The sequence below is a fragment of the Azolla caroliniana genome, unplaced genomic scaffold, assembly GCF_043228905.1.
Source record: "Azolla caroliniana isolate FFs.n. ecotype wild unplaced genomic scaffold, voAzoCaro1.0.p SCAF_20, whole genome shotgun sequence".
In the NCBI taxonomy this organism is placed as follows: Eukaryota; Viridiplantae; Streptophyta; class Polypodiopsida; order Salviniales; family Salviniaceae; genus Azolla; species Azolla caroliniana.
The window spans coordinates 14,503,861-14,648,039 of NW_028230455.1; the positions used below are offsets into that span (position 1 = coordinate 14,503,861).

The following is a 144,179-nucleotide window of genomic DNA, read 5'->3' on the forward strand; positions in this document are numbered from 1 at the left end:
GATTCAGAATATATCAATCTTATCAAATGACAATCTGGAGCCGATTGTTATTCTAAAACATTGTGTCGTGAAGTAGTCATTGATAAACAATATTATGTTTTTTTGTGATAATCCCATCCTTCTACAATGTATTTGCAGCCTTCTCGAAGGATTTGCTCTACAAAAATTATTCAATGATGGATCTCATTTATCACAAAATATCAAGTGTTAGATCAAAACTTATTGTACGGAACCTACTAAAGAGTCTGAGTAGACTAAAAAGGTGAGGTTTGTGGGTGAAAAGAGAAGTCATGGACATCAGGGTGTACAATATGTAGACCCTACTTTGGTCTATAGAATTTGTTTCCTTCTGCATATCAGTAGCTGACGTTAAAAGGTCTCTCTCTAAGTGAAGAAACAAACGCGCAGTCATAATCTCTTTTAGGACTTGATATCAGCAGGTGCCCCATAATAATACGTAATTGTGGCAAACTTAATTCAATTTTCTTCTTCTTCTTCTTCTTCTTCTTCTTCTTCTTCTTCTCGTTTAGCTAATTATCAACCATCGGGAGGCAACCGGTAACTAATTATCAACCATCGGAATGGATGTGCTTCCTGGATGGCTTAATGTCGCTGTTTTTCTCATTACAATTAGCACCATCTACGACCTCGTCCTTCTCCGCACTCTGGCTCAAGGAACGTGTGCGTATTTCTATATTCATGCAGCCATTCATAGATTTATCATTCATTCATAGATTCACGAGCTCTGATTGATAGATTAAATCATCAATGTTTATACTGCAGCGGAGTTCGTGAGTGTTGATTGTGGATCATCTGCCAAGTCCAACTACACCAACTTATTGACAGGGATGGACGTCATATGGACGCCAGACACCACGCTTTGGCCGGACATTGGGAAATGGTCAGCCACCACGACTGTTAACCCGCTCCCCATTCCGTACTACTCCAGCATGAGTAATGAGAGTCAGTACGCCAGTATGCGCTATTTCCCCACCACTATTAATAGTAAGGCCCTGAACCAGAGCAAATTCTGCTACACCCTGCCCGCCATAGCCGGCAACTACTACTTGATCCGTGCCTCCTTCTGGTACGGCGTGGTGTCAACGATCTACGAGACACGTGTGAACGATCAAATCAGCTTTCAAGTGATTGTGGACAACTACGAAGGAGTGGAGATCGTAATTGAGATACCACAGAAACATCCATGGTTTGAAGAGATGTACATTCGTGCACAAAGCTCTTTCATGTCGGTGTGTCTGTCAGCGGCATCTGACAGCAGCGATGCCCCATTCATAAACTCTCTGGAGTTGCGTCCGCTCTCTCCAAAAATGTTATCGGTGGCCATGATCGGCAACACCAACCAAGCGATGCGCACAGTGTTACGAGAAGACTCAGGCACCCTGTCGAATGACCCACCAATCCTAAGGTTGTTACTTCTTTAATTTATAGACACATGTACCGGAATCCTGATGCTCTACAATTTATTCCATGGGCTGCAGGTATCCAAATGACACCATTGATAGGTTCTGGTGGAGATATGCGAACGAACCGACAAATGTGATGCAGACTACCCAGGATGTGGCGGTGTATAACATGCATGATTATCCTCCGGTCGCCGTAATGCAGACCAATCTCATTGGACTCAATGTCAACTTCGATTTAGCGAACGCATACAGCCATGTGTTGACAACTGGTACAGTGACCGGCAACCACAAGTACTACGTGGCATTATTCTTCGCAGAGCTCGATCGAGGAGTCAACACTTCTGGACAACGAGTGTTCGATGTCACTGTCAATGGGGATCCGTTTGCAGAAGGCATGGACATCTACGCCGCGGCTCCAGGCTTGTATAATGGGCTTGAAGAGTACACCATAAGACCACGGGGGCCGTACTTGGACAACATCTTAATTAAGGTTACAGCCAAATCGAACTCGTTATATTCTGCTTCAATTGCCGGTGCCGAAGTCTTGCAACTGTTTGACAACCCCATGAATGCCACCACTCCCACCTCCTCCTCCGATGGTATGTTATGCATGTACACACATTATGCATGTTCATTCGTCTACATTACTTAACTTCGACATGTTTGTTCGAACAGTTACGGCTCTACAAGATTTATTCGCAACCTTGGGAAGTTTTATCGGGGACCCATGCTTGCCTCAAGGATATAAGTATCTGTGGATCGATTGTGATTATTCAAACCCACAGAAACCGGCCAGAGTAACATCTATGTGTGTGGCTTGGTTTTACAATTTCTTGTCGCTCTGTGAAGCTCATTGAGGCATCGTTTCATATTCATGCAGAGTTTTATCTAACTATAGTCTGGTGGGGAATCTTCCATCGAGTATCAGTAACCTGGATCAGCTTGTCAAGTTGTAAGTAGATCTCTTTTGACCCAATACCATCTGAAAATGATCATTTATACTACAATTTATTGTAATAATTGTTCATCAAATTTATGGTACAGACTTGGTATGATGTATGAGCTATCCGAAGTAATTAGTGCTAGTATGTAAACTTAAGTAGAAGTAAACAGAAGATATTTCAACACAAGTTTGCATAATTCGGTTTGCTTTTATTTATGTGAAGTCATGGCTCACTAACACCTTTAATAATTAAAATGTGTAGGGATCTAAGCAATAACAATTTGAGCGGTCCAATCCCTGCCACACTTTCAAATTTGCCGAAATTAGTATATCTGTAAGTATCCTGACATCGAATTTATTTCCTCACCTAAATGCATGTCAAATGTTTTCAAAATACTTTACTGTTTTGATTTGACTTTTTAGTAACTTAGCCAACAACAACTTTAGTGGGACAGTACCAGAAACGCTCCTACAAAAACAATCATCAGGAGTACTCCAGTTCAGGTACGTTACCATGTTTGTGAGCCGAAATAGCATTACTTACATGTTTGGAGAATCTACTATTATGACGATACAATTCGGAATGGTAATATCACATGTTTCTGGTAATTCATACATGATTGAGACCTACAGAATGTGAGGACACAATTTATAAGCTACAATTTCTTTGGGTGGGGGAGTATTGTAAAATGGGAATGATGGCTGAGTTAATTATGCGTTTAATCATCTATCCCTGTTCCCCATTAACACCACTGCTTGTTATGGCTGAGCAGCCATCATGAACAGAACCGTTTTTTACAAGTGCGGAGCTATTACCACAATGATAACTATGATATATGCTGACAACATCTAAGATATAACATTACAAAATTCATTACATAATGTCCTTAAATCTCTTAATTACCTTGGTATTTTGATATAAGCTGTGGATTATATATAGAATGTGCATAGCTTTGTTACAAACACAGTAAAGAAAATAATAACACGCATGAATTTGTGCTCTGAAACGTGCTTTACTAGATTGAATTCATCATAAGTAGAAAATAATGCAGTGACAAGTAGTTTGAAGTTTTCGGTTTTTAGTTACGACGGGAATACCTTTCTATGCGCTACAAGCAATGCTACTTGCGGGAGTTCCCCATCATCATCAACACACAAAAGACTTATGATCGGTTTCATTACCGGTGGAGTACTATTATTTAGCATCGTGATATTAGTAAGTCTATGTTTCTTCATTCGAAGGAAGACTCGAGCAAATCACAATATACATGAAATACAATTAGTACAACCTCAAACTCCCACCCATCCTACACCTTATAAGTACCGAGATCCTTCTGGTATGTTGTTAATAATCCTTAATGGTATGAAATTCTTCAATTTCTTTTAGGTTTTATCGATGATAAGCACTCTTCATTTACATTTCTCTTTGACATTGGTTTCAATGAATTGTAGAATTCAACTTTTGGAAAAAAGATAACATCATTTTATTTTATTTCGTCTGCAGTCAATATTAATACAGAAGAAATAAATAATGCTACTAAAGTCGCGCAACAATTTACTTTTCAAGAGATTCAAATTGCAACGAATAATTTCTCAGAGTTCCTTGGTCAAGGTGGTTTTGGTCGGGTATACAAGGGAAATCTTCCAAATGGTTTACAAGTCGCTGTTAAAATATTATCAAGCACCTCAATACAAGGACCCCAAGAATTTCTCAATGAGGTATTTGATTTCTCTACATTTAAACGAAATATTTACTTTCTTTTGTAGATGGAAATTTATGAGAATGATCCATGTACTTTTATTCAAGTTGGACGTAGTAATGTAATTCAATCCAGTGAGTAACTTAATTCAATAGAGTGATTAAATTCACTTTGACTTAGTGATGCTAATACATTGGATCACTATACTGCATTTTATGTTAGACTTTTAATTTTGGTATACTAAGTTACTTTTCCTTCTGAATTTTATGTAACTCTTCTCATAATTTTGCTATACTAACTTTTTCTTTTGAATTGTAGGTCACTCTTCTCTCTCGTGTGCACCACAAAAACCTTGTTAGATTTGAGGGCTATTGTATCAAGGAATCTCTAGTGTTGGTTTATGAATTTATGTCAAATGGTTCATTGTACGATGCCCTATCGAGTAAGATAATCTACACTTAATTTTCATTTGCCCACATTTTCCCTCAATTGTAAACTACTCCTTTGTCCCTAACAACGTCACATTATTTATTTTATCAATATATTAGGAATCTTTAGGATAGTATTTTACATCATTGAAAAGAAACTCTAGGGGTGGGTGCATTAAGTTGGTCGTGTTTTTAGAATCTCCCAAAATGAACTCAAGTTGTTGTATCGGAGAAACTATAAGAATGTATTTATCTCATGATGTAACGTAATTGTTCACTTAAGGGTACCTTTACATTAAAAATATTTGTTTCTTTACTCGTTACAAAAGGAAGAAAAGCAACACAAACTCTAACATGGCTTGAGAGATTACAAATTTTATTTGATGCTGCACAAGGTAAGAAAATCTCCATATTCTATCATTTTTATACCATAATTGCATATTTTGTGCTGAAATGATGATTGTCTTTTTATGTAGGACTTGCGTATCTACACGATGGATGTAATATCATTCATAGAGATGTGAAGAGTAGCAATATTTTATTATCTAATAATCTAAAAGGAAAGATGTCGGACTTTGGAATATCAAAACTCAAGTCTCTTGATTCAGATAACATAGCAACAAGGGTAGTTGGTACTGTTGGGTACATAGATCCACAGTAAGTCTTAGAGCTTATAATCATGACAAGGAAAGAAATATTAATATTATCAATAGAAAATTTGAAAGAAAAAGTTGTAGGTTACGCCTTAGCTATGGCAAAAGTTTAATCAAGAAGGAGAAGGAGAATAGTTCATATAAAATATTGCTTTAATTGTTCTTTTACGTTTTGTCCTTTCATGTGAGAGGAAAAACAATGGTTTATTTTACTTGTCTATTTCTTCTAATCTCATAATTTTTATTTCTATTTGCTGTTTTATAGAGGTTGTATATATTTTTTAATGCATTTAAACTCTAGGAAATCCCCCAAAAGGCCTTAAGTTTTGATGGTTTTTTATGTTTATTTTTATATCATAGGTACGCGTCCACATTCCAATTGACACAGAAGATTGATATATATAGCTTTGGGGTGGTTCTCTTGGAATCTTTATGTGGACTACCACACATCTTTAAAGATATGGAAACAGAAAATCGAGATATTCACATTGTGGAATGGGTATGATAACAAATCATCTAGAAATTACATGATAGTTGGAGGAAAATTTGAAGAAACTTTGTATATGTTCTATTGGTGTATAGGTAAGACCAGCGTATAAGCAAGGGATTATAGAAAGCATTGTTGACGAACGACTTGAAAAGAATTATAATTTAGCATCCGTATGGAAAGTCGCAGGGATTGCCATGACATGTGTCCAGTTTGAAGGGGCAAAGAGACCTACAATGAATGTTGTTTGTAATAGCCTAAGTGAAGCCATAGGAATGGAATCTTGTCATGAGCCGTCATCATGCACCACCATTGAAATATCATCAAATTATATACTTGAAATAATTTCATGATGAATAATGTTCTTAAGTAATGAAGCTTACATGAATGTACATATATGCATAGCCTATACATAAATATGTTATTTTTTACTTCAAAGTAAGTATTCTTTAGTCATAAAAATCATTATATTTAATATATTGAATTGGGTAAATATTTATTTCAAAACATTGTTGTGCTTGATTTTCTCAATTCATTAAGCAACTTGATCTATTAAGAATAATTTGTGATCGGGTTGTTGAAGAGGAGTGTATATGATTTCTAGCCTTTAGTTTTTTTAATATTCTTTAGGTTGGTTCTATTATCTTATCAAGCTTATGTAGGTATTAGATTATATTGGTGAGATGATTTACACAATGTATAGTACTTTCATATTGCTCTTTGGCATGTTATATGTAATGTTTAGCAATGAAATATTGTGTTAGATAATAAATTTTCTACATAATTGAAATCATTCTCTAACTCTTGATTACAAAAGGAAGTAGAATTATTATTATAGTCTACTTTTTCTACCTCCCTTAGTCCAACTCCATCAAGACAATTTTAATCTTTCGAATGAGGGAAGTTTCATGTCCTTTTTCTAGCCTTTGTTGGAGCTATTCATGTTTCATTAATCATGAGGGGAACTAGGAAGACCAAACCTTCCATCAATAGTTGCAATGCTTTAATGCCAATGGAGTGCATGGAAAATGAAATAGATCATATCCAAACTAATTCTGACCCTTAGAAAGGTTTTTCTGTCTTCTACACCGTCAAGTCATAGGTATGGATCGTGCAAGAGAATGACTCCATCCTATGCAACACAACTTCCCATTCCATCTTCATGTATCTCAAGTCTACATCCACATATAAAGAGGTCATTGAGTGGATGAATACCTCACGGCATAATCATTCATTCGTTCTCAATACAAAGAGACAATGTTTTCTTCCTTAATATTGATAGAGAAATTATATGAGGATTTCCCTCAAAATTGTTACACTTTGAACTCCCATGCATTCTGCCCTCCCTTCCCTCCTATGAAACCTTCCCTTGGATCTCCCTTATAAGTTTTTCTAGTTGCATCCTTCCATTATAGTGAGATTATGCAATGACCCTTACCACTCATCTCATTCTTACTCTTTAATATTGAGACCCATCAAAGGTCTGTTCGTCAATCCTTGCTCTATCTTCCTAGATTCTTCTCATACATACATGCACATTCTTCCATTTATCCCTTCCTTTGATATTCCCTTGCATTTGAGCCTCTCTAAATGATTTTTCATCTCTTAATTGTGTGTTCTTCAAGATTACTACTTGATTGTCATTGTTAGTATAAAGTAATTGAACCTTGTAGACTATACCTCAATGTTAACATGCTTCAATTGAAGGTTGTCTTCAGTGGTCGCCAACCTTGGTAAAAAGCTAAAAAATACTAATGAATTGGCCATGTAATTTGGATGAATATTTTATCAATGCCCAAGTTTCCCTCTAAAGGTCTGCAACTTATAAGATGACTTGAAAGACATAATAAGCTACAACCAACAAACTAATTGGATTGGACCCATTCTGGATTGAGTAAGGGTTTCAACACCACCCTACGTTTTCAGGCCGAGAATAATATATAAGTGACACTTAGAGGATGAGGTGGAGGCGAGGATGCATGGCGAAAAGAAGAAATATGGTCGAAATTAGGGTTTCAACTGAAATTAGGGTTTAAAAAAAAACAAGATCCTAAATGCATAACATGCAAGAATCATTTCGTTGGAATTTGACAAAACAAAGTAAAAATATATAAATGAAAAGAAATCAAATACTTCGTTGAGAAATTCTTGTGGCCCTTGTTGTGAAGTGTTCGATAGAACTTTAACGCCTACATCTAGACCATTTGGGAGGTTTCCCTTATATACTAAGCCAAAGCCACCCTCACCAAGGATCTTTGAGAAATTATTTGTTGAAATTTGGATATCTTGATAAGTGAATTGTTGCGCAACACTAGTGGCATTTATAAGTTCTTCTTTCTTAACACTAAATGTAGATAAAATCAAATAATCTGTAAGCTTCACTTAAAAATTTGATTGCGAAATACATTTTAAACCATTATGACCATAGAATGAACCATACATATCATATGTGCATTCGTATTCACGAATGATTCAATCAAACGTGTATGGTAAATCATCTCAAAGTTGGATTAGATTGACAAGTTTAATTGGATTGACTATGTCTATATTATGAGCTAAATTTGTAATGAAAACAAATGAAAAAAAGAAAAAAAAGGAGCACGCATTTTTCCCTTTTTTAAATGTGTTTGTTTTCAAACGTTTGAATGCTTACACGAACACGAATATTATGTTATATGATTATAAATTTATAAGTATATTAAACCTAAATATAGACATTTGTATAAATAAAACTTGAGTGTGAATGAACAACCATACCACTAACGACAATTAAACAACATACCTTTAGGATCAAATGAGTCCCGTGTATGATTCTTTCTCCATCTAAAGGTGCATAGAATTATTATTATTATAATCATAATGAAACATAGTATTGCCCCAACACTTCCTCCAATAATGTAATGAATATGTTTGTGATACTCATGGAATAAGGTTGACAAACTTCCGCAAGTAGAATTACTAGTACCACAATGAAGGTTACTATTTCCTTCAAACCTGTAAATTCAAAATTTCAAACATGTTCATGCATTTCCTTTTTAACTATAATAAAATGGTATGACTTCATACAATTGATATACAATAAAGTATGCTTGCTAGTTTTTTCAATCTATGCATATTTCATATATAATCCACAAATTCATATAAGAAGATTAACACTAGTAAAAACTTGTGTATTATGCAATATAATTCCAAATACTTTGACTTTTATATGATTTTGCATGTTAAACAATATTATTGAGTTCTTGAGTTTATACTCATAACCATTGGTTATCTTCTCGTCCTAGAATGATTGTTTGTACCTCGTAATTATGACTGCAGAAAGAGCTAACATACTTGCACATGTTAGCACTTAAACATCTAACTATTCGTACTAATTGTAGGACAATAATCTAGCACTTAGATATCACCATACTATACTGATCATACACCATATTATATCCTTCCCACGTGAGCGCTCACGTACTCGATGAGAATAAACATTTATCTTTTCCCTTGTGGCTTGCATGCATGGGTTTTATAGTTGAAAGGTAAACAAACTACAACCAATGTATATGAATGGCTTTTGTATCTAAAAGGGAATCAAACTACAAGCAATTTGTATTTACTTCTATCTTGAAAGAATGTGATGGATGGTACGGTTAGTTCCAAAACACTAAGGGAGAGGGTTGTTGTGTGAGGAGAAAGAAAGTAGAAAAAACTATGTTAAGGAAACCCTAGCCACTAAAAGTGACTTTTAGGTCATGTTGGCAATGTTCATGTTCACATACTACGAGTGCCTAAAAATAATACCCCTCAAATTGGGCTTTCACATGGAAGTGTCAAAATATACTAAAACAAGAGAGTCCTTTGGGCCTTTATCCCCAAGATATCCTACCCTAATTAATGTTTAAAATATTGGATCTCCCTAAAGGGAGGGGTTTCTTTCCAACCACAACTCCCGACTCACTACTCCTTTATATCCATGTACATATTTGCAAGAGTGACCTTGGCCAACATACGCAAGTTCTTTCCAAATGGCAAAAAATAATTCCTTGGTTCTTTTCAAGTAGTGTTTAAGTTGGTTCTTTTCAAGTAGCGTTTAAGTAGTGTTCAAGTTCTTTCCAAATGTGGACAGACGACTCACCTCGTCTGTCCACAACTGATGTGCCCTACATTTCATTAGCATGTATTTTGGTCGAGGAAATTGTAGGTGCCTATTCATGTTGCCATCAATGAATGTTGGACACTACAAAACACCACCTTGTCCTTTGAATAAGCTATTCGGGTATTATATAATATTTTCTTAGAAGTTATGACACTGATTTCTTCTAGATTGTTTTGACAACCCCAATTAAAATGAGTAAAAAGGGAGGTTGTACGTACCATGTATAAACATGTGGACAAAAGAAGTGTGAAAGGTTGGAATAAGATATCAAGGAGCATAAATCATGCAAATACACTAGCTGTCATGATATGGCAAGACTCGAACCCATGACCTTAGGTTATATGGGTCGAGCTCTTGACCATTAGACCATCTATTGTAATACGTAGGATATTATTTTCATTTACATTTTATTATAGGAAATTAGTGTATATTCCAGATTTCTCTGGAACATTCTAGAAGCTTCAGGATTACTCCTGAAAACACTATAAAAGAGGGCACTAGGCATTATGTTGAACCAAATTGGTTCAACGCCAGTCTTAAGCCTTTTAGCCACCGTTGTATATTCTCTTCATATAATAAATATCTTTCTTATCATCACTCTCACTCTCTCTCTCTCTCTCTCTTTCTCTCTGTCTCGCTCACTTCTTCCTTCTCTCGAAGAAGTTCCACACCTCTCATAGTACTAATCCTTCGTTTAGTACTAATTCCTTCTCTGTCTCAGTACTGTTCATGACAGTTTGAACCAATTTTCCTACCTTCTGTCTCTCTCATTTCCTACTAATCTTTTATTCCTCTTTTCTTTCATCCCATGGCCACTGTTAGCGCTGAAGAATATCAATCTGTTTTCTCGGAATTCCAATGTTTGAAGGAGAAGTTCCATGCTTTGGAACAAGAAAACCAACGGTTGCTGGGGGATCTTCAGCAAATCTCCTTAGAAAAGCAGCAAACGCAACAACAACATGGGGAACTTGCGTTACGCGTGCAACAACTCGAAGCCACCATCGTAGCGATGCAACAACATGGGCCCGGAACACAAGGGATTCATAAAGAACCTAAGATTGGCCTTCCCACGAAGTTCGATGGAACGCGATCGCAGTTTAGAGGGTTCCTTAACCAGGTACGATTAGTTATTCAAATGCATCCTTCCCGATATCCCACCGATGCATCACGAGTGGGTTTAGTAGGCACTTTGTTAAGTGGCTCAGCCTTGTCATGGTTCGCTCCACTATTAGAAAAGGAATCTCCGTTACTCAACAATTTTGAAGAGTTTCTAGGTGAGTTTAAAGCATGTTTCGGAGATACTGACAGCATCAGGACCGCAATCAACAAAATCCGGCGATTACGCCAAGGTGACCGTCCAGCCTCCGCATACGCTGCAGATTTTCGCCTACTCGCCGCCGATATCCCTTGGGATGATCAAGCGTTGATGGAGCAATTCCGTTATGGTTTACGCAACGACGTCAAGGATTTACTCTTGACCTTCCCCGAAGAGCCAAAGTCCTTAACAGAAGCAATCAGTCGCGCGGTGAGATGTGACAACCGCCTCTTTGAGCGACGTTCGGAACGACAACTACAAATGCCGAGGGCAAGATCAGAGCCCACCTACGCCTCAGTGGTAGCAAGACCTTTTCCGAGGGAGTCATATAATGCGTCTCCAGCGAATACTCCGACTCCGATGGAGATTGACACTACACGTCGTCGAGGGCCATTATCCGAAGAAGAAAAGCAGCGACGCCGTACAAATCGACTATGTCTTTACTGCGGTGGACCAGGACATATCGCAATAAATTGCCCCCATAGGCCAAGAAGACAGGTAAACCAAATAGTCGCTAGTTCTAATTGTACTAAATCCGAGCCTATTTCAGTAGGGATATCTGATAGTCCTAATAGTACTAATATCCCAGATCTAGCAAACAAATTTGATGTCCTTAGTCAGTTAGAAGAAGAGTTAAACGACTAAGTCCAGCCAAAATAGGAGCCGTTTGGTTGGACAGCCCTAGATCTGTGCAGCCCATTAGTGGTTCCATTCCCTCTAAGCAAGTTAGTGATGTGTTCGTAGCCCAAGTAATAGTTAGTACTAAAAGTACCCCTCCAGTACATGTCCTAGCACTCCTAGATTCCGGAGCTAACTCTTGCTTTATGGATAAGAAATTTGCTCAAGCTCATAAGATATCTCTAAGAAAACTCCAGTGTCCAGCCTCTGTAGTAGTCATTGATGGACGTCCCATTGCTTCCGGAAATATCCTAGAAGAGTCAGAGCCCATTAATATTGTTCTAGATAACTTAGTATGTGTAGTATCATTTAATATTATTAGTATCCCAGAACATCCTATAGTTTTAGGACTACCGTGGTTCGAGTTACATAACCCTGACATAGATTGGAGAACAAGAGAAATCCGGTGTCGACAAACCCAAGGGTCAACTCAGAAGATGGCAACCATTTCGCTACGTCAGTTGCGTAAAGAAGGGCACAAGGAGGAAATGTTCCTCTTTGCAATATCAGTAAACCCCTCCAACACCACTAAAGAAGAATCCACCGTTCAACTTCCCGAGAAGTATCGCCATTACACCGATGTGTTCGATAAAGTACAAGCCAACACACTTCCTCATCATCGACCGTACGATTGCCCCATCGATTTACAACCGGGAAAAGAGCCGCCATGGGGACCGATCTACAATTTGTCACCAACCGAGCTGGAAGTCCTTCGGGCCTATATAGAGGAGAATTTGGAAAATGGTTTCATTCGGCATTCGAAATCTCCAGCCGGTGCGCCCATTTTCTTCGTCAAGAAAAAAGATGGATCGCTTCGTCTCGTTGTAGATTACCGTGGCTTGAATAAGGTTACAATCAGGAATAGGTATGCTCTTCCCCTTATCTCAAGTCTTTTAGAACGGATCAATGGTGCCAGGTTATTCACGAAGATCGACTTACGGGGAGCATATAACCTCGTACGGATCCGACCAGGAGACGAATGGAAGACCGCATTTCGCACCAGATATGGGCACTTCGAGTATACTGTCATGCCGTTCGGCCTCACTAATGCGCCGGCAGTCTTCCAGCACATGGCTAATGATATATTCCGAGATCTATTGGATGATTGTTTGATCATCTATTTGGATGATCTACTGGTTTATTCAAAGACCCAAGAAGAACATGATTCTCATGTACTATTAGTACTAAAACGACTTCGAGAACATGGTCTGTATGCAAAGCTAGAAAAATGTAGTTTCGGGTGCAACCAAGTGGAATTTCTCGGCTACATCATTTCGTCAGAAGGCATCTCCATGGACCCAGCTAAGGTCAGAACGGTGGTAGAATGGCAGACTCCGCGTTCGGTACGGGATGTGCAATGCTTCTTAGGCTTTGCCAATTTTTATCGGAAGTTCATACAGGATTACTCAAAGATCGTTCTACCTCTCACACAACTTACCAGGAAGGGACAACCGTTCATCTGGTCTGAAGAAACGGACATGGCTTTCGAGAGTCTTAAAAAAGCATTTACATCGGCTCCAATTCTAGCTCATGTCGATCCGGAGAAACCATTCATCATCGAAGCTGACGCATCGGATTTTGCATTGGGGAGCATTCTGTCACAACAGGGGAATGATGAAAAGCTACATCCTGTGGCTTTTCACTCACGCAAGTTTGATGCTGCCGAAATCAACTACGAAATCCATGATAAGGAGCTATTGGCAATAGTGGATTCTTTTATGCAATGGAGGCATTTTCTGGAGGGATCCTCTCATCCAGTCACCGTATTTAGTGACCACAAGAATCTTGCCTACTTTCAGGATGCTCGTGTGTTGAATCGACGTCAAGCTCGGTGGGCCCACTTCCTCACGCGTTTCGACTTCAAAATTACATATCGTCCGGGGAGGCACCAAGGGAAGGCAGATGCATTATCACGGCGTTCGTATCTAGCACCCCGTCCCGGCGAGCCAGCTTTCGATAACCAAAAACAAGTCATCTTGGGACCGGCACGATTACAAGCAACACAAATCTTTGACATGCCTATGGATTCCCGCGTTATCGATACCATACGTGAAGACTTGAAGACAGATGCGTTCGCCCAAGCTATACTAGCATAAATTGATCCCTCTCGAGCGTCGTGTTCGCAGTCGCAACCACCAGGTACGGACTATCGGCAATTCAAATACCATGATGGATTACTCTTCTTTAAAGAACTTTTGTATGTTCCTAATGGTTCTTGCCGCCTTCGAGTAGTACAAAACTGTCATGACACATATACAGCTGGGCATTTTGGTAGTACTAAAACATTACATTTAGTACAACGATCATTCTGGTGGCCCTGTATGCGACAATTTGTCGAGGATTTTGTTCGGACTTGTGATACATGTTGCAGAGCGAAAATGCCAAGGCATCATCCATATGGTTTATTAGAACCATTATCAATTCCAAGCAAGCCGTGGCAATCCATTGCTCTAGACTTCATCACAGATCTTCCAGTCTCTAAAGGGTTCAATGCGATTCTAACAGTGGTCGATCGATATACGAAGATGGCTCATTTCTTGCCATGTACTAAGGAGATCTCCAGTGAAGACACTGCCGAAATTGTCATGCGTGAAGTATGTCGGCATCATGGACTCCCCGATAGTATCATCAGCGACCGTGGACCCCAGTTCGTGTCAAAATTCTGGAAGCACCTTTTTAACATGCTCAAGGTCACTTGTAACCTCTCTTCCGGCTACCACCCACAAACTGACGGCCAAGCTGAACGAACAAATCAAACGTTGGAGCAGTATCTGCGGTGCTTTCTCAGCTATCATCAGGACGACTGGGCAGATATTCTCCACTTCGCCGAATTTGCCTATAACAACTCTATCCACGCATCCACTAAAGTTACGCCATTTTATGCTTATACGGGATGTCACCCCCGGTGGAGTGTACTTGAAACCCCAGAGGTGTCCACAAATCCGTGCGCGGAGGATCGTTTGGAGCGGTTACGCAAGATACAAGCGGATTTATCTACTCATCTCCAGCAAGCTCAACAAACACACAAGGTCTACGCGGATCGTCATCGACTTCCATCTAGTTTTAATATTGGAGATCGGGTGTGGTTGCTACGACGACACATCAAGACTACTCGCCCATGTGAGAAGTTGGATTATCGGCGATTAGGTCCTTTCCGTATTATTGGAAAGATTAATGACGTTGCTTTTCGTCTCGATCTACCTCCTCAACTCCGGATACATCCGGTGTTTCATAGTTCTCTCTTCGAACCCTACCACGAGAGCACCATCCCAGAACGTCTTATCCAACCTCCACCCCCGATCGAGCTTGAAGATGGGCCGGAGTACGAGGTTGCCGCCATTCTTGATTCCAAGATTGTTCGCAACAAGCTCTACTATCTAGTCGATTGGCTAGGGTATAGTCCCAGCGAACGTACTTGGGAACCGATCGAGAATGTAACCAATGCTCGTGCTCTTCTTGAAGACTTCCATCGTCAATATCCACACAAACCGGGCCCTCAATCCAAGACGACTCGTGACACTCGTCGTTTTAAAGGGGGGATAGTGTCATGATATGGCAAGACTCGAACCCATGACCTTAGGTTATATGGGTCGAGCTCTTGACCATTAGACCATCTATTGTAATACGTAGGATATTATTTTCATTTACATTTTATTATAGGAAATTAGTGTATATTCCAGATTTCTCTGGAACATTCTAGAAGCTTCAGGATTACTCCTGAAAACACTATAAAAGAGGGCACTAGGCATTATGTTGAACCAAATTGGTTCAACGCCAGTCTTAAGCCTTTTAGCCACCGTTGTATATTCTCTTCATATAATAAATATCTTTCTTATCATCACTCTCTCTCTCTCTCTCTCTCTCTCTCTTTCTCTCTGTCTCGCTCACTTCTTCCTTCTCTCGAAGAAGTTCCACACCTCTCATAGTACTAATCCTTCGTTTAGTACTAATTCCTTCTCGGTCTCAGTACTGTTCATGACACTAGCAACCTTTTAAATAAGATCATTGAATGTTGTGCTTATTTTACAATAATTCCACTAAGACTCAGAATGGTGGGGTAATGGCATAATGGGGCATAGACTAGAGGTCATGTTCGCTCATGACCACTAGACTCACCAAATTGAGTGACCCCTTCTAACTATACCAAAACAATGATGATTAAGAAAGGGTTTAAACTCCTTTACCTACCTTGATAAATTAACTAGGTGAACATAATAACCTTGATGGACATTGATGCAATGATTATAATTCTTTTCTTCAAAATGTGGGTTACCATTCAACATTGCAATGATACTCTAGGAGAATTTGAAGGTACAACACCCAATTCTCTATGTTCATTTTTGTTTCAAATGAAACGATGCAGGAAAAACCTTTGTCCATGCAAGAATAATGCCTCCAAGAGGATTATATGAATCTTATATCTCAAGAAAAGGTTTTTGCGTAGATGGTCAATTTGGATATCATTTGTGGGATCCCGAAACGCGCACTACATAAGTAGTGATGTCGTTTTCAATTAAAAGATTATGCATAAGTGGCCAATTAAGGAAGTGGAAGTGAGGAAAGTGGCGTTTCAAGATGTTACACACTCTATTAGTGTGCAAAAGAATAATTCCACACCTATGCCGAACAGTCCTACAAATGTTCACCCATATGAAGATGTTCAAAATGAGGATGCATGTGTACAACCAGAAGACAGTTCGACTCCGGTTCAGCAACCAGTGAGACGATCTACTCGTGTCTCTAGGCCACCTGCTAAGCTCACAAACTATGTGATGTTAACGGGTGCAAGTGAACCCTCTTGTTACAAAGAAACTATGCTGGCTAATGATCATGTTATGTGGGAGCATGCCATGCAAAGTGAATTGGACAATATTTATAAGAATGGTACTTGGGATTTAGTACCTTTGCCAAAGGACAGGAAAGCATTACCATGCAAATGGGTATACAAGTACAAGTATGCGTATGATAGTGTTTCCCCAAAGTATAAAGCACACTTGATAGCCAAAGGTTTCAAGCAAAAACATGGAGTTGATTTTGATGAAACCTTCTCTCCTATAGTTAAGATGACTACATTACGTACGTTGCTTTCATTGGCTGCAAATCAGGATTTGGAATTAGTCCAAATGGATGTGAAGATTGCCTTTCTACATGGGGACCTTGAACAACCAGAAGGTCATGAAGTCTCGGGAAAAGAACATTTGGTATGTAAACTCAAGAAGAGTTTGTATGGGCTTAAGTAGTCCCCCTGATTGTGGTACCAAAAGTTTGATGCTTTTATGAAAACTCAAAGATATACCAGAAGCAATGAGGATGCATGTCTTTATACGTAAACCTGTTCAGATGGGAGTTCTATCACGTTGATACTATATGTTGATGACATGGTTATTGCTGGTAAAAACAAGGATGAGTTATCCTTGTTAAAGAAAAACTTGAGCCAGACTTTTGACATGAAGGATTTGGGAGATGCAAAACATATTCTTGGTATGTGTATTACTCGAGATAGGAGTAAGCGATGCATTTACTTGTCTCAAGCTGAGTACATATCCAAAGTACTCAAGAGGTTTAATATGGAGAAGGGTGAAAGCATGGGAATGGGAACAATTAGCTATGTCCTTGACATAGCTAATTAGCTATCTAATTAGCTACATGTAATCTGTATATTTTGGCAATTTTAGGGATGATTAGAATTTGATCTCAAATAAAGACTAGCTAAACGGTGGACCATAAATGGTAATATTTCCATCCCCATCATAAATGATACATATCTTTAAGATCTTCCTACTAAATATTAGCTATAAAAAAAACTATTTAGCTGTGGTCAATTTACCAGCTAAATAGCTATAATAGTGTTTCCATTCGCATGCTTTCACCCAGAATGCAAAGTCGTTGAGCACTCCATTGCCTACATATGTAAAGCTGAGCACACGTGATAGCCCCACATCTAATGAGGACAAGGAATTTATGACCAAGGTTCCTTATCAATCCGCAGTTGGGAGTCTCATGTACGCCATGGTGGCTACTAGACCAGACATTGCATTTGCAATGGGAGCGGTAAGTCGATTCATGTCAAATCGTGGTAAGAAACATTGGGATGCAGTCAAGTTGATATTGAGATATCTAAGTGGCACTAAGGGGGATGCCTCTATCATTGGATACACAAATTCAAATTATGTCGTATGCGTTGATAGTAGGAAATCTACTTTAGGGTACATATTTCAGCTTATGGGAGGTGTCATTGCTTGGAGATCTTGTCTCCAAGAATGTGTCACATTGTCCACTACAGAGGCTGAGTATATTGCCGCCAGTGAGGCATGTTAGGAAGCAATTTGGTTGTCTCAATTAGCTAGTGCCATGGGTATACCGCAACATGTACACAAATTGTTTTGTGATAGTCAGAGTGCCATTGCTTTGGCTAAGAACCCAGTATATCATGCAAAGACCAAGCACATTGGAGTGCGACACCATTTGATTCGTGAATGCTTTGCTAATGGTTGCATTAGCCTTGAGAAGGTTGATGCATTGACCAAGGCCTTACCACAAGATGCGTTGGAGCATTGTTGTCAGTTGATGGGAGTGACTTAGTGCCTTACGTTACACACTTGTCGTGTAGATTGTGTAACATGCCCTTCATGTGGGAGATATAGGTCTAGTAGGTCTCGTACAGCTCAAACCTTCCATTATTCGTACTCCTAGCTTAGGTCTTTTAGTGGGAGATTGTTATACATGTATCCCCCATACATGTTAATTGTGAAAAAGGCCAAAACTGGTCTTCCACTACTTAGTAGTGTGTGGGGAGAGAGCTTGGTATGTGTGAGCGAGTGAGTGAGAGAGATGAAGAAGGGACGACGGGCCAGAACTGCCGCCTTTCTTCCTCCCTGTTGACAACAATTATGATTTCATTGAAATATGCTTTTGGTGTACCAGTGTTGTACTGAAACCCCTTATACAGGCCCAGAGCCTGGTCGTAAATGTCCACATCTTTTGCGAACACATCCCCATTGACACTCGTTGTCCACAAGCATTGACACTCGTTGTAGTAAATCCATGAATAAATCAGAAGAGAGTTACAAGTAAGTTGCATGAATTTAGGAATGAATACCCACAAGCTCCTTGAGCCAGAGTGCAGAGGCGGATGAGGTCGTAGCTGGTGCTGATTGCAATGACATTAATCAGCAAAACAGCGACATTAATCCATCCTGAAAACACAGCCATTCCGATGGATTGTCGATGATTACACTAAGTACTGGATTATTCAAGCAAATCTTATATAAACCGAAAGAAGAAGATAGAATCAATCAATCACGCCATGCATTGGCCTATATTTAATTATGCCACAAGTTGTTGGAAATAATCATGATCATGTGATTAAATATGGCTGCTGAAATCCTTAGAAAAGAGATGAACGGACAACAGATTCCATATTTAATGCTTCGGAAACTCATTTCTCTTTCAGATTTCTTTCACTATGCTGAGTTTTAAAGCCCACATTGCTAATTTTTTATTTATATTTCCTCTGTAACATCCAATTTCCCTGATAATCAGGAGCAAACAAACATGTATGTATGTCCCAATTCTAGAGACCAATGAAACGTCATTCTGATTGTCTGTAAATAAATAAATAAAGCCTTTCACAACGCCTCTTTGACTTTTAAGTGTCTCTCGGCACATTAAATTCTCATTGAACACTTTGAAATATGGAACACAGAAATACAAAAAGGATAAATAAAAAGTAAGGGGTTATTGGTGCAATTTCAGCACCCCTTTTTACTTAATAAGTCATCGTAGAGGGATACCGTAGTAGTGGCAAATTAATAAGAGAAGTGAGATAGAGAGGATAGAAGAAAGATAGAGAGATAAAGTGCCTAAATGGATGTAGCTCACTTGGTAAGGTTCAAGAAGGTCTTGGATTCAACTACTATATTCTTACAGTGGCATTTAGTAAAGTAAAAAGAAGGTATTTGGATTCAACCCCTACATTCCAGAGTAGCATCTAGTAAATTCAGAGATATGTATGGAGCAATAGAGAGGTGACAAAATTGGGTTTCGAACCGAAGATGTAGTGCTAGTAGTGCAATAACTAATCTCAATAAAAAGAATGAGATATAGAGTGAAAGAGGAAGGTCGAGAATCACAAGATCCTCTTTCCACCGATGTCACACACTACTCACATGCATGTCAAGAAAACCTTGGTACTTTCTCTTTTGTACAACAAAGTAGGTGTTGGTGGAAGGACAAGGACCTATGAGATCAAATCTGGTCTAATTCTAATGTAATCTTAAGGAGACGTACGGATCAATGCCTACCTTTTCTCTTCCATGTGGTGATCACCTATTTTCACTTGTCAATATTGACTCCTCCTTTTTTAAGGCCAATTAGATGGCCGTTGGGACTACTAGTATGATGGCTACCCGTTGGGACTACCCATTGGAACCGGGTTGGGATAGACCATGGTGGCATCCCCTTTGGGACTAGGACTAGGATTGGACCCCCTAGTGGGTCCCATTCATTTATGGGGTTATGTCCTAGTTGGGGGAGAATAAGAACACCAAAACATTTGTCATGGGGTGAATGTTGTTAGATATAATCAATGATCAGCCCCAAGTTGTAAATCTATCCCCATATGTGCTCTTAGAGTGCACATTTTGTGATAGCGCCCCAAATGAGGAGCGACTAGTGTGCAACTCGACCATATGGATCGATAAGGTGTTAATCTAGGAAACCGTAGATGTGTAGGACACAATATATTTAGGAACGAGAGAAATAGGTAATAGGATTGGCTAATCAAGTCAACTAGAATATTTTGTGGGTAAGTTACGATGTACTTAGTCTTGAAGTATGCGGCATTGACTTCAAGATAAGTATTATCTAGCACTAGCTTGTACCTAGGGAGTTGGTCATATTAAATGACAAGTCAGTTGACAGAAAAGGAATATCTCCACTACTATAAACTGACTTGCACATTTAATGTTATACTTAGACCAAACATAGAAAGCAATCCACTTTCTTTTCACAGTTGTTGGCTTGATTATCAGTCCCCACTAATTTTGTAGTGAGATGGTCCATATCCTATCTAAGCTCTAAGGTGTGTGTGCATGGGAAAACTACCATTGTGAGCTACTCTCATATGTAATAGAAGTTTTGTTTTCATATATCCCATCTCTGTAGTTGTAACTCTATATACCTATCTAATCGATTCTCAATATTTCTAACATGGTATCAGAGCTGAGAGGTTGATCTAGATTAGGTATATACGGGCAATTGTTGTCTGGCAGCACAAAGAAATAGAGAGAGAGAGAGAGAGAGAGAGAGAGAGAGAGAGAGAGTATCAATGGCCTTGTCCACGAATGTTGCAGCTACTCCACTACGCATTCGCCCACCTCCATTGTTTGATGGAAAGCTAGATGGAACCAACTACACTCTATGGAAGTTCAAAATGTCTGCCATTTTGGACTCCTACGAGTTGTTGGAGACAATCATGGGACCCACATGAGGAGACCCTGAGCCCATGACGACCTTTGACCCTGCACACCCTACCAAAAAATCCCTCCAAATGTTGATCTACTTCGAGCTTGGAAGAGAAGGAATGTTGATGCACTGTGTACCATAGTCGTTGGTGTATGTGACTCTGTACCAACATTAGTGCAACATACAACCAAGGCACATGAATCTTGGAGCATATTGGCCAGCCAGTATGAGACCAGAAACTATACAAGGATACAAAACCTTGAAAATCAGCTTGGTACAGAGAAGCTCGCCGATGGAGAGAAAGTAGAATCCTTTGTAAAAAGGATTAAGGATCTTCAAGATCAACTGGTGGCTGTTGGAGTAGTCGTCTCTCAAGAGGATATGGCTCGTCGGTGCATTCAAGTACTTCCTTTCAAGTATGATGGCATTGTGACACCATTGAACACTCAAGTTCGACCCACTCCTTAAAAATTTGATGAACTAAGTGTGATGCTACTTGAAGAGGAGCTTCGGCTAAAGACAAGAGAAGGAATGGAAGACTCGGCATTTGTCTCTAGGACTAAGGGTAAAGGGGCATCCAATTCAAACAATGTGAATAGGATACCAAAGAAGAAGTTCAATGGATCGTGTTTCTATTGTGACAAGAAGGGTCACACAATCAAGGATTGTTGGAAGAAGATGGCGGACAAGAAGAATGGTTCTAGTAAGACCTCTTTGAGAGAGCCCGAGTCCGCCAACAACATCGTAGATGAGCTTGAGTTATGGGTCGCAACTGAAGAAGTGTATTCTTTAGTTGACACCCAAGTCGTCGGCGGCTCTTGGATTCTCGATAGTGGAGCATCCCAACATATGACCAGTAATCGTGACTGGTATAGCTCTTGGACACCTCTACAAGAGCCCATCAATGTTGTGGTCAGGAACAATGCTCGATGTCTAGCCAAAGGAACCAGAACCGTCTCCCTCAAAGCAACGACCGACGGGACAAAGCATCTCTCTCAAGTGTTGTACGTGCCAGATCTCAAGAAGAATCTATTTTCTATTTCTGCACTAACCGACAAGGGTCTTGATGTTCGATTCAAGAAGTCGGGTGCAGAAATAACGGATTCTGCTAGCAAGGTTGTAGGAATAGGAGTAAGGCGCAACAATCTCTATGAGCTTAGTGCACTTACCATTTCTGCTGACCACAACACAAGTACTAACACAAAGCAATGGCATGAGAGATTTGGGCATCTCAATGTTGCTATGTTGAAGGAGATGAAGAAGTCGAATATGGTAGTTGGGTTGCCAACCCTATCTTACTTAAGTCATGTTTGTAATGCTTGTATGATGCGCAAGCATCAAAGATCAGCTATTCCAAAAGAGAGTCAAAATCAGACAAAGACTCTTCTACAACTAATACACATCGACCTCTCTGGAAAAATGGTGACTCCTGCAATGGGTGGATCTCTCTACTATATGTTGCTAGTTGATGACTTCAGTAGAAAGATGTGGGTTTACTTCCTTCGGGAGAAGGCTGAAGCTTTTAAAATCTTCAAAAGATGGCATAAGTTTGTTGAGTGAGAGTCCGGAAAGTTAGTGAAGGAGTTACACTCTGATCAAGGTGGAGAATTCTTATCAATAGAATTCTGTGAGTATTGCAAAGAGCATGGAATTAAGCGCCAACTTACAACTGCTTACACCCCACAACAAAATGGTGTTGTTGAACGTTGAAACCGAACAGTTGTCGAGATAGCTAGGTGTATGTTGAAGGCACAAGGGCTGCCTGACCCATTCTGGGCTGAAGCAGTGAATATAGCAGTTTACATCCTCAATCGGAGCTACACGAAGGCACTTCAAGGGACAACACCCCACGAAGCTTATTCAGGCAAGAAACCTTCAGTGTTGCACTTTAGAACCTTTGGGTGTACGTGCTACGCACATGTTCCAGATGTGAGCAGAAAGAAGTTGGATGCTAAAAGTAAGAAGTGTATCTTTCTCGGATATAGTGAAGAGTCAAAGGCCTATCACTCTACGATCCAGAGGATGGAAAGATATTGACAAGTCGCGACGTGGTGTTTGATGAAGAACAACCACAGCTAGCTCAGAATAGCGATTCTCAAGTTATCTCATCAACTAAAGAGGTATTTTACCCAATCCCGACGCATTGTCCAGAAAAGGAAACTAAATCATCTTATGGTAATGGCTCACTAGTTCAGCCTATGCCAATCCCACATGTAAAGAAAATACCTAAGTGGGCTCAACAACTCTTCAATGACCGTACTCCTAAAGTTGAGTTTCCTGAAACTTCAACTGATGGATTACGAAGATCAAGAAGAATACAGGAGCAAGGGAGAACCTCTGACCACATTGTCAACATGGCTCTAATGGTGGACATCATCGGCTCAGTGAGTGAGCCGACCTCGGTGGAGGAAGCCATGGCCAAACCAAAGTGGAAAGAGGCGATGAAATCAGAATATGATAGCATCATGAAAAATGACACATGGAGTTGGTAGAGAGGCCAACAAAGAAGAAGGTGATAGGCACGAAGTGGGTGTGGAAAGTAAAGTATAAAGCTGATGGTTCTTTGGAGAAATTCAAGGCCAGGCTAGTAGCCCAAGGATACTTCCAAAGTGAAGGGTTCAATGTACAAAAAACATTTGCCCTGACAGCTCGCATAACAACAATTCGAATGGTCATAGCGTTGGCCACTTCAAGAGGATGGCCGAATTACCAAATGGATGTCAAATCGGCATTTCTGAATGGGCATCTCAAGGAGGAGGTATACGTGATACAACCACCGGGGTTTGAGATGCCGAATTCAGAAAACAAAGTATGCAAGCTGAAGAAGGCGTTGTATGGTCTAAAGCAAGCACCAAGAGCTTAGAACAAGAGGATAGACAGCTTCTTACGATCAATCGACTTTAAGCAATGTGCTTCGAATGCAAGTATGTATGTCAAAATGAAGGACGGGAAACAAGTCATCATCATCATTTACGTGGATGACCTAGTTCTTACTAGTGACCATGAAAAGTGCATTGGCCAAACACAAGAGTGTTTGAAAACTGAGTTTGAAATGACAGACTTGGGGATTCTACACTACTTCCTTGGAATTGATGTTTGGCAAACTTCAGTTGGCATCTTCATGTCACAAAGAAAGTATGCAACAGAGATCTTGAAGACCTTTGGGATGATGGACAGCAAGTCGAAGTCAACTCCAATGGAGTCAAACTACAAACTATCCCAAGAAGACCCATCACCAATGGTTGACATAAGGAAGTATAGACAACTAGTAGGAAGTCTAATTTTCCTATGCAACACTAGGCCGGATATTTGTTTTGCAATTAGTGTGGTGAGTCGATTCAGCAACAAGCCGAAGGAGACTCATTGGAAAGCTGCTCTTCATGTATGTACATTGTGGGTACTTTAAATTACGGAATCTTCTACAAGCCAACAATTGACGAACTTAGTGGGTATTGCGACTCCGATTGGGCTGGAGATAGTGATTCCAGAAAATCAGTTTCTGGATATTGTTTTTCAATAGGTTCTGGAGTTGTTTCATGGAGTAGTAAAAAACAACCAACAGTGGCATTATCTTCAACGGAGGCAGAATACAAAGCAGCATGCATAGCGGCATGCGAGGTAGTTTGGCTAAGAAGAATCCTTACGGATGTGGCATTTCCAATAAGGACGGGAACGGTATTAAGGTGTGACAATCAGAGTTGCATGGCCATTGCCAAGAACCCTGTATTTCATGCACGTACTAAACACATAGAGATTCAATATCACTATGTGCGGGAGCTAATAAATGATGAGATTGTGGAGCTTGAGTATTGTCTGACATCAAAAAATGTTGTGGATATCTTCACAAAGGCACTTGGAGCAGAACAGTTACAACACTACCTTCGACGACTAGGAGTTGGCCCAATTCCAAGTGAACTCAATGGGTTGATCATTGAGGGGGCGTGTTAGATATAATCAATGATCAGCCCCAAGTTGTAAATCTATCCCCATATGTGCTCTTAAAGTGCACATTTTGTGATAGCGCCCCAAATGAGGAGTGACTAGTGTGCAACTCGACCATATGGGTCGATAAGGTGTTAATCTAGGAAACCGTAGATGTGTAGGACACAATGTATTTAGGAACGAGAGAAATAGGTAATAGGATTGTATTATAGATCTAGGTACTAAAGTAAGCTTAACATAAGGATAAAGAAATGAAAGATAGAAAGGAGAAAGAGAAAGAAGGGTGCCGATCCACCCGACCACCCCCGAGCGAAGGGATTGAGACGGACTCGAGCCTCGATCGGCGTCCCATACCACCGCCGTGGCGTCGAGTCGTACCTGGTGCTGGCGCGCTTGCTACAAGAGTTGACCCACCACACGAGTAGAGTCTCGATGTAGTCAAAAGATGATCAAATGAGGGTAGTTAGGCCTCTTATTTATAGCGATACCCAAGGCCCCGAGGCAAGTTCACACTTGACCTAATGGGTTGTCTCAATCCCGAGGATTAAAAGTAATCCTCCCCTTCTTTACACTCTCGTTTAACCCTCACACTTATCCACGTGTATAGAATACTACGGTAAATTCTCAACACGGGATATTAATATTATATGGTCATGCCCGTAACATACTCCCCCTCTTTAAAACATTGCACTCTTGCAATGGAAAGTTAGGGAAATTAGTTCTGAGAGTATTTTCGCGTTCCCATGTGGCATCTTTTATTGATTTATCCATCCATTTTATTTTAAATTCTCGGATTTCTTTAGTACGTAATTTTTTTGTTTTAACATTGAGAATTCTTTCTGGTACATGTGGTTTAGAAGATAATTCTTCAGAAGTAACCAGAGTTTCAGTCGTAACTGTATTGTCGCCAGAACCTAGAAGTTCTTTTAGACGACTCACATGAAAGACTGGATGAATTCCGACACCATCGGGAAGAGCGAGACGATAGGCTGATGACCCAATGCGTTTGAGGATTGTAAAAGGTCCACAAAACCGTGGGGCTAACTTAGCGCACTTACCCGTAGACAGTGTCTTAGAATTGTGAGGTACACGTAAAAATACCTTCTGTCCAGGGTTGAATACACGAGGTTGCCTATGATGATCGGCATAAAAACACGCTCTATCTTGAGCTGTTTTTATATTATCTCGTGCAATATGCAACATATCTTGCATATCCCGAAGAAAGTTTTGCGTACTTCGCAACTCATCATGATGTATATTAACATCAATCGGGGCTCGTGGCTGAAAACCATACATCAACATAAAAGGACTATATCCCGTCGACGTATGCTTGGAGCTGTTATAAGCAAACTCCAAAATTGGGAGATAACGTTCCCATTTTGTTGGTTTTGCACCAACATATGCTCGAAGCATGTCCTCAATAATTTGATTTACTCGTTCTGTCTGTCCATTGGATTGAGGATGATCCGTGGAGCTCATGCTCAACGTAGTTTCTAACTTCTTAAAGACTTGTGTCCAGAAGTCACTAGTAAACTTTGGATCTCGATCACTCACGATATCCATCGGTAACCCATAAAAACGAAACAATTCGTCAACGAATTGGTAAGCCAATTCAGGAGCTGTTACCGTGGTTTTAGTAGCAATAAATCTGGCCATTTTAGTTAGTCGATCAACGACAACCCAAATGGCATCATGACCTTTTTGGGTGCGAGGAAGGCTAACAATAAAATCCATGGATATACTTTCCCACTTATTATTGGGAATGTCCAAGGGATGTAGAAGTCCTGTGGCTTTAAGTCGCTCGGCTTTGTTAACCTGACACTGGTGACATTTAGTCACATAGCTATGTATGTCAGGACGCATCTTAGGCCAATAAAATTGAGTGGAGATGAGAACGAGTGTACGATGTATTCCAGGGTGCCCTACTGAGGGTGCATCATGGCATTCAAAAAGAATCCTCTTTTTGACCTCGGGTAAATCTGGAACACAAACCTTCCCATTACGGTAGAGCAAACCGTTAGCAATGTGGAAGTATTCCTTCGAGGATGTGGTGGTGTCTGTTCCAGACTCAACTCTTGCCCAGTATTTTGCGAAATAACTGTCATCAGGATACTTTCCTCGAAGGTGATCATAAAGATCTGATGATATTGCAGTGAAGCTAAGCATGTTAACTTCACGGATGCGACTTAGTGCATCAGCGACAGTGTTCATGGAACCTTTACGATATCGTATGGAAAAATCAAAGTCCTGGATGAGATCAGCCCATCGTGCCTTACGACCTTTCAGGTCTTGTTGGTCACAAAAATATTTCAAGGACTCGTGGTCCGTAGTTACCACAAAGTGATTTCCATAAAGATAATGGCGCCATGTTTTGAGCGCATGTATAACTGCAAATAATTCCTTTTCTTGAACGGTATACCGACATTGAGCAAAATCAAGTTTCTTACTCTCGAATGCTATTGGTTTACCATCTTGATACAAGACAGCACCTATAGCATAATCGCTTGCATCGGTTTCAACCGCAAAAGGTTTTGAAGGATCAGGTAAAAGAAGTGAAGGAGCCTTGCAAACCAGGTCCTTGAGTTCCTTAAAGGCAAGGTCTAGTGTAGCATTCCACACAATAGGTTTTGTAGACTTACGCATTTGACCTTTTAAAAGATCAGTAAACGGCGTCGTCAATTGGGAGTAATTACGAAGAGACTTTCGCAAAAACCCCACAAAACCAAGGAATGATCGAACTTCTCGAATATTCCGAAGAGTGGGCCAAAGCTTGATTTTCTCAATGCGAGAAGGATCAATTTCAACTCCTCGTTCGGTTATGAGATGTCCTAGATAAGTAATTGATTTCTTGAAGAACTCACATTTTGAGATCTTCGCATAAAACTGTTTGTCACGCAATGTTTGTAAAACAAAGCGGACATGTCTAGCATGTTCTTGTAATGTACGGCTATAAACTAAAATATCATCCAAGAAAATAACGACAAATTTTCCAAGTTGTTCTCGGAAAATGTCATTCATTTCTTGTTGAAAAGTAATCCTCCCCTTCTTTACACTCTCGTTTAACCCTCACACTTATCCACGTGTATAGAATACTACGGTAAATTCTCACCACGAGATATTAATATTATATGGTCATGCCCGTAGTCTCACGTTGTAGACTAATGACACGTGCCTCAAGAGCACTCTGAGATTGCCGAAGTTCGGTCATCTGTTGAGCGGTGAAACTAAGGTATTGGGTTATTTGTGCCAAATACATCTCAGTGGACATTTGTCCAGGAGGATTCCCTTGAGTTCCTTCCGCTTGAGCGGATGACATCGGGTCGTTAATTTGAGCCATTAAAGATTATTTCTGGAAAAGAAATAGGATAAGGTCAGAGATATAGTCATAACATCATGTCGTGATGTAAACATATCATGGGCGAGCATTAATCGATATCATTATCTCACGTCAATACCCCTCTAGACGTATGAGATGAGGTTCAAGATCAGGTTACTATGGTAACACAAAGGTGTTTTAAAAACCATGGGGGTGACAAATAAATGTCTTTCCCTGATCTCTATATCGATTTTTTTATGGTGGCTCCCCGAGGCTCAACCATGTATGTTCGCGTCATGAATAGTTTATACACGAAAAAAATGTTAACAATAAACTATGTTTCGGTGCCCACATAAGTGGTTTCGGCTCTTTAAGTCCTATTACGAGGACCCCGAGGTGCACTTAGACCTTAAGTCTAAACATGTGTTATAGTCATATGTATCAAGGATGTTGTATGGTCTTGGTCATATTTGAACTCGAGACCTTGAGAACAAATACATTAAACACTTGAGCCAACCAAGTAAGTTGCTCTTCTCGAATGCTTAATGTTTGATGCGTATAAGAGATATGCGAGGCAATTGATCATATATGTTTTTTTAAAAGAACATATATGTCAAGGGTCCTTATTTCGCCCTCATTTACCAAAACTATGTTGGTACGTTACCTAACCTCAAGTCTCGTAATTACGATGGCATACGCCAAAGTGCAACCTAATGGTGAAGCCAAATGAGCCCTTGTTTCGTAGTAGGCTCACGTGGGCCATCACATGGTCACGTCATTACGAATGCCTCTCGTAAGAACGAGCTCATGGTGGCATCGTATCCATGTAACGAGGGAGGGATGTTGGATACGTGCGTCATTGGAGCGACCTCACTTGAAGTGGGTCAAGCCCTACGTACTCAACATCATTATGGCTATTGGCGTTTCTTTACGTAACGAAATCGAGGTCATCAACGGGGTTATCAACAATAAAAAATTGTTGAAAAAGGGATGGTGACAACACCATTCTCACAAAAATGTGAGGACGGCCACCAACATCCTTTTCCCGACAAGGACAACTTTCGATATAATCACGTAATAACGAATATACACATATGTTTACTTATCACATATATACGATCAAATACGTATATATGTGACCACATATGCCTATATTAAACATATCGTTATATTAAATAGCCACAAATGATGTGATCGAGATACGTAATCGAGGTATATACCTCTACGCACACGAAACATCCACAAATAAGAGATCATCGTAATACGCAATGGAGGTATTGACCTCTTATGCATACGAGACCAAACGCATATCGTTTACAACAAATCAAGGTATTAAACTCATACGCAAACGTAACATATGTTCGTGAACGTAATACGTAATTGAGGTATTAACCTCGTACGCATACGACACTCATCACATATTATTAATATGTCAAACGAGGTATTGACCTCGTGCACATATGTAAACGTTTTAGATAATCAATTAAAGACCACTACAACATCATTGACTTAATGAAAAAAATTACATATAAACTAAACACATGATTAGATGGGAGAAGAGAGAATAGAAAGAAAAATTATGGAAAGAGTTACCGAAGTTCTTTGTTGATCGTTGTCTGGATCAAGGCCAACCGCACAACGATCGATCAGCATCAATCAAAAGACAAATGAAAAACAAAGAAACATTAGTACAAAAATCTGATACCAAATATTATAGATCTAAGTACTAATGTAAGCTTAACATAAGGATAAAGAAATGAAAGATAGAAAGGAGAAAGAGAAAGAAGGGTGCCGATCCACCCGACCACCCCCGAGTGAAGGGATCGAGACGGACTCGAGCCTCGATCGGCGTCCCATACCACCGTCGTGGCGTCGAGTCGTACCTGGTGCTGGCGCGCTCGCTACAAGAGTTGACCCACCACACGAGCAGAGTCTCGATGTAGTCAAAAGATGATCAAATGAGGGTAGCTAGGCCTCTTATTTATAGCGATACCCAAGGCCCCCAGGCAAGTTCACACTTGACCTAATGGGTTGTCTCAATCCCGAGGATTAAAAGTAATCCTCCCCTTCTTTACACTCTCGTTTAACCCTCACACTTATCCATGTGTATAGAATACTACGGTAAATTCTCACCACGGGATATTAATATTATATGGTCATGCCCGTAACAGATTGGCTAATCAAGTCAACTAGAATATTTTGTGGGCAAGTTACGATGTACTTAGTCTTGAAGTATGCGGCGTTGACTTCAAGATAAGTACTATCTAGCACTAGCCTGTACCTAGGGAGTTGGTCATATTAAATGACAAGTCAGTTGACAGAAAAGGAATATCTCCACTACTATCAACCGACTTGCACATTTAATGTTATACTTAGACCAAACATAGAAAGCAATCTACTTTCTTTTCACAGTTGTTGGCTTGATTATCAATCCCCACTAATTTTGTAGTGAGATGGTCCATATCCTATCTAAGCTCTAAGGTGTGTGCATGGGAAAAACTACCATTGTGAGCTACTCTCATATGTAATAGAAGTTTTGTTTTCATATATCCCATCTCTGTAGTTGTAACTCTATATAGCTATCTAATCGATTCTCAATATTTCTAACAAATGTTTGTGTGTCAAAAGTATTATGTCAAGGTGGGTATCGACACATAATCTAACCAAAACCATTATTGAGGGAGAGGAGAATAGTAGGGTTCCAGTCTCACATAATATGTCAAGATGGGTATCTCCAAATAATCTAAACAAAACCATTAATGAGTGAGAGGAGAATAGTAAGCTTTGTCCTAGTCTCAAGCAAGTGGATAGCAAACCATGTCAAAATTTATTGTGAATGTGTGCGTCATCTCAAAAACTACAATGCTATGGGGTTTCCTCGTTGATCGATTGAAAAATACGGTCCTACAAATCATTTACCATACCTCGTGAGTCATGACTCAAAGTGGAAGGAGGTTAAAGATGTTTGCACTTTGTTGCTATAACTTATAGGATATAGGGGCATGCTAACTTCCTGTCCAATGCTAATCTATTGTTAAGGTGTGAAGCTATTATGTTCTTTGAATTGTGAACATCTATTTTATCATTCCTTTAATATTGAAATTAAGATATCGATCTCTATAATTGAGAATTTCTATCCAATTAAGTGTTATAACTCAATCGTTGGTTCCTATCCAATGTTAGATTTACTTGCAACATAATGGAGCACTGTAGTTTCTATCTAACTAATTATTTTAGTTGCTACCTAAGAAATTCTTTTAATTCAATCCATTTGGTTGTTATATCTACCTACGCAATTTAAATTTTAGTTTAATTTCTATGATCATCCTTCTTTTTCCTCTACGGTTTGTTGGTGGAAAAGCTAAGCTATTCAATCAGTGCACGTATCTAAATTGATATAACGTAAAAAGTAAAGTATCTTTTTGAGCGTTTATTCACTTAGTTTTATATTAGAAACAATATTTTTATTCATGAAAATACATGGTAAAAAATAAAGTATCTTTTTGTGCATTTATGTATGTACTTAGTTTTTATTTACAATATTACATGCTTGACCATGGTTGAAAGAAAGAACATTATTATATCAAGCAAATTGCTAGATACAGCTAAGTTTTGGTACTTCTCCACATTTTTCTTCATCGAACTTGCAAATTTGAATATATTAATGACATTTCATTAGTGGTCATTGGCATGGATTCGTAATTTGATTCCATTCTTATGGCCTCCCCTAGGTCATTACAAACACTATCCATTGTAGGTCTCTTTATTCCTTCAAATTCGACACATGCCATGGCGATCTCTGCCACTTTCCATACAGAAGACACATTATACTCATTTTCAAATCGTTTATCCACAACATTTTCTATCATTCCTCTGTCGTATGAAGGTTTTACCTGTGTAGCAACAAAAAATTTATAAGTTTACTGAAACTTTAATATTTAATAAGACATAAAAATGTCTCAAGTGGTTTGTTATCATACCCAGTCTATGATGTGCATATCTTCAGTTTTTGTTTCTGGATCTTTAAGAATGGGTCGTTGTCCACATAAAGCTTCAAGGAGAACCACCCCAAAACTATATACGTCAACTTTTTCTGTCAATTGTAATTTGGATGCATACCTATGTCATAAAAAAACTTTTGAAGATAAACATAAATTGACTATGATCGAGGAAGTATGACTAAGATAATAAAGAGGTAGGTTATTAATGGTGTTAAAAAACAACTAGTTATCACAATCATGAACTCAAATCTTACTCGGGATCTATGTATCCTGGAGTACCAACAAGCCTTGTTGTTGGATTATCACCATTACTGGATGTAAGTTTTGATATTCCAAAATCAGACACCTTCCCTTCTAGATTCCTGGATAATAAAATATTACTACTCTTCACATCTCTATGAATTATATTGCATCCGTAGTGTAGATATGCAAGGCCTACACACATAAAAAAAAATTATTTCAACATAAATTATTTTCATAATTTATATGTTAATAAAAAAAATTTGTTACCTTGTGCTGCATCAGATAAAATTTGTAATCTCTCACGCCATCTCAAAGTTTCTGATGCATTTCTTCCTTTTAAATTGGGAACAAAAATATATTATTAGATGGAAAAGAACCTTTAATTAAGTGTTTTTTATGTAGACTAGGTCTTTTTAGTCTTATGTGTATAGAAAACTATTCCAGTTTTTACCATATATTAGAAATCTAGTGCATTGAAGGACATTCTAATGCCACCATGAATCTAATACATTATGAGAGATTTTAATAAAGTAGTCATCATTTTTAAAATCTTACTTGAAAGCGCATCATGCAATGAGCCATTTGACATAAATTCATAAACCAGCACCAATGATTTCTCTATGGAATAACCCACAAATCCGACAAGGTTCCTATGATGAACACGAGATAGGAGAGTGACCTGGGATTCAAGAAGGAAAAGATAATTTCACAAAAATGTGAAGGTAACACATGTTAACACACATACAATAAAAATAACTTAAAACTATTTGAAATTTACAATAATTAAATAATTAATGATTGCAACAAATCATACATTGATAATGCATAGGCTTTTCGGATATCCCTAAATTTAAGCCACTAGAAGATGTTATTTTAGATAAGAATATCGTAACGTTTAATATGTAATCTTATACATACTTGCATTAATGCAACATTCCACAATATTAAGGATATCCCTAAACTTAAGCCACTAGAAGATGTTATTTTAGCTAAAAATATCGTAACGTTTAATATGTAATCTTTTACATACTTGCATTAATGCAACATTCCACAATATCAATAATATCCTCGAGCGTTAAACATGATAACCCCCGTGTGATCGCAATGTGGCTATTATGCATGATAGCCAAATGGCAGCCATATGTGAATTCAACATTACTATATACAATAATACATATACATTATTTTCATTGTTTAACCATTTGGTTTCAATGCCAATTTTCGAGACATTCTTGTAAATATTGTCCTCTTGTTCATAATACAAACTCCTTTCCTAGCTCATCTTACTCACTTTTCTTCTTCCTTTCCTTGTTTATGGCTCTTGATAATTTAAAGTAAAATACTTGTGTGTCTTATCATAGTTAATGTGGCTAACAACTAAATTTGTAGCACTAGATAAATAAAATTAATGATTCTTGAGAACATGCAACAATTGAAGGCTAAGATGCAACAACATAAGTTATCTCATGAATTCAATCTCCTCGTGAGAATAGACTAGGAATCAATTACAATTTCAAGGATATTGTTTAATCGAGTGCACCACTAATTCATTTAAAGAGTTAAGCCATGATCTCATATCCTCCATTTAACTCGGCAAATTTGTTTTTGCCTAATGAGATTAATCAACATCTTGGATATAATCTATCTTAGAATGCTTCAACCAAACATGGTCATATGAATAAGGTATAATATGTTCCAAAAAAATTGTTCTTTTAAAGCTATCCCGAGTAGTTTCCTACCTACAAGTTGGTTTTGGGTAAACTTCATCAAAATACATTGGTTTCTTCCTTCGAGGATTTGGGATTGAAGTAGGGACCTAGTTGATGGGGTTTGCTTGTTAATTACGTATTTTGATCTATTAATCACCATGCCCATGATGTTCTTGAGAGAGATTGAGTGTGGAATCCTTTGAGGACATCACACATCTAAATTGCTTCTAGATGGACTAATGTCCCAACAAGGGGAAAATGGTAATTGTTCATGTAGGTTAAGTGTTTTCTCAAAATTGATGATCTCCGAGGAGCTAAAAAATCCTCTTGGTGGCAAAATTCATTAGGAATTATCTTCTTTGTATTCTTTTCTTAGGCCATTTAAGTTATTGTAGGGAAAATCTCATCTAGGATATTTGATACCATAAGCTTTTGGCCAAAACCTTTAATTTGACAACCCTATTATAACTAGGAAAGAAAACAAGATCCTAAATGCATAACATGCAAGAAACATTTTGTTGGAATTTGACAAAACGAAGTAAACACATATAAATGAAAAGAAATCAAATACCTCGTTGAGAAATTCTTGTGGCCCTTGTTGTGAAGTGTTCGATAGAACTTTAACGGCTACATCTACACCATTTGGGAGGTTTCCCTTATATACTAAGCCAAAGCCACCCCCACCAAGGACCTTCGAGAAATTATTTGTTGAAATTTGGATATCTTGATAAGTGAATTGTTGTGCAACACTAGTGGCATTTATAAGTTCTTCTTTCTTAACATTAACTATAGATAAAATAAAATCATTTGTAAGCTTCCCTTAAAAATTTGATTGTGAAATACATTTTAAACCATTATAAGTATATTAAACCTAAATATAGACAAAGAATCATTTGTATAAATAAAACCTAAGTGTGAATGAACAACCATACCACTAAGAACAATTAAACAACATACCTTTAGGATCAAATGAGTCACGTGTATGATTCTTTCTCCATCTAAAGGTGCATAGAATTATTATTATTATAATCATAATGAAACATAGTATTGCCCCAACACTTCCTCCAATAATGTAATGAATATGTTTGTGGTACTCATTTAATGAGGTTGACAAACTTCCGCAAGTAGAATTACTAGCACCACAATAAAGGTTACTATTTCCTTCAAACCTGTAAATTCAAAATTTCAAACATGTTCATGCATTTCCTTTTTAACTATAATAAAATGTATGACTTTATACAATTGATATACAATAAATTATGCTTGCTAGTTTTTTCAATCTATGCATATTTCATATATAATCCACAAATTCATATAAGAAGACCAACACTAGTAAAAACTTGAGTATTATGCAATATAATTCCAAATGCTTTGACTTTTGTACTAAACTATATTTATGATTTTGCATGTTAAACAATATTATTGACTTCTTGAGTTTATACCATTGTTTATCTTCTTGTCCTAGAATGATTGTTTGTACCTCGTAATTATGACCGCCGAAAGAGCTAACATACTCGCACATGTTAGCACCTAAACATCTAACTATTCGTAGGACAATAATCTAGTACTTAGATGTGGATTAATCACATGCTTGGTATCACCATACTATACTAATCATACACCATATTATATCGTTCCCACGTGAGGGCTCACTTACCCGATGAGAATAAACATTTATCTTTTCCCTTGTGGCTTGCATGCATGGGTTTTATAGTTGAAAGGTAAACAAACTACAACCAATGTATATGAATGGCTTTTATATCTAAAAGGGAATCAGACTACAAGCAATGTGTATTTACTTCTATACTGAAAGAGATGTGATGGATGGAGTAGTTAGTTCCAAAACACTAAGGGAGTGGGTTGTTGTGTGAGGAGAGAGAAAGCAGAAAAAACTATAGCCGCTTAGAGTGACTTTTAGGTCATTTTGGCAATGTTCATGTTCACATACTGCCAATGACCAATAATAATACCCCTCAAATTGGGCTTTCATATGGAAGTGTCAAAATATACTAAAACAAGAGAGTCCTTTGGGCCTTTATCCCCAAGATATCCTACCCTAATTAATGTTTAAAATATTGGATCTCCCTAAAGGGGTTTCTTTCCAACCACAACTCCCGACTCTCTACTCCTTTATATCCATGTACATATTTGCAAGAGTGGCCTACATTTCATTAGCATGTATTTTGGTCGAGGAAATTGTAGGTGCCTATTCATGTTGCCATCAATGAATGTTGGACACTGCAAAACACCACCTTGTCCTTTGAATTAGCTATTCAGGCATTATATAACATTTTCTTAGAAGTTATACCACTGATTTCTTCTAGATTGTTTTGACAACCCCAATTAAAATGAGTCAAAAGGGAGGTTGTATGTACCATGTATAAACATGTGGACAAAAGAAGTGTGAAAGGTTGGAATAAAATATCAAGGAGCATAAATCATGCAAATACACTCTAAGCAACCTTGTAAATAAGATCATTGAATGTTGTGCTTATTTTACAATAATTCCACTAAGACTCATAATGGTGGGGTAATGGCATAATGGGGCATAGACTAGAGGTCATGTTCGCTCATGACCACTAAGCTCACCAAATTGAGTGACCCATTCTAACTACACCAAAACAATGATGATTAAAAAAGGGCTTAAACTCCTTTTCCTACCTTGATAAATTAACTAGGTGAACATAATAACCCTGATGGACATTGATGCAATGATTATAATCCTTTCCTTCAAAATGTGGGTTACCTTTCAACATTGCAATGATACTCTATGAGAATTTGAAGGTACAACACCCAATTCTCTATGTTCATTTTTGTTTCAAATGAAACGATGCAGGAAAAACCTTTGTCCATGCAAGAATAATGCCTCCAAGAGGATTATATGAATCTTATATCTCAAGAAAAGGTTTGTGCCAAGAAATCAAGTTCATGGTACCACCTAGTACCCATGCAATCTATTTTCAAACGAGTGATGCATGTTGACGAGAATGATTAGGGAGGCATTTAGGGAACACCTAAGGAGGCCTAACTTTAGACCAAGACCCTAGGCCGAAATGAAAATTACATGTGCAATTAGGATAGAATCAAATACACCTACTTACAATACCATCCCTACACATGCACAAAGGTGAACCAAAATAGCCAAGTGGGTTAATGTACATTGAGTGAACGACGAACGAGAGGGAAAGGGCAATGAATCAACATGCAACATGACTTTACAAAGGCAAACAGAAATAACTGAGTGAGTTAATATACATGGAGTCATAGAGAAAAGAGAGGGAAATGGCACTAAAGCAACATGATGTGTTTGGAAATGATTAACGATTGCATAATGTTGCCATAAAGGTATAACCTAGAACTTTTTGTTTCCCTAATGATTGCAAGATCCGTGCTGCAACTAAATCATGTGGGTAACACCACATGCTAAATAATCACCCTCACAAGGATGTTCAGCTTTGCACCATGCATGAGTCGGAGGCTTTAGCATAAGGAAACCAAATCTTGATAAAACCTTGAAAGGGGGTTGACAAGAATAAAAGACCGTCGATCCCTTAGACATGAACTTGAAGCCATTATACCGACATGCCATATAGTGAATTGGAACAATTGGTTAAAATGTGAGTGTGTCATTATATGAACATGCCATTCAGTGAATTGGAACAAATGGTTGAAGTGTGGGCGCCCAAATGAGTTACTTCCGTATAGGAAATGTTCAAGCTCAATGATAGATAGCAAAAGAGAACGTCAAAGTACACCTACTCCCCAACCAAGGGTTACCACCAATTGCATTCGCCACAATGTCGAGGTGTTTCAATTGGAGCTGCACCTATGGATCCTACCAATCATGGAACAAGAGATATTATCACAAATTGACCGACAGGTATCATGAGTACTTTCGAATCCAAACACGTTAATCTAAGCAAACTTGTTCCTCTTGCTGACAACTAGGAGAAGGTTGCGTAAATCATAGGACCTTTGTTGTTCGAGAGTATGTTAACTAGTAGTGCCAAGTGAGCGTCCATTTATGATATCTAGTTTTACCATGTTTTTTGCTAGTTATTTTCGAGATACACCTCCTAAATCTCCCTATTTTGTTTCCACCTTTTCCACCTTTTGAATTCCTTTTCACTTTTTCCCTACTCATTGTTGTCACTTCAATTATTTCCATGCCTTCATTCTTTTCATTCTCCTCATCTTTCTTGGATTTCCCACCACACTTCCATAGCTTTCTCTTTTCCTTCCATTGTAACTACATTGCTCCACTCTTCCCCATCTAATTCCTCGTACCCAATATCCTTCTCCCATTCCTTGCAACAACCCCTCGGGAGCTCCTTATCATCACGAGTTTTTCATCGACTAGGCCCTTGTGATGGCGACCCACTTTCATACCACAAGAGCACGCGACCGACCATGCACCATATTGATTACCCCGCTCAAGGACTTGGATAAACTCATGCTTTGTCTCAATTGAGATTACATGAAAGTTTGATTAGACCCAGCGTTGAATTACATGAGTGGCGATTGCTCCATGATGACCCAATTTCCACAAAGGGTTGAATTGTATGAATTAGGCAGCAATGGCTAATCTTGGACTTCTTACTGGCTTCTTAGTATGATTGATATTTAATGTGTCAAAAAAGTACAAACTGAGTCCAATAAGGAAATGGATATCAATTTTATACTATGAGGACTAGGCGGGGGAGGGTGTTCCACTTCCATATGATAATTCAATCCACATAATTTGAGGCTAATTCACCAAATTATGGAAATTTTGCTGTCTTATGGCCCATGTTCAATTTGATTTGAATTATAATGCTAGAAGAGAAGTGTATTAACAATGAATTAGACATTTTCCAAGTCGATTACTGTTTGATTTACATTCTTGTTTAGGGTTGGCTGCTATATTCTGGCATTCCTACAGACCAGACGTGTGAGAAACTCCTGGAGAAGTGTAGGATTACGAGAAACATTAACACTAGCAAAATGTCAGGCATTTTGACCGTTTTGCAGGAATGTCAATATTTTCTCCAAACATTTTTTGTACATTGACATTTCCTTCCTGTACTTATTTCTAACTAGATTGAATTGTCGAAAATAACAGATTTCTTGGTGACTAAAGTAAGGCTCACGATCATTTAAAAGACTCGACATACCTGAAATCTAGCCCTTCTTTTTGTAGTAATGCCGGTGGTATCGTCCCACTAAAGTGATTGTTTGCCAAGTTACTAGGCCAACGTTTAAAAACAGCGAACAACATTAAACAGATTCATAGTAAATCGAAATTTGAGTGTACGAGCTAAGGTTTCATGTGCATTTTGATGGGAGAAAAACAATTCGACATTTTCATACTTACAGGTATATTAATCTCGTCAAATTTGAAAGCGAGTCAGGGATTTCACCGCTCAAATTGTTGTTGCTTAAATCCCTGCATTATTGTTACATCTTCTATTTACTTTGGTAAATCTGAGAGTGAAGCATTCATGGATTGAACGGTTCAAATTATATCCTCTAAATGATTTTCCTAAAAGGTTTACAAAGATAGTCTCCCAATGATTTATTTATGCAAGTGCCATGGGGCTTTCAGTTCTAGTTTTTGGCATTAGTGTAGGGTTGAATTTCTATAAAGTTTGGCAAACCTCCTTGCAACTTATCATGATCAAACAAACTATGCATGACAAAACAGTGACATACTTCCTATTTATTTCTTCGACAGGATGAATGATTATACAAGTACTTATCATACATCCAATTAGTGAGATCATCTTACAATATAACAAGTTCATTCAGCCTACTGATGCTGCTGGGAAGAGTTCCCATTAAACCATAATCAGATAGGGATCTGCATGAATATGAAACAAGAGCACGATGAGATTAATACAATCCCGTATCATTCCATATAATCATGATGTCCAAGAAACTCTAACTTCAAATACATCTTTGTTACTCGAGGTAGACTTTGGTTCGTATCGTCACAATCGATCCACGGGTACTCGTATAGTCGTGGCAAGCATGGGTCGCCAATAAAGTTTAGTAAGCTAGGAAATGTACTGCTGATTAAATCTCGTATAGCCAGAACTGTAGTTGATAATTGCAAAGGAATAGGGTGTATTAAGCAGCTAAGATTCATGACATGCAGTTATAGGTTATAATGTTCATAACTAATCATTGTAGTCTAGTCAATGTGGATGCTAAGGGGGCAGCATTGGACCTACCGTCAGTAGAGGAGGTGGGACTAGTGTCATTCATGGGGTTATCGAACAGCTGCAAGATTTCGACTGCGGCTATGGCAGGACCATAGAGTGAGCCAGGCAAGGCTTGAGTAGCATTAATTACAATGTTGTCTGTGTAAGGTCCCAAGGGTTTACTACTGTTTGGGTTGATCTCAACCCCTTTATAGAGGCTAGACGCTAATTTGAAGATGTCGACGGCATGGTGAAAGAGCTCCTGATTTATGGTCACGTCGAACACACGCCTGCCGGTGCCATTGCAATGTGAATCGGACTCGAAGAACCATAAGACCACGTAGTAACTGTGGCTGCCGATCCATGTGCCACTATTCAATGTATACTGTTGTTCCTTTACATCATAGGTACTATTGGTGTTTGCTATCCAACTGCTCTGCATGACGGCTTCCGGAGGGAGACCAGAAAGCCCACCTACTCGCACCGGTTCGGTCGTCTCCACTGTATGAACATTTAGCGAATATGGATTACTCCACCACAACCTGTCAATGGTGTCATATGGATACCTGTCCCACATGAAAGAAACCGTCTTAAGACTTTTTAAGTGTGTCTCTCCATCCATCTTTCATTTCATAAGGATGGTGTTGGAACTGAGATTTAATTACTCACCTTACTATGGTTGGGTGGATCGAATCTGTGGAATTGAAGTATTTCCGATCCACTGCTCGCAATGCAATGTTAGAAGCATTGATGAACTTCACCGAGCTCATATTCGATGGCAGCGGACGCAACTCCAAGGAGTTTATGAAGGGCGGATCGCTACTGCCTGATGCAGCCGACAGACACACGGACACAGACGAGCTTCCGGTGAGTGCGCGGACATACATCTCTTCGAACCATGGATTGAGCTGAGGCAAATCAATGAGAATCTCCACGCCTTCATATGTGTCCACGATCATGTGGAAGCTAATCTGATTGCGTGTGCGTATCGCATAAAACAGGGCGGTCGATGGGCCATACCAAAAGGAAGCACGGATCAAGTAGTAGTTTCCGGCTATGGCGGGCAGGGTGTAGCAGAACTTGCTCTGGTTCATGGCCTTATTAGCGAGGAAATATCGCAGCGTGGTCAAATGTACCAGATCACCTGTCATGGTAGTGGGTGGGTTCACTAAACGGGTGAAGGACCACTTCTTAATCTCTGGCCACTTCAGTGTGTCCGACGTCCAATTTATCATGTCGTCGCTTGTGTAATTTTCCTCTCCCCCACAATCGATACTTAAGAACCCTAGAGCAACATAAACTTGTCAGAAGCATTATTGAATGAATTAAGATCCTACAAATGAAATCTAGAGACCATACACATCTTTGGATTAGTGTATATGTATATCAATCAAACTGAGCTTTAATTTATATATATACACCCACCGGGTTCTTGAGCCATCGTGCAGTAAGGGAGGAGTATCTCATTGGTGGTAACTAGAACCACAATTAATAGAAGAAGAACATTAATCCATGTACAATCTGGGCTACCAGAGAGTGAGACCATTTGGTTAGCGGTGGCAATGGAATGGAAGATTAGCTATGGATGCAAATAGATCATTCCGAGAACTAATAATGGGGGATTTCACCTTCTTCTTCGGACATAGAAACAGCTATTGAAGTGTCCATTGCCCCCACAAAAGCTTAATTTAAGAAGAAGAGAGAGTAGGTCAGTCAAAAGAGAGTATGACAGAAATGAAGGAATCCATTCGCACCATGAGAAGCTCTTATGGTTTTTTCTCTATTCTACACACACACACTCTCTCTCTCTCTCATACTTTCCCAAAACACGACCAATGGGGGACTTAAGTCCATCATATCTGCAGTGAAGTGAACTGACCCATTGAAGAAGAATATTAAAAGAACTATGTAGTTTTGATTAAAGGAAGTATTTCTAGCCAAAATCAGAACTGGTTTTGGCACCCTGATCAAGATAACAATCAAGATAAGGCTAAGGTTGCCCTATTGCTTTTGTTCTTCAGTTCACAAAACGCCTCACTCTGCCTTATTTTGACAGGTGTATTTATTTTGGCTTGTTCAAACAAACTAAAAATCAACAATTCTGGAACTCGTTATATGTTCTATAATTTGATTTTTTTGTAAACATATTGGTATGTTTCTCTGTATATTTATCTTTTTGAACAGCCCCACATAACCTACATAAGGAAGGCAGGCCACTTGATTGATTGGTTCCATAAGGGCACATCTAGTGATTTTGGGATGAGCCAAAACTTCTCAAAATAAAAGCTTGCCTTTATGTCTGTGTCAAGAACATTAGAATGAGTACAATCTTAGGTGAATTGTTGTGTAAAGATGTGTTACTGCATGCTCGCCTAGATGTAGAATGTTGGGTAGGAGGATAGGGTCTACTTACTACATAATATTATTGTCATCAAAATCAGAGGCATAAATTTATTAAGAGAACTTGATGGGATAGCATTAGAGTAATAGAATTTGAGAGAGCCTGAGTTTGATCCTCGCCATGGCCCCCATGTCATTGATCTGCTTGTCAATGATGTTAAGCCAAAGAGCCTCTTAAGACATTAGTTACGAGGATAAAGACAAAGTAATACTTTTCTTTTTCTTCTATATAAAGTATTGTATGATTTAGTGTGTGTGATATTACATTTTAGTTGTTACATTAGGTTCTTCCATTGTAACAGTCTTTTCAAAATGAAGTATAACTTGTTCTGCATTGTTATTGAATCTCTCTCTCTCTCTCTCTCTTTCTCTGTCAATCCCTTCCATTGTGTTCTAGTTTTTCCTACAGAACCCCTCCACCGATCCTAGGCTCGGCAACAACGTTGTTGGGAGCCGATTACTTATGCCCTCTGCAGGATAGAAATCCAAAGTTTACCCTTTAATTCATTATTTTCTGTTACTTGTCTTTCCCTCTTTATTTCCCTTCTCTCTGTTTTATTTTATCATTACCTCCTTCTGAAATCTCCATATTTAGTTTCCATCTTGTACTTACAGTTGTTTCCATCCTTTTCCCATCTTCACCTTGTAAATCTGCCATACCATCAATTTCTTCCATTTAGTGCCAGCTACCTCTGCTCTAAATGAAGGAACAGTGTTAGGCTGCTCTAAATGAAGGAACAGTGCTAACTAGATGAAGAAGAGGTGTGGCAGGGGTTTCCGATGCAATCAATCTCCCATCTTTCAAAATAGGGAAACTTGGAAGTTCTTCTATTTACCAGAATGCCCCTGGAAGTTCCAAATTTACCAAACTACCCCTATGTCCAAAAAATTACACTTTATAAAGTAATTATACACTCAAATCTACAAGCCCTATTTACCAAAGATGGAAGAAATGGACCCGAACTAGCCCTATGTATCAAAGATTTGAGTGTATAATTACTTTATAAAGTGTAATTTTTTGGACATAGGGGTAGTTTGGTAAATTTGGAACTTCCAGGGGTATCTTGGGTACTTTTCCCTTCAAAATATTATGTTGCCAATGTACGTTGTACATATACATATACATACATACATGCATACATGCATACATACATACATATATATATATATTTATAATATATATATCATTATATGTATGTATGTATGCATGTATGCATGTATGTATGTATATGTATATATATATGGATGTATGCATGCATGCATGTATGTATGTATGTATATGTATTATATATATACATATACATATACATACATACATACATACATACATACATATAGTTCTGACAAGAGTAGAATATACCTTCTTCAAATGATACCCTTCACATTAATTTTTTTCTCATAGTTCACATTCGACCTCCGAAGACAAATACTTCTTTGTGGTGCCTGCTAGATAGATACCTCCAATCCCCTTTACTATTTCTTAATTAACTTTCATTAGATTTAACATAAATATGCTAACAGCTCATACGGCATCGCCAATGTTTGGTCTCATACAAACCATTGTAGACATCAAACTACCAATGTTTGATGTCTAAGGAACTTTAGCCTTGAAATCTCCCACTTCCTCCATCTATCAAGATTGATCCTTCCATAAGTGAAAGCGACTTGTCAAGGGTGTACTAACTTAATTGAGTTGGCATTATCCATGCTAAATCTTTGCAAAACACGATCCACATACTTTGACTAAGATAACTAGAAAATATCTCTATGTTTATCAATGGTGATTTGCAAAATCTCTCTATGGTTATCACTTTGTGATTTGTCTCTCTATGTTTATGTCAAACTCCTTTGGCAATTGTTGCTTCAACCTTTTTATATCGATCATATCTGAACTTGCTACTAACATCATCGAAATAAAGTTGTAAAATGATATAGTTGAATCTTTATCATTTGAAGTTGTAACTTTGCTCAATTTTGAAATTCTAGAAACCTTCCTTGTGCATGATGCCATCAAACCTTTAGTACGAGTGTCTTGGGGCTTGTTTTAGGCCATAAAAACTTTTATTTCATTCACATACCATCTTTTCCTTCCCTCTTCCTTAGAAACCTTCTAGGAGGTGATGTGTATCTCCTCACCTAAGCATCCATGAAGAGATGTAGTTTTCCGGTACAATTTTTCAAGATAAAGATCTTCAATATTGACAATACCCAATATTGATCGAATAATATTGAGCTTCACAATGGGAGCAAAAACGTTACTGTAGTCAACTCCTTCCTATACTAATCTTCCACTTGGTACACCCATTTGTTATGAGGTGCCTTCTTCCCCAAATGTAACCCAACTAGTTCCCATGTTTGGTTGGATATTCTCTACATCTTATTTTCATGGAAAGATCTTACTAGCTAGCTTCACTAGTATGATAACCTTTATCATAACATTCACACTCTCTGTCATAAGCCAACAGTAAATAGTTCATATATCTTATTAGGCCCATGTGATCAAGAAGAAATTCTCAATACATGAGCTTGGGTAGGAGTCTCCAATGTGTCAAACTATTGTGCACTATTTTGTCTAACAAGTTCTTCTACTTGAGGATTCACTATGCTATGCAAATGAAAACAATTAGATTTCATGGTTTTATCTTTCTTCCACTCCATACATCCTCTAGTTTGTGTGCTCGAATGGAACCGGTGGGCCTTGATTGACCAAGTAAGCTAATGTGTTGAATGCTTCTACCCAAAATGGCTTTTGTAGACTTGATTGTATGCGAATGCTTTTATCTGTTTTTCTCAATGTTCAGTTCATACACTTAGTTCAGCCATGATTCAAAGTGTACCAACATAGTTTTCTCCATTTTGATCCTGTGCTTATAGCACAACTTCTTGAATTTGGTGTATTCATGCTCAACACCATTGTTAGTTTCATGCTTTCCAATCTTCAAACTTGTCTCTTTTTCAAGAGTATCTTTTTTCTCCCAAAGATCTCAAACGTTTTAGACTTATGCTTTACTTCTAAGAGTGATCACTGTTAAAAGTAATCAGATAGTGTTTCCAACTAATAGATGAAAGAGTCAGTGGTTCCCAAACATCAGATGAACTAGCTCTACCCTTTCTTTCTTTAGGGTTATGCTACTTGTTTGAAAGCTAATTTTCTTATGCATCTAAGGTTACAATCGCCACTTCTGTATATGTAAACAGATTAAATTGCAGGCCTGGAACTTTCCCCTTTAAATGCTTACTTTTAATCCCCTTCTCTTTCATGTGGCAAACTTTTTAGTGCCAGAAGTTGGGATGTTCATTTCCCATTACAACTACAATTGAACAATGTGTTTATGCTTTAGTTTCATGCAAACAATGGTGCTCTCTTCTCCACGAGAAATAATCATTGCATCCTTTGAAATGTTCCAGTTATCACCATGGAAGATTGTAGTGTAAGTTTTGTTAACCAACAACTCTATTGAGATTAGGATCTTTCTTAGCTCAATATTCCTAACATTCTTTAGCACCCGAATAGATTTGTTCAGTTTATCCTATTAACTACAATTCTATCAAGAATAACACGACATTAATAATCACAACAACACAACTTTCCAAGGTTGCAAGGAATTCTCTCATCGAAGTAACATGGAATGATTCTCTAGAACCTAATACCCAAGACTCTTCCTTTCTCTTGAAAGAGCATATAAGATGTATCATCTCCTCCTATGGTGGACGTAACATTTGCCTTTGCCTTTGCATCGTGGTCGTTAGGTGTACCCTTGTAGTGATTTCTCTCAACTATGTTCTCCTTTAATATGACCCAACTCCCTAAATACACGCTAGTGCTAGATACTGCTTATCTTAAACTCAATGTCATGTACTTCAAGACTAAGTACATCTTAACTTGCCCACAAAATATTCTTCTAGTTGACCTAACTAGTCAATCCTCTTACCCACCTTCCCTCTTTTCTCGATACATTCTGTCCTACTCATCTATGGTTTCCTAAATTAACATCTTATTGACCCATATGGTTGGGTGGCACACTAGCCACTCCTCATTTGGGGCACTATTACAAAATGTGCATGCTAGTAATACATCTGGGGATAAATTGCCAACTTGGGGTTGATCGTTGATAATACACTGAGGAAGGGCAAGAAATTCAAAAACAATTGAGGAAGCCCTTGAGAATACTAGGGCACAATGGCAAAACAAGACAGAACAAGTCGCCCTACTGAATCTAAGGGCATACCAATCTTACAAATTGAATGACAATATCGATGGTGGAGATTTCCTGCTTGTTATAATGGAATCATTGAAGCATCATGTTTACAATACTTTGATAGAATGCTAGAACCGTGTACTAATACTTAAAATAGACAAAATGGGTCATGAAGAATGTTAGGATTTGACATGCAGGCTACAATTTTATGGGATGGGTGATTCAAAACAACAATCTCATTTGAAGTCCATTGTTATATTCAAAAACTTTTTGTTATGAAATACTCATTGATAATTTTTTTTTATGTTTTTTGATTAATCTCGTTCATCTATGATGTATTTGCAGCCTTCTCTAAGCATTTGTTCGAAATTTCAAGTGTTCAATGAGAATTTCATGTGCCGAGGTACTTAAAGAGTTTCAAAACGACTACAAAGGTGAGCCTGGCTTATGAAGGGCTGTTTTATTTCCAAACAATCATAATGATCTTACATTGGTCTCTAGATATCCATGTGATTCTCCACCTGATTATCAGGAAATTCGGAAATAGCAATGAGGGTTTTATGACCCAGTCATAGTCAAAGAAAGAAAGAGAAAGGAGCTTGTAAGGGATTATATATGGAATCTATGTCCGTTCATCTCTTCGTCTCTGCAGCCATGATACACATCAGATGGTTATGGTTACCACAAACTGACAACTTGTGGCATAATTAAATATAGGCCAATGCATGACATGACATGATTGATTGATTCTATGTTATTCTTTCTCTTATAGGAGCCAACAAATAACCGGATTTGCCTGAATAATCCAGTACTTAATGTAATAATAGACCATCGGAATGGCTGTGCTTTCAGGATGGATTAATGTCCCTGTTTTGCTCATTAATATCATTGCAATCAGCACCAGCTCCGACCTCATCTTCCTCCGCACTCTGGCTCAAGGAAAGTGTTGGTATTTCTATATTCATGCAGCAGCCAATTCATGTATATGCTACTTACTCTCAACTGATTCATGGATTAATCATTAATATTTATACTGCAGTGGGGTTCCTTAGTATAGATTGTGGATCATCCGCCAAGTCCAACTACACCAACTCATTGACAGGACTGGAACGTCATATGGACGCCAGACACCGCGGTTTGGCCGGACATCGGGAAATGGTCTGCCACGACTAGTGTGAATCTGCCCACCAACATGATGGATGAGAAGCAGTACTCCAGTCTGCGCTATTTCCCCACCACTATTAGTAGTAAGGCCCTGAACCAGAGCAAGTTCTGCTACACCCTGCCCACCATAGCCAGTAGCTACTACTTGGTCCGTGCCTCCTTCTGGTTCGGCCTGGTGCCGACGATCTACAAGACGCGTGTGAACGGGCAAATCAAGTTTCGTGTGATTGTGGACAACTACGAAGGAGTGGAGATCGTAATTGACAGATCGCAGAGATCGATCCACGGGTGAACGCTTCTGGACAACCAGTGTTTGACATCACTGTTAATGGGGATCTGTTTGTAGAAGGCATGGACATCTACGCCTGGGCTGGGGGCCTGTATCGTGCGTATGAATGCCACCACTCCTACCTCCTCCTCCGATGGTATGCTATGCATGTACAGACACACACACACACACACATATTATGTAATGCGAGATATATCCATTCATTCCTCTACATTATTGAACGTCTACATGTTTGTTTAGTTAAATTTAAACAGTTTTGGCTCTACAAGATTTATTCGCAACCTTGGGAAGTTTACTCGGGGACCCATGCTTAACTCAAGGATATAAGTATTTGTGGATCGATTGTGATTATTCAAACCCACAAAAACCGGCTAGAGTAACATCTATGTGTGTAGTAAGATTCTACAATTACTTGTCTCTGTGTGAAGCTCATTGTGGCACTGTTTCATATTCATGCAGATTGTTATCTAACTATAGTCTGGTGGGGAATCTTCCATCGAGTATCAGTAACCTGGATCAGCTTGTCAAGTTGTAAGTAGATCTCTTTTGACCCAGCACCGTCCAACAATGATAATTTACACTACAATTTATTGTAATAATTGTACATCATATCTATGCGCAGTCTGTTTTATAATTTACGGAGTATCCAAACAATGTATTACTCGTATACATAATTAAAAGCAAACCGAAGATATTTTAACACAATTTTGCATAACTAGATATAACTTAAGACATGGCTCATTAACTTGCTCATTTTAATAATGTGCAGGGATCTAAGCAATAACAGTTTCAGCGGTCCGATCCCTGCCTCACTTTCAAATTTGCCGAAATTAGAATATCTGTAAGTATCCCCACATCGAATTTATTTTCTCACCTAAATGCGTGTCACAAGTCCCTTTCCTTCAGATACTTCAAATTGTTTGCTATGGTGAGTATGTTTTGATCTGACTTTTTAGTAACTTAGCGAACAACAACTTTAGTGGGACAGTACCAGAAACGCTCCTACAAAAACAATCATCAAGCGGACTCCATTTCAGGTACGTTACCATGTTTTTAAGTAGATGTGAGCCGAAATTAATATTACTTATATGTTTGGAGAATCTACAATTTTATGACAATCTAATTCCGCATGGTTATATCACATGTTTCTGCTGATTCATACAGAATGTGAGGGCACATTTATTCACTACAATTTCTTTTCCCCAGTTAACCACAATGATGACTATGATATATGTTGTAGAAACCAGTACGCATGTAAAGAGTTGACAACATCTAAGAAATACCATTAGAAAAATATATCACATAATGTGCTTAAATCTCTTAATTAACTTGGTATTTCGCTCCGAATTGTGGATTATATATATAGAATGTGCATACCTTTGTCTGTGGATTATATATAGAATATGCATACCTTTGTTACAAACACAGGAAAGAAAATAATAATACGTATGTCTTTGTGATCTGAAATGTGCTTTATTATATTCGATTGAAGTCATCATAATTAGAAAAGAATTCAGTGACAAGTAGTTTGATGTTTTCGGTTTTTAGTTACGATGGGAATAGCTTTCTATGTGCTACAGGCAGTCCTACTTGCGGAGTTCCCCATCATCATCAAACCACAAAAAGCTTATGATCGGTTTCATTACCGGTGGACTACTATTATTGATTATCTTGATATTAGCAATTCTTTGGTTCTTCAATCAAAGGAGGACTCGAGCAAATCACAATATACATGAAATGCAACTAGTACAACATCAAACTCCCACCCATCCTACACCTTCTGAGCACCGAGATCCTTCTGGTATGTTTTGTAATTGCCCTTAATAGTATAAGAACTCTTCATTTTCTTTTAGCTTTTATTTATGATAAGGACGCTTCATTTACATTTGATTTTAACATACAAATAATGGTTTCAAAGAATCGTAGAAATCAACTTCTGGACGGAAGATAACATTATTTTACTTTGTCTTCAGTCAATGTTAAGACAGAAGAGCTAAGTAATGCTACTAAAGTCCAACAACAATTTACTTTTCAAGAGATCCAAATTGCAACAAATAATTTCTCAAAGGTCGTTGGTCAAGGTGGTTTTGGTCCGGTATATAAGGGAAATCTTCCAAATGGTTTAGAAGTCGTTGTTAAAATATTATCAACCACCTCAACACAAGGACCACAAGAATTTCTCAATGAGGTATTTGGTTTCTCTACATCTATATGAAATATTTCTTTTCTTTTTTGTGCATGGATCATGGAAAGTACTCTTCCATATAAAAGGATATTAGCATCACTGACGTAATGAATTTCAAAAAATATCAATTCACTTACAACCTAACTCCTTTGCAATTTGAAAGAGATCGATTTGTTCTAGAACAAATAGAATGCCATAATAAATCCTTGAGGGGTCTAAAAGTATAATCTATTCAATTAAAAGATCTTATATGGAACTGTCCCTACAGACGTAGTAGAAACAAGGTAAATCATATGGGTTGATTTAAGGATCATTTGGCCTCAATGAAGAATCCACTTTTTTCCCTTGTTGCAAACTTGTGCATCTCCATGACCTTTTTTATTTATCATAAAATCACTGTGACCTTCTTGTTATTGCATTTAAGTTAGTTTATGTTAAGATTTGTCCTGGTACATAAATTCCTATATTTGATTTTTAGCACTAATGTAAATCTTCCCTTAGACTTCTTTGGTGTTAAAATAAATCTTTCCTAGATCACTATACCATGTTTGCTTTCATTCTTTGGCAATGTTCAGGCCTTCTCTTCACGTTGAATTAGTGATGTTAATACATTATTGTCACCAAAAAACATTGATTACAATTCACTCCATTTTATGTTGGGCTCATAAGTTTGGGATACTAACGTTTTCTTTGGAAATTGTATGTCACTCTTCTCATAATTTTGCTATACTAACTTTTTCTTTTGAAATGTAGGTTACTCTTCTCTCTCGTGTGCACCACAAAAACCTTGTTGGATTTGAGGGCTATTGTATTGAGGAATCTCTAGTGTTGGTTTATGAATTTATGTCAAATGGTTCATTGCATGATTCCATATCACGTAAGATAACCTATACTTGATCTTCGTTTGCTCACATTTGTCCCCAACTGGAAGCTACTCCTTTGTCCCTAAAAAGTCACATATTCATTTCATCAATAAATTAGGGATATGTAGGATAGTATTTTATATCATTTGAACAAACGATCCCCATTCTATTGAATATCCCATGTTGCATTAAATTTATGGTGTTTTAAGATTCTCGAAAATGAACAAGATTTGTGGTTTTGTAGAAACTATAATTTAATGGTTTTTTCTCACAATGTAACGTAATTATTTACTTAAGGGTGACTTTACATTAGAAGTGTTTGTTTCTTTATTGATTACAAAAGGAAGAAAAGAAACACAAACTCTAACATGGCTTGAGAGATTACAAATTTTATTTGATGCCGCACAAGGTAAGGAGATTTCCATATTCTTATCATTTTCATACCATAAGTGCATATTGTGTGTTAAAATGATGATTTTTTTATATAGGACTTGCGTATCTACACCATGGATGTAACATTATTCATAGAGATTTGAAGAGTAGCAATATTTTAATATCTAAAAATCTCGAAGGGAAGATGTTTGACTTTGGAATATCTAAATTCAAGTCCGTTGATTCATATACAGAGAACATAGCAACAAGGCTAGTTGGTACTTTCGGGTACATAGATCCATAGTAAGTCTTTGGGCTTATAATCATGACAAGGGAAGAAATTTTATACTATTGATAGAAGATTTGAAAGCAAAGTATGGTGGAGGATTATTTGAATAATTTTAATGCAGAGATTAATTAAAGAGATGAGGAAAAGTGCTGGGTATGGTAAAAGCTTCATCAAGAAGGAGAAGAGTTCATTTACAATATTTCTTTATTTGTTTTTTAACTTTTGTATTTTTATTTATTGGTCTTTACTTCTGGAAAAGGAAAGCGAGTAAATAATTATTTATTTGACATGTATATTTCTTCTAATATCGTTATTATTATTATTATTATTATTTAAATAGGGGTTGTTTTTTATATTGTTTAATGTATAGAAACTCTAGAAAATCCCCGAGAATTCCTCAAATTTTGATGGTATTCTATGTTCACTTTTATATCATAGGTATGCGTCCACATTACAATTGACAAAGAAGATTGATATATTTAGCTTTGGGGTGGTTCTCTTGGAAGCATTATGTGGACAACCACCCATCTTGAAAGATATGGAAACAAAAAATGGAGATATCCACATTGTGGAATGGGTATGATAACTAATCATTTAGAAATTATATGATGGTTAATGATATTTTGAAGAAACTTTGAACACGTTCTATTGTTGGATAGGTAAGACCGGCATACGAGCGAGGGATCATAGAAAACATTGTTGACAAACGACTTGAAAATAAATATAATTTATCACCCATATGGAAAGTTGCAGAGATCGCCATGACATGTGTCCAATTTGAAGCGGTAAAGAGACCTACAATGAATGGTATTTGTACTGACCTAAATGAAGCCATAAGAATGGAATCTAGTCATGAATCGTCACCGTGGACCACCAATGAAGTTTCAACAATGTATTCACATGTACAAGTTCAATGATGAATACTGTTGTTAGTAGCAATGCTTACATCACATGTATATGCATAGCTTGTAAATATGTTTTCTTGGACTTTTAAGTAAGCTTTTCTATAATAATAAAAAACTTTATATTTAATATATTGAATTGGGTGAATATGCATTTCAAAACATGAGAGAGCTTGATTTTATCAAATTATTAAGCATCTTAGTCTATTAAGAATAATTTATTGACATGGAGCTTATATGATACATAGACTTTAGTTTTGTTAATATTCTTTAATTTGGTTTCAATGTAAATGTAGAGAACATTTTACTGTAAACTATTTTAGTTTTTACCATATATTAGAAATCTAGATAGTGAAGGACATTCTAATGCCACCATGAATCTAATACAATATGAGACATTTTAATGATGTTGTCATAAATTTTTAAATGGTCCAAGGTATATGTGACTGAGGAAAAGAAGGTTCATATGAAGCTTAGTAATGAAAAACTGGAGTGAGTAAATTATCTTGCTTGAAAGTGCATCATGGAAGGAGCCATTTGACATAAATTCATAAAGTTCCAACACCAATAATCTCTATGGAATAACCCACAAATCCAACAAGGTTCTTATGATGAGCACGAGAGAGTAGAGTGACCTAGAATTCAAACAAAAGATAATCTATGTTTTTATCTCTATTCTACACACACAAAGTCATTCTCTGTCTCATATTTTTCCCAAAACATGACCAATTTGGGATTTAGTCATTATCCCTATGGTGAACTGAAGTGACCCTAAACCCTAAACACAAATATAGTCACTACCTGAACCGTTGATCTCGATATTCTATCAAACAAATTCTAATCCTACTTGTTGCACGCCTTAATCCACTCTATTATCAAGAATTCATCACAATTAAATCCATAGCTGACTGAATTATTCATTGCCAAATCTCCTATTGCATCACATTAGTTGATCACAGTCACCAATTTCCGGCCAAATGACGGTGTCACGCACCCAATGGATTGTATTGGAATGGTCAGTGTAATTTGATGCCTCATAGGACCAACAATCGATGGTCAAGAACCCTTAGGCTAGAGAAATCAAACAATGGCAACCTATGACATTAATGAGAGATATATGCATGTATGTGTATGTTTATGTACAGATATGAATGTACGGAGTAAATTGCCCAAGGGATTTTGAGACAGGGTGGAGGGGAGGAGGTGGAGTTCATTGGTGCCAAGGAGAGTGATGTCTAGAATTAAGTATAGAAGGGGAAGGATATTCATGATCGACACACAATGGAGGCATTTTATAATAATGAATTGGTAACTCTTCTTCTTCTACTGTTATAGTCTTCTAATGCTCTAAGATTAATGATGGTGATACAAGCTATTAACCATTTATCGTTCCTATATAATAAAGGCTGATTCCCAACACCTAAGATATCATCATGTTTCTTACACATTTGAGATTGGAAATATTAAGCCTGATAGGGTTTGTGACAACTAAAGAATCCATATTGTTTCCCTTAACAATATAAATATGAAGCTAAGATACCATTATAGGGACTTTACGTCCAAAGGTTGAAGACACGAGATTCTAGTAGTGTGGGCTAGGCATTTATCTTGGCAATCATGTTACCTCTTCCAAGGTACTAGTTATCCCATTCTACACTTGTTGGTATGGGATATCCATGATAGATTGGCTATTTCTCGATCATAGCCCGATATATAGGGGGGATTACTTTCCTACTCGTCTATTTACCGTTTTCACTTGAATTTTGTTTACTATATAGTAAGAGGTCCTCAACAAGAATGTATACAAAACACATACACATACTTGTATTTTGTTGACAAAGTTCTTCATGAGTGGGAGAATCGTGATTTTGGTGGGTTTATGTTATATGGTATAGATGATAGGAAAATTTTGAGCTATTCAAGAATAAGATAGCCAACACTCTTTTTGCTAATGTCGACAAGGATAAATGACAAGGTTAGTGAAAATCTTTGATGGAGGACGCATTATCGTTATGGAAATTTTTTCATAAAAAATCAATGATCTAGACTCAACGATTAAACCATTTTTCCCTCGAGAATCCTTCTTTTGAGGAAGGATATCTATGTTGCCTTCGTTTTAATACCATGGCTGAAATTATGGAATGATATGCGTATCATTGAAAAAAGGGAAGCATCAAGGCGATTGGGGAACTAGAAGTTCATAAATGGAGGCACCACATCATGGAACAATTTCTAGACTCAAAGGGGGAGAAAGTAGACCATGTCTGCATTTATTTCATATAAAACACACAGGAATAGGAGGATGTCAATGTGTTGTTCACTTGCTATATCTCACTAGAGAGAATGTCATCCCAGTGACGCGCCATGCCTTATAGAAATTGAAATACCACAGGATGGGGTCCCTAGTTTGATCATGTCAAAGAAATTCGTCGATTAGCCATCCTGCTTAATCCGCTTAATTTGGAGCACATGAGTTAGCTCAAAATAGTCCATAAAATATGCATAGAAAACAATGACATGATAGATAATGAGAAAGGACAAAAAGGTAAATTCTCACTATTTATCAATAGGTATATAAGTTAACAAAAAATGAGGGTTTTTAGTCCCTACCAAAACATTTATCTGTGTTGTCTTTTGTGTGTCTTGTTCACCATTTTTCTACAGAAAAACAACAACTCGTCTGCTTCCCGTTGCTCCTCCAACAATGGCATCAGAATGAAGGACTATGTGCAAGACATTGTCTGTTGTAGAAATCATTTGGTTTCTTTGTCTTTGCCCCTCAGCGTATGATGTTTTTCAAGAACTCAGCAAATAAAGATACTATCTACTACTTGCTATGTTATAACTCATTTTTCACTCTTTTGTGAGCCATTATTGCTTTGGAACACACCATTCAAGAGGTGTTTTCCACTCTTTTCGACCTAAAGATAGTAGAAACAGCAAACATGTATCTACTAGTTTTTGGGTTTCAAAAAACAAGGACTATTTCTAGTATACAAAAGAGAGGATTTGCATGTTAAATGTTTTCTCATTTGAGGTGAGATTCTGAGATTGGAAGTTGCGTTTCATTTACCTTTGGCTGAAATACGAGTGACTCAACATTGTTCTCAGGTGAACCCACATAGCTCTTGTTTTGGGGGGGGCTAGCTGCACATACATACCTTTGAACACATTGATAGTTGTATTTGAGACCTACAAGTGAGTAGTGTCCCAACTATCATTAGGTGCTTAGAGTTGCAATCGACTAGGTTTACTTACCACCCAATGGCTTCTGAAATGTCCGAGGTTTCATGTACTTGACGCAGCGGTTCCTTTAATTCCCATAGAAATTACTCTATGAGTGGAAAAGACCACTTAGAGATCCGTAAATTTGACGAATCCAACATCGGCTTGTGGAAGAATCAGATGAGAGATATTCTGATTCAAAGAGGAAGACAATCTAGTGGTCCCTCTTCCTCCATGGAAATAGAGGAAGTAAATGCAACATGTGATGAGATGGACATCATGGTCTTACATGATATTAGCACACATGTTGGGGTGAATATGGTTTTTTCTCCATCACATATGTTGTTGCTGGACTCTAGTGCATCATTCCATGTTACTCCACATAAAGAGTGGTTTACATGTTATGAAGCCAAGTCACTTGGGAAAGTTAGACTTTGAGACTCACATTAGTGTGATGTGATTGGCAATGGAGATATCTCAATGCACTTTAGTGATGGTTCTCATCTTACCATTAAAAATGTACCCCATATTCCTCAACTAACTCGCAGTCTAATGTCCGTTGGTCAGCTTGATGACAACGGATATAAGGTGATATTTGCTTCCAAATCCTTTCGTATAATGAAAGGAAATATGATTGTCGCAAAAGGGAACAAAGTTGGTTCCCTCTATCCTCTATTTGTTCATAAAAAAGAACATATATTGGTTGTCACAGACCAACAAATGATGAGCATTTGGCATGGTCATTTAGGCCACATGTAAAGAAATGGCATGGAAATTCTATCTCGTTATCGCCACTTACCTAAGTTGACATTCTTTAATTTTGCCTTATCTGAACATTGCCAACATGGTAAGCAAACTAGGAGCACAAAGACCACTGTTAACTCATCCACTAAAAACACCGGGTCATTTGAAACAAGTAATATGTCGTATTCTCTTTTGCCATAGTTGGTGAGATGCAGAAAAGTACCCTAATTTAGCATGATTTCGAAAATGTACAATGCATGCGTACCTATTTTGTGAATGTCAGGAATAGTACTAAAACAGAGAGAGAATTAGTACTCGAGAAGGGAAGTACTATTAGTACTAAGAGGACAGGACTACGTAAGACTCCCGAGAGAGAGAGAGGAAAGAGAAGAGGAGAGAGAGAGAGAGATAGTGTGGACGAGAGAGAGAGAGAGATGATAATAACAGATGATATATTATAGGAAGAGTAAGTACAAGATGACTATGAGGCTTAAGACTGGCGTTGAACCAATTTGGTTCAACATAATGCCTAGTGCCTTCTTTTATAGTGTTCTCAAGAGTAATCCTGAAGCTTCTAGAATGTTCCAGAGAAATCTGGAATATACATTAATTTCCTATAATAAAACTTAAATGAAAATAATATCCTACGTATTACAATGGATGGTATAATGGTTAAGAGTTTGATCCATATAACATAAGGTCATGGGTTCGAGTCTTGCCATATCATGACACTATCTCCCCCTTAAGACGACGAGTGGAACAAGTCGGCGTTGATTGCGGGACTATAGCCGAGCAAATCGACCAAATAATAAAGTTTGTTGCGAACAAGTTTGGAGTCGAGGATGGCAGCAACTTCATACTCCGGGCCGGCTTCCAACTCAAGCGGGGCTGGCGGTGGTGTAACACGATCGGGAATAGTGTTTGCTTGATAAGGTTCAAGAAGAGAGCTACGGAAAACCGGATGTATCTGAAGACGGAAAAGCGGAGGGAGATCAAGGCGGAACGTGACATCATTAACCTTATTAGTAATACGGAAAGGATCGAGTCGTCGATAATCCAACGTGTCGCACGGTCGAGTAGTCTTGATGTGACGATGTAAGAGCCATACTCGATCTCTGATGGCAAAAGAGGAGGGAAGTCGATGATGATCCACATAAGTCTTCTGTGTGTGTTGAGCATGATGAAGATGAGTAGAGAGATCCATCTGGATCTTGCGTGGCCTCTCCAAATGATCCCCGACACGAGGATTGGTAGGTAGCTCCGGGGTGTCGATCACCGACCAACGAGGATGAGAACCGGTATAAGCGTAAAATGGGGAGACCCAAGTCGAGGATTGAACAACATTATTATATGGATCAAACTCTGCAAAGTGGAGAATCTCGGCCCAATCGTCCTGTTGATAACTCAGAAAAAACCGTAGATATTGTTCCAGCGTTTGGTTCGTTGATTCCGCCTGCCCATAGGCCTGGAGATGGTAGCCGGAGGAGAGGTTGCAAGAGACCTTGAGCATCTTGAAGAGATGCTACCAAAATTTGGAGACGATTTGAGGTTCTTGATCACTGATGATACTATCTGGGAGGCCATGATGCCGAAATACCTCACGCATGACAAGGGCAGGGGTTTCCTCGCTAGTGATGGCCTTAGTACACGGCACAAAATGTGCCATCTTAGTATATCAATTGACGACGGTTAAGATAGCATCGAACCCCTTCGAGATCGGCAAAAAGACAAATAGACTGCCATGGCTTACTTGGAGTCGGTAAGGGTTCCAACAAGCCATATGGATGGTGTCGGGGCATCTTTTCTCGGCAACAAGCATCACAAGTCCGAACGTAGTCATCGACAAAACGTCGTATATGGGGCCACCAAAAAGATCGTTGAACGAGATCTAACGTCTTAGTACTACGGAAATGTCCCGCCGTATGGGTCTTGTGACAAGTTTGGACGATTTGAAGGCGACAGGAGCAATTAGGGACATATACAAGCTTTTTAAAGAATAACAAACCATCATGATATTCGAATTGTCGATAGTCCATACCTGGTTGTTGAGATTGAGAACAGGATGCCCGAGAGGTATCGATGTGCGCTAGAATGTCTTGAGCAAAATTATCTGTCTTCAACTTCGCATGTATTGCATCGGTAATCCGGGAGTCCATTGGGGTGTTAAAAATCTGTGTTGTGTGCAATCGTGTTGGTCGGATCACTAGGACGAGGTGCAAGATATGAACGTCGTGATAGCGCATTTGCTTTTCCTTGTTGCTTCCCCGGTCGATATGTGATTTTGAAGTCAAAACGCGTGAGGAATTGAGCCCACCGAGCTTGCCGTCGATTTAGCACCCGAGTGTTCTGGAAATAAGCAAGATTTTTGTGATCACTAAAGAAGATGACCTAATGTGGAGAGCCCTCTAAGAAATGCCGCCATTGCACAAAGGAATCCACGATGGCAAATAACTCCTTGTCATGTATTTTGTAGTTGATTTCTGCAGCATCGAATTTGCACGAATGAAAAGCCATAGGATGTAACTGTTCTTTATCTCCTTGTTGAGACAGGATGCTACTGAGGAAAAAATCCGATGCGTCGGCCTCCATGATGAATGGTTTGTTTGTATCCACATGAGCTAGAATAGGAGCTGATGTAAAGGCTTTCTTAAGATGCTGAAAAGCCATGTCTGCTTCATTGGACCAAAGAAATGCTTGTACCTTTTTCGTAAGTTGTGTGAGAGGTAAAATAATCTTCGAGTAATCTTGTATAAACTTGTGGTAGAAGTTAGAAAAACCTAGAAAAAATTGTACATCTCGTACCGACCGTGGAATTTGCCACTCTAGCACAATTTGGACTTTAGTTGGATCCATGAAGATGCCCTTTGAGGAGATGACGTAGCCTAGAAATTCCATTTGCTTGCAGTCAAAGCTACATTTTTCTAGCTTGGCATAAAGACCATTCTCGCGGAGTCATTTTAGTACTAATCGTACATGAGAATCACACTCTTCCTGGGTCTTCGAATAAATCAATAGATCATCCAGATAGATGATCAAACAGATATCCAAGAGGTCTCTAAATATATCATTTGCCATGTGTTGGAAGACTGAGGGTGCATTGGTTAGACCGAGCGGCACAACAGTATATTTGAAATGCCCATACCGCGTGTGAAAGACAGTCTTCCATTCATGTCCTGGTCGTATCCACACAAGGTTATACGCTCCTCGTAGATCGATTTTTGTAAAAAACTTGGCACCATTAACTCGCTCTAAAAGACTTGATATAAGAGGAACTGCATACCTATTCCGGATGGTGACTTTATTCAAGCTACAATAATCAACGATGAGACGAAGTGAGCCATCTTTCTTCTTGACAAAGAAGATGGGTGCACCGTCCGGAGATTTCGAATGACGAATAAACCTGCTTGCCAAGTTCTCCTCTATGTTGGCTCGAAGGACTTCTAACTCGGTGAGTGACAAGTTGTAAATTGGTCCCCATGGTGGCTCTACTCTTGGTTGTAAATTGATGGGACAATCATAGGGACTATGATGAGGAAGAGTACCGGCTTTTACCTTGTCAAATACATCGGCATAAGGATGATATTTCGCCAGAAGTTGCACTAAGGATTCCTCCTTAATAGTGTTGGAAGGATGTACTGATATTGCAAATAGGAACATTGCCTCCTTGTGTCCTTCTTCGCGTAATTGACATAGTGAAATGGTTGAAACTCAATGAGTAGATTCTTGGGGTTGTCGATGTCGGACTTCTCTTGTTCTCCAATCGATGTCTGGATTATGTAATTCAAACCAAGGTAATCCCAAGACAATGGGATGCTCTGGACTATTAATTATATTAAATTATACTACACACACAAAACTACCTAGGAACACTTGAATGGGTTCTGAATCTTCTACAATATTCCCAGAAGCAATGGGACGACCATCAATGACTACTACAGATGCAGGGCAAGGAGGTTTTCTTAAGGATATCTGAGAAGCTTGGGCAAAATTTAGATCCATGAATCAGGAATTAGCTCCGGAATCTAGAAGTGCTAGGACGTGTACTAGGGGAGTACTTTTAGTACTAACCGTGACTTGGGCTAGGAACACATTGCTAACTTGTTTGGAGGGAATGGAACCACTAATGGGCTATACAGATCTAGGGCTGTCCAACCAAACGGCTCCTATTTTGGCTGGACTCAATTGTTTAACTCTTCATCTAATTGACTAAGGATTTCAAATTTGTTTGAGACACTTGGGCTATTAGTACTATTAATACTATCAGACACTCCTAAGGGAAGAATTGACTCGAGTTTAGTACAGGCTACGATTTGATTGACCTGTCTTCTTGGCCTATGGGGACAATTGATTGCGATATGCCCTGGTCGTTGGTTTTCTTCTTCCGATAACGGGTCAACGCATGGTGTTGATCTCCATCGGTGTCGGAGTATTTGCTTGAGGTATGTCTCGTGCAAATGGTTTAGCCACGACTGAGGCGTAAGTGGGCTCCGGCCTAGAGCATGGTATTTGTAATTGACGTTTCAAACGCCGTTTGACTCCGTAAGAGACTTTGGTTCTTCGCGGAAGGTTAGAAGTAGGTCTTTGACATCGTTTTGCAAGCCGTAGCGAAATTGCTCAATTAGGGGCTGATCATCCTAGGGGATATCTGAAGCGAGTAGACGGAAATCCACCGCGTAGGTAGAGGCTGGACGATCGCTTTGACGCAATTGTCAGATTTTGTTGATCGTCGTCCGGATGTTGTCTATATCTCCAAAGCAAGCTTTAAACTCACTAATAAAGTCTTCAAAGTTATTAAGTAAGGGCGATTGTTTTTCTAGAAGCGGAGCAAACCATGCCAAGGCTGAGCCGCTAAGCAACGTGCCTATTAGGCCGACTCGGGATGCATCAGTGGGGTATCGAGAAGGATGCATCTGAATGACTAAGCGTACCTGATTGAGGAATCCCCTAAATTGCGATCGTGTTCCATCAAGTTTCATAGGAAGTCCAATCTTGGGCTCTTTATGAAATCCTTGGGGACTTGATCCTTGTTGTTGCAATGCTGCTTCGAGTTGTTGCACACGTAACGCTAACTCCCCATGTTGTTGTTGCATTTGCTGTTTTTCTAGGGCGATTTGTTGAAGATCCCCTAACAACCGTTGGTTTTCTTGTTCCAAGGCAACAAATTTTTCTTTTAGACACTGTAGCTCGGAGAAAACGGATTGGTATTCTTGGGCGCTAACAGAAGCCATTGTATAGAAAAAAAAGATAAGAGGATGAGGGAAACCAAAAGAAAGACTAGAGAGGAAAAATTGGTTCAAACAGTCCGGAATAGTACTAAAACAGAGAGAGAATTAGTACTAGAGAAGGGAAGTACTATTAGTATTAAGAGAGAGAGAGAGAGAGATGATGATAATAGATGATATATTATAGGAAGAGTAAGTACAAGATGGCTATGAGGCTTAAGACTGGCGTTGAACCAATTTGGTTCAACATAATGCCTAGTGCCTTCTTTTATAGTGTTCTCAGAAGTAATCTTGAAGCTTCTAGAATGTTCCAAAGAAATTTGGAATATACATTAATTTCCTATAATAAAACTTAAAAAATAATATGCTATCTATTACAATGGATGGTATAATGGTTAAGAGTTCGACCCACATAACATAAGGTCATGGGTTCGAGTCTTGTCATATCATGACAATGAATGGATGGTGAAATATAGAACCAAATAAAATCCAAGCATTTGGTGAATTGTATATGTCTTATTTTCATGTCAATTTGTATATCCTGGAGTACAATTGAAGTACAATTGAATACTAGGTTGAATATTAAACATCTTTATTTGGTATCCATATTCAAATTGTAGAGTAAAACTACATAAACCCTAAATGTTAATATGTGGTTTAGGGTTGAGGAAAAAGTAGTCCCCCACTTGTTGGACGGGTATATCGATAGTTTCGTTGGATAATGTCATATAATCCATCACAATGTAATTGGTAAGAGTAACAATTATGTACCACGTTCATTTATACTATTTGAAACCAACAGACTTGGAACGTAGCTAACTGAAAACCTTTTGTTATCACGAACATTCACAAGTTCATGTATATAATAATGCTAGGAGAAATGAGAAAGTATAATATCATTTTAATACCCCAAACTGGAGAAGAGCATGGTGACCAATCATATGTATATACAAATTACAGTTCAAAAAATGATTAAAAAGTACAATTATGAATGGGTGAATAAAATTAAATGGTAAACAATTACTTTTGTTCTCATATACAAAAACAATATCAAGTCAAGCTATACAATATGCCTAAAAAATCCTCAAAGTATACATTATGCCATCTAAATCAATCTATAAGAAAATCTGGCACACTAGGCTCTTCGGGCGCTGATTGTTCTAGACTATTCTCGTTTGTGTCATCTCCATGCTCTCCTGAATCTGATGTATGTTCAAATTGTGTTACATCTTCTAGGTCCACAAGCTCCCCTGCTTCTTCATCAATAGGTTCCATTGGTTCTCATGAAGTCATTTGGAACATCTCTGTCTCATTGATGTGCTTAGCTTTGACTTCTTGATCCTGATCTGGACAGTCCGAGATTCCTGTGATCCTCATTTTGATGAAGTTAACTTGTGTAGGGTCCTTCTCCAACACAACACAGTTTCGAAACATCTTCAATACACATGTTGTTGTAGTACCTAATGCTCGCATGAACACGAACAAGTATATATAAGAATTAAAGTCTTAAACTTGATCGACAGAAATCAAAGTAAATATATTTTATATACCTGTGCCAGAGAACAAGTCTAGGACCCAATCATCTAGACTCGAGAAGAGCTCTAGGAGGTGGTTGATCAATCTTTGAGGTTTTTGATAAGGATTCACCATACTCTTATCACCTGAAACATGCCTTAATTTTTTTGTGACAGCAGGGCACATGATATAATTTACCACGTTACGCTCGTTGACATGTGCTCTAGCCTTCTTCTTTGTTATTGAATCATAGTAACCCACACAAAAATGTTCGACCGCACTAACCATTCGATCGTCAGGGCTACGTGTAATATTTGTTTTTATCCTATAGAGAAATAAAATCATGTTTTAGAGGTATGAATGTCAACATATAATAACAAGTATCATAATGATTAAAAACTAACTGTGACACACCAATGCATGTGTTTAGTGGCATGACAACTTGACTTCAGAGCTGTTGTGACTAACAGTGATTGCCCCATGCTATGGTATATGATTATCCTCCACAACGGGGCCAATGTTAGTTCGGCGAAATCCTTTACCATCTTCTCGATTTGGGGGTACTTGAAAGGCACATCATCATATGTTGATCTCGCAATTCGGAATCCATATGGTATGTCAACTATCAACAAAGTGTAGTGCCTTCTCGGTAACAAATCGAGCATTTCTTATACTTCCCCATTAAATACACTATAATGTAACTGTTTATAAGGATCAGACCTATGCAAAAAACTCTTCACAGTCTCTGAATCCTCAGGCATTTTCATCTCTTTCCCTTTGGTCATTCTCTTCTCATACTTTGCACGTTCTAAGTGTGTGATAAAGGCAGCTGGAATACCATCATTATTGTCGTTGGTCTTTTTTTATTTTGATGGTTTTTGCAAGTGTCAATGTTGTTAGGAGAGAACATTAGCTTTCAATGTATTAACATTCAAATGACACATACCCATTCTCTAAAACCAATTAAATATTCCTCCAATGCCTTGTAGGAAGAAGTTATCGGGTAGGCTTGCTCCAATTCTTCCCATGTCAGTAAACTCAATTTTTGCATCATAAACTCCTGAATCTTCATGTATACCTTGTGACTATACAATAAATATGAAATTAAAAATTAAAAATCAATAATAATAGAAGAATATCCTGAAACATTGTATACTATAAACCCTTACTTTTGCAATTCAGTAACCATCTCGTCCAAACTAAATTCCTTGGCAACAACTCGAGATAGCACCGATATTAATAGCGTATCATCTTTAATACCCTGTAATGACCTCCAAGGTAAATGTTTCATGTCTTCTGCTAACTCCTCGATTACCAAGTCGCTTTTGCTATTTGACTTCGATTTGATCTCAACTTCTGGATCAATCCTTCCCTTCTTTGACCTCTTTCTGCTCCCACATGCTAAATATTTTTTCCTGGAGATCCCAGACCTCCCCGGTCCGAAAGGCTAGTTGAAACCAAGAATCATATTTTCGTAGCCCTTCTGATTTTCTGCTCTCATCCACTACAATCCCCACTTCTAGTAAACACTGGTGACGCAAACCAGGCCACAACCTTGGGCCAAAATGATTTAATGCATCTAGGTACTCATGATGAAAAAATCAGATCCTTTCAATGCATGACATCTTTTGCCTATAATCATTATCATTGTTATGGTCCCATGCTAGTAGTTTCGGCTCCTCGTGAGTGAGTCCTGCATATACTTTACATTCAGCGTACTTAAAGAAGGGGTTGATAGGGTATTCTTTCACAAGCTATCTATGAGCTTCGGCCAAATGCGATCCTCCAATTACATAATATGTATAATCATCAGCAAAGCTATACTTGAAGTCTACTACTATTGGACATTGATCTTGATCCACCATTACTAAAAATGGCATGACAGTAGCATGAGGATTAATTTTCATTTTGCTCTTCAAGTTTTGCACATGGATAGCGTGCGGCTCTCTAATTTCTAGGGAACGTCTTCCAGTCAAGGGATCAATTGGAGGCCTCTGGATTGAAGTAATTGGCAAATGAAACAGCTACCCCTTACGCACACGTTTTGTCTTAATAATATTTTCTCTTATTTTATTTTGTTCAAACATCAATACACCAGAAGATAGTTGACCCCCCGGAGCCACAACGTCGACTTGGTGCTCTTCTTCTTCCTCCACGAATTCTAAAACCTCTTCATCATCTTCGTCGGGTCGTGGTCGTTTGTTGTATTTCTTACGAACCGGATTTGTCTTTCTAGAATTTTTTGGTGGAGTTTGTGCTTCACCACTCATCATTTCTTCTGTCACATACGGCCGCAGTGCAACTAATAAGTTGTTCATTGTTTGAATGTCTTTATGTAATGACTTGGGGTTGCAACATTCTACTACTAGGTTTCCCTGTTCAAGACACAATCGTCTAGAGCCAACAGAGCTTGAGACATCGATTATAATACTCGAAGAATCACTATCTTCATATTCTATCTTGGTTACATCTCCATAGTTAAATGTTTTTCCAAGCTCCAATTTGCCTTTACCGTTTGACTTAGCTGTTACTAAAAGCAGCACCCCATCTTCCTTGACATAAGAGAGACACCATTCTAACTCTGGGTAATTCTTATATTTAAGTTCAGATGTTTTCTCTTCCTAGGCCCCACCCTTGCTATTTTTGTTCGTTGCAACAAAAGACTTAGATGCTCCATCCCCCGTTGAGTCAAATAGAGTTCTTCTAGAGACATCTTTGACAAAAGAGTCAGAATCTCGATTTGTTGGAGTTTGAATCTTTAGTTTAAACGAAGGAACTTTTTGACGAGAGTCATTGAAATTAAGACAACATCCTATTTAGGTTAATTACGAACAAGACCATACTATTTGAACAAAAACGATGGAGAAAGTAGTAAAATAAAAAACAATTAAACGCAAAACACTAAAAATAGTATCAAAATGATGAGAAAACTGTGATGAGGGACATAAATTTTCTATCTGCAAAACCCTATTTTTTCAATGAAAATCCGTTGCACTACATCCGATTTTCGTTGAAATGAGGGACTGCGGTTGAATCAAGGAGGGAGAAGTCATGTCACAATCCTTAGTAGTGCATGGGATTGTGGTTGAATCAAGTCCTTCAACCACAATCTGATGCACACATTGGATTTTGGTTGAATGTCCTCCTTTCAACCAAAGTCTGATGCAGTGCATCGGAGTTTGGTTGAAAGGAGGGACATTCAACCACAATCTGATGCACTGCATCGAATTTTGGTTGAATGCCTTGATTCAACGACAATCCGATGCACTGCTAAGGATTGTGACATGACTTCTCCTTAACCATCTAGTGAAGTTTAAGTGCATTTTAATTCAATGGTGTGTTTCCTTAACAAAATATTTGGGGATTATTGCTTATTGTGAAAAGGAATCTTTAAGGCATCTTTTAGAATCTTAAAAAATGTAAAGAATATTGCTAACCTGGTGATCTTCTTTCCCTTGTTCATGATGCTTGGCGGAGGTAGTGCTTCGGAGTGCTTGAAATTAGTCTGTGCTCTGAGCTCGAAGGATTCTTTGTCGCGATAATGAAAATGAAAATTGAAACTTCATTATATAAAATGTTTTTCTTTTAATAAAAATTAATTTTTAATTAATATTTTTTGAAATTCTCTTCCTAAAAAGTGTTATAGTGTAACCAATAACTCATATCTAGTTCTAATAGTTATATAGTAAAGATTCAACATTCCTTAATCTTTTCTATAGAGGAGTTCGGTATATAGCCCTTTGATGGTAGTGTCGCAGGGTTTGTCTTGATAGTTTTGAGAATGTCTTTTTTTTCTATTGCCCCCTTTTCTTTGTCCAACAACTTGTATTTCTCAATAGAAGAGTATTATTACAAGAGACATTCGAAAGGCTCGCGTCAAAAACAGAAAAGTGAGGCTCCTAGTAGCTCGGATTCTCTTTTTTCAATTGATCTTGTTGATGGCCCTCTTCATGTAAGCTTAGAAGCGGATGATACTTCTATAGATAACAGTAGTATTAGTAAAACACTTGCATTTAAAAGAATCCCTCGACAAGTTAGTGAAAAGAGATTTAATTTTTTATGTTCTGATTGTCAACTTCTTTGCGACTTGAACAAAACATGTTGTGTGAATCTCTGCCTTTCAACTTATGGAAAGTCAAGGTTATATGAAACACGACCAAAATATTTGTCGCTTAATGGGGAAGAGCAAGAAACATTTCTTCTTTCGCATATGCAGCTTAAAATGGATCACAATGCAAGGTCTAATTCTACACAGGTTGAATATTGGACTATATACTAAGTGTTGTCAAGCCACTTTTAAAATCGCTCATAGCATTGGAAATATGCGGCTGCAAAGAGTTCAAGAGCGTCTTCTGAAGGGATCGTGGATACCATTGGATTGAAATGGTTCTGGATGTAAGGGTCAAATTGGGCAACACGCAATTAGGTGGATGGAAGTATATTTTTCAAAACAGTGCGACATTATGCCTACGACAGGAAGACTACATTTGTCAGATAACTTTACTCGAAGGGAAGTTTACCAATCATACAAGGACGACATGTTAGTAGATGACATTTTAATCGATTGTGGAGGTTATAATTTAACAATGTGGTTATCCCACGAAAGGTACGAATGGGAGTCTGCTCAATATGTGGAAGTTTAAAAAGTATGGCCAAGGGTGGAAAATCAGATGTAGAGATAAGGAATTACAAGAACCTATTAAAAGAACATCATGAAAGTCAAGCATTGGAACGTTCTAAGGCTATGCATCACTAACAAAAAGCGCTTCAATCTCCCGAAAAGTATATGTGCATGATTTTTGATGGCATGGATCAAAAGAAGACTTGTTTGCCGCATTTCCAACGACTCCCAAAAGATATTGCAAATGAGTGCCTCGTGCAAATGCATCTAGTAGGGTGTTTGACATATTGTCAAACAATAAGGCCACAAGTATTCTTAACTTATCCTAATATCCACAACGACCCTAATCTCTCTGTCACCGTCATGAACAGAGTATTGCAATCATGGTCAGGCATAGTACCACCAGTTCTATACGTGCAACTAGACAACACAGCAAGAGAGGATAAAAACTCAACTGTCTTCGGTTATCTAAGCATGCTAGTAGAGAGGGGCATATTTAAAAAGATAAAGGTCAACTTCTTATTAGTTGGTCACACCCATGATCACATAGATCAAATGTTTAGTAGGTTCTCAAAGAAACTAGCTCGTTGTAATGCTTTCACGCTTACCACGCTATCAAAATTGATAAGTGAAGCATATACACGAAAGCCTGAAGTACATCACTTGAATGAAGTGTACGACTTTAAATGTTTCTGCATGGATGGTGATGGGACTAAATGTAGGGTGCTTGCATCTCTTAATAATATAAATTGCAACCATGTCTTCCTCATAAAACAAACCTCGACCCACTTCGAGATGACAGTGTTGTTTGCAAAACAATACTCATCTAGTACACAATGGGAGCCCCAAGAAGGTTGTAGGCTCCTACTTCATATCCCAGATGCACCACTGCATGGTGCACAGCAAATGCCATATGATGATCATAAAAATGTGGCACCCAATAGTTCTATTGATGAATAAAGGGCATATTGGTTGCGATGTCTTGAAAAGAAACAAAAGAATATTGATTGCACCAAGAAGTACGCCGGTGATGAGGATGTTGAATGGTGGGAGATCTTCTTCACCCATCAACGCACCATTTTAGATAATTACATCGACGGATTTTGGCCAATCCATAACCCATTCACATGGAATAATATAGAGCTTCATAATTTAGTTCGACCATAGCAAAGAGATATTTACATGGGACCAAGAAAGTCACGTATTGTTGAGGCAAGATGGCAAGGTAATTTGCAAGAACTAAAAGTTGGAATGTTGGTCGCAACATTAGCTGGGGATGATAACTTGGGCCATCCATTTTGGATTGCAAAAATTATTGAATTAGTGAAGGATGAAGATGGCAATCAGACAAAGTCAATTGTGGTCCACTGGTATCAGACATCTTCACCTGATGCATTTACGGGAAAGTATTCTTTAGAGATGGTTAAGGATGTCGGATGTTCAAGCAGAAAGAGAAGAAGAAAGAATATACCGAGCACAACTACTCTCGCACTAGACCGTGTTGACATACTAGTATACAACTTCTCATTCACAAAATCCGGCCATCTAAGACAAGCCACCATCAAGATAATAAAGGAGAAAATCCTAAATATGGTATCAAACAATATACAGAGACTAACCAGAAGAAATTCTCATAACCACAAAGATGTTGGCTTGGAATTGTACGAAGATAATGAATTGATTGCCACTAATGATGAGGATGAGACATCTGAATGCTCTTCCAATCCATCAAACATGTCTTAAAATGTTGACTTGGTTCAAGCTCGGGATCATTTCACTACATGATCTGAAACTTTGTAAATTACTTTCAGATGTTAAATCACGAATATGTATAATTATAGCTGGTAGTCATGTTGTACATTCTTTTGTAATTTTGGCGATGTATATTGTTCGGCATTTTACTTATGTCTAAAAGTGGTAGTCATGTTGAAATTCAATATATTTTGCCACATTTTTTGAAAAGCTTTACGCATGCGTCACGTCTTTTTGTAAACTTCGTGGTTCTTGATGTAGTGTTCTTAAAATGCGACATATTACTTGTTTCAAATGACCCGGTATTTAAACCATTGCACCTTGCCTACACGGATGTTTGTGTACCTATGCCCACAAGATCTTTGGGTGGTACATTGTCTTTGTTACTTATATTGATGATGCCATTAGGAAAGCTTGGGTTTATCCGATTAAGGGAAAGAATGATGTATACCCTACTTTCAGAAAATGGCTTAGTTCGGTTGAATTGGAAAATGACATAAAGCTTAAGGCTTTACGTTCGAACAATTGAGGTGGGTATACCTCTCACAAATTTGGTGACTTTTGTAAGTCTAGAGACATTCGGAGAGAGTTTATAGCGCCTTACACCCCTGTCCAAAATGGTGTGGCGGAGAGGATGAATAGAACCATTGTTGAGAGACAAGCTCAACATTGGGTGCGTAAACAGGTGTGTAACCCAATACGTAGACTGGATGCGTAAAAACGTATGCAAAATATGACCATGGTGGTGTTTAAACCGGAAGGCCGTTAGAACATTATTCCTCGTAAGGAATAGTTTTGGGAGTTAGTGTAGAAGGCTCATTTATGAGCGGTCAAGTACTATCAGTACTTGTGTCAGCCCGATAGCCAAGGCTTGTACAAAAGGTGCTCACGAAGCACCAAGTATGTACAGAGAACATATAGAGAATTATTTTTGAATTCAGTTTTGTATTTTCTCCTCACTTTGTCTCTCCCTCTCTTTCTCTATGATTTCTGTGTTTTACAGACCTATCGTACTTTAGAACCGTGTGTACTCTGCGCTCTTACGCATATGCTTCCGCACACGAATTCTTTTACATGGTATCAAAGCGCGAGGGTTGAGACTCCACTACAGCTGACAGAAAAAGCTTGCGATAAAGACAGAGTTAAGTTATTGTTTTCAAAAAAGATAAGACAACAATATGGATAGAGGAATGGGAAGTTTGCTATCGACTGAGAAGATCGACAGGAGCAACTATGCATCTTGGTCGTACAAGATGCATCAGTACCTGCTTGGTCATGGTTACTTGAGCTATCTCGAAGGAGCTAATGATGCATCACCCGAATCAACACATAGAGACTTTCCGGCTTGGGAACAAGCGGCAAGCAGAGTTCTTTATTGTTTTGCATCTTGTGTAAGCAACCAATTCTTGAGCTACATTCGGGATGCTAAGACGCCAAAGGACGCGTGAACGAATCTCAAGAGAATTTTCGCCGCTAGCAAAACGGCCAAGAAGCTATAGCTCAGACAAAAGGTCAGCAATGTTCAACAGAAAGATCTATCTGTGGCCAATTACGCAGCCTGAATCAAGGAGATCTACGATTCCCTCGCCTCCGTCAACGTGAACATCGAGGAGGACAAAATAGTGTAGGTTTGTCTTGGAAGGTTAGCATCAAAGTTCAGAGCATTCTGAACGGCGGTCTGCACAAGGGAGATTATGCCTTCGTTCTTCGAGCTTCAGTCAATGTTGCTCGTGGAGGAAAATCACGCAAGCGTGTCAACCAATACGCACACCGATAGCAAAAATGTTGTACACGAAGGAAAATAGGCCCGGTAGTCGTGGCGGACGAGGTGGATCAGCGCACAATAGAGGCGTCCGAAAAGAGCAGAACGTGTGGCATAATCGGACCCTTCGGAAGCTGGGGGAGTGATAGCGGCGCCAAAAGCCGGCAAGAGAGGGCCGCGATGGAATGCTGGTATTGTGGCAAGAAAGGCCACAGGGAGAGCAAGTGCTAGAAGAAGAGAGCCGATTTGGACAAAACCGAATCAAGCAAGAGAGACGCAAGAAGGCGTCAGAAATCGCACTACACCGAAGGCTCCAAACGAGTCAGAAATGGATCGGGCCTAGCCTTCGTAATGAAGCAAAAGGCCAATTTAATGGACGTAAACACCTCGAAATCAAGCGAGGTGTTGCATGTTGATTCCGGAGCATCAAATTATATGAAGAGTCATGAGGAATGGATCTCAAACTTGGAGAAACTGGAGAAACAAGGAATGGTCGAAATGGGAGACAACACTTTGCATACCATCGAACATGTCGGAGAAGTTCCTCTCAGCCATGTCGGCCAGAAAGGGAAACTTATGAACGTGTTGCATGTCCCGACAATAACCAAGAACCTGGTGTCGCTCGGTCAGATAGTCGACCAGGGGATGCAAGTTTGAATCACTCACATCAGGTGCTACATCGAAGAGGAAGGCCAAGTTAACGTTGTCGTGAAGAATTTCGGCCAGAGGCGGAAACCGGGAAATATTGGCTAGATAGACGGGGTGCAGCATGTGCGATCACCCTTGTACATTTAGTGTGAATAACGAGGGCGCCTTTATGGCGCCGAAGAGTAATCAAGTCGGGACAAGAATCCCATGTAATAAGGGATTTATCCCACGCTGCTACGGATCCATCTCCTTGTTCTATAAAAGGAAGGGAGCGCTCTTGGTGAAGGGGTTGTGCATTTTGTATTAGTAGGGTATACCGTCAGATTAAGAGACGTCCTCTCTCTTTCTCTTTCCCTTCCTCTTGTTTAGGGTTTCGTTTTTCTTCTTCTTGCCTCTGCTTCTTCCTCTTCGTCGCTCTGAGTATCGAGACTTGGCATCTCGTGTTCCTGTTTTCTGCCCGTTCTCTGTGCAAGACCCCGTTCGGCATGACAAGCCCGAGAGCTCCCCGATCGGCGGCTTGGCAGTAGACGACTGTTGTAACCTAAGCTACTTAGGTCGGGCCCGATACCAGTATTGTATCTTAGTCTTGTAATATATGCATGGAGGGTTCTGCGTATCGGTGTTTGTGTGGGTGTTTTGGTGTTCTCTTACCTCCGTTTCTGTACATAAGGGCGTGAGTTGGGTCAGCGTGGTGTGTGTGTGTGGGTGTGAGTCGGTGTGAGTCGGTGTCAAGTGCGCACTCTCTCTCTTTCTCTCTCCCGTTCGGTTGCTTCCGGAACGTGTCCAGAATCGTCTTCTCGGCTTCCCTTCTTCCCTCGTCCGAGACCCTCACGGTCCCGCCCTTCTACACACACGCGCGTAATAACGTGACATATTTGGTGAACCCGACGTGAAGGGCGGCAAGGGAGCATGGAGTATGAAGAAGACGAATTCGCGCAACTTTTCGTCGAAGCAGTGAGGGAATTTGGACGAACGACATCAAGACGAGAGTCGGCGCAGCAAGCGGTCGAGCGAGTGGTCGAAAGAGTCGGCTGTTTCAACGGGGACAAAGTCCCATCTTACTTGGAGGCCTACAACGCGGAAATGTAGGAGCGAGACGTGGACGAAGCGTTGAGGCTGGAGTTCTTCTGTCGGGCTGTCGCCGTCCGTATGCACGCGGAAGTGAAGGAGCTCCGAGAAGCTCATAGCTTGTGGGAGGCCTTTGAAGACATGCTCCTACAGGCATATGGAGGATGGCGGAAGAGCCGGGGCGCAATGAAGGCGTTCCGAGAGGTCGAGCAACGGCTTGCTTGGTTCCCAGAGCAGGAACAAGGTTTGCTGGGGGCGGAAAAAGTCCTATTGTTCGTCAGGTCGATCGACCGAGCGGAACGGGAGGCCATCGGGATTGAGCTCGAAGACGATGACGGAGCGAATGGGCTTACGGAGGACTGGTCAATGGTCGGAAGGGTGTGCCAACTACTAGACAATGAGCGAGCCGAGAAGGCTAAGAGAAAGGCACGCGACGGCGTGCCATCACAGTGGGAAGAGGCCGAATGGCAAAGAGAGTCGGCAAGGGTTGGTGTTGGGGCCAGGATTGTGGAGGCGTATGTAGCTCTCGAGGCGATGCTCGAGGAAGAGGAAAGATCGAGGCCGCAAGCCGAGACCAAGGAGACGGACTTGCCCCACGCGATGGCAGTAGATCGGTACCACGGTACCACGGGAGAGGGTGCGGAACAAAACGCCCCCTCGACTTGCGGAGAATTGCCGACCGAGGAGAAGGTCGGGAGCGGAGAAGAGCCCTCCACGCGGATTCCGGAGACTCCGGTGGTCGAGCCCGTGTGCCGACATGAGACCGGAGAGAAGGAAGGCGCCGACGAGGAGTCCTGGCATGATGCCAGCGAAGAGGGATGGGAAATGGCCAGCGAGGAGGCCAAGGACGGAGGCGGCACGGAAAGATCGGCATTCCGATTTGGATGTAGCGTGATCCGGAGGTGGATGACTTGACCGAAACCAGCCCAAGGCGCTAAAGATCAGGGACGGGCTACAGAGCCCGATCGGTAGGGCTCAGTTCGGTACAATAGTGCCGGCATAGAAGAGTGTACAAAACAAATCGCCCTTTTTGACATAAGGACACAAGACGGCCAGGCGAAGGCCGCAAATCGGGAAGCTAGTGATCGAGGTTGCGGAGAGAGACCAGCAAGTTTTGGACATCGTTGCCCGAAACTCCGAACATTGGAGAATCAAGTGCAGGCGGCACTTGATCAATCGAAGTCCAGATGCTTCTCACCGAATGTGCTTGGGGAGCGGTACCCCGAACGAGCGTCCGCAAATCATTACGGGACGGAAACACCACGTCTTATCCGGAGACTCAGGTAGCCGGCAACGAGCGCCGACGTGAGACCCAGAGAGATGGGAGATGGAGGCGGGTACGCAAGAAGGAGGGCGAAGGGTTCGAAAGAAGCACAGGCGAGTGAGGATCCCGACACCGATCCAGAGACTCCGGCAGTTCGGCCAACGTGGCAATGTGAGACCTAGAGAGACGGACGGTGGCGGCGGGAAATGGGAACGACCAATGCGAATAGACCTGGATGATAACAGGGAGGACGTGTTTCTGGATAACCAATCCAGAAGGAAGGAAATCGGTACGTTGGTACCACGGGAGAGGGTGCGGAGTAAACTGCCTGCTCGGCATGCGGAGAAGGACGACCCGAGAAAAGGGTCGGGAAGACAAATCGGAGGCCCAAGGGGGATCCTTCACACCGGATCTAGAGACTTTGGCAGTCGGCAACACGGTCGATGTAAGACCAATGTATTGACGGTGGCGGTGAGGGGACAAGGGCAGAAACGGCGAAAGAGGAAGTCCCACGAAGACACTCACACCGATTCGGAGACTCCGGCGGCAGGCTAGTGAGAGCTGGCGTGAGTCCTGTAGGAGAGAACAGTGGCGGCAGGTGAACGCGACCAGTTGGAGAGGCTGATGCGGAGGATGGAGGAGACAAGCGGTGGTGCCGCGACCTTACACACACTGGCCCTAGAGGCTCCGACAGTCGGCCCGAGTGCCAGCGTGAGACTTAGAGCAACGGGCGGTGGCGGCGGCAAGGCGGGCAAACCGAGGTCCCACGAAGATCCTCACACCGATCCAGTTGTCGGCCCGAGTGTCGGCGTGAGTCCTATAGGAGAGATCGGTGGTGGCAGGTGAACGTGATCAGACGACGGAAAGCAGAGAAAGAAGGTATTAGGCCGGCAAAGCGGCTACTAACCGAATCGGACCTACCGGCAAGGTCACGAGCATAAGAAAGTCTGGTCCTACGGGATCCCCACACCGATCCGGAGACTCCGGCAGTTCGGCCAACGTGGCAACATGAGACCGAGAGAGAAGGTTGGTGGCGGCGGGAAACGGGACCCGGCGACACGAGATAGCGGATCGGGAGTCGGTAAGACGGCGGCGAACGAAGTGTGAAACCCTTACCAGCCGATTACGGTTTCGGAAAGAGCCGGTAGGGGCAAACACGGGGAGGTGTGTCAGGCCGGAAAGGCACACCTGGGACGGAACAAGAGTCTCACAAGTGGCCATCGCGGGCCAGATCGAAGTGTGACTACGGGACGGTATTCGGCATGGGTAGTGCCGAACAAAGGAAGCAGAATACGGCACAAGGGAGGTGTCGGGAACGAGGTGACGGGTGCATAGTGGACTTCACAGGGTCGGAGTTAGGGGATGACAAGAGAGTTCAGAGGAGGATCCTCCACACTCGCTTCGTAGATCTCAGCAGCTCAGTCAGAGTAGCAAAATGCGGCAAGCCGAGATGACAAGTTGGTGGGGGTGAGGGGACGACGGCAAGCAGAAGGCTCCGGACTGTTGCAGCAACGCAAGATGAAAAGGGCCAAGCGGGCTACTATGGGGTGTGCCTCAGATGTGGAGGACAACGGTATGTGGATGAGCGACGATGCACGATCTGACCGGAAAAGGGCCGACGATGCGTGCAAAGAATCGGAGTGCGGCGCAGGCGGTGCCAAACAACGGACGAGGATATGCGGCACACGGAGGTGCCAGAGCGGAAAGGCAAGCGCGAAGGTGGGTTGCGCGGTTCGGAGGTAGCGCATAGAAGGCCAGAGAAGGATCCTCCACACCGTTCCGGAGACCTTGGCAGTTCGAGCCGATGTGGTGACGTAAGACCAAGGAGAAGGAAGGTGGCAACGAGAGGATGGAGGCAATGCGAAACAACATGGGATGACAATCAGGACCATGCGAATGGTCGACGGAAGCTAGGCGGGCCACTACGGGCATTCCTCAAGCGGAGGACATCGGGCATTTGGCGGAGAGCGGAGCGTGCATACAGCCGAACAAGGGCCAGCGGAAGTACGCGTACTACGGAGATCGCGGCGAAGGACCAATCGACTGGTCGAACGAGCCTACGGGGAGGTAAGTGCGAAGGAAGAACTGAAGCCGACAATTCAAACCGGCAGCGAGCCGAGATGCGGATTACGGAAGACTGGCTTCTCACCGGCCGAAATCTCTCACCCTTCACCGGATTTGGCACGTACCGGTGGACATGCGGTTTGGTGGGGGCGGATGTCGTGAAAATTTTTGGCCAGAGGCGGAAACCGGGAAGTATTGGCTACATCGACGGGGTGCAGCATGTGCAATCACCCTTGTACATTTAGTGTGAATAACGAGGGCGCCTTTATGGCGCCGAAGAGTAATCAAGTCGGGACAAGAATCCCATGTAATAAGGGATTTATCCCACGATGCTACGGATCCCTCTCCTTGTTCTATAAAAGGAAGGGAGCGCCCTTGGTGAAGGGGTTGCCCATTTTGTATTAGTAGGGTATACCATTAGATTAAGAGACGTCCTCTCTTTCTCTTTCCCTTCCTCTTGTTTAGGGTTTCGTTTTTCTTCTTCTTGCCTCTGCGTCTTCCTCTTCGTCGCTCAGAGTATCGAGCCTTGGCATCTCGTGTTCCTGTTTTCTGCCCGTTCTCTGTGCAAGACCCCGCTCGGCACGACAAGCCCGAGAGCTCCCCGATCGGCGGCTTGGCAGTAGACGACTGTTGTAACCTAAGCTACTTAGGTCGGGCCCGATACCAGTATTGTATCTTAGTCTTGTAATATATGCATGGAGGGTTCTGCGTATCGGTGTTTGTGTGGGTGTTTTGGTGTTCTCTTACCTCCGTTTCTGTACATAAGGTCGTGAGTTGGGTCAGCGTGGTGTGTGTGTGTGGGTGTGAGTCGATGTCAAGCGCGCACTCTCTCTTTCTCTCTCCCGTTCGGTTGCTTCCGGAATGCGTCCGGAATCGTTTTCTCGGCTTCCCTTCTTCCCTGGTCCGAGATCCCCGTGGTCCCGCCCTTCTACACGCACGCGCGTAATAACGCGACAACGTGCAAGGGTGCCGTGAAGGGAGGATGTTCTTCCTCGACACCAAGCAAGCCGGAACCGCGTTGTTCGCTAAAGGGCAAAAGGTCGAGTCGGACATCGACCTGTGGCATAAGTGGTTCAGCCATGTTAACTTCCCATGGCTTTGTGAAATGCAGACGAAGAACATTGTTTTCGGTTTGCCAAAATTTCGGGGCCGTAATGGCCAAGTCTGCGAAGCCTGCCAACTCGGCAAGTAGCACCGACTTCCATTACCCAATGAGTGTAATCGTAGTCGAAATTCGCTAGATTTACTCTATTCGGATGAGTGTGGACTGACACAGGATGTCAGTCTCGGTGGAAGTCGTTACTTCGTAACCTTCATCGATGACTTCACTCGGCATACCTGGGCATGCTTGATTGCGAAAAAGAGCGAAGTCTTCACGTGGTTCTTGAAGGTGAAGAGCCTTGCAGAACGGGAAACTAGACAAAAGATCAAGTGCCAACGGTTCGATGGCGGGAAGGAGTATTTCGCCGACCAGTTCACGAGTTATCTACAGAAGGAGGGAATTCGACGTGAATTCTTGTGTAGATATACGTCGGAGCAGAACGGCGTAGCCGAATGGAAGAATTAGAGAATCGAAGAAACAGCCAGGGCAATGCTTGAAGAGAAGCATATGTCAAAGTTTTACTGGGCTGAAGACATAAAGACAGCTGTTTACTTGCAGAATCGGACCTCTCCTTATGGAGGAGTGTCGCCACACGAGTTGTATTATTGGAAGAAGCCGAACTTGGCACACTTGAGGATTTTTGGCAGCATTGAGTATGTGCATGTACCTAAGGAGAAACGGAAGAAGCTGGATGTCAAAACCAAAAAGTGCATATTAATCGGTTATTTAGATGAACAAAAGGGGTATAAGTGCTATAACCCCCAAACGAAGGAAGTTCGTGTAAGCCGAGATGTCATGTTCGACGAGCCCACTTCGTGGTACTTGCCTTCGCCTCCAATCCCTGATGAATACATTCCGAATTCTGAAGAAGAGGTCGGCGAGGCCAAGTTGCCTCCCCGTGATGAGGAAATCGGAGCTCTAACACAGAGTTCGATCTCATTTCGGCTAAGCGGGCCAAGTGAGGGGTTGAGTCGAGATGGCCAACCAAATGAAGAGCCGACGAGCAGTGGAGACTTGGATGTGTTGTCCCCACGTAAAGTACCCAGGAGACGGTTTACGCGTAAAGAAAACGGGAAGAAGAAAATGTCTAAATACCATTTCGACGGTGCTAAGTCAGACCGGAGCAAGTCCAATTTTGGACCAATCGAAAAGGAATCTCCACAGAAGAGGTCGAAATTGGCCGAAAAGGCCGTGAGATCGGGTAATCACGAATTACGCCGATCTACCCACCTAAAGAACCCCGTAAAGAGGTACGAGTACAATGAATACATGGCGCACCATTACGCGTACATGACACCAGTGGTGGAAGTGCATGAGCCGGAGAGTTACACAAAAGTGGTGAAAGACGCAAATTGGCGTGCGGAGATGGAGGAAGAGATGCATGCATTAACGGACAATGCCGATCGGATGCAGATGGGTGTTTAAGGTGAAATACAACACTGACGGCTCGGTCAACCGATATAAGGCCCGTTTGGTTGCGAAAGGCTACGCACAAAAACCCGACATAGATTATGATGAGACCCTCACCCCAGTCACAAAGATGACTACCGTGTCAGTTCTGCTAGCCGTAACGGCGACAAAGGGGTGGCATCTACATTAGATGGATGTAAAGAATGCATTCCTACAAGGTGATCTTGAGGAACAAGTGTACATGATACAACCCCCAAAATTTCTATTCAAATTGAACACTTCGGTTGTCTGTCAATTGAAGAAGGTGTTATACGGACTTAAGCAAGCCCCGCGAGCTTCGAATGCGAAGATTATGCACGTTTGCGTAGAATGGGGTTTACGACATCAAAGTCGGACTTCTCGTTGTTCGTTCGGCAAGGTTGATATGGACCGGTTTGTCTTTTACTTTATGTTGATGATTTAGTCATCGCAAGTGCCGACCTAGAAGAAATCGGTCGTGGAAAGTCGCAACTTGCAGCATCATTCGAAATGAAGGATCTTGGAGACCTTCTTTACTTCCTCAGGATTGAAGTGATCCATTCCCCCGAAGGCATATTGATCAGCCAACATCATTACGCGCTAAATATGTTCTTCAAGTTTGGTATGGCAGATTGTAAGCCCATCTCAACCCCTCTGGATAGAAACTTAAAGCTTGCTGAGATTCGAGAAAGGTGTGCGACCCGGCACGGTTTCGGAAGATTGTCGGAAGCCTCATCTATTTGACGATCACTCGGCCAGAACTCAGCTATCCGGTTGGAATGATCAATCAATTTATGTCTCAGCCCACGATTGAACACCTTCAGTGCGTGCAAAGGATATTATGATATGTCAGCGGCACAAAAGAAATGGTGTTGTTGTATCGTGTAGACGTAACCGAGTAGTTAGTCGGCTACAAAGATGCCGATTGGGCCAAAAATGGCCACGATCGTAGATCCACATCCGGGTACGCATTCTCATTGAAAAGTGCGGTGATCGCGTGGAGCAGTAAGAAGTAGTTGATAATAGCACTGTCGAGCACTGAGGCGGAATGTCGAGGGGCAATTGTCGCTACGTGCGAAGTCATTTGGTTGAAACAGCTATTACGGTATCTGCATGTAGAGATGTCCGATCCAACAATGATCTACTCCGACAATCTCAACAGCATCCACCTTGCGAAGAACCTTGTATTCCATGCCCGAACCAAGCACATTGAGGTGCAGTACGGCTCGCAGCACCACTTCGTTCGCAAGCGTGTCCTTTCTGGTGAAGTCGAACTGGCGTATCTTCCAACGGGTCGGCAGGTTGCCGACATTTTCACCAAGCCCCTTGGTCTCGACAAGTTACGACATTTCTCGGGTTAGCTAGGTTTGCGTCACATCGACACGCTGAACTTGACGGGGAGACAGGAACAGGAACAAGAGCGTGAACGTTATTCCTCATAAGGAATAGTTTTGGGAGTTAGTGTAGAAGGCTCATTTATGAGCGGGCAAGTACTGTCAGTATTCGTGTCAGCCCAATAGCCAAGGCTTGTATAAAAGGTGCTCACTGAGCACCAACTATGTACAGAGAACATACAGAGAATTATTTTTTAATATAGTTTTGTATTTTCTGCTCAGTCTACCTCTCTCTCTCTTTTTGTGTGATTTCTGTGTTTCACGAAACTGTCGTACTTCCAAACCATGTACTCTATGCTCTTACGCATACACTTCCGCACACATATTCTTTTACAAACATCTAGGATACAGTTGTCTCTATGCTACACCACGCAAACCTCTCGCAAGGTTTTTGGGCAGAAGTTGTTTTCACAGTAGTCCATGTGATTAATCTATCACTGAACACAACCATAGGTCTAAAAGTGGCACAAGAATTGTGGACAGGCAAGACACCTCATTATGCTCATCTTAGATTCTGAAAGAAATTGAACAATAAATGCAGAAAATGTATAGTCCTCGGTTATGAAATTGAGGGGTAGTATGGATATCACTTATGGTACCATGACACACATATTGTGGTCAGAAGTAGTGATGTTTTTTATGAGAAAAAAATGCATAAAGAATCTGTAAAGGAGGTAGAAGTGACAAAAGGTTGTGTTTAAAAATATTATACCTTTTGTTGATGTAACGCTAAAAAACCTTATTTATGTAGATGCTTCTACATGTGCTTAGTCACAAAAAATTGTTATTGGGCAGTATGATGACGCTGAGCACAATGATGAGCAAAATGATGCTTTTCAGCAAGAATATGAGTGACAGAATGATGATGCTCAAAATGATGTTTCTCATGCACAACCTGATGATATTCAGGTTCAGGAATCGTTGAGGAGATCCACTCATGTTTCCAAGGCACCTAGTAAATTTGTTGATTATGTAATGCTATCATATGTTGGTGAGCCTTCATGTTACAATGAAGCCATATCTGTTCACGATCATGCTAAATGGAAACAAGCAATGCATAATGAGTTGGATAGTATCACTAAGAATGGAACTTGGGATTTAGTGCCTTTGTCAAAAGGTAGGAAAGCACTAACATGTAAATGGGTGTATAAGTACAAATACACATTTGATAGTGTTCATCCCAAGTATAAAGCTCACATTGTGGCAAAAGGTTTTAAACAAGAGGAAGGAGTCGATTTCGATGAATTCTTCTCTCCCGTAGTCAAGATGACTGTGTTACGCATGATGTTGACATTGGTTGCAAAAAATGATCTTGATTTATTTCAAGTGGATGTAAAAACTGATTTTTTGCATGGAGATCTCGATGAAGAGATCTATATGGAGCAACCAAAGGGTTTTGAAGTTTATGGGAAAATGCCGTCAGTATGTAAAGTTAAGAAAAGTTTATATGGTCTTAAGCAATCACCTCAAAAAGGGTATCCAAAATTTGATGCTTTTATGAGGTCCCAAAGTTATGCTAGGAGTAATGAAGACTCATGCTTATATACGAAGAAATGTATCGATGAATCATATATGATTTTGATACTCTATGTAGATGACATGCTCATCGACGGTAAAAACAAGGATGAGTTGTCCAATGTAAAGGAAAATCTAAGTTAAACCTTCGATATGAAAGATTTGGAAAATGCTAAACACATCCTTGGAATTCGTATTACTTGGGATGAGTAATGGATGTATTTATTTGTTTCCACCTGAGTATGTATGCAAAATACTGAAGTCATTTAATATGGAGAATGCAAATCCTTTGAGCACTCCATTATTTATGCATGTTAAATTGAATAAAGATGAATGCCCCAAATTTGATCATGAAAAGAAGTTCATGAGTAAAATTCCTTACCAATTTGTTGTTGCTAGTCTTATGTACGCTATGATAGCGACTAGGCCAGACATTGCTTTTGTAGTGGGAACTATGAGCAGATTTTGACATATCTTAGTGGCACTATGAATAAGTGTCTATGTTTAGGTGGCGGAAATGTATCCATTATAGGATATACAGACTCTGATTATGCTGGCTATTCTGACAATAAAAAATCCACTTCAGGGTAATTCTTCAGTTTATGGGAGCTGCCATATTTTGGAGATCTCGTCTTGAAGAATGTAGTGCTTTGCCCACTACTGAAGTAGATTATGTTGTAGCTAGCGAAGCATGCAAGGAAGTCGTATGGCTGTCCAGATTAGCTTGTCACATGGGCATACCTAAACTTGTACCCATAGTGTTTGGTGTTTGTTAGAGTGCCATTGCCTTGGCTAAAAACCTAGTATACCATGCAAAGACCAAGCACATTGGAGTGCGATATCACTTCATTCGAGAATGCATAGTTGATGGCTACATCAGTCTTGAGAAAGTTGTCTTTGAAGAAAATGGCCCAAATGCATTGACCAAAGCTGTACTACATGATGCGCTAGAGCATTGTTATCACTTGATGGGAATTACTTAGGTATTTAGGTTACACATTGTTTTTGTATACTATGTAACATATTAATCAAGTAAGATGTGTAGATCTTGTAGAATCTTCCCATCGGCTTTGCCGATCCCTTGTTTGGCCTTTAGTGGGAGATTGATAGATACTAAGAAAGGCCAAAATGAAAAATTCTCAGTATTTATCAATAGCTATATAAATTAATAGAAAATGAGGGGTTTTAGTCCTCGCCAAACCATTTTATCCGTGTCTTCTTTTTCTGTGTTGCTATGTGTGTTGTTCACCATTTTTCTGCAGAAAAATGGCAAGTCATCGGCTTCCCGTTGCTCCTCCAACATGACATCAAATTGCTTGTGAGTAGTTGTGATGAGGGATGCATAATGTGTGATTAAAATGATATGTGGTGCATGATATGTAGGAATGTTTGATAGAAAGATTGGGCTTTCCAGACATTACATCAACAAAAAAGAAACAATTCCACAACACACACACACACACACAACACATATACACATCCATATATGTACACAAAATTGTGCAGCATCCATATACATATTGATCTGTATATCAATATATATACACACATGTTATGATTGATTAAAACCTACAATTTATCTCTCTACAGTTCTGGAGGTTCAAAGTCCCTAGTTGTGTGAGGTGGGATCGAGGAGATAGGAAGTAAAGATAAGGAAGCCAGAGAAGAAGGAGAAGAAGCAACAGGAAGGAGGAGAAGAAAAAGCCTCTTGCCTCTCTCTCAAAATATGTTACTATTTCTCTTTGTGTTTTTTCTTCTCTCTCTCTCTCTTGCAATTTCCCGAATTTATGAGAAGGTTATATGTTGTGTGCGCATGAGAGATAAACTTTAAGATTTTCCCAAAGCACTATTGGTGTTAAGCAAGGATGCCCACTCTTACCAACACTATTTGGTCTATGCATTGATGAATTGGAAGAAATGGTTACCAAGTTTGCAAAGGAAGAATGTGTTGAAGAAGTTGTCATTGGGAATGTTGTGATTATGCTTTTGCTATATGCAGATGATGTAGTGCCTTTTGCAAATACTTTAGGAGATGCACAAAAGCTTATGAAGGCATTGGAATTTTTTGCATGCATACTAAATTAAGTGGCAATAGCTCTAAAACAAAGATTATGCTTGTGAAGAGCCAAAAAAGAGATAAACCATGCATTGTGTTTAACAATGAGCCACTTGAATGTGTGGAAAGCTTCAAATATCTTGGCCTTGAAGTTCTTTCAAATCATAGATGGAATGAATGTGCTACACGCCACTTAGAGGCGGGTAAGCGAGCATACTATGCATTTGAGAACACATGCAATCTTGGAGATATTAATTGTTGGGTTCTCAAGAACTATCATTTCGACACTTTGCTGACACTGGTTCTTCTATATGGGGCGGTACCATCCCTAAATCTATGTGGAAAGAGTTTGAAAATGTCCAAAAACATTTTCTTACAAAGTTTCCACAAGTTAAGAAACAAACGCCCTACACCCTCCTGCTCCTTGAGACGGAATCATTTCCCATTGAGATCATGGCCATAGAAAGGGTTGTTGAATACATGCTTAAGGTTCAAAAAGGTCCCTTACATCGACTTCCTAGAATTGCATGGGAAGCAAGCAAAAAGATCCAAAAGACGCATAAAAGCAAAATTTTGTGTTCCGGTTGGATGCCAGATATAGAAAACTGGTTTGGTAGATGGGATTCAAGACACTTGCTTCATGATGCATCATTAGATTCCTCTGTAAATGAGGCCTTTTTGCAACGACAATGTATCATGACATGGGACAAATGTGGAGGCTCACGCTTCACACATTATACTACACATGTTGCACCTAACTACAAAACCATATTCTTTGCGAAACGGGGAAATCGTACACATCGATACATGTTAGAGGCCATACCGTTATTTGCCATTCGAACCTTGGCTTCCATGCGACTTAGCTCACATGCATTGCGATGTGAGACAAGGCGTTGGGGCACAAGTGATGAGAGTGGTAGGCAATGCACACTTTGCCCTAAACAAGTTCGCGACTCTGAGTATCACACTTTGAGACAATGCTCTCTCTGCCTTTGATCATATTCTACCATGCTTTCCACATCTCTTCGACCAAGCCCAATCCTTGTATGAATTCCTCTCACAACCACAATGTGCACTCTCAATTGCAACATTCATTGGTAAAGTTCTTGAACATCGAGAGTCACTACTCACTTTCACACGTATCACGTGAAATGTAATATTTTTGGTCTCATTGGTCATATTTGACCTCCGAAGACGATAATATAATCTCTCTGTCTGTCTCTAATTTTTTATTTTCTAATTCACTTGATTTTGATGGCATATTAAAAAGAAGTAAATAGGGATGTTCAAATTGCACAAATAGCCCTCCACTTTTTACTTATTCTTTTTATAGTTCTGTGCTCCACTTGAGTGGGAAAACCCTCACTTGAGCGAAAAAAAGTTGAACAACGGAAAGAAGAGGGAAAATAACGTTTCGTCGTTTACTACGTGTCTTCGTTCACTATGTTTTGTAATAAGAAAGACTAAAGAGAATATAATCCACCCAACCTACAAGAGAGTCTTGGACTCCGAATAGATTAAAAGGGTGAGGATGGTGGGTAAAAATAAAAGTCAAGGACCTAAGAGCGTACAATATGTGGACCATAGAATTAATTGTCACATGCATTTGTTTCCCATTATCCATAGCAGTAGTTGAGAGACAAGTTTTCCTTCCAAGTGAAGAAACAAATGCCCAGTCATAATGTCTTTTAGGACTTGATCCCAGCAGCTGCTCCATAAGAAGACGTAATTGTGGCAAACTTAAGTAAATTTTCTTCTTTATCTTCTTCTTTTTGTTTACTTTTAAGGAGCCAACGGAGAACTAATTATCTACCATGGGAATGGCTGTGCTTTCTGGATGGATTAATGTCGTTATTTCGCTCATTAATGCCATTACAATTCATCCATGGGAATGATGGCTGAGTTAATTATGCGTTTAATCATCTATCCTTGTTCCCCATTAACACCACTGCTTGTTATGGCTCAGCAGCCATCATGAACACCACAATGATGACCTGATATATGTTGTACAAACCAGTACGCATGTAAAGAGTTGACAACATCTAAGACATACCATTAGAAAAATATATCACATAATGTGCATAAATCTCTTAATTAACTTGTTATTTCGATATCAACTGTGGATTATATATAGAATGTGCATACCTTTTGTTACAAACACAGGAAATAAAATAATAATACGTATGTCTTTGTGCTCTCAATTGGGCTTTATTATATTAGATTGAAGTAATCATAATTAGAAAAGAATTCACTGACAAGTAGTTTGAAGTTTTCGGTTTTTAGTTACGATGGGAATAGCTTTTAATGTGTTACAATCAATGCTACTTGCGGGAGTTCCCCATCATCATCAAAGTGCAAAAGACTTATGATCGGTTTCATTATCGGTGGAGTACTATTATTTATCGTCGTGATACTAGCAAGTCTTTGTTTCGTCAATGGGAGGAAGATTCGAGGATATCATCAAACTCCTTCTAGTATGTTGTTAATAATCCTTAATTGTATGAAATTCTTCAATTTCTTTTAGGTTTTATCGATGATAAGCACTCTTCATTTACATTTCACCTTGACATTGGTTTCGGTTTCAAAGAATTGTAGAAATCTAACTTTTGGAAAGAAGATAACATCATTTTATTTTATTTCGTTTGCAGTCAATATTAATACAGAAGAAATAAATACATAATGTTACTAAAGTTGCGCAAAAATTCACTTTTCAAGAGATGCAAATGGCAACGAATAACTTCTCAAAGGTTCTTGGTCACGGTAGTTTTGGTCCAGTATACAAGGGAAATCTTTCAAATGGTTTAGAAGTCACCGTTAAAATATTATCAAGCACCTCAACACAAGGACCCCAAGAATTTCTCAATGAGGTATTTGATTTCTCTACATTTATACAAATGATTTACTTTGTCTTATAGATGGAAATGTGAGAGAATGATCCATGTAACTTTTATTCAAGTTGTACTGAGTAATGTAATTCACTAGAGTTCACTTTTAATTAGTGATGCTAATACATTGGATCGCTAAATAAACATCGTGTCAATACAGTGCATTTTATGTTCCTTTGGAATTGTAGGTCACTCTTCTCTCTCGTGTGCACCACAAAAACCTTGTTGGATTTGATGGCTATTGTATCGAGGAATCTCTAGTGTTGGTTTATGAATTTATGTCAAATGGTTCCTTGCACGATGCCCTATCGACTAAGATAATCTATACTTAGTTCTCATTTGCTCACATTTGTCCCCAATTGACACCTACTCCTTTGTCCCTAAACAAATAACATTATTGATTTGATCAATATATTAGGAATCTTTAAGATAGTATTTTACATCATTCAAAAGAATGATCCCCATTCTTTAGAATGTGTTCATTGGTGCATTAAATTCGAGGTTGTTCTAGAATCTCACAAAATTTACTCGATTTGTGGTATTGAAGAAACTATAATAATGTATTTATCTCATAATGTACCGTCATTATTCACTTCAGGGTGACTTTACATTTAAAAATATTTGTTTCTTGATTCATTACAAAAAGAAGAAAAGCTACACAAACTCTAACATGGCTTGAGAGATTACAAATTTTATTTGGTGCTACACAAGGTAAGGAAATTTCTATATTCTTTCATTTTTATGCCATAATTCCATATCTTGTGTTGAAATGATGATTTTTTTACATAGGACTTGCGAATCTATACCATGGATGTAACATTATTCATAGAGATGTGAAGAGTAGCAACATTTTATTATCTAAAAATCTTGAAGGGAAGATGTCCGACTTTGGAATATCTAAACTCAAGTCCGTTGATTCAGATAACATAGCAGCAAGGCTAGTTGGTACCTTTGGGTACATAGATCCACGTAGATCCACAGCATGACAAGACAAAAAATATTAATATTATAAATTGAAGATTTGAAAGAAAAAGTTATGCTTGAGGGTTACTTGATTAATTTTAATGTAGACTATGGTAAAAGCTTAATCAAGAAGAAAAAGGAGAATAGTCCACGTAAAATATTGCTTTAATTGTTTTTGTACCTTTTGTCCTTTTATTATTGTTCTTTAATTGTGGAAAGGAAATAGTAGAAAGACTGGTTTATTTTACGTGTACTTCTTCTAATATCATAATTGATGGTCTTGATGGAAATAATCGACACTTTCCAAACTTCACCTCTCGGCCACAACCAAGGAAACACACGAATCGTTGTTGCAGAAAATGGGAAATGCAGTGGACACACGATTTAACGTGGAAAACCCTATACGGGAAAAACCACGGGAGTACAAGACTCCGAACCAAAACTATTCACAGAGAAATATACAATGGCGAGCTGCAAGGCGACGACCTTGAGCTCGCTGTCCTCGCCACAGGCGGCGGAAATACACAGAGGCGTCGACCTCTTCCTCTCTCACGCTCTATCTCTCTCACGGCTGCTCTCTCTTCACTCCTCTTGAGTGGAAAAACAGAAAAATGAGTAGCAACATCAAAACTGTTTGCCCTAAGTCATATTTATACACATATGACTTTAGGGCTATTTACAACTATAGCCTCAAGGGCCCTTGGCAAACATATTCACAGATATGTCCCCCCATCCGGATCTCTCTCCGGGTACATTCATTGTCCGGCTCCGAAGTCGGGGTCTTCATCATCCGGTTCCGAAACCGCAACCGGGCTTGTCGTCATTCATCTCCGACATCCGACCATCCCATCCGAAGGGACCGTAATCCCAACAAACTCCCCCTTCACTTCGGCATGGGATGTCTCTCCAATCCGATCATCTTCCGGCATGCTTCCAGCTTGTCGGGTGTGAGCACCTTGGTCAGCATATCCGACCCGTTCTCGTCCGTGTGGACCTTCGTCAGCACGAACTCCTTGTCTTCTATCCTTTCCCGGATCCAGTGATATCTTCGCTGGATGTGCTTCGTCCGGGAGTGATAGGTCGCGTTCTTCGCAAGGTGGATTGCACTCTGACTGTCGCAGTAAAGTCGGTACTCCTCCTGCCAGATACGGAGCTCTCTAATGAAGTCCTTCATCCATATTATTTCCTTGCCGGCTTCAACAACCGCCATGTACTCCGCCTCCGTGGTTGACAACGCAACCGTCTTCTGCAGCCTCGACTGCCATGAAACAGCCCCCCCTGCATACGTCATCACATACCCTGATGTGGACCGGCTGGTATCTGCATCAGCCGACATATCCGAATCGGTGAAGCCGTCGAGTTCGTGCTTACCGGAGCCGAATCGGAGGCACACGTTTTCCGTGCCCTTCAGGTATCGGAGTATCCACTTGGCCGCGTTCCAATGCTCTTTGCCGGGATTGCTCATGTACCGGCTCACCACTCCGACTGCATATCCGATGTCCGGTCGGGTACACACCATTGCGTACATCAAGCTCCCGACGGTAGAGGCATATGGTACTTTCATCATGTCCTCCTTCTCAGCCTTTGTCTTGGGGCTCTGCTTGCTGGACAGCTTGCAGTTTGCCGGGAGTGTTGACCCGATCGGTCTTGCTTCCGACATGTTGAACCGGTGAAGCACCTTTGTCACGTACTTCTCCTGTGACAGCCACAACTGCTTCTTCTTCCGGTCCCGGATGATGTGCATCCCTAGTATTTGCCTCGCCGGACCCAGGTTCGGTGAAGAGCCTTCTTCAGCATCCGTATCTTGACCTGGTCTCGTCCGACGATCAACATGTCGTCTACGTACAGGAGGAGTATTAGAAAGTCTCCTCCTTCGAACTTCTTCACAAACACGCAGTGATCGGACTGCGTTTTGTGGTACCCTTCGTCTGTCATGAAGGAGTCGAACTTTCGGTACCATTGCCGGGGAGCCTGCTTCAGTCCGTAAAGGATCTTCTTCAACCGGCATACCAGGTGCTCCTTCCCTTTCTTCTCGAATCCTTCCGGTTGCTGCATGTAGATCTCTTCTTCGAGGTCACCGTGAAGGAATGCCGTCTTCACGTCCATCTGTTCTACCTCGAGGTCCATGCTTGCCGCTATGCTCAGCACCGTCCGGATGGAGGTCATCTTCACTACCGGGGCAAATATCTCGTCGAAGTCGACGCCCTTCTTCTGCTGAAACCCCTTCACCACGATCCTGGCTTTGTATCTCGGGGGGTTTCCGGCATCTCCCGGTTTCAGCTTGAACACCCACTTGTTTCGAAGTGCCCGCTTTCCTTTCGGCAACTCCACAAGTTCATATGTGTGGTTCTCATGCAGGGAATCCATCTCGTCCAGCATGGCACTCAACCACCTGCGGCTCTGGGTGTCATGCTTTGCTTCTTCAAAGCTCTCCGGCTCCCCCTCGTCGGTTAGCAGCACGTGCTCTGGTTCCGGAAATCTCCGGGGGGACCTTCTCTCTCTTAGAGGATATCTCCGTTCCGGAGCTTCGGTAACCGGTTCTTCCGATTCTTCTTCATCCGAATCCATTTCGGGATCGGGGCCGGTTCCGGTATCATTTTCATCTTCTTCGGCCGGTTCTGTTTCTTCACCGTCTTCGGCCGGATCCTCGAGTGCTAACCGGTCCCTTGCCGGTCGGGACTGCTCCTCGTAGAGTTGATCCTCACCGGTCGACTTGGAGCTCTTCATCTTCTTCTCCGACTCCCAGTCGGCGAGTGTCTTGTTCTCCATGAAGATGATATCACGACTCCGGAATATCTTCTTGTCGACCGGGTCCCATACTCGGTAGCCGAACTCGTCATCGCCGTAACCGAGGAATATGCATGGCCGGGTCTTTGGATCTAGCTTTCCTCTCCGGTCCTTAGCCACATGCACATATGCGAGACACCCGAACACCTTCAGATGCCGGTAGGATACTTCCCTACCGGTCCACACTCTCTGTGGCGTGTCTCCGTCCAAAGGTACTGAGGGTGATCTATTTATCACGTATGTCGCCGTTGACATCGCCTCAGCCCAAAACCCCTTGGGTAATTCCGCATGCGCCAGCATAATCCGGACCCTCTCCATTATGGTCCGGTTCATCCTCTCGGCCAGCCCGTTCAGTTCCGGCGTCTTCGGCACAGTAAACTCGAGCCGGATTCCCTTCGAGCGACAGTACTCCGCGAACTGCCCCCGGTATTCCCCTCCGTTATCCGCTCGTATCGCTTTCAGCTTCTTGCCGGATTCCCTTTCCACTCTCGCGTGGAGTTCTTTGAAGACGCACAACACTTGGTCCTTTGTCTTCAACGGTGCCGTCCACAGCTTCCGGTTGTGATCATCAATGAATGTTACGAAGTACTGGGCTCCGCCATGTGACTTCGTTTCTACCTGACACACATCAGTGTGCACCAACTCCAATGGTGCGCTACGTCTCGTCGGTGGCCTTGAATGGAAGGAGGTTCGGTTCTGCTTACCGGCCAGGCAATCGGTGCACTTCTCCAGGTGCACATGCTTCACTGGAATAAGGTTGTCTTCTGCAAGCCTCTTCATCCCCTTCTCACTCATGTGGCACAGTCTCTTGTGCCACAGCTCACCGGCAGTGTCGGCTGCCACGTTCAACTCTTCCGGACACAACCAGGCATTCATAAGGTACAGTGTGTTGACTTTCCGGGCCCGAGCCACTATCAGGCTCCCCTTGCTGAACTTCATTACGCCGTTCCGGATGCTACCTGTGTAGCCTTCATCGTCTAGCCTCCCGGCCGAAATCAGGTTCAATCGAACCTCCGGAACGTGTCGGACATCCTTCAGCAGCATTTTGCATCCGGTCGGGGTTGTCAACCACACGTCTCCTATGCCGGCAATCCGGCACATACCTTCATTTCCCATCCGAACACAGCCATGCTCACCGGTTGTGTAGGATGAGAAGTATCTTCTTTCCGGGGTCAGGTGGAACGACGCTCCGGAATCGACCACCCAGGTAGTCTCATCGCCGGCAATGTTTAGTTCACCTTCTTCGGTGATGAGCATGATCTCCTCTTCACTTGCCGCGAGTGCCGTCATTCCTTTCCGGTCCTGCCCTCGCCGATCCGAACCATTCCGGTCCGTGGCTCCCCGGTAAGCACCGTTCCGTTCCGAAGACTTCTTCGAATCGGTGTCGTCGGCTCCGTTGTCTTTTCGGTAATGCCGACAATTCTTTCGGAAGTGCCCCGGCTTCCCACAGTGGAAGCATGTGGGTCTTCCTCTTGACTGCGACCGGGTCCCCGACTTCTCCCGTCTTTGCGGACTCCGGTTCCATTGTCTTCCCCGTTCCGATTCGGTAAGCAGCGCCTTCGAGTCGGAGGCCGGTTCTTTATCTCTCCGACGCGCTTCTTCGTTCAAAATACTTGTCTTTACCGTTTGTAGGGACAAGTTATCTTCGGTGCAGGAGGTGCTGAGAGTCACCACCAAGTTCTCCCAGCTTTCCGGCAATGTACACATCAGAATGATGGCTTGCATTGCATCCTCCAGCGGGAACTTGATCGCCGCAAGCTGGTTCACGAATCCCATGAACGTGCTTACGTGTTCCACCATACTCTCGCCGTCCCGGTACTTGAGGTTCACTATCTTCCTCATCAGGGAGGTCCGGTTCAACGCATTCTTCCTCTCGTAGAGGCCCGACAGCTTCCGCCACATCTCATATGCGTTGATGTCGTTCGTCACATGTTGTAGAACGCTCACGTCGACGTATTGCCGAATGGTTGCAACGGCTTTCCGGTTCAGAAGCCTCCATTCCGACTCAAGTACCCCCTTCGGTATTTCCGACCTGTCAATCGGTTCGTACAGGTCCCGAACAATCAGAAGATCCTCCATCTTGATCTTCCAGTCGGCGTAATTCTGCGCATTCAGCACCATCATCCCTGGCTGCCCGCTGCCGCCGCCTTCCATTTTCTGCAGCAACTCGCTCTGATACCAAATTGATGGAAATAATCGACACTTTCCAAACTTCACCTCTCGGCCACAACCAAGGAAACACACGAATCGTTGTTGCAGAAAATGGGAAATGCAGTGGACACATGATTTAACGTGGAAAACCCTGTACGGGAAAAACCACGGGAGTACAAGACTCCGAACCAAAACTATTCACAGAGAAATATACAATGGCGAGCTGCAAGGCGACGACCTTGAGCTCGCTGTCCTCGCCACAGGCGGCGGAAATACACAGAGGCGTCGACCTCTTCCTCTCTCACGCTCTATCTCTCTCACGGCTGCTCTCTCTTCACTCCTCTTGAGTGGAAAAACAGAAAAATGAGTAGCAACATCAAAACTGTTTGCCCTAAGTCATATTTATACACATATGACTTTAGGGCTATTTACAACTATAGCCTCAAGGGCCCTTGGCAAACATATTCACAGATATGTCCCCGCATCCGGATCTCTCTCCGGGTACATTCGTCGTCCGGCTCCGAAGTCAGGGTCTTCATCATCCGGTTCCAAAACCGCAACCGGGCTTGTCGTCATTCATCTCCGACATCCGACCATCCCATCCGAAGGGACCGTAATCCCAACAGGTCTTATATGTTCACTTTTATATCATAGGTACACCTCCACATTACAATTGATAGAGAAGATTGATATATTTAGCTTTGGGGTGGTTCTTTTTGAAGCTTTATGTGGTCAATCACGAATCTTGAAAGATATGAAAACAAATAATGGAGACATCCACATTGTGGAATGGGTATGATAACTAATCGTTTAGAAATTACATGATAGTTAGCAGCATTTTGAAGAAACATTGTACATATTCTATTGTTGGATTGGTAAGGCTGGTGTACAAACAAGGGATTATAGAAAACATTGTTGATGAACGACTTGAAAATAAATATAATTTATCATCCATATGGAAAGTTGCAAAGGTTGCCATGACATGTGTCCAATTTGAAGGGGCAAAGAGACCTAATATGAATGTTGTTTGTAATAACCTAACAGAGGCCATAGGAATGGAATTTAGTCATGAATCCTCGTCGTGGACCACTATTGAAGTTTCATCAATCTATTCACTTGTACAAGTTCGATGATGAATAATGTTGTTAAGTAGTGAAGCTTTCAAGTATATGCATAGGCTGTATATAATTATGTTGATTTTTACTTCAAAGTAGAATTTTCTAGTCTATTCACTTGTACAAGTTTGATGATGAATAATGTTGTTAAGTAGTGACGCTTTCAAGTATATGCATAGGCTGTATATAATGAGGTTGTTTTCTACTTCAAAGTACAATTTTCTAGTCATAATTTAAATATTGTATTTATTATTCTAAATTGGGTGAATATCCATTTCATGATTCATTAATCATGAGGGGAACTAGGAAATGTAAACCTTCAATCAATAGTTATGGTGGTTTAATGCCTATTGGAGTGCATGGAGAATGAAATAAATACGATCCAAACTAATTCTCACCCTTAGAAATGATTTTCTTCCTTCGACATTGCCAAGTCATAGGTTTGGATCATGCAAGAGAATGTTTCTATCCTATGCAATACACAGCTTCTCATTCCATCTTCATGTGTCTCAAGTCTACATCCACAATAAGTAGGTCATCCGGTGGATGGATCCCTCATGACATAATCATTCTCAGTTGCTCAATACAAAGAGCCTATACTATGAGACCATATTTTCTTCCTTCATATGCTTAGATAAATTATCTGAGCTCCCTCCAAAATGTTACACTTTAAACTCACGTTTATTCCGATCTCCCTTCCCTGCTATGAAAGCTTCCCTTGGATGTCCTTTTATAAGGTTTTTGACTTGGATCCTTCCGTGATAGTGACATTGTGATAGTGAAGGGAGGCTCTTACTCTTTAATATTGAGATCCATCAAAAGTTTGTCAATCCTTGCTGTATATTCTTAGATTCTCCTTATGCATACATGCACATTCTTCCATTCATCCTTTCCTTTGATATTCCACCTTGCATTTGACCCTCTCAAATTCATTGTTTCACAATTACTCATGTGTTCTTCATTATTAGTACTTCAATGTTGGTGTGTGGAGATATACGACAATATACCCTTTTGTTGCCAAGATAGAAGAGAGCCACTAATACATAAAAGCCACACAACAATGTGACCTATTAAGTAAAAAGAGAACCCTAAATATCATAGAAAGCCTAGGATCCCCCTTTTCATATTCTGGTTTCTTTGCCATGAACTAACTAACTCACTACAAAATGGGTGCATGGGCTCTCCACCACCACCTTCGACATACCACCACCAACATAGAGGTAAATATTAAACACAAGAATTCCTTAGCTCACATGCACGCATAATTTATATACATTGATTCATCAATTTGCATACATTTATGCATACATGCATGAATACATTCATTAATATGTGGATATTTCTGCACACATTGGTTGATATCAATGTACGCATCATTACACTCATCAAATCATTCTTTAACATACAAATATATGCATGCAGACATAAATACATATACATACATTATTACATACATAAATACATACATATACATATATATATATATATATTAGAGACACACAAAACATGCATGCGTGGATACATACATACAGACATACTTTTATACATACATACATATTACATAAACACATATTGATATTTATTTTAAGTAAACATAGAGCCATGTAATAATTTATGAACAACCATTTGAACCTATTCAATGCAATAAATCCTATGAGGAAATTTGTGCTTAGCAACAAGGAGCATAAAGAGGAGATGCAATTCTCATAAACTCTTTAGGATGAGGAGCTCTATAAGTGTGTAAGTAAATTGCAAACTATTGAAATTCTTCTATGCTGACATCCACATGAACACACGCCTAACCAACACCAACAACACCTTTAGGCATAAATGGTAACTCAAGAAATCCTCACCGTCCATGAGACATTATTTGCATTATTTATCACTATCTTTGTGTAAATGGGTTCGATTAAATGCTAACTTTATTTACATGATTAAGGGGTTCATGTTAATGATAACACCATACCAAATCTATGAGATGAATGGGATCAAAGGTTAGTATCCCCCTACTTTAGTTAGATAATATAGATAACATTTACTATAAATTCATGGCATGTCTTGTTTTTCTTAGCAAACCAACTTTTGGCATGACGTCACACATTCCACGTGGATCATCAAACATGGAGCAAGGTCAACCTCATAATGAAACATGATCATCTTCTACATGACATGCGCTAGCTTTCTCACAATTCAATGTGAGCTTGATGAGAACCTTTCCACAAAATGAAGACCATGTTCCATTGCACTCAATTGATGCAAAGCTAACAAATGGCCTCCATAGAAAGTGTGTTTATAATGCGTGTTTGTGAGGGTGTTTGCATGGAGCAAAATAAGAAGCTCAACTTGAAAAACGACAAATAAGTGACACATTAAGTGTGAATTCCCACAAGGTTTCATTGTCAAGCTGCTTTTGTGGTTCAAAACTCCAATGGTATACATATTATAAGCTTAAGTTAATGGGATCAAGCACTACCATGACCTAAACTTTGACTATACAGTTTGTTACACATCATTGAACAGATAAACCATTTTAAAACATAATCATATCTATAGCTAAATTAACTACCAATGTATCCAAATGGCATATAAATTATTAACACGATACATTATTCTAAGCATAATTAACCACATGAACACATTTCAATACGTGATCTATTGGGAATTAATGTACAATGCACTCTAACCAAATGAAAACCCAATTTCAACAATCACTTCATTAATAAAATATTCATTAATTGATGGAAAACTAAATTATGAAATAGTAGAGTTGTAAAGAACGATGTGCAAAGCATTGAAACCTGAATCTATATGAATCAAATGTCTTTTTATCAAGATAGTCTAACAAAGTATTATGGATTCACTAGATTAATAAATTGAAAAATTAAGGTAAACCATTTAAAGACAACTATAGTCCATACATCGTATCAACTACCATTTCTGACCTTGTCTATTAAATGGTTATGGACTTGGTTCAATATTACGAACGATAGATTTTAGATGATAGTTGTTACGAGCATGACCATATCCTGTGGTAAGTTTTACCGTAGTATTCTATACACATGGATAAAGTGTGAGGGTTAACCGAGAGTGTAAAGAAGGGAAGGATTACTTTTAATATTTGGGATTGAGACAACCCATTAGGTTTGGCTAGAAATATGATGCATAGCTACCCTCATTTGACATCTCTCGACTACATCGAGACTCTGTCCTTGTCGTGGATCAACTCTTATAGCGAGCGTGCTAGTAACAGGTACAACTCGACACCACGGTGGTGGTATGGAACATTGATCGAAGCTCGAGTCCATTTCAATCCCTTCGCTTGGGGGTGGTCACGTGGATCGACACCCTTTGTTTGTCTCTCCTCTCTTATTTTTCTATCTAATATGATCCTTATCTCATGCTTACATGCTTACACTAAGATCTAGCTCTAACCGTTGGTATTATAGCTTCTATTCTAATGTTTCATTTGTTGATTGATTTTTTTTTTGTTGGATGGCGATCGATTGATGTGGAGTCGTCCTTGATCTAGAAAGGGATTAACAAGCGAACTTTGGTAACTCTTTCTTATTTTTATTTCTATTATTTCTTCTCCCAATCTAATCATGTATAGTCAATATATAATATTTTCCATTGATTCAATTATGTTATAGTGGTAATAGTTGGTTGTATAAAATGTTTACATATCTATATGAGATCAATACTTCATTTTACATGTATTTGATATGTGATTTGTGTTGTATGCTTACGAGGTCAATACCTCAATTATGTATTACTTTCACATACATATGTTACATATGCTTAAGAGGTCAATACCTAAATTTCTAAGTATTTGATATGTGATATGTGTCATATGCGTAAGAGGTCAATACCTAAATTGCATATTACATTCACCCTTATTTTTGGATGTTTTGTGTGCGTAGAGGCAATATGCCTTGATTACGTATCTTGATTACATCATTTGTTGGCTATGTTATGTTATAATTTCATTAATATATGCATATGTGATCACGTGTATACGTATTTGATTGTAGTCATGTGATAAACATACATATGTGTATATTAGTTACTACGTATGTGATATTACTTGATCAATGATTGTCTTTCGGAGTAAGGATCGTGCTGGTTGTCCTCACATTTTTGTGAGAATGGTATAATCACCATCCTATTTAACAATTTTATTTTTAGTTATTCCCGTTCATCACCTCGATTTTGTAATATATAACAATGAAAAATGCATAGCCACAATGATGTCGTGAGCATTAGGGCATGGTCCACTTCATGTCAGGTCGCTCTTATGAGACACACATCCAACATCCCTCCCTTGTTACATGGTTACGATGCCACCATGAGATCATCATTATGGAAGGCACTTGTAATGACGTAACCATGTGATGGGCAACATGGGCCTAATACGAAAAGAGGGTCCGTATGGCTTGAGCATTAGGTTGCTCTTTGGGGTATGCCATCATAATGATGTGATTTGAGGTTAGGTAATGTACCAACATAGTTTTCTTCTAAACAAGGGGGAAATAAGGACTCTTGACATGTATGTTTTCTTTTAATAAAAACATATGGGCAAATGCCTTCGCATATCTTTCATATGCATGAACATTAAAAATTTCAAAGGAGCAAACCATTTGGTTAGGTCAAGTGTTTAATGTATTTGTTCTTGAGGTCTCGAGTTTAAATATGACCAAGACCATACAACATTATTGATACATATGACTATAAAACATGTTAAGTGCACTTCAGGGTCCTCGTAATAGGACTTAAAGAGCCGAAACCACATGGGTGGGCACAAAGCTATAATATATTGTAAACATTTTTTTGTGTATAAACTATTCATGCCGTGAGCATACATGGTTGAGCCTTGGGGAGCCACCATAAAGAAATCGATATAGAGATCAGGTCTACGTGTATAGAATACTATAGTAAAACTTACCACATGATATGGTCATGCCTGTAGCATACTTCCCCTCTTTAAAACATTGCACTCTTGCAATGGGAAGTTAGGGAAGTTAGTTCTAAGACTATTTTTGCGTTTCCATGTGGCATCTTTGATAGACTTATCCATCCATTTTATTTTAAATTCTCGGATTGTTTTTGAATGTAAATGTTTTGGTTTGACATGGAGAATTATTTTTGGTACATGTGGTTTTGAAGATAATTCTTCAGAAGTAACCAGAGTTTCAGCTGTCACTATATTGTTGCTAGAAGCAAGAAGTTCATTTAGACTATTTACAAGGAAAACTGGATAGATTTCAACACCATGAGGAAGAGCGAAACGATAGGCTGACAAATCAATGCGTTTGAGGGTTAAACGAGATGAAGGAATGGATTACTTTTAATCCTTGGGATTGAGACCACTCCTGTCGCAAGTGCGCCAATACCAGACATGACTCAACGCCATGACGGTGGTATGGGACGCCGATGGAGGCTCGAGTTCATCTTGGTCCCTTCGCTTGGGGGTGGTTAGGTGGATTGGCACCCTTCTTTCTCTCTCTCCTTTCTCATTTATCTATCTTTATTATCCTTATCATATGCTTACATTAGGATATAGCTCTAACATAGTACAAGCCATATTTAAATGACGAGTAAAATTTTAATATAGTAAATGTAACCTAGGTCAACACAATAAATGTCTTAAGACATAATGAGCTAGATCAACACAATAAATGTCTTATGCATAATTAATCTATTCATTGTAACTAAATTAAACCAAAATTCAAGAATATTTCCATTCGCTAATATTTAATAGCTACAAGAATATGAGATTGTGAAATAGTAAACTTATCCTATGGTGTACTATGATGTGCAAGGACCCACAATCAATACTTATGAACCTTGCCGAAATTCAAAATCTCAGCATACAACTAATTCGGAACCACAACAAAAACTAGTGACCACCTACTCATCATCCAATCAGAAAGGATTAACGTATAATTATATACATATTATTGTATTGAGAAAATCAATGAATACCCACCAGCTTCTTGAGCCACTGCCCACAACAATTGGCAACACTGAATTTAATTGCAAAACCACGGCTCGGTTCGGTTCAAGTTTAGGTGTTTTTAAATGGTTTGGTTCGGTTTCAACCGTTAGAAACCATGGTTTAAACGGTTAAACGGTTTTTATTTTTTATTTTTTAAATTTTCTTTAAATTTTTTTAAAAAAAATGCCAAATTTAAAAAATAAAAAAGTTTTTAACAATCTTTTCACTTTTATGACCTATTCTCACATTTTGGGAAATTTTTAAATTTTTAAATTTGAATTTTGACCTAAGCTGAAAACCGAAACCGAACCACGAAACCGTGGTTTTATCGGTTTAATGGCTTAACGGTCTGAACTTTTTTTAATGGTTTTGTGGTTCGGTTCAGTTCAGCTTTCGAAAAATTTAAACGGTTCAGTTTTGACCCTCTTGAACCGAGCCAAACCGTTGCCGATTGTTAGTGGATTGTAATAATGACCATAATTAACAAAACAGGAGAATTCATCCACACACCATTTCCGCCATTTGGAAGACTCTCCATTTTGACAAGGATTGGATGATTAGCTACAGGTGAGGTGATGAGGAAAATAGATGTTAGTTAATTGACCACACAGGTCTACTTAATCCCATTCAATCATCAGTTAAACTTTTTCTTCTATGGTTCTGCGTCATTGAGAAGCCATCAACGTCATTCTCTTTATATTCTACTTAATGATTGTGAGTTGCAAGCTGAATGACGGATCTCATTTATCTCGAAATATGAAGGGTTAGATGCAAATTTTATGTACCGAACCTACTAAAGAGTTTGAATACACTAAAAAGGTGAGGCTTGCAGGTCAAGAGACAAGTCAAGGAAATCAAAGCGTACAATCTGTGGACTTTACTTTTGTCTATAGAATTGTGACATGCATTTCTTTCCCTTTACGTACAATCATTAGCTGATAGAGGACTTGATCTTAGCAGTTGCCCCATAAGAAGACGTAATTGTGGCAAACTTAAAGTAATTCTTCTTCTTCTTCTTCTTCTTTTCAAAAAAGTTGAACAATGGAAAGAAGAGGGAAAATAACGCTTCTTGTGTTTTTTACCATAAAACATATGCTCCATTGGTATTAATAAAAAACCCGGAGGCAGTATACAAATAGTACATAATATTGTTTCATCTCCACCAGTATATCTGAAATGATTCTAGTATTTGTAAAAACTGTTGGGAAAAAAAAACAGCCATAAAACACAGCATTGATTCCAGTGATCTGCTGCAGATTCCATGTCCTGCGTCTTTCCAATCATATGTGTCAGGTGTAAGAAGATTTCCGTCTTTTGTATCTTTTGTGTTAGAAAGACTAAATTGTAAACTGGCTGGATTCCCAACTTTTTAAAATTCTAGCCAAAATCACTTTGTGTTTTGTATCTTTTGTATTAGAAAGACTAAATTGTAAACTGGCTGGATTCCCAACTTTTTAAAATTCTAGCCAAAATCACTTTTCTCTCTCCTCCACATTAGCGAGAAGACCTTCCTCCGTAGATGGCTTAGAATAGTGTTATGTCCCAAATATACGTTTAGACTTCATACACACAAAGAACAAGCACACTACAAAATGCTCTTGTGTTATATACAAATGCAAATATTACAAAGAGTACCAGGAATTAGGGCAAAACCAAATTGTGAGTTGGGACGAGTCGAGACAATTCCACAATGATACGAGGAGAGAGGGCAACATCAACCTCAGATAGTGAGAATAAGCAATCCATTCCGACTACCGTTAGTGAGAATGACATATAACGTTAGGCTAATCTAAATATATCAATCTTATCAAAGGACGATCTGGACGCCCATTGTTCTTCTAAGACATAGTCTCATGAAATAGCCATTGATAAACAATATTAGGTTTTCTTAATAATTTCATCCTTCTATAATGTATTTGCTGCCATCTGGAAGGATTTGCTCCACAAAAATTGTTCAACAATGGATCTCATTTATCTCGAAATATCAAGTGTTAGATAAGAATTTAATGTACCGAGCGTATTAAAGAATCTGAATAGAAGAAAAAGGTGAGGTTTGTGGGTCAAAGGATAAGTCAAAGACATCAGGGCATATAATCTGTGGACCTTACTATGGTCTTTGGAATTGTGACATGCATTTCTTTCACTTTGCGTACAATGAGTAGCTGAAGTTAAAAGCTCATTTATCTCAAAATATCAAGAGTTAGATCAAAACTTATTGTACGGAGCGTACTAAAGAGTCTGAGTAGACTAAAAAGGTGAGGTTTAAAGAGTCTGAGTAGACTAAAAAGGTGAGGTTTGTGGGTAAAAAGAGAAGTCATGGACATCAGGGCGTACAATATGTGGACCTTACTTTGGTCTATAGAATTTGTTTCCTTCTGCATATCAGTAGCTGACGTTAAAAGGTCCCTCTCTAAGTGAAGAAACAAAGGCGCAGTGATAATCTCTTTTAGGACGTGATATCAGCAGCTGCCCCATAATAATACGTAATTGTGGCAAACTTAATTCAAATTTCTTCTTCTTCTTCTCGTTTAGTAATTATCGACCATGGCAATGTCTGTGCTTGCTGGATGGATTAATGTCGCTGTTTTGTTCATTAATGTCATTACAATTAGCCCCATCTACGACCTCATCCTCCTCCGCACTCTGGCTCAAGGAACATGTGGGTATTTCTATATTCATGCAGCCATTCATAGATTTATCATTCATTCATAGATTAACGAACTATTGATAGATTTATCATTAATGTTTGTACTGCAGCGGAGTTCCGTAGTATAGATTGTGGATCATCCGACAAGTCCAACTACGCCAACTCATTGACAGGGATGAGCCTCACATGGACGCCTGACACCACAATTTGGCCGGACATTGGGAAGTGGTCAGACACCATTGATAACATGAACCTGCCCACCAACATGACGGATGAGAAGCATTACTCCACTCTACTAGTGGTAAGGCCCTGAACCAGAGCAAGTTCTGCTACACCCTGTCCGCCATAGCCGGCAACTACTACCTGATACGTGCCTCGTTCTGGTACGGCCTTCTGTCAACGCATTACGAGACGCGTGTGAACAATCAAATCAGCTTTCAAGTGATTGTCGACAACTATGAAGGAGTGGAGATCGTAATTGGGATACCTTAGAGTTATCAATGGTTTGAAGAGATGTACATTCGTGCACAAAGCTCTTTCGTGTCGGTGTGTCTGTCAGCAGCATCTGACAGGAGCGATGCACCATTCATAAACTCACTGGAGTTGCGTCCCCTCTCTCCAAAAATGTTATCAGTGGCCATGATCAGCAACACCAACCAAGCGATGTGGACAGTGTTTCGAGAAGACAACGGCACATTGTCGAATGACCCACCAATCCTAAGGTCGGTACTTCTTTTATATTATAGACACATGAACTAGAATGCTAATGACGCTAGTGTGGAGGTTTGATGCTATACAATTTATTTCATGGGGTCGGTGCAGGTATCCAGATGACACCATTGATAGGTTCTGGTGGAGATCTACAGACGATACGATGAATGTGATGCAGACTACTCAGAATGTGCTTGTGGACCACATGCGTGAGTATCCTCCAATGGCCGTAATGCAGACCAGTTTCATTGGAACTGATATCACCGTGGACTTAACAGAAGTAGACGATGTGTTGAATACAAGTACAATGGCAGGCAGCCACAAGTACTTCGTGGCATTGTTCTACGCTGAGATCGATCCACGCATCAACGCTTCTGGACAACGAGTGTTCGACGTCACTGTCAATGGGGATCCGTTTCCGGAAGGCATGGACATCTACGCCATGACTCCAGGCCTGTATAATGGGCTTGAACACTACAGCAGCAAACCGTTGGGGCCGTACTCAGACACCATCAGAATTGAGGCTACAGCCAAATCGAAGTCTTGCAGCTGTTTGACAACCCCATGAATGCCACCACTCCCACCTCCTCGGATGATGGTATTTGCTATGCATATTTGCAATTCCACTCCACACAGGCACACAGATCATTCCTCTACATTATTCAACGTCTACATGTTTGTTTGATTAAATTGAAACAGTTTTGGCTCAACAAGATTTATTCGCAACATGTTTTGGCTCTACATTGGGAAGTTTTCTCGGGGACCCATGCTTACCTCAAGGATATAAGTATTTGTGGATCGAATGTGATTATTCAAACCCACAAAAACCGGCTAGAGTAACATCAATGTGTGTAGCTTGATTTTACAATTTCTTGTCTCTCTGTGAAGCTCATTGTGGCATTGTTTCATATTCATGCAGACAGTTATCTAACCATAGTCTGGTGGGGAATCTTCCATCGAGCATCAGTAAACTGGATCAGCTTGTCACCTTGTAAGTAGATCTCTTTTGATCCAGTACCGTCTAAAAGTGATAAATTATACTACAATTTACTGTGATAATTGTTCATCATATTTATGCAGTCTTTTTTATGATTTACGGACTATCCAAAGTAATTACTACTAGTATGTATACATAAATAAAATTAAACAGAAGATATTTTAACACAAGTTTGCAAAACTTCTGTTTGCTTTTATTTATGTAAAGTCATGGCTCACTAACTTGCATATGATCATGACACCTTTAATAATGTGTAGGGATCTAAGCAATAACAGTTTGAGCGGTCCAATCCCTGGCTCACTTTCAAATTTGCCCAAATTAGCATTTCTGTAAGTATCCCGACATCCAATCTATTTTCTCACCTAAATGTGTGTCACAAGTTACTTTCCTTCAGATACTTCAAATTTTCTGCTATGGCGAAATTGTTTTCAAAATGCTTTATTGTTTTGATCTGATTTTTTAGTAACTTAGCGAACAACAACTTTAGTGGGACAGTACCAGAAACGCTCCTAGTAAAACAATCATCAGGAGTACTCCACCTCAGGTGTGCTACCAAGTTTTTAAATAAACGTGAGCCGAAATTAACATTACTTATGTGAAGGGAGAATGTTTAATTCAGAAGTATGCAAGTAAATTTACAATTGTGACAATCTAATTCTGCACGGTAATATGATATGTCATATTGGATTTGATGGCGATCTTAAGTTTCTAGTGATATGAGTCCTTACATGATTGAGAACCACAGAATGTGAGGGCAAGCTTTCGAAGCTGCAATTTCATTTGGGGGCCCAGGGAATGATGGCCGGGTTTCTCAGTAGTTATGCAAGTAATTATGCATTTAATCATCTACATCTTTTACAGATTTACACCATCGCTTTTTATGGCTGATTAACCATCATGAACAGAACAGTGTATTACAACCACGGATATAATACATGGTTACACAATCATGTGCTTCATACACACAATAGATGAGTATAATATATGTTATAAACCATCCTGAATACACCTGAATTCATGTAAAATATATATTAGGAAAATATATTACATAATGTGTTTATATAAAGTTCATACCTTAGTTATAAACACAGTAAAGAAAGTTGTGAATTTGTGGTCTGAAATGTGTTTTATTATATTAGATTGAAATCATCATAATTAGAAAAGAATGCATGAGAAGTACTTTTATGTTTTTGATTTCTAATTATGACGGGAATAGCTTTCTATGTGCTACAAGCAGTGCTACTTGCGGGAGTTCCCCATCATCATCAAAACACAAAAAACTTATGATCGGTTTCATTACTGGTGGAGTACTATTATTGATTATCGTGATATCAGCAATTCTATGTTTCTTCTGTTGGGGGAAGACTCCAGCAAATCACAATATATAGATGAAATAAAACTAGTACAACCTCAAACTCCCACCCATCCTACACCTTATCAGCACCGACATCCTTCTGGTATGTTATTTAATTATCCTTAATAATATGAAATTCTTCGTTTACAATGGTTCCAAAGAATTGTAGCATTCAATTCTGGTATGTTATTTAATTATCCTTAATAATATGAAATTCTTCGTTAACAATGGTTCCAAAGAATTGTAGCATTCAATTCTGGTATGTTATTTAATTATCCTTAATAATATGAAATTCTTCGTTAACAATGGTTTCAAAGAATTGTAGCATTCAACTTTTGGACAGATGATAACATCATTTTATTTTGTCTCTAGTGAATATTAATACAGAAGAACTAAATAATGCTACTAAAGTGGCGCAACCATTCACTTTTCAAGTGATCCAAATTGCAACGAATAATTTCTCAAAAGTCCTTGGTGAAGGTGGGTTTGGTCCGGTATACAAGGGAAATCTTCCAAATAGTTTAGAAGTCGCTGTAAAAATATTATCAAGCACCTCAACGCAAGGACCACAACAATTTCTTAATGAGGTTTTTGATTTCTCTACATTTACACCAAATATTTACTTTGTTCCCGAGATGGAAACTTAAGAGAATGATCCATTTACTTTTATTCAAGTTTTAGTGAGGAATTTAATTTAATAGAGTGAGAAACTTAAATCAATAGAGAGATCAAATTCATTTGTATTAGTGATGCCTATACATTGGATCACTAAATAAAGATCATGTCAATATATTGCATTTTATGTTAGGCTTAGTAATATATTGCATTTTATGATAGGCTTAGTGTTTTGGTATACTAACTTTGTCTTTGGAATAACATGTCACTCTCCTCATAATTTTGCAATACTAACATTTCCTTTGGAATTGTAGGTCACTCTTCTCTCTCGTGTCCATCACAAAAACCTTGTTGGATTTGCGGGCTATTGTACTGAGAAATCCCTAGTCTTGGTTTATGAATTTATGCCGAATGGTTCATTACATGATGCCCTATCGAGTAAGATAATCTATATGTAATTTTGATTTGCCCACAATTGTTCCCAATTGTAAAGTTACTCCTTTGTTCCTAAAAGAGTCCCAATTGTAAATCGATTTGTACAATTGAAGAAACTATAAAAACTTTTTATCCCAAAATGTACTGTAATTATTCACTTTAAGGGTGACTTCACATTTAAAAGTGTTTGTTTCTTTATTCATTCCAAAAGGAAGAAAAGCAACACAAACTCTAACATGGCTTGAGAGATTACAAATTTTATCTGATGTTGGACAAGGTAAGTAAATTTCCATATTCCATAATTTTTATACCATAATTTCACATTTTGTGCTGTAATGATGACTTTTATTATTATTATCTAGGGCTTGCGTATCTACACCATGGATGTAACATTATTCATAGAGATGTGAAGAGTAGCAATATTTTATTATCTAAAAATTTGGAAGGGAAGATGTCCGACTTTGGAATATCTAAACTAAAGCCCCTTGAGTCAGATAACCTAACAACAAGGCTAGTTGGTACTTTTGGATACCTAGATCCACAGTAAGTCTTTTGAGCTTATAATCATCTTAAGGCAAAAAAATTTAGTATTTTTTACGATAAAACATATGCTCCATTGGTATTAATAAAAAGCCCGGAGGCAGTATACAAATAGTACATAATATTGTTTCATCTCCACCAGTATATCTGAACTGATTCTAGCATTTGTAAAAACTGTTGGTAAAAAAAACAGCCATAAAACACAGCATTGATTCCAGTGATCTGCTGCAGAAAACAAAATTTCGGGCTCTTAGAACAGAACGCCATAGAAAACTTATATTTCACATGATATTCCATGTCCTCCGTCTTTCCAATCATATGTGTCAGGTGTGGAGCTGTAAGAAGATTCACCATCCCAACAGAAACAGTTGCAAACAGATCTGAACTAATTCCTGCATTTGTAAAAACTGTTGGGGAGAAAAAAACAGACCATGAAAATGAAATGTACTATACTAATCTCCACCCCTCACCCCATTTGCTTCGATCCCCACAACTTATTCACTCTCCCTTCATGATGTGCTTCGGCACCCTCACCATCATCACTCCTAAAAACAACCAAATTGCTTCATTCAATCCACCTCCACCATGTCACCGAATGCCAGCAATGTCCTGTGGAATTAACAACAAAATAAGTAAAAAAATTCGTCATCCCCTCATGAGCTGCTTCAATCCCCCCCACCATCATCACTCCTAAAACAGACACATTGCTTCCTTTAGTACACATCCACCATCTCGCCGAATACCACCAATGTCCTATGCAATGAATCAACAAAAATGAGAAATTGTTCCTCATCCCCTCATGATTTGCTTCGTTCCCCCGCACCATCTGTCGGGAACTTGTCGTTCCTTATGTCCAACGCTCGGCCACAACCGAGATTCTTTTCATACACAGAAAACGGGAAATAGAACACGACACAAAGAGGAGAAATGGTACACAGGAGGTTAACGTGGAAAACCCCAAACCAGGGGAAAAAACCACGGCAGCCCACAGGCTGCAAACTGTCACTATGTAGGAATATACAACAGTGAGTTCACTGAGCCAACGACCTCGTGCTCACAGATCTTCGCCACAGGCAGCGGTTACAACAGAGGCAACGACCTCGTCTCTCTCTCTCTCTCTGTGTACAGTTACGCACTCTCTCTTCTTCTTGCACCAACAAGGAAGAATAACAACAACTAAAAGTTTGCCCTAAGTCATATTTATACTAATATGACTTTTCGGCTATTTACAAATATAGCCTCGATGGGCTCTCAGAAACATATTTAGGAATATGTCTCTTCCTCCGGTTCATACCGGGCCTGCACCATCCGGCTCTCCATAGCCGAGTACTCCTCATCCGGTTCATACCGGGCCTGCACCATCCGGCTCTCCGTAGCCGGGTACTCCTCATCCGGTTCATACCGGGCCTGCACCATCCGGCTCTCCGTAGCCGGGTACTCCTCATCCGGTTCATACCGGGCCTGCACCATCCGGAGGGACCTGTTTCCCAACAAACTCCCCCTTCACTCCGGCATGGGGTGTATTACCAACGCGATCTTCTTCCGGCATGCGTCCAGCTTGTCGGGTGTCAGCACTTTGGTCAGCATATCTGACCCGTTCTCGGCCGTGTGGATCTTCGTCAGTGCGAACTCCTGGTCATCTACTCTTTCCCGGATCCAATGATACCTCCGCTGGATATGCTTCGTCCGGGAATGGTAGGCCGCATTCTTAGCAAGGTGGATGGCACTTTGACTATCGCAATAGAGTCGGTATTCCTCTTGCCGGATACCGAGCTCTCCGATGAAGTCCTTCATCCATAATATTTCCTTGCCGGCTTCCACAACCGCCATGTACTCCGCCTCTGTGGTTGACAATGCAACCGTCTTCTGCAGCCTCGACTGCCACGAAACCGCTCCCCCTGCATATGTCATCACATACCCGGATGTAGACCGGCTGGTATCCACATCAGCCAACATGTCCGAATCGGTGAAACCGTCTAGTTGATGTTTTCCGGAGTTGAATCAGAGACACATATTTGAAGTGCCCTTCAAATACCGGAGTATCCATTTGACCGCGTTCCAATGCTCCTTGCCGGGATTACTCATGAACCAGCTCACCACTCCGACTACGTATCCTATATCCGGTTGGGTACACACCATAACGTACATCAAGCTCCCGACGACAGAGGCATATGGAATCTTTATCATATCCGCCTTCTCTGCTTTCGTGTTGGGGCTTTGCTTGCCGGATAGCCTGCAGTTTGCCAGAAGTGTCGATCCGACCGGTTTCGCTTCTGACATGTTGAACCGGTGAAGCCCCTTTGTCACATACTTCTCCTGTGACAGCCATAGTTGCTTCTTTAACCGGTCCCGAATGATGTGCATCCCCAACATCTGTCTTGCCGGACCCAAGTCTTTCATTGAGAAGGTCCGGTTGAGAGCCTTCTTCAGCATCCGTATTTTGACTTGGTCACGTCCGACGATCAACATGTCATCCACGTATAGGAGGAGTATCAGGAAGTCCCCTCCTTCGAACCTCTTCACAAACACGCAGTGATCGGCCTGTGTCTTGTGGTACCCTTGATCGGTCATGAAGGAGTCGAACTTCCGGTACCATTGCCGGGGAGCCTGCTTCAGTCCGTACAGGCTCTTCTACGACCGGCATACCAGGTGCTCCTTCCCTTTCTCCACAAATCCTTCCGGTTGCTGCATGTAGATCTCCTCTTCGAGGTCACCGTGAAGGAATGTCGTCTTCACGTCCAGCTGCTCTAGCTCGAGGTCCATGCTTGCTGCTATACTCAACACCGTCCGGATGGAGGTCATCTTTACTACCGGGGCAAATATCTCGTCGAAGTCCACTCCGTTCTTCTGCTGGAACCCCTTCACCACGATCCTGGCTTTGTATCTCGGGGGGTTGCCGGCATCTCCCGGTTTCAACTTGTACACCCACTTATTTCGGAGTGCCCGCTGGCCTTTCGGCAACTCCACTAATTTGTATGTATGGTTCTCATGCAGGGAATCCATCTCGTCCTGCATGGCACTTAACCATTTTTGTCTGTGGGTGTCATCCCTCGCTTCTTCGAAGCTTTCCGGCTCTCCCTCATCGGTCAGCAGCACATGCTCTGCATCCGGAAATCTCTGGGGCGCCCTTCTCTCTCTGAGAGGATATCTACGTCTTCGGGCTTCGGTAACCGTCTCCTCCATTTGCTCTTCGTCCGAATCCGATTCGGAGTCTTGGCCGGTTCCGGTCTCAGCTTCCTCTACTTCTTCTTTTGCCGGTTCGGTATCCTCACCGTAACCGGCTGGTTCCTCGAGTGCTAACTGGTCTCTTGCCGGCTGGGTCTGCTCATCGTAGAGTCTATCCTTACCGGTCGACTCGGAGTTCATTATCTTCTTCTTCGACTCCCAATCGGCGAGCGTCTTGTCCTCCATGAAGATAATATCTCGACTCCGGAACACCTTCTTGTCGACTGGGTCGCACACTCGGTAACCGAACTCATCGTCACCGTAACCGAGCAATATGCATGGCCGGGTCTTTGGATCTAGCTTTCCTCTCTGGTCCTTAGCTACATGCACGTACGCGAGACACCCGAACACCTTCAGATGCCGGTAGGATACTTCCTTACCGGTCCACACTCTCTGTGGCGTGTCTCCGTCCAAGGGTACTGAGGGTGATCTATTTATCACGTATGTTGCCGTCGACAGTGCCTCAGCCCAAAACTTCTTGGGTAGTTTTGCATACGCTAGCATACTCCGGACCCTCTCCATTATGGTCCGGTTCATCCTCTCGGCCAGTCCGTTTAGTTCCGGCGTCTTCGGCACGGTAAATTCGAGCCGGATTTCCTTCGAGCGGCAGTACTCCTCGAACTGCCCCCGGTACTCTCCTCCGTTATCTGCTCGAACCGGCATGTGACTTCGTGTCTACCTGACACACATCCGTATGCACCAACTCCAGTGGTGCATTACGTCTCATCGGTGGCCTTGGTCGGAAGGAGGTCCGGTTCTGCTTACCGGCCAGACAATCAGTGCACTTCTCTAAGTGCACGTTTTTCACTGGAATGAGGTTGTCGTCTGCAAGCCTCTTCATCCCCTTCTTGCTCATATGACACAGCCTCTTGTGCGACAGCTCACCGGTAGTGTCGGATGCTAGGTTCACTTCTTCCGGACATAACCGGGCATTCATAAGGTACAACGTGTTGACCTTCCGGGCCCGAGCCACAATCAGGCTCCCTTTGCTTAACTTCATGACACCGTTCCGGATGCTACCCGTGTAGCCTTCATCATCTAGCCGACCGGCTGATATCAGGTTCAGACGAACTTCCGGAACGTGTCGGACATCCTTCAGCAGCAACTTGCATCCAGTTGGTGTTGTTAGCCACACGTCTCCTATGCCGATAATTCGGCATGTACCTTCATTCCCCATCCGGACACAGCCGTGGCCACCGGCTGAGTAGGATGAGAAGCATTTCCGGTCCGGGGTAAGGTGGAACGACGCTCCGGAGTCTACCACCCAGGTCATCTCGTCACCGGCAAGGTTTATTTCACTCTCCTCGGTGATGAGCATCAACTCCTCTTCACTTGCCGCGATTGCCGTCGTTCCCTTTCGGTCCGGCCCCCTCCGGTCTTTACCGTTCCGGTCCGGGGTTTGCTTCGAATCGGTACCGTCGGTTTCCTTGTCTTTACGGAAATGCCGACAATTCTTTTGGAAGTGTCCCGGCTTGCCGCAATAGAAGCAAGTAGGCCTCCCCCTTGACTTTGACCGTGTCCCCGACTTCTCCCGGTTCTGGGGACTACGGTTTCTATGTCTTCCGCGTTCCGATTCGGTAAGAAGCGCTTTGGAGTCGGAGCTCGTATCTTTGTCTTTCCGACGCGCTTTCTTATCTAGCAAGCTCGACTTTACTCTTGCTAGGGATAACCGTTTTCCTTCCGGCCCGGCGTTGCCCAAAGTGACAACCAACGTCTCCCAGCTATCCGGGAGGGAACCGAGCAGGAGTAGCGCTAATACCTCATTGGCAAGAGGTACTTCCAATGACGTTGCTTGGTGTATCAGCCCCTGGAAGGCATTCATATGCTCCGCCATGCTGCAGCCATCTTGGTACCGGAGTCTTACTAGCTTCCGGAATACCGAAACCTGATTAACAGCATTTTTGTTTTGAAACATTATGTCGATCTTCTCCCAGAGCTCATGAGTCTTGCTCTCTTCATTGAAGTTGTTGTACAGGCTCATGTCGATGAGGCACCGTATGTACACCGTTGTCTTCATGTGCATCACCTCCCATATCGCGGCGTCGATTTTGTCCGGTCTCTTGTCCCCGAACTGAACCGGCAGCCAGAGGTCTTAAACAACGAGCATGTCCCTCATCTTCGACTTCCATACTGAATAGTTGGAGCCGGTGAGCTTGAACATGCCGCCAAATGATTCGTCCATTTTCTGTGTCGATTTCGCTATGATACCACTAGACGGGAACTTGTCGTTCCTTATGTCCAACGCTCGGCCACAACAGAGATTCTTTTCATACACAGAAAACGGGAAATAGAACACGACACAAAGAGGAGAAATGGTACACAGGAGGTTAACGTGGAAAACCCCAAACCAGGGGAAAAAACTATGGCAGCCCACAAGCTGCAAACTATCACTATGTAGGAATATACAACAGTGAGTTCACTGAGCCAACGACCTCGTGCTCACAAATCTTCGCCACAGGCGGCGGTTACAACAGAGGCAACGACCTCGTCTCTCTCTCTCTCTTTGTACAATTACGCACTCTCTCTTCTTCTTGCACCAACAAGGAAGAATAACAACAACAACTAAAAGTTTGCCCTAAGTCATATTTATACTAATATGACTTTTTGGCTATTTACAAATATAGCCTCGATGGGCTCTCAGAAACATATTTAGGAATATGTCTCTTCCTCCGGTTCATACCGGGCCTGCACCATCCGGCTCTCCGTAGCCGAGTACTCCTCATCCGGTTCATACCGGGCCTGCACCATCCGGCTCTCCGTAGCCGGGTACTCCTCATCCGGTTCATACCGGGCCTGCACCATCCGGAGGGACCTGTTTCCCAACACCATCGTCACTCCTAAAAACAGAGAAATTGCTTCAATCAAACCACATCCACCATCTCGTCGAATACCAGCTCTGACCTATACAAATAACAACAAAAACAAGTGAATAATGGTTCCTCATCCCCTCATGATTTGCTTCTGTCCCCCCCACCATCATCACTCCTAAAAACAAACAAATTGCTTCAATCAATCCACATCCACCATCTCACCGAGTACCGCCAATATCGTGTGCAATTAACAACAAAATAAGTGAACAATGATTCCTCTCCCCTCCTGATCTGCTTCAGCCCTCGCACCAACACCACTCATCCTCACACCATGACAAAGTTGCTTCAAATCCCACTGCCATCATCCCGCAACCTATGAGAACCATAATATCTGTCTTAAGTCAGCCCATATCTGGGGTATCTTGCTTCCCCTATTCCATCTCACCGATTAACGCGGCCCTGTAATCACAACAAAAAATGAGCGAAAACCATTCCTTGCCTTCTCATAATAATCTGCTTCAGCCCCCACTCCAACATCACTCATCCTAACCACAAAAAACAGAAAAACGGCTTCGTTATGTCCCCATCTACCATCTCGCTATCTTCGATTTGACAATCCTATTACACTAACAACCAACAAACGAGTAGAAAACAAACAGAAATCCTCACCTTGTCCTAGTAATCTTCGACAACCCCCACCAACATCAGTCATCCTAATCACAAAACAAGTTAAACCTATTTCAACCTGTCCACATCCACCATGTCGTTGTCATTGAGTATCACACGAAATCTGCCTCATACCACTAAAATCTTCATATACTATTCTAATTCAGCATCTAGAACATCATCCCATTTCCTCATATCTTCTTCTAGCATATGTATATCTTACCTACATTAAAATAAGCTTCCTACATGCCGCCACCGTCTCCTCCCTGTTATCTCATGTTGTTCGCCATAAGAATGGTATTGGTGGCAGGAACAACCAATGAGGTGGCACATAATTCCACCTAACCTCTGTGCCTGCATCTAACATTATAGGAATAGCTGACCAAACTCATCGTAATCTCTTTCTTTTTCGAATGGTTGTGTTTCCATAGCCTTTATACCTGTCATACTCACCTTTAACCGAATGTACTAATAAATTCCAAAAAGACTTTACCTGATCCACAACGTGAATGTCTTCATCATTGTATAACTTGGAGCACCTAGCTTTCCAAAGAACCCATGGAGACAACGAGGAGACAATTTGCCAAACATAACTCCGCGAGAAGAACTTGACTCCCTGCAAGGATCTTAAAGTAGAATATACCTGGAAACTTCTTACATATAAAGACAATGAAGAATGATTATAATGATAAAAAGCCCTTTGTTGATCCAACATTCCCCAAAAGACTGCACCCCACGTAAAAATAGCAGACCTATACTTACGACCTAGAAGCCTAAGAATTCGACACCAAAAACTTTTTGCGGAAACACATTCCCAAAATGCATGATGTAATGTCTCATCCGCAAACCCACACATAATACATGACCGATTACTCACCGATCCCCTCAATAAATGACCTATTGGCAATGCATAATGAATCATCAACCACCGAAAATGCAATATCTTATTCATGCATTTAATAGACCAAAACTGTTTCCAAAACATAACCATATGAGTAGATGAAACTTTTTTCCAACAGGTATTGGCTCAGTCTGCCTCAACATAAAATTCCTGCCAAACGCTACTGAATATTTGAAAAAAGGAAGGAGCTTAGTCGAAGAGTTAGATATGGATAATTTCCAACCATAATCCGTTGGATCCCACTGTAGGTCATCAATAGGTTTAGAGTCTAACACCGAAATATGAGATGAAAAATGAACTATTAGTGGACTAGGATCGATATATATATTTTTATCTAATCTAGCAATTACTCGCACTGGCAATTGCTTCGCAGCCAACATGATTTGAGACTCCTTATCCACTAGTATCAACCTACCATTGTCCAACACTTCATAAAAATAAATGCTAACATTTTGATCATATAACCGAGCTCTTATAAGTATATTGAGTGTCGAGAACATACCGTACCAACTCTGAAAATGATCGAATTGCAATGTAGGCACTGTGATCTGATACACCCTGGACAATTGTCATAACATGATCTTAACCCCTCTTAAGTTAGATAACCTATTACATTGCTCCAACGTAGAGGACTGCATAAACCTTATCCAATCCGCAACCGTACGAGTTGGTCCACTATCCATTGCAGCCCATGATAACCTAGGGCGTAAACCCAAAACACATGCAACTTCATCAGTGAATAAAGGATTCCATATCAATGGTTGATGCATAAATTGCTGATAGCTTTTCGGTGGCAAAAAAACAAGCGCTTGTCGAAGAGTTTCCCCTGCCCGAAAAATTCCATTGAAGAAACGCAATGATCCATCATTGGACTTAGGTAGCTGGAAATCTGCATTAAAGAACCATCTAAGACTATCCTTCCATTGACCACCTACCGAAGGCTTGACCTTATATAGATGTTGCATCCATAGCTTTTTCCATAACTCCTGTCCTGGCAATAAACTCCTAACAACATGTTTAGTAAGTAAAGCTTTGCTTTGCATAAATGGATCAATCAAACCTAAACCACCTTTTTGTTTAGGTTGTATCAGAATAGACCAAGCTACCTTTGCTACAGGATTGACTGACCTATTGTTCCCCCAAATAAAATTCCGTACTAAACGTTGAACTTTCAACATTATTGACCTAGAAAACAGCCATGTAGATGCTATATACCAAATCGAGGACAACAACACCGCATTAGCTAAAACTACACGTCCTGCTAAAGATAATTTTTCTCTATTCCAATATACTAATTTATTTCTTAATCTTAACAATAAGGGTGCAATCATATCCTCTAACTTTAATCCCACACCCACTCGACAACCTAAATACCTAATGGACTGACCTTGAGGTATCCATGTGAATCCTAAAGAGGGTACATTAACTAGCGGATCTCCCGAAGCAACCGAAAAACTTGATGACTTATCCCAATTTATCAATGCACCCGATGCATCTGAGAAATCATCCATGGCCTTTTGCACATGAAACAAATTACCATGTGAGGCCTGAACATATAAAGCTGTATCATCAGCGAATTCACAATCCACATTTGCGTTTGCTACTGGTAGTGCTAAACCTTTAATATTTACATATGGAGAATTTAAATGTACAGAGAATGCTTCGGATACTAACAAAAACAAGAAAGGAGCAAGTGGACATCCCTGGCGTACAGATCTTGAAATAAAAAAATGCCTACCAATGTCCCTTGCAAATAATAGAGAACCACTTGCATTACGATATAATGCTGAAACTCCACGTATCCAATTACTTGGAAAACCCATCCTAACGAGTGTTCCCTCCATAAAATCCCAGTCCACTCTGTCGTAAGCTTTTTCAAAATCAAGAAATAACACCGCCAAATCTTGTTTCTGCACTTTAGCGATGGTCACCATTTCCCAAAAGAGAATAATATTATCAAAAATACTTCGCTCTTGCAAAAAACCTGTGTGGGTACCATGAATCAACTCCGAAAGATAAGGTTGTAACCGTCTAGCTATCATTTTTGCTAATATCTTATAAATAACATTCAACAAGGTAATTGCTCTCCATTGGCTAAGCTCTTCTAACTGTCCAAAAAAAATTTAGTATTACAGATAGAAGATTTAAAAGAAAAGGTTGTGATGGAGGATTACTTTTTAGTAATTCTAATGTAGATAGGTTAGCTTTAGCTATGGCGAAAGGTTAATAAAGAAGAAGAAGAAGGAGAATCGTTCATATAAAATATTCTTTGAATTGTTTTTCTACCTTTTATCCTTTTATGAAAGAGGGGAAACAATGGTTTATTTTACTTGTCTATTTCCCCTAATCTCATAATTTTTATTTTTATTTGCTCTTTTATAGGGGTTGTTTTTAATATTTTTTAATGCATTGAAACACAAGGAAACCCCCCAAAATTCCTAAAGTTTTGATGGTCTTGTATGTTCATTTTTATATCATAGGTACGCATCCACATTACAATTGACACAGAAAATTGATATATTTAGCTTTGGGGTGGTTCTCTTGGAAGCAGTATGTGGACTACCGCCAATCTTGAAAGATACAGAAACAGAAAATAGAGATATTCACATTGTGGAGTGGGTATGATAACTAATCATCTAGAAATTACATGATAGTTGAGGAAATTTTGAAGAAACTTTGTCTATGTTCTATTTTTGTGTAGGTAAGACCTGCATATGAGCGAGGGATTATAGAAAACATTGTTGATGAACGACTTCAAAATAACTATAATTTATCATCCGTATGGAAAGTGGCAGAGATCGCCATGACATGTGTCCAGTTTGAAGGGGCAAAGAGACCTACAATGAATGTTGTTTGTAATGACCTAAGTGAAGCCATAGGAATGGAATGTAGTCATGAGTCCTCACCATGGACCACCACCGAAGTTTCATCAATCTATTCACATGTACAAGTTCGTTGATGAATAAGGTTGTTGAGTAGTGAAGCTCACATGTATATGCATAGCCTATACATAAATATGTTGTTTTTGTCTTCAAAGTAAAGTATTCTTTAGTCATAAAAATCGTTATATTTACTATACTGAATTGGGTAAATATTTATTTAAAAACATTGTTGTACTTGATTTTCTCAATTCATTCACCACATTAATCTATTGAGAATAATTTGATATCATGTTGTTGGAGAGGAGGTTGTAGACTTTAGTTTTTTTAATGTTCTTTACGTTGGTTTTATTAGTTTATCAAGCTTGTGCAGGCATGAGATTGAATATTGGTGAGATTATTTACACAATGTATAAGAATTCCATATTGCTCTTTGGCATGCTATCTGTAATGTTTGGCAATGATATAAAGTTTCTACATAATTGAATTTAAATCATTCTCCAACTGTTTGTTACAAAATGAGGTAGACTTTTCATAGTCTACTTTTTCTAGCGCTTTTAGTCCAACTCCATGAAGACAATTTAATCTTCTGAATGAAGTTTCGAATCCATTTTCTAGTCTTTATTGGATTCATTCATGTTTCATTAATCATGAGGGGAACTAGGAAGAGCAAACCTTCCGTCAATAGTTGTGGTGGTTTAATGCCTCTGGAGTGCATGCAGAATGAAATAGATGAAGATCCAAACTAATTCTCACCTTTAGAAAGGTTTTTCCTGTCTTCCTGACTATCACGTCATAGGTATGGATTGTGCAAGAGAATGACTCCATCCTATGCAGCACAACCTCCCATTCCATCTTTAGGTATCTCAAGTCTACATCCACCTATAAGGAAGTCATCGAGTGGATGAATACCTGATGACATAATCATTCGCTCTTTCTCAATACAAAGAGCCTATACAATAAGACAATGTTTTCTTCCTTCACATGCTTAGAAAATTTATACTAGGATTTCCTTCCAGAATGTTACATTTTGAACTCACATGCATTCTAGCCTCCCTTCCCTTCTATGAAAGCTTCCCTTGGATCTCCCTTACATGTTTTTCGAGTTGGATCCTTCCATTATAGTGAGGTTGTGAGGAGTCCCTTACCATTCATCACATTCTTACTCTTTAATATTGAGACCCAGGAAAGGTCCGTTGTCAATCCTTACTCTATCTTCTTAGATTCTCCTCATACGTTCATGCACATTCGTCCATTCATCTCTTCCTTTAATATTCCTTGCAGTTGAGCCTCTCTAAATGATTGTTCCTCTCTTCTTCATGTGTCCTTCAAGATTACTACTATATGGTCATTTGTAGTATGAAGTAATCAACCCTTATTGATTGTAGCTCAATGTTAACATTCATCAATTGAAGGTTGTCTTCTATGCTCACCAACCTTGGTAAAAAACTCAAAAATATGAATGAATGTGCCATGTAATGTGGGTGAATACTTTATCAATGCCCAAAGTTAAACGACACAAGAAACTACAACCAACAAACTAATTGGATTGGACCCATTCTGGATTCAGTAAGATAACAGTTTTCATGTGGATAGAGTAGTTTCCTAAACATTCATTTAGACATTTTCATAGTTTCAATTTATTAATCCTAATTTCTACCTATATCTATATTATCTTAAGAAGTTCCCATATTTGTACTCATTCATTATAGTGATCGTTTTCTTTTATTTTAATATATATATATATATATTATATCTTTCAACATTTTTTTTAGGGCTTATCAAAAAGTTTCCTAGATTGCATTTCTTTTCTCTATTTACTTCTACTCCTCCCTCGGTTGTTTTGACCTTGGCTTGTATGCTTATTCCTCCCTCTCTCAACCATCAAGACCTTTGAATGTGAGGATGTCCCTTGTGTCCTTCGTCTCATCTCCTCGTTTAGAACATCTCTCTTGACATATTCCATAGTTACAATTCCATTTGGGGTTGCATTAGTTAGAGATACCCTAAAAGTTTCCCATGAACTAGGGAGAGTGTTTAACAACCATAATGCATTAATCTCATCATAAAATTTCACTCCCATACCAAAAAGTTGGTTGAAACATCCTTGAAATTCATTTAGATGATCTAAAATGGAACTACCTTCTTTATACACTAAATGCATTGCTTGTTTAAGCAAAAATAACTTATTGTTACCTGTATTTGATGCATACAATGTTTCGAGTTTATTCCATAGAGCTTTAGCATTAGTTTCATTCAAAATATGGTTTAAAACATTGTCTCCCATCCATTGTCGAATAGAACCACATACTTGTTGATTCTCGAAAAGCCATTCCTCGACAGTTTTGTTCTCCGGTTTAGCATCTGCAAAAACAGGTAAGTGTAGATTTTTCACAAAAAGAAGATCTTTCATCTTGCCTTTCCATTTGTGGTAGTTGGTGCCGTTCAAGCAAATCATTGTGGAAAATTTTTCCTCCATAAGAACTCAACCTCTGCTCTAATACCACTTGTTCTGAAACTTAATAACACTTAAACACTTATGTAAAACAAAAAATATGTTGTGCAAGATTTAAAAGAAAGCAAGAGAGATACACAATACACCACAAATTTTAATGTGGAAAACCCTCAAAGAGGTAAAAACCACGGGATCTAGTCTAGAACTAATTCACTATTAGTATAAATCAGATAAACCAAAGTTCTACTCTATACAAGTTAGAGTACTATGAGAAATTGAGGAATATAATGTTTCCTCAAAAAACTAAACTCAACAAAAAGACACAAAAAACCTAGGCAGCGATGACAGAGGCAACGATGTCAAGGTATAAAAATCTAGAATGTCATTTTTGTGGTAAAATAGGACACATAAAGAGGTATTGTTACAAGTGGAAAAAGGAGAACCACACATCTAACGGTAAGCATGAAAACAAAGGTAACGATGACAATTCTAATTGTGTTAATACAACTTCCTCAGATGATTTAGTTGTTGTCTATGATGAAAACGTAATTAATCTTGCTCACAATGAAACTAATTGGGTTGTTGATAGTGGACCATCGTTCCATGTCACATCTAGAAGGGATTTTTTTACTTCTTATGCTTAAGGGGATTTCAGAGTTGTGAAGATGGGCAATGATGGTCTTTCGAAGGTGGTAGGCATCGGGACTATTTGTTTGGAAACCAACTGGGGTTAAAAGTTGATTCTGAAGGAGGTAAGGCATGTACCCGACATTCGTTTACATCTTATCTCAATCGGCAGATTAGATGATGATGGCTATTGCAACATCTTCAATGAGGGACAATGGAAACCTACTAAGGGCTCATTGGTTGTAGCTTGTGGTAAGAAATGCTTTAGTTTGTATTTATTACAAGCATCTATCTCTACTAATCTTGTGAATGCAGTTGGAAGCAACAATATGTCCGAACTATGACATAAAAGGTTGTCTCATATTAGTGAGATGGGGCTTGATTGCCCAACAAACTAAAGCTTGCTTCCGGGTCTAAATGATGCTAAGTTAGACATGTGCAATCACTGTGTGGTACGAAAGCAAAGAAGAGTCGCGCACAAACAACATTCTTCTTCAAGAAAGGAAGAGGTAGTGGAGTTGGTACATTCAGATGTTTGTGGTCCTTTAAAGGTAAAATCAATAGGTGGTGCACTCTATTTCGTTACTATTATTGATGACTATTCTAGGAAAGTTTGGATTCGAACATTGAAAACTAAGGACCAAGTATTTAATATGTTCAAAGAATTTCATGCTTCTGTAGAAAGAGAGAAAGGAAAAAAGCTGAAATGCATTCACACTGGCAATGGTGGGGAATACCTTGGATCTTTCGATGCATACTGTCGAGATCATGGGTTTAAGCATCAAAAGAAACCACCTAAAACGCCACAACTAACTGGCTTGACGGAAAGGATGAATAGAACTCTAGTTGAAAGAGTTTGATGCTTGCTCTCGGATGTGAAGTTATCCAAATCCTTTTGGGGTGAGGCTTTGAGTACCGTTGCATATGTTATTAACCTATCTCCTACTGTTGCATTGTAGAGCGACGTTCCTAATAGAGTTTGGTATGGCAAGAATGTTTCATATGATCATTTACGTATGTTTGGGTGTAAATGTTTTGTACATATACCTAAAGATGAATGGCCTAAGTTCGATGGTAAATCTAAAGAATGTATTTTTATTGGTTATGGCCAAGATGAGTTTGGTTACAGATGTTATGACCCAATAGGAAGGAAGTGTTGGGATTACGGTCCCTCCGGATGGGATGATCGGATGTCCGGATATGAATGACGGCAAGCCCGGTTACGGTTACGGAGCCGGATGATGAATACCCCGGTTACGGAGCCGGATGATGAAGATCCCGGAGAGAGATCCGGATGCGGGGACATATTTGTGAATATGTTTTGCCAAGAGCCCTTTGAGGCTATATTTGTAAATAGCCCGAAAGTCATATGTGTATAAATATGACTTAGGGCAAACAGTTTATTGTTGTTGCTAATCATTTTTCCTGTTTTTCACTCAATAGGAGTGAAGAGGGAGCAGCCGTGAGAGAGAGAGAGAGAGAGATAGAGCGTGAGAGAGGAAGAGGTCGACGCCTCTTTGTATTTCCGCCTCCTGTGGCGAGGACAGCGAGCTCAAGGTCGTTGCCTTGCAGCTCGCCATTGTATACTTCTCAGTATAGTGTTGGTTTGGAGTCTTGTACTCCCGTGGTTTTTCCCGTCTAGGGTTTTCCACGTTAAATCGTGTGTCCTCTCTATTTCTTGTATTTCCCATTTTCTGCTCCATTGATTCGCGCTTACTCGGTTGTGGCCGAGTGGTGAAGGTGAATCGAAGCGTCGATTCCCAACAAACTGGTATCAGAGCGAACTGCTGCAGAAAATGGAAGGCGGCGGCAGCGGGCAGCCGGGGATGATGGTGCTGAATGCGCAGAATTACGCCGACTGGAAGATCAAGATGGAGGATCTTCTAATTGTTCGGGACCTGTACGAACCGATTGACAGGTCAGAAATACCGAAGGGAGTACTTGAGTCGGAGTGGAAGCTCCTGAACCGGAAAGCCGTAGCGACGATCCGACAATATGTCGATGTAAGCGTCCTACAACATGTGGCGAACGACACCAACGCATATGAGATGTGGAAGAAGCTGTCGGGCCTCTACGAGAGGAAGAATGCGTTGAACCGGACCTCCCTGATGAGGAAGATAGTGAATCTCAAGTACCGGGACGACGAGAGTATGGTGGAACACGTAAGCACGTTCATGGGATTCGTGAATCAGCTTGCGGCGATCAAGTTCCCGTTGGAGGATGCAATGCAAGCCATCATCCTGATGTGTACATTGCCGGAAAGCTGGGAGAACTTGGTGGTGACTCTCAGCACCTCCTGCACCGAAGATAACTTGTCCTTACAAACGGTAAAGACAAGTATTTTGAACGAAGAAGCGCGTCGGAGAGATAAAGAACCGGCCTCCGATTCGAAGGCGCTGCTTACCGAATCGGATCGGGGAAGACAATGGAACCGGAGTCCGCAAAGACGGGAGAAGTCGGGGACCCGGTCGCAGTCAAGAGGAAGGCCCACATGCTTCCACTGTGGGAAGCCGGGGCACTTCCGGAAGAATTGTCGGCATTACCGAAAGGACAACGGAGCCGACGACACCGATTCGAAGAAGTCATCGGAGAGAAACGGTGCATACCGGGGAGCCACGGACCGAAGATGTCCGGATCGGCGAGGGCAGGACCGGAAAGGAACGACGGCACTCGCGGCAAGTGAAGAAGAGATAATGCTCATTACCGAAGAAAGGGAGCTGAACCTTGCCGGTGAAGAGATGACCTGGGTGGTCGATTCCGGAGCGTCGTTCCACCTGACCCCGGAGAAGAAATACTTCTCATCCTACACAGCCGGTGAGCACGGCTGTGTCCGGATGGGAAATGAAGGCACATGCCGGATTGCCGGCATAGGAGACGTGTGCCTGATGACATCAACCGGATGCAAGATGCTGTTGAAGGATGTGCGACACGTTCCGGAGGTCCGATTGAACCTGATCTCGGCCGGGAGGCTGGATGATGAAGGCTACACGGGTAGCATCCGGAACGGTGTCATGAAGTTCAGCAAGGGGAGCCTGATAGTGGCCCGGGCCCGGAAGGTCAACACACTGTACCTGATGAATTCCCGGCTATGTCTGGAGGAGCTGAACGTGGCAGCCGACACTGCCGGTGAGCTGTGGCACAAGAGACTGTGCCACATGAGTGAGAAGGGGATGAAGAGGCTTGCAGAAGACAACCTTATTCCAGTGAAGCATGTGCACCTGGAGAAGTGCACCGACTGCCTGGCCGGTAAGCAAAACCGGACCTCCTTCCACTCAAGGCCACCGACGAGACGTAGCGCACCATTGGAGCTGGTGCACACTGATGTGTGTTAGGTAGAAACGAAGTCACATGGCGGAGCCCAGTACTTCGTAACATTCATCGATGATCATAGCCGAAAACTGTGGTCGGCACCGATGAAGACAAAGGACCAAGTGTTGTGCATCTTCAAAGAACTCCACGCGAGAGTGGAAAGGGAATCCGGCAAGAAGCTGAAGGCGATACGAGCGGATAACGGAGGGGAATACCGGGGGCAGTTCCAGGAGTACTGTCGCTCGAAGGGAATCCGACTCGAGTTTACTGTGCCGAAGACGCCGGAACTGAACGGGCTGGCCGAGAGGATGAACCGGACCATAATGGAGAGGGTCCGGAGTATGCTGGCGCATGCGAAATTACCCAAGGGGTTTTGGGCTGAGGCAATGTCGACGGCGACATACGTGATAAACAGATCACCCTCAGTACCTTTGGACGGAGACACGCCGCAGAAAGTGTGGACCGGTAAGGAAGTGTCCTACCGGCATCTGAAGGTGTTCGGGTGTCTCGCTTACGTGCATGTGGCAAAGGACCGGAGAGGAAAGCTAGATCCAAAGACCCGGCCATGCATATTCCTCGGTTACGGCGACGACGAGTTCGGCTACCGAGTATGGGACCCGGTCGACAAGAAGATATTCAGGAGTCGAGACATCATCTTCATGGAGAACAAGACACTCGCCGACTGGGAGTCGGAGAAGAAGATGAAGAGCTCCAAGTCGACCGGTGAGGATCAACTCTACGAGGAGCAGTCCCGACCGGCAAGGGACCGGTTAGCACTCGAGGATCCGGCCGAAGACGGTGAAGAAACAGAACCGGCCGAAGAAGATGAAAACGATACCGGAATCGGCCCCGATCCCGAAATGGATTCGGATGAAGAAGAATCGGAAGAACCAGTTACCGAAGCTCCGGAACGGAGATATCCTCTAAGAGAGAGAAGGGCCCCCCGGAGATTTCCGGAACCAGAGCACGTGCTGCTAACCGACGAGGGGGAGCCGGAGAGTTTTGAAGAAGCAAAGCTTGACACCCATAGCCGCAGGTGGTTAAGTGCCATGCAGGAGGAGATGGATTCCCTGCATGAGAACCACACATATGAACTTGTGGAGTTGCCGAAAGGAAAGCGGGCACTTCGGAACAAGTGGGTGTTCAAGCTGAAACCGGGAGATGCCGGAAACCCCCCGAGATACAAAGCCAGGATCGTGGTGAAGGGGTTTCAGCAGAAGAAGGGCGTCGACTTCGACGAGATATTTGCCCCGGTAGTGAAGATGACCTCCATCCGGACGGTGCTGAGCATAGCGGCAAGTATAGACCTCGAGGTAGAACAGATGGACGTGAAGACGGCATTCCTTCACGGTAACCTCGAAGAAGAGATCTACATGCAGCAACCGGAAGGATTCGAGAAGAAAGGGAAGGAGCACCTGGTATGCCGGTTGAAGAAGAGCCTTTACGGACTGAAGCAGGCTCCCCGGCAATGGTACCGGAAGTTCGACTCCTTCATGACCGACGAAGGGTACCTCAAAACGCAGTCCGACCACTGCGTGTTTGTGAAGAAGTTCGAAGGAGGAGACTTTCTAATACTCCTCCTGTACGTGGATGACATGTTGATCGTCGGACGGGACCAGGTCAAGATACGGATGCTGAAGAAGGCTCTTCACCGAACCTTCTCAATGAAGGACTTGGGTCCGGCGAGGCAAATACTAGGGATGCATATCATCCGGGACCGGAAGAAGAAGCAGTTGTGGCTGTCACAGGAGAAGTACGTGACAAAGGTGCTTCAACGGTTCAACATGTCGAAAGCAAGACCAGTCGGGTCGACTCTCCCGGCAAACTGCAAGCTGTCCAACAAGCAGAGTCCCAAGACAAAGGCTGAAAAGGAGGATATGATGAAAGTGCCATATGCCTCAGCCGTCGGGAGCTTGATGTACGCCATGGTGTGTACGAGACCGGACATAGGATACGCAGTCGGAGTGGTGAGCCGGTACATGAGCAATCCTGGCAAAGAGCACTGGAACGCGGTCAAATGGATACTCCGATACCTGAAGGGCACGGCAAACGTGTGCCTCCGATTCGGCTCCGGTAAGCCCGAACTCGACGGCTTCACCGATTCGGATATGTCGGCTGATGCAGATACCAGCCGGTCCACATCAGGGTATGTGATGACCTATGCAGGGGGAGCCGTTTCGTGGCAGTCGAGGCTGCAGAAGACGGTTGCGTTGTCAACCACGGAGGCGGAGTACATGGCAGCTGTTGAAGCCGGCAAGGAAATAATATGGATGAAGGACTTCATTAGAGAGCTCGGGATCCGGCAGGAGGAGTACCGACTCTACTGCGATAGTCAGAGTGCCATCCACCTTGCAAAGAACGCGGCCTACCATTCCCGGACGAAACACATCCAGCGTAGATACCACTGGATCCGGGAAAGGATAGAAGACAAGGAGTTCGTGCTGACGAAGATCCACACGGACGAGAACGGGTCGGATATGCTGACCAAGGTGCTCACACCCGACAAGCTGGAAGCATGCCGGAAGAGGATCGGATTGGAGAGACATCCCATGCCGAAGTGAAGGGGGAGTTTGTTGGGATTACGGTCCCTCCGGATGGGATGATCGGATGTCCGGATATGAATGACGGCAAGCCCGGTTACGGTTACGGAGCCGGATGATGAATACCCCGGTTACGGAGCCGGATGATGAAGATCCCGGAGAGAGATCCGGATGCGGGGACATATTTGTGAATATGTTTTGCCAAGAGCCCTTTGAGGCTATATTTGTAAATAGCCCGAAAGTCATATGTGTATAAATATGACTTAGGGCAAACAGTTTATTGTTGTTGCTAATCATTTTTCCTATTTTTCACTCAATAGGAGTGAAGAGGGAGCAGCCGTGAGAGAGAGAGAGAGAGAGATAGAGCGTGAGAGAGGAAGAGGTCGACGCCTCTTTGTATTTCCGCCTCCTGTGGCGAGGACAGCGAGCTCAAGGTCGTTGCCTTGCAGCTCGCCATTGTATACTTCTCAGTATAGTGTTGGTTTGGAGTCTTGTACTCCCGTGGTTTTTCCCGTCTAGGGTTTTCCACGTTAAATCGTGTGTCCTCTCTATTTCTTGTATTTCCCATTTTCTGCTCCATTGATTCGCGCTTACTCGGTTGTGGCCGAGTGGTGAAGGTGAATCGAAGCGTCGATTCCCAACAGGAAGCTTATTTGAAGTCGTGATGTGGTATTTGTTGAGGATCAAACTATCGAAGATATTGAAAAGGTCAAAGGATCCAACACTCAAGTAGATGATGGGCTTATAAATTTTGATCTGATTCCCACGATTGAAGATGCTACATATGGAGATGCTTCAAGACGAAAACCATGAGGATGTTGATGAACTAGGTATTATAAATAATAGGGTTGAAACTAATCATAATGATATTTGACCACAAACAGGTTTTGAGTGGGGGGAGAAAACTTCCTTACAAGAGGTGGTCAATGAACAACCTAGAAGGTCTACTAGAGAATGAAAACGATTTGTAAGGTATCCTAGTTCAAATTATGTCTTAATCTCTGACGAGGGGGAGCCTGAAAGTTATGATGATGTTTTAAACCAAGGATGATTGGATAAAACCCATGCACGACGAAATGAACTCATTAAAGAAAAATAATACCTTTGATTTAGTAGAACTTCCTAAGGGAAGAAAAGTTTTGAAAAATAAATGGGTGTTTAAGTAACAACAAGCTGGTGGTCACCTTGTAAAACATAAGGCTCGTTTAGTCGTAAAAGGTTTCGGCCAAAATAACGGCATTGATTTTGATGAAATTTTCTCACTAGTTGTGAAAATGAGTTCTATTCGAGTTGTCTTAGGTTTGGCAGCAACTTTAAATCTCGAGATTGAGCAGCTCGATGTAAAGACAACTTTCTTGCATGGAGACTTGAAAGAAGAGATCTACATGGAACAACCGGAGGGTTTCGAAGAGAAAGGAAAGGAGCATATGGTATGCAAGCTGAGGAAAAGTCTTTACGGCCTAAAACAAGCACCGCGACAATGGTATAGAAGGTTTGATTCATTTATGGCGAGTCAAAACTACACCAAGACTAATGGAGATCATTGTGTTTATGTTAAGAATTTTTCTGAAGGTAATTTTAGAATTCTCTTATTGTATGTTGATGATATGCTAATTGTAGGACAAGATGTAGACAATATCCACAAGTTAAAGGTGGATCTATCTAAGGCCTTCGACATGAAAGATCTAGGCCATGCTAAACATATTTTAGGCATGAAAATTACTTGCAATAGGGAATGTGGAAAGTTATGGCTTTCTCAAGAAAAATACATAGAACAAGTATTAGAGAGGTTTAATATGCATAATGCAAACCTAGTAAGTACCCCCCTTGGTAGCCATTTTAAATTATGTAGAAAAGATTATCCAAATACCGGGCAAGAGAAAGAAGATATGTCTTCAATTTCTTACTCTTCAGCGATTGGATCGTTGATGTATACTATGGTTAGCACAAGGCTAGATATTGCCCATGCCGTTTGTGTTGTAATTAGATATGTCTCCAATCCGGATAAGTCTCATTGAGATGCCGTAAAATGGATCTTTCGATATTTAAGGGGTACATCAAAATTATGTTTATGTTTTGGAGATTCTAAACAAACTCTTGAAGGTTTTTCAGCTTCAGATATGGAAGGGGATCTCGATGGGAGAAAATCTACTTCGGCTTACTTATTTACATTTGCAGGGGGAGCCGTATCATGGCAATCTAAGTTGCCAAAATGTGTTGCTTTGTCTACAACAGAAGCGGAATATATTGCAGCCACTGAAGCTGCCAAAGAGATGCTATGGTTGAAAAGGTTTGTTTCAGATTTGGGTTTAAGTCAACTAACTTATGTGATATTTTGTGATAGCCAAAGTGCAATGGATCTAAGCAAGAACTCGATGTACCATTCTCGTACGAAACATATCGATGTAAGGTATCATTGGTTGTGCTCGGCAATTGAAGATCAACTTCTACAACTCAAGAAAATTCACACAGATGAAAATGTTGACGAAGGTAGTCTCTAAAGAAAAGCTTGAGCTATGTGTCAAGCTTGCTGGAATGAACAAAAACTAAGTGGTTCAATGGAATCTTGTCCTATGTGGCCAAAGGGGAAGATTGTTAGGTTTTTTTGTCAACATTAGTATGTAAATGAAATGGGCCTTGGATGCCCAAAACTTGTATTTTTTAAATATAGTGTGAAAGGAGTTCACACAAGAAAACGTTACATATCTACACAAGAAAACGTAACTCATTTTTCTTGTGTGAGTTAAAAAGGGGGAAAACGGGCATTTCTCCGTTGCAGCAGAGAAAAACAGATTTAAGAGAGCTCATACTCTCTTTCTTGGCTGATTCCTTCAAGTTTTCTCAAGTACACCGGCACAATCAGACATCCGGACATCGTTGCCTCTGTCATCAGCCATGTGTTGTGAGTTTTGGTGGTTTTTTGTGTCTTTTTGTAATGTTTAGTTTTTTGAGGAAACATTATATTCCTCGATTTCTCATAGTACTCTAACTTGTATATAGTAGAACTTTGGTGTATTAGATTTATATTGATAGTGAATTAGTTCTGGACTAGGTCTCGTGGTTTTTATCTCTTTGAGGGTTTTCCACGTTAAAATTTGTGGTATATTGTGTATTGATTTGTTGTGTATCTCTCTTGCTTTCTTTTAAATCTTGCACACCAAAATTTTTGTTTTACAGAAGTGTTTTAATGCTATTAAGTTTCAGAACAGATAGCTCACACCTAATGATTTTAATCTATCCTCCCGAGGGTTGTGAAATTAATTGCTACTGAACCTTTGGATCCGGCGGGTCTGAATAATTAGAAACCACTAAGAACAAACCAGTGACCACATACAAATCCATCAATCCCGAATGAGAGATTAGTGTATAATTTTATACATGACCTAGGTTCTTGAGCCACTACCCACAGGCTGCCTTGGGTGCTAATAATGACCATAATTAACGATACAGGAATATTTCCGCCATTGGATAGTCCCTCCATTCTGATGAGGATCCATGATTTAGCTATGGAAGCGGTAATTCGGAAAATAGATATGAGCAGTGGCCCTCAATTAATCAGACTTTTTGATTCTCTGGTTCTAGGTCATTGAGAAGCCATCCGTGTCATCTCTTCATGTTCAGCATGAGCCAACCAGGTGTTGACATAATGATTAGGACCACGAACCTTAGCACAATCCATTCCAAAGGGAACTAATTCATTAAAACAAATAAGAAATTTGAAAATGTGAATAGGTCTACCAAAATAGCACATTACCACTTCATAATACATCGGAGAAAATGAAGGAAACATCTCACATATTCGAGTCTAGTGTTCTTAATTCTAAAATGATGGGAAAAATTTGCACTCCAAAACATTGCATTAGGAGAAACTGGGTGAAAAAGAGAAATAATGACTAGCTCAAAAGCCAGTTATTTAATGTGTTCAATCATAGATTAAATTTTGAGCATATTTCTTCATTAGGGCATTCACCCATCGAGTGATACAAAAGTCTCCATACATTTTATGGTTTTCAAGTTGTAGATTTTCTGCTAAACCCTAAGTCTGCTAGGGCATAATATACAACTAGTTCTCTTTGATTTCTGAATTTTGATTCCAGCTCTTTCAACTGATTCATTAAACTATCGAGTAATTTTATGTCATACTCTTGGAACTGAGTCATCCTGAAATGGATGGGCGATTGACAAATTTGGAGAACCTTGCAAGATCCCACTCTCCACATTCCCTGTTTGGCCCACACTAGCAATGCAATTCTATTTAGCAGAGCATATACTCATAATTACAACATATGGACAGTACAATAAGATCTGTCGCTCATCATGTTGTTAGCAGTGAGTAGATAGCAACATTCATACCTAGATAATGACTAAGCCCATCATGTTGTTAGCCGTGATTGCACTTGTGAGGGGCTTTGGGCGATGACCTCATGCTTCAACATCGATGTAGAGAAAATGTTGAGAGTGAAGAAAGTCTAAGCGGATGTGTTGAATGGCTATCAACAAGTAATGTTGCTACAATTAAGGATCTCAAAGAAATTGGTTGGCATACAAATTCGTAGATCCAAGTGGATAATGTTGTGGATGATTACACCTAATCTCCATAAGGATTCTCTTCAATCATCATAAAGTGTTATATCCAACAATGAGAACTTGAGGATTGGTTGTCTTCACAGAGAAGATATACTGCAACTTTCCAACATTTTAACAAACATTCATTTTGACACAGGTTTTGGCAATGTAAAATTATTGGACGATGCTAAATATGTTCTAAAGATTTATTTTCAATGTTATGGTGAACATCCATCTTATGTTTTAAATATTACATGGAAACATGAGGATGCAGAGATAGATGTTTAACTCAGAGTACACAGTGGACAATACTGTGAAGAAAACAATATTTGAAATATATATTATTTAGAGAAAAAGAACCCTCTATGATTTCGTTGTAAAGAATGTGATATACAATTGGAATGTCGATTCTGATGAAGGTACAAATACCTCACGTATGAGTTGAAGGCGCAAATGGACATGGGAGACCATGATCAAAAGCAAGATGGAGGGCACAATCGAGATATAAACAAAAGAACTAATTGTTGATGGGTGGGTGGGGGCCATAGGTGGTGCGATGATGTGAAGTTTCACTCTTCTTCTTCTTACTTCATTGTGTAGTTCCTTGAGTTCTTCTCCAAGGGGGGTTAGTTGTAGGGTGTGCCTAGTGTTGATGGAGTGGAGGTAAGAATGGCTCCATCCCCCCTCCCACTAGGTTGAGAGAGAGAGTGAGTGAGGAGAGAGTGGAAGGAACAAAAACGTGATGAGGTTCCAAGAATAGTGTTGAAACATATTTATGATGGAACTTTGTACTCCGAACTCCGTTTTTTATGATTTTTGGCTCATTGCGAAGCTCGTTCAGAGAGCTTTCCAAGGATTATTTGGAATTAAGTTTTGTTATCTTTACAAGAAGCTACAAGAAAATTTGTCATCGTCTCAAGTTAGTTCTCTAAATCTCTATTAGAATGCCTGCCACAACAAGAGGAAGTGAGTTGATGATTGTTGATACATGTGGTAGTGATGATGGTTGTGAAAATTACAAGAGGCAAAAGTGTATCAATTCAACAGAACCTGAGAAAACATCATATGCTGCTATTCTTGGTGGGAAATATGTTATTGGAGATGATTATGATATTGAAAGTCTTCGTGATTTTGTTAAGGCTTTGCTTTCTAATTTTATAGGAAAAAATGAGAAAGATGCTAAAGATTGTGTGGAGGAGGATGTTGTAGAGGTGGTGATAGAGACCAACTCTATGTTAGCAACTTTTGACGAGTTCTATGATCGTGGTGTTATTTTGTATTTCACCAATAAACTTCGTTTGGTATCATGGATTAAGCAGTGGTTGAATTCATTCATAATGCCTAATTGGGTTGAGGATGTGTAGGTGGTTCCACGAGGTTTTTATGATGTGGTTTAGGAGTACTCCGGACAACACTATAAAAGAGGCACAAGGCATTATTTTGAACTATTTCGGTTCAACAAGAGTCTTAAGCCTCATAAATCGTTTGTAATCATTATTCTCACTCACTCACACTCTCTCTCTCTCTCTCTCTCTCTCTCTCTCTCTTTCTCTCTCTTTCTCTCTCTTCTTCTCTCGAGAGTTCTACACATTTTTTTCCCTCTTAGTACTAATCCTCATCTCTAGTACTAATTCCCCCTTTGTATTAGTACTATTCTTGACAATTTGAACCGAATTGGTCGATCTTCTTACTCGTCCCTCCCTTTATACTAATCCTCTTATCTCTCCTTTCACCAATACTATGGCAACTGTTAGTGCTCAAGAATATCAAACTGTTTTCTCGGAGTTGTAATCTTGAAAGAAAAGTTTCTCGCATTGGGACAAGAAAATCAATGGTTGTTGGGGGATCTTCAACAAGTCTCTTTAGAAAAGCAGCAAACGCAACAACATGAGGAGCTGGCGTTACGTGTGCAACAACTTGAAGCAACTATTGTAGTGTTACAACAAGGACCACGTACTCAAGGGATTCATAAAGAACCCAAGATTGGTCTTCTTATGAAATTCGATGGAACGCGATCATAGTTCAGAGGATTCCTTAAACAGGTACGATTAGTCATTCAAATGCATCATTCCCTATATCCCACCGATGCATCACGAGTGGGTCTAGTAGGCACGTTGCTAAGTGGCTCAACTTTGGCATGGTTCGCTCCATTACTAAATAATTTTGAAGAGTTTATAAGCGACTTTAAAGCTTGTTTTGGAGATACTGATAGCATAAGGACGATAATCAACAAAATCCGACGACTACATCAAGGTGATCGTCCAGCCACCACGTATGTTGCAGATTTCCGTCTCCTCACCTCTGATATCCCATGGGATGATCAAACATTCATGGAGCAATATTGATGCAACGTACGAAATGATGTCAAAGACTTTCCTTGAAGAACCAAAATCACTCACAGAGGCAATTAGTTAGCTCAACGGTATGATGTGATTATTGGCTTTTCGAACGACATTCGTGTCGGGAACTCAAGGTTCCTTATGCGCAACGCTCGGCCACAACCGAGCTTAGAATGATACACAGAAAATGGGAAAATAAAACACGACACAAAGAAGAAGAGAAATACACAAGAGGTTTACGTGGAAAACCCCAAACTAGGGGAAAAACCACGGCAGCCCACAGGCTGCAAACTGTCACTATGTAAGAATACACAACAGTGAGCTCACGGAGGCACCGACCTCGTGCTCACAGATCTTCGCCACAAGCGGCGGTTACAACGGAGGAAATGACCTCTTTCTCTCTCTCTCTCTCTCTCTCTCTCTCTCTCTCTGTACAGTTACGCACACTAATCTCGTGCAAAACAGAAAAATGACAACGACTAAAAGTTTGCCCTAAGTCATATTTATACTAATATGACGTTTCGGCTATTTACAAACATAGCCTCGATGAACTCTCAGAAAACATATTTACGAATATGTCTCTTCATCCGGTTCATACCGGGTCTGCACCATCCGGCTCTCCATAGCCGGGTACTCCTCATCCGGTCTTCACCGGGTCTGTATCATCCGGCTCTCCGTAACCGGGTACTCCTCATCCGGTCTTCACCGGGTCTGTATCATCCGGCGCTCCGTAGCCGGGTACTCCTCATCCGATCTTCATCGGGTCTGTATCATCTGGCTCTCCGTAGCCGGGTACTCCTCATCCGGTTCTCACCGGGTCTGCACCATCCGGCTCTCCGTAGCCGGGTACTCCTCATCCGGTTTCGGGCTCGGCCGAGTTTGTTCATCGGCACTGTTCTTCTCCCTTCCCATCCGGAGGGACCTATCTCCCAACAATTCGAAACGCCAATTGTTACCGATTAGGAACACGGTCTATGGTTAGTCCTTCGACCTAGACCTCAAAGTGACTCTGTGACAACGAATGGTAGCGTCTGTGCGTAATACTTAGTGGGATACGTCCCGTAACCTAGCAACGTATAAGGGAGACGCCTACAACCGAGCTCCTTAGATAGTGGGCTAGCGCACACACCGTTACTCACGCCTACGCTCTTAAGGATTACAGACACACAGTAGATTAACCACATATACGCACAGATATCAGAGAAGATAGAACTCTATTAAGATACACCTTTTGCATTCAAAATTACACGCTACCTCTATCAGGGTTTTTCTGCCCTTTATATACGCAGGGTCTGCACCATCTGGCTCTCCGTAGCCGGGTACTCCTCATCCGGTTTCGGCCTCAGCCGAGCTTGTTCGAGCTTCCACAGCTGCCATGTACTCCGCCTCCGTGGTTCCACAATGCAACCGTCTTCTGCAACCTCGATTGCCACGAAACAGCTCCCCCTGCATATGTCATTACATACCCGGATGTAGACCGGCTGGTATCCACATCAGCCGACATGTCCGAATCGGTGAAACCGTCCAGTTGAGGTTTTTCGGAGCCGAATCGGAGACACATATTTGAAGTGCCCTTCAAATACCGGAGTATCCATTTGACCGCATTCTAGTGCTCCTTGCCGTGATTACTCATGAACCGGCTCACCACTCCGACTGCTTATCCTATATCCGGTCGGGTACACACCATTGTGTACATCAAGCTCCCGATGGCAGAGGCATATGGAATCTTCATCATATCCGCCTTCTCTGCTTTCGTCTTCGGGCTTTGCTTACCGGATAGCCTGCAGTTTGCCGGAAGTGTCGATCCGACCGGTTTCGCTTTTGACATGTTGAACCGGTGAAGCACCTTTGTCACATACTTCTCCTGTGACAGCCATAATTGCTTCGCTGATCGGTTCCGGATGATGTGCATCCCCAACATCTATCTTGCCGGACCCAAGTCTTTCATTGAGGAGGTCCGGTTGAGAGCCTTCTTCAGCATCCGTATTTTGACTTGGTCACGTCCGACGATCAACATGTCATCCACGTATAGAAGGAGTATAAGGAAGTCGCCTCCTCCAAACTTCTTCACAAACACACAGTGATCGGCCTGTGTCTTGTGGTACCCTTGATCGGTCATGAAGGAATCGAACTTCCGGTACCATTGTTGGGGAGCCTGCTTCAGTCCGTACAGGCTCTTCTTCAACCGGCATACCAGGTGCTCCTTCCCTTTCTCCACGAATCCTTCTGGTTGTTGCATGTAGATCTCCTCTTCGAGGTCGCTGTGAAGAAATGTCGTCTTCACGTCCAGCTTCTCTACCTCGAGGTCCATGCTTGCCGCTATACTCAGCACCGTCCGGATGAAGGTCATCTTTACTACCGGGGCAAATATCTCGTCGAAGTCCATGCCCTTCTTCTGCTGGAACCCCTTCACCACGATCCTGGCTTTGTATCTCGGGGGGTTGCCGGCATCTCTTGGTTTCAACTTGTACACCCACTTGTTTCGGAGTGCCCGCTTTTCTTTCGGCAACTCCACCAATTCGTACGTATGGTTCTCATGCAGGGAATCCATCTCATCCTGCATGACACTTAACAATTTTCGGCTATGGGTGTCTTCCTTCGCTTCTTCGAAGCTTTCTGGCTTCCCCTCATCGGTCAGCAGAACATGCTCTGCATCCGGAAATCTGCGGGGCGCCGTTTTCTCTCTGAGAGGATATCTCCGTCTTCGGGCTTCGGTAACCGGCTCATCCATCTGCTCTTCATCCGAATCCGATTCGGAGTCTTGGCCGGTTCCGGTTTCAGCTTCCTCTACTTCTTCTTCAACCTGTTCGGTATCCTCACCGTAACCGGCTGGTCCCTCGAGTGCTAACCGGTCTCTTGCCGGTTGGGTCTGCTCATCGTAGAGTCGATCCTTACCGGTCGACTCAGAGTTTATTATCTTCTTCTCTGACTCCCAGTCGGCAAGCGTCTTGTTCTCCATGAAGATAATATCTCGACTCCGGAGTACCTTCTTGTCGACCAGGTCCCACACTCGGTAGCCGAATTCATCGTCACTGTAACCGAGGAATATGCATGCCCGGGTCTTTGGATCTAACTTACCTCTCCGGTCCTTAGCTACATGCACGTACGCAAGACACCCGAACACCTTTAGATGCCGGTAGGATACTTCCTTACCGGTCCACACTCTCTGTGGCGTGTTTCCGTCCAAGGGTACTGAGGGTGATCTATTTATCACATATGTTGCCGTCGACAGTGCCTAAGCCCAAAACTTCTTGGGTAGTTTTGCATGCGCTAGCATGCTCCGGACCCTCTCCATTATGGTCCGGTTCATCCTCTCGGCCTGTCCGTTCAGTTCTGGCGTCTTCGGCACAGTAAATTCGAGCCGGATTCCCTTCGAGCGGCAGTACTCCTCGAACTGCCCCCGGTACTCTGCTCCGTTATCTGCTCGAACCGGCATGTGACTTCGTGTCTACTTGACACACATCCGTATGCACCAACTCCAGTGGTGCATTACGTCTCATCGGTGGCCTTGGTCGGAAGGAGGTCCGGTTTTGCTTACCGGCCAGACAATCAGTGCACTTCTCTAAGTGCACGTTCTTCACTGGAATGAGGTTTTCGTGTGCAAGCGTCTTCATCCCCTTCTCGCTCATATGACACAACCTCTTGTGCCACAGCTCACCGACAGTGTCAGAAGCCACATTCACTTCTTCCGGACATAACCGGGCATTCATCAGGTACAACGTGTTGACCTTCCGGGCCCGAGCCACAATCAGGCTCCCTTTGCTGAACTTCATGACACCGTTCCAGATGCTACCCGTGCAACCCTCATCATCTAGCCGACCGGCTGATATTAGGTTCAGTCGAACCTCCGGAACATGTCAGACATCTCTCAGTAGCAACTTGCATCCGGTTGGTGTCAACAGCCACACATCTCCTATGCCGACAATTCGGCATGTTCCTTCATTCCCCATCCGGACACAGCCGTGATCACCAGCTGAGGAGGATTAGAAGCATTTCCGGTCCGGGGTAAGGTGGAACGACGCTCCGGAGTCTACCACCTAGGTCATCTCATCGCCGATAAGGTTTATCTCACTCTCCTCGGTGATGAGCATCAACTCTTCTTCACTTGCTGTGATTGCCACCGTTCCCTTCCGGTCCGGCCCCCTCCGGTCTTTACCGCTCCGGTCCGGGGTCCGCTTCGAACCGGTACTGTCGGTTTCCTTGTCTTTACGGAAGTGTCGACAGTTCTTCTGGAAGTGTCCCGTCTTGCCGCAATAGAAGCAAGTAAGCCTCCCCCTTGACTTTGACCGTGTCCCCGACTTCTCCCAGTTCTGGGGACTACGGTTTCTATGTCTTCCGCGTTCCGATTCGGTAAGGAGCGCTTTGGAGTCGGAGCTCGTATCCTTATCTTTACGACGTACCTCCTCATCTAGCAAGCTGGACTTTACTCTTGCAAGGGATAACCGTTTTCCTTCCGGCCCGGCATTGCCCAAAGTGACAACCAACGTCTCCCAGCTATCCGGGAGGGAGCCGAGCAGGAGTAGTGCTAGTACCTCGTCGGCGAGAGGTACTTCCAATGAAGTTGCCTGGTGGATCAGCCCCTGGAAGGCATTCATGTGCTCTGCCATGCTGGAGCCATCTTGGTACCAGAGTCTTTCTAGCTTCCGGAATACCGACACCTGATTGACAACATTTTTGTTCTGAAACATTATGCCGATCTTCTCCCAGAGCTCATGAGCCTTGCTCTCTTCATTGAAGTTGTTGTACAGGCTCATGTCGATGAAGCACCGTATGTACGTCGTTGTCTTCATGTGCATCACCTCCCATATCGCGGCGTCGATTTTGTTCGGTCTCTTGTCCTCGAACTGAACCGGCAGCCAGAGGACTTTAACCACGAGCATGTCCCTCATCTTCGACTTCCACACTGGATAGTTGGAGCCGGTGAGCTTGAACATGCCGCCAAACGATTCGTCCATTTTCTCTGTCAACCTTGCTCTGATACCACTTGTCGGAAACTCAAGGTTCCTTATGCGCAACGCTCGGCCACAGCCGAGCTTAGAATTATACACAGAAAACGGGACATAAAACACGACACAAAGAAGAAGAGAAATACACAGGAGGTTTACGTGGAAAACTCCAAACTAGGGGAAAAACCACGGCAGCCCACAGGCTGCAAACTGTCACCATGTAAGAATATACAACAGTGAGCTCATTGAGGCACCGACCTCGTGCTCACAGATCTTCGCCACAAGCGGCGGTTACAATGGAGGCAATGACCTCTTTCTTTCTCTCTCTCTCTCTGTACTGTTACGCACACTAATCTCGTGCAAAACAGAAAAATGACAACAACGACTAAAAGTTTGCCCTAAGTCATATTTATACTAATATGAATTTTCGGCTATTTACAAATATAGCCTCGATGAACTTTCAGAAAACATATTTACGAATATGTCTCTTCATCCGGTTCATACCGGGTCTGCACCATCCGGCTCTCCGGAGCCGAGTACTCCTCATCCGGTCTTCACCGGGTCTGTATCATCCGGCTCTCCCTAGCCGGGTACTCCTCATCCGGTCTTCACCGGGTCTGTATCATCCGGCTCTCTGTAGCCGGGTACTCCTCATCCGGTCTTCACTGGGTCTGTATCATCCGGCTTTCCATAGCCGGGTACTCCTCATCCGGTCTTCACCGGGTCTGTATCATCCGGCTCTCCGTAGCCGGGTACTCCTCATCCGGTCTTCACCGGGTCTGTATCATCCGGCTCTCCGTAGCCGGGTACTCCTCATCCGGTCTTCACCGGGTCTGTATCATCCGGCTCTCCGTAGCCGGATACTGCTCATACGGCACTGTTCTTCTCCCTTCCCATTCGGAGGGACCTGTCTCCCAACAATTCGAAACGCCAATTGTTACCGATTAGGAACACGGTCTATGGTTAGTCCTTCGACCTAGACCTCAAAGTGACTCTGTGACAACGAATGGTAGCATCTGTGCGTAATACTTAGTGGGATACGTCCCGTAACCTAGCAACGTATAAGGGAGACGTCTACAACCGAGCTCCTTAGATAGTGGGCTAGCGCACACACCGTTACTCACGCCTACGCTCTTAAGGATTACAGACACACAGTAGATTAACCACATATACGCACAGATATCAGAGAAGATAGAACTCTATTAAGATACACCTTTTGCATTCAAAATTACACGCTACCTCTATCAGGGGTTTTCTGCCCTTTATATACGCAGGGTCTTTTAGCCGTTCACGCTTCTCACGTGAACCGTTTACATGCGTTACAATATTATTCTATTCCATATTACTGCACTCTTGTCCGTCGTTACTATTCTGGCGGACAACACCTGGCACGCCTGTGGGACAGTGCCATGGCACGTCGGACCCACCCCTTTTATCTTCCTCCAAAATGGCCCTGATGTTTAGTTCTACTACGGTGTCTGGGGATGGCGTAGGGCCCGTAGGCGCGTCATTGTGTGGTTCCCCTACCTAGTCGGGAGGGCTTCTCATGGTGTCGCGGTCGTCCTGTGTGGGCCGTCTGGGTTCTGCGGGCACTTCTTGGGCTATGGGGGTTGGTTCCGTCGTTCGTAGGCTTACGGTAGGTCGCGGCTCTATTTTGTCCATCACATCCTCCGTGATGTCGGCCATCGTTGTATGCTCTGGGGAGTGGGGTTGCGGTTCCTCTTGGTCCAAAACGTCCTCTGTGCGGTCGGTCGTAAGCGTATGCTCCGATGGGTGGGGTTCCTCTTGATCGGTGGTTTCGTTGTTTGGTATTGCGGGAACTCCACTCGCCGTTCCGTGCTGTTCACCGTAGTGGTAATTTCTAGTGACATGGCCTAAGGTTCCTCTTGTTCGGCAGTATCCAGAATTGGTGTCGTGAGGGATTCCTCGTTTGTTCGCGTGTTGCCGGTTTGCGTGATCTGGTGAAACAGGTCCTCCTGACTTTCACCAAAATCATCTAGTAGCTACGCGAGTTCCTCGGAATGGTGATCCACTAGCGTGCGATAGTCCTGCGCTAGGTCGCGTATTGCCACAATGCTTTCCTCATTGAGTTTGTAGAACCCTTGGCCGTCTTTCGTTCGGTTCTCCAAGTCCGCTTGATACGTATGCAATTCCGCGGCTTGTGCAGTCCCCGTCATCCATCCTTTGTATAGCGTCGTTTTCAATTGCGCCGTAAACCTCTCCCGATTCATTTGTAGAAGGATGCGCACGTTGTCTGTTATGGCTTGGCAACGGTTGCGTGCTTCTTCTACAGATTTCTTGAGGTTTGCAATTTCCTGCTGATTAACTGCCGCCGCTTCCTCATACGTGCTCCTCATTCCTACCCAAAGGTGGGATTCCTTCGCATGTAGTTCTTCCAGTTTTCCCATTTCATTGTTCTAGCGGATTTCGAGTTGATGCCTTCTCTCCTATTCTCCCGCCAGCTGCTCGTCAAACCATGGTTTCTTCTTCTCCAATAAGGCTCGGAGTCCCGCGATTGCCGCTTCTGATTTTTTCGGTTCTTCCCGTAATTGGGCATTTTCTTCTTTCGTCCGGGTGTGCTGTGCTGTCTCCGCTACGAGTTTCTCTTCAAGGGTCTTCACTTCCTTTTGGCCGTTCGCCCGGATGTCCTTTTCTCTGTCCGAGGACTGACGAAGTTCAGCGCGGAGGTGGTCAATCTTTGATTCCGCTAGTTGCACGACCTGTTTGGCTTTGGAGGCAATGGCGGTCTGAGCTTCAATCTCTTCCCTCGGGGCTTTAACAGCGTTGATTGTTGGTGGAGCTGCCTGTTGCTCCATAGTCGCATTATTTTCCAACTCCGTGATGCGTTCATTGGCCTTTTGTAGCTCGGCTTGGGTCAGTGTTGAGAATCAAGCTCAACTTGGTCTAGTGTGTGAACTCACCTTGAGAGTGAACAGACACTCCAACAGTCAAGAGTCACCATTATGTCACCACTTTGTATTCAAGCATTTAGTATGAGTCATAGAATCATATTCTATGACACATAACTTATGACCTTTCACATTCCCCATGCTCCATGACTCTTGTAGTTAATGAAGAGAGAGGGTGACTATATAAATCACCCTCCTCCCACCTTGTATAATGTTGAGTCTTTTCTCCTTTGTTAATATATTTTTACCTTGCGTATTCTCTGTGTCTTATTCCTTCTCTCTCTCTCTCTCTGCCTCTCTCTCTCTCTCTCTCTCTCATACAGACACACAGTTCATAACTATTCCGCTGCACAGAATCCATTTCTTGAATCTTTACATGGTATCAGAGCGATTTAGTAGCTTGATCTAGCCCATTCGCCTCGTCGTGATCCTGTGTTGAGCTCTATGCCGACGACCAGGAACCGGCTCTTCGCTATCGTAGCGTCGCTACATAGCTAGCATTCGAAGAGAGAAGAAGAAGAAAAAGAAGAATCGACAGAATGAATACTCAAATTGGGAGCACTCTCCCTACCGAGAAGTTGGATTGAAACAACTTCGCATCTTGGGAGTACAAGATGCACCAATACCTTGTCGGACAAGGCTATTGGAGCTACATCAAAGGAGAGCACGAAGACCGACCCGCCGAAGCGGCTCCCGGATACGTGACATGGGAGCAAACCGCAAGCCGCGTGATGTATTGCTTGGTGACATGTGTTCACGATCACATGCTCGGCTACATTCGCGAAGCCAAGGCGTTGAAGGAGGCATGGGAAAATCTACGAAAGATTTTCGCGACGAACACAACCGCAAGAAGGCTTCAACTTCGCCAAGAGTTGAACAACATTCAACAAAGGGACATGTCCATCACGACATACACCTCGAAGATCAAGGAGCTTTGTGATTCTCTCGGCTTGATAAGCGTAAATATCGATGATGATGAGATGGTGCAAATATGCCTCGGTGGCCTCGCACCACGATTCGGCGCGATGTGAACCGCCATTCTAGCATGGGAGAAATCTCCCTCCTTCTTCGAGCTCCAATCAATTTTATTGGTCGAAGAAAACCACGTGCGTACAAGGAGCAATGAGTCAGAAGGCCACATGCTCTACACGCACTCGAATAGAAAAAGAGGACGTGGACAAGCGAGAGGCCGATTCAGCCAAGGACAAGGCAGATGAGGTCCGACCTATGACAACAACTCCCAATTTCAGCTACAAAATGGAAGCCAATGAGGAAGATTCGCAAGAAGGGGGAGCTGCCACTCTGGACCGAGCCATCAAAACGCAACTGAATGCGGATATTGCGGAAAGCTCAGCCACCACGAAGAAGAGTGCCGAAAGAAGATGCGCGAATCGGCTTCCACAAGTCGACAACTCACGAATTACGCGCACAACTCCGAGTATGGAGATCATAGCGGAATGTACGGGCACAACTCCGACTATGAAGATTGTGGCGGAATGTATGCACACAACTCCGACCGTGGCGGAATGTTCGTGATGAAACATAGAGCAAACTTTATGTCGGCCTCTACCTCAACTAGTGCCCTCAATCCGGAGGACGTATGGTTTGTTGACACCAGAGCCTCAAACCATATGACATCTCATAAAGAATGGTTTCTCGAACTTTGAGAGCCGGAGCGACCTGGTTATGTCGAAACCGGAGATGACACTACGCATCGGATTCAGCACATCGACAATGTTCCGTTCGACGAAAAAGGTAAGCAAACATACATTAAAAATGTCTTGCATGTTCCCACCATCACGAAGAATTTGGTCTCGGTCAGTCAAATGGTTGAGCAAGGGATGCAATTACGATTCGACCAAGAAGGGTGCTTCATTGAAAAACAAGGCTGAATCATCGTGCGTGGAAGAAGAGAGGGTCGGATGTTCATTCTTGATTCACACGAGATGAAATCCACCATGTTCGCAAAAAGCACGAAAGCCGACTCCGACATAGAGTTATGGCACAAGCGAATCGGCCACATCAATCTCAACAAACTCAAAGCAATGAAATCGAAAGGAGTCGTCATCAAACTCCTCACATTCAAAGAGAAGCAGATTGAAGGTGTATGCGAAGCGTGCCAATTCGGCAAGCAACACC

At 41.2% G+C, this 144,179-nt stretch overlaps 4 protein-coding genes and 2 long non-coding RNA genes across 9 annotated transcripts; 5 read left to right on the plus strand and 1 right to left on the minus strand.

Annotated features, from left to right (window-relative positions):
• Positions 1-535: 535 nt before the first annotated feature.
• Positions 536-118,575, plus strand: LOC147851186 (putative leucine-rich repeat receptor-like protein kinase At2g28990). Of its 4 annotated transcripts, none has more exons than XM_087335674.1 (14): positions 536-681; positions 784-1,426; positions 1,500-2,023; positions 2,100-2,232; positions 2,305-2,376; positions 2,630-2,701; positions 2,791-2,871; positions 3,451-3,704; positions 3,872-4,086; positions 4,386-4,509; positions 4,825-4,890; positions 4,972-5,152; positions 5,554-5,647; positions 5,731-6,003. In XM_087335674.1, exons 1-14 carry the CDS (start codon positions 582-584, stop codon positions 5,986-5,988), a joined length of 2,817 nt encoding a protein of 938 aa, XP_087191800.1. In that variant the 5' UTR covers positions 536-581; the 3' UTR covers positions 5,989-6,003. The 4 variants fall into 4 exon arrangements, with proteins under 4 accessions (XP_087191800.1, XP_087191801.1, XP_087191798.1 ...); XM_087335672.1 differs by having other exon boundaries at positions 538-681; positions 5,509-5,647; XM_087335673.1 differs by lacking the exons at positions 5,554-5,647; positions 5,731-6,003 and adding exons at positions 52,830-52,968; positions 118,172-118,575 and having other exon boundaries at positions 542-681.
• On the minus strand, positions 32,056-42,385 carry LOC147851187 (receptor-like protein kinase At3g21340). The gene is made up of 14 exons (XM_087335867.1): positions 42,056-42,385; positions 41,300-41,915; positions 40,661-41,196; positions 40,382-40,523; positions 40,216-40,287; positions 39,802-39,873; positions 39,602-39,673; positions 35,406-35,617; positions 35,020-35,234; positions 33,295-33,418; positions 33,007-33,072; positions 32,751-32,931; positions 32,476-32,614; positions 32,056-32,388 (listed from the first exon to the last, which is right to left on the minus strand). Exons 1-14 carry the CDS (start codon positions 42,174-42,176, stop codon positions 32,131-32,133), a joined length of 2,826 nt encoding a protein of 941 aa, XP_087191993.1. The 5' UTR covers positions 42,177-42,385; the 3' UTR covers positions 32,056-32,130.
• Positions 48,785-49,837, plus strand: LOC147851188 (uncharacterized). Its single transcript, XM_087335973.1, has 5 exons — positions 48,785-48,818; positions 48,937-49,069; positions 49,142-49,213; positions 49,452-49,523; positions 49,639-49,837. The coding sequence occupies exons 1-5, from the start codon at positions 48,785-48,787 to the stop codon at positions 49,835-49,837; spliced, it is 510 nt and encodes a 169-aa protein (XP_087192099.1).
• LOC147851189 (uncharacterized) lies at positions 103,108-104,139 on the plus strand. Its single transcript, XR_015531619.1, has 3 exons — positions 103,108-103,228; positions 103,327-103,938; positions 104,039-104,139. It is a non-coding gene; the product is annotated as an uncharacterized LOC147851189 (long non-coding RNA).
• LOC147851190 (uncharacterized) lies at positions 104,657-105,478 on the plus strand. The gene is made up of 4 exons (XR_015531602.1): positions 104,657-104,774; positions 104,847-104,918; positions 105,182-105,253; positions 105,388-105,478. It is a non-coding gene; the product is annotated as an uncharacterized LOC147851190 (long non-coding RNA).
• On the plus strand, positions 106,025-107,351 carry LOC147851191 (calcium/calmodulin-regulated receptor-like kinase 2). The gene is made up of 3 exons (XM_087335974.1): positions 106,025-106,381; positions 106,651-106,865; positions 107,208-107,351. The coding sequence occupies exons 1-3, from the start codon at positions 106,147-106,149 to the stop codon at positions 107,349-107,351; spliced, it is 594 nt and encodes a 197-aa protein (XP_087192100.1). The 5' UTR covers positions 106,025-106,146.
• Positions 118,576-144,179: the final 25,604 nt, after the last annotated feature.

Bases quoted from the DNA above. Each gene is read 5' to 3' on its own strand.
- LOC147851186 (XM_087335672.1), top strand. From the start codon at position 582: ATGGATGTGCTTCCTGGATGGCTTAATGTCGCTGTTTTTCTCATTACA. The intron at 682-783 runs GTGCGTATTTCT...TTTATACTGCAG, and splicing joins CACTCTGGCTCAAGGAACGT to CGGAGTTCGTGAGTGTTGAT. The intron at 5,648-5,730 runs GTATGATAACAA...ATTGGTGTATAG, and splicing joins ATATTCACATTGTGGAATGG to GTAAGACCAGCGTATAAGCA.
- LOC147851187 (XM_087335867.1), bottom strand. From the start codon at position 42,176: ATGGTCTCACTCTCTGGTAGCCCAGATTGTACATGGATTAATGTTCTT. The intron at 40,288-40,381 runs GTATTTGAAGTT...ATATTCATGCAG, and splicing joins CTACCTCGAGTAACAAAGAT to ATCCCTATCTGATTATGGTT. The intron at 35,618-39,601 runs GTATGTCGAGTC...TTGAATTTACAG, and splicing joins AAAGAAGGGCTAGATTTCAG to GTTTGAAGGAAATAGTAACC.
- LOC147851188 (XM_087335973.1), top strand. From the start codon at position 48,785: ATGAATGCCACCACTCCTACCTCCTCCTCCGATG. The intron at 49,214-49,451 runs GTAAGTAGATCT...AATAATGTGCAG, and splicing joins CTGGATCAGCTTGTCAAGTT to GGATCTAAGCAATAACAGTT. The intron at 49,524-49,638 runs GTAAGTATCCCC...CTGACTTTTTAG, and splicing joins TTGCCGAAATTAGAATATCT to TAACTTAGCGAACAACAACT.
- LOC147851191 (XM_087335974.1), top strand. From the start codon at position 106,147: ATGTGCTACAAGCAGTGCTACTTGCGGGAGTTCCCCATCATCATCAAA. The intron at 106,382-106,650 runs GTATGTTATTTA...TTTTGTCTCTAG, and splicing joins TCAGCACCGACATCCTTCTG to TGAATATTAATACAGAAGAA. The intron at 106,866-107,207 runs GTTTTTGATTTC...TTGGAATTGTAG, and splicing joins CACAACAATTTCTTAATGAG to GTCACTCTTCTCTCTCGTGT.